At 42.4% G+C, this 144,179-nt stretch overlaps 1 protein-coding gene across 2 annotated transcripts; it reads left to right on the forward strand.

Moving 5' to 3' along the window:
* The first annotated feature begins 12,529 nt into the window (after positions 1-12,529).
* FAM124A (family with sequence similarity 124 member A) lies at positions 12,530-108,644 on the forward strand. Of its 2 annotated transcripts, none has more exons than XM_069758881.1 (4): positions 12,530-12,772; positions 36,540-36,571; positions 84,338-85,074; positions 106,170-108,644. In XM_069758881.1, the coding sequence occupies exons 1-4, from the start codon at positions 12,720-12,722 to the stop codon at positions 106,926-106,928; spliced, it is 1,581 nt and encodes a 526-aa protein (XP_069614982.1). In that variant the 5' UTR covers positions 12,530-12,719; the 3' UTR covers positions 106,929-108,644. The 2 variants fall into 2 exon arrangements, with proteins under 2 accessions (XP_069614982.1, XP_069614983.1); XM_069758882.1 differs by having other exon boundaries at positions 12,568-12,772; positions 106,173-108,644.
* The last annotated feature ends 35,535 nt before the right edge of the window (positions 108,645-144,179 follow it).

A 144,179-nucleotide genomic window follows, 5' to 3' on the forward strand; every position in this document is an offset into this window, starting at 1 on the left:
CAGTTGTCTCTTCAATACCATTAAAACATCATTTTCAAATATCAGCCAGTAGTGAAACAAGACCGTTGTCTGTGCACCATTATAAGTAATGGGTGCCAGGTGGTAGCAAAAAGAGGCAGGACACTTGGCGACATGTTTTCGCCCAGCCTTGTATGCAGCATTAGATCTCCTTTATTGTGGCTTTTAAAAATGTGCATTAAACAGATGCAATGTATGCCACCTTGCGGATAGTGGTATACTCAATTTTTTCTCAACACAGGGAGTCTCTTTCCCGATCAAATCATTCATCAATTGCGAAACTACCCACGTGGTGTACTGTATCTGTTGCAATATTTGCCGCTTGCAGTACATAGGGTACGCCACACGTAAACTCAAGAAGAGGATAGCCGAGCATAATGGCAACAATAATAGCAGAAATTCTAGCTACTCTGGAGCTGTGAAACATTTCACCATCATACACAAAGGTGACATTTCGAGCCTGTCTTTTTTTGGAATCGAAAAGGTCAATCGTTCCATTCGAGGAGGTAGCTGGCAAAAACAACTGACTTTAAGGAAAGCACAGTGGGTATTAACCCTGGACACACAACATCCTCATGGTATAAATTTCAGAAATGATTTATTTCTTATTAATCTTTTTCTTTTTTATGTGTGTCATGCTTTTTCTTGTGCAAACTGTTTTATATGTATGTTAATATTTTTTTATTTTTTAGATTGGTTATTTTTCCATCAATTCTGTCTAGAATATGCGTGATTACTACAATCGAGAATACATATTAACAACCGGTTTTTATAGCTTTATAGCGTTTTTTTCTCTTGTTATAATTATTTGCAACAATGAATAACTAAATTGGATCTAAGTTATACACATACTTTTCAAAATATTTTGATTTAATTGTGACTATCCATTTTTATTTTAGGCTTACATATTTTTGATTTGTTTCCATACAGGCATGCGAATTAAATTTGTTTTCGGCATTTCCTCAGCTTCCTCCCTTTTCAGACCTGCGTGGCAGTTTAACTGCTTTCTTTTTATTTGATTTCCTTGCACGCCGTCTTTTGACTGTTGAATTCCATGTGTTCATTCACTCTCGGGTTGTGACAGACGATCCTTTTTTCACAGAAGTATTGGTATTTAATTCAGGGGAGGACATATTATTGGTGCAACCTGTGCATCCATACAGGGGCCCAAGAGGTAAGGGGGCCAATTTATACCTCCAAATCAGGTGCATCTTGCATTTTTAGGAGCCCTATATCCTAGAAACAGAGAAATGATAAGATTACACTTCACCCAATTATGCCAAAACTTATCCATAGCTCTATTAAGTAACATGATATTATGTTTCAAAGAAATCCTAGGCTGGTGCTATCCTCAACTGCAGATATATAATAGCAGAACTAATCCTTATTAGATATCCCCTGTTCACAAAAAGAAGATCCGGCCATCAATAGACAGCATGTGTGCCCGTTAAATCTGGATTATCATTATTACCCTGGAAGATTAAATGAATCCCAAAGCCGACCTAGTTGTGTAAAGTGAGAGCCGATGAATCCTCCCTCGTGCGCCCCGACGCGCGTTTCGCCCTGAGCTTCTTGATGGGTGCAGTTTTTAGAATTATGTCACTTTTGTGTATTTTCTGTCATATTGACCGCCAAATTTCCAATTTTTACACAAATAAACACATAAAGAAGACATTTTACCACTATTATAAAGTACAAAATGTCACACAAAAAAAGACTCAAAATCAGTGGGATCCATTGAAGCGTTCCAGAGATATGACATCATAAAGTGGTGGTAACGAGCTGAGATCTCAATCAGTGCATGGCCCGCATCCTCCTTTGAATATGCGTTCCGCTCGAAACGTGTTGATATATGTCCTCTATTCAACCTACACTGCACATTCCTATCCCCCTTCTTTTCAACCATTTGATCATGTTCCTTCTATTTTAATGCTATTATTAAAAGTCATATTTTAATCCTATTATACAAGGCGGATGCTGGAAACCCCTTTTCTTTTTTTATTGTCTGTTGCCCAGCTGCCAGGCTGGAGTCCGTTCACCTCATATTGTGATGGTGTCTACATTCTCACACTTGGTGAGCTGAATAATCCTCTCCCTTATCCTTTTGTTCCTTTCACTTCCTGGCAATGACTGGCACTGGGCAAGTCTCCTCCTGGCAATGACTGGCACTGGGCAAGTCTCCTCCTGGCAATGACTGGCACATGGCACCTGCTGACTATGACTAGCACCAGTAACGACATTTCCAGGCAATGATTGGCAACAGTTAGGGCATCTTCTGGCAATGACTGGCACATAACACCTCCTGGCAATGACTGGCACTAGGTAAATCACCTCCTGGCATTGACTTATATAAAGAGGAGTACCGGCGCACAACCAATCTATAAATCACAATATGAGGGGTGCGGAGAAGTGGTAATGTAACATAACAACCAAAAGAAAAAAGCACCACTCTATATAGTGCCGCACACCACTCTTAGGTATATATATAAAAAAGGTAAACTTTATTGATGCAATGACGTTAAAAACACCTAAAACATCCCCACAAAAACCCAAAAGATCCCACCGAGTGTAATACTGGTCAGAACTTGCATAACAAAAACATATGAATACATGTATAATATATAAGAACAAAACATAATGCAAGAATCACATGTACATATGACCATATATATAGTCCCTATACGACTAAATTCTCACCCACGGGTAACAAAACACATAAGCAAATACCCGTCTTGTTATATGAAAAAGCTTGCTACAATAACCAATGCCTAGGGGTAAATAGGGTACCTGTATGCCAAAGAGGTGAAGGACGGCACAAGACGCTACACAGCCCCACCTCCTGGCACTTACTGGCACCAAGTAAGGCTCCTCCTGGCAATGACTGGCACCAGTTAGGGCACTTCATGGCAATCACTGGCACCAGGTAAGGCACCTCCTGGCAGTGAATGGCACCAGCTAGGGCACCTCCTGGCAATGACTGACACCAGGTAAGGCACTTCCTGGCAATGATTGGCACAGGTAAGGCTCCTCCTGGCAATGATTGGCACCAGGTAAGGCTCCTCCTGGCAATGATTGGCACCAGGTAAGGCTCCTCCTAGCAATGATTGGTACGAGGTGAGGCTCCTCCTGGCAATGATTGGCACCAGGTAAGGCTCCTCCTGGCAATGATTGGCACCAGGTAAGGCTCCTCCTAGCAATGATTGGCACCAGGTAAGGCTCCTCCTGGCAATGATTGGCACCAGGTAAGGCTCCTCCTGGCAATGATTGGCACAGGTAAGGCTCCTCCTGACAATGATTGGCACCAGGTAAGGCTCCTCCTGGCAATGATTGGCACCAGGTAAGGCTCCTCCTAGCAATGATTGGCACCAGGTAAGGCTCCTCCTGGCAATGATTGGCACCAGGTAAGGCTCCTCCTGGCAATGATTGGCACAGGTAAGGCTCCTCCTGGCAATGATTGGCACCAGGTAAGGCTCCTCCTGGCAATGATTGGCACCAGGTAAGGCTCCTCCTAGCAATGATTGGCATGTGGTAAGGCTCCTCCTGGCAATAACTGATATAGCCAACTAGCATGGTAACAATAATTATTTCAGAAGTCTGTACCACTAGTCAAAAAGGACCTAAAGACCTATCATCAAAATACATAATAGCAACATGGAAACAGATGATACACGGTCAGACAGAATATCATACAAAAGTATAAACTTTATTAATGTTTGTTTAAAACAAATGCATGGAAGGTGACACAGATAATGGCGCTACAGCGGAAAATGCTGCAAATATAACCAGGAGGCGCGTGCACAGGAATATCAGTCCACAAAAAATACCATAATCAGGTGCTCATGACATATAGGGGACATAATCCAGAAAAAAAATAAATAAAATGTATAAAGCAACTGAAAAAATAAACAAAACAAACTAAATATAGATATCTGTGGAATAATCCATTTGAAGTGGGAAACCAAACTGCTGGCAGTAGTCAGAAGAAATCACCAAAGACCTTGGTCATAAGAACACCAATAGATTAACAGTGTACTATGTAGAAATCCACATAAGGTCTACAATGTAAGAAATAAATGAACCGCCGCAGAATAGTACCCACCGCAAGAGGACTGAAGATCCTGGGAACGCGCCTCCGCCCCTCCTGGCAATGAATGACACCAGGTAAGGCTCCTCCTGGCAATGATTGGCATGAGGTAAGGCTCCTCCTGGCAATGATTGGCATGAGGTAAGGCTCCTCCTGGCAATGATTGGCATGAGGTAAGGCTCCTCCTGGCAATGAATGACACCAGGTAAGGCTCCTCCTGGCAATGATTGGCATGAGGTAAGGCTCCTCCTGGCAATGAATGACACCAGGTAAGGCTCCTCCTGGCAATGATTGGCATGAGGTAAGGCTCCTCCTGGCAATGATTGGCATGAGGTAAGGCTCTTCCTGGCAATGAATGACACCAGGTAAGGCTCCTCCTGGCAATGATTGGCATGAGGTAAGGCACTTCCTGACAATGAATGACGCCAGGTAAGGCTCCTCCTGGCAATGATTGGCATGCGGTAAGGCTCCTCATGGCAATGATTGGCATCAGGTAAGGCACTTCCTGACAATGAATGACGCCAGGTAAGGCTCCTCCTGGCAATGATTGGCACTAGGTAAGGCTCCTCCTGGCAATGATTGGCACCAGGTAAGGCTCCTCCTGGCAATGATTGGCATGAGGTAAGGCTCCTCCTGGCAATGATTGGTACGAGGTGAGGCTCCTCCTGGCAATAAATAACACCAGGTAAGGCTCCTCCTGGCAATGATTGGCACCAGGTAAGGCTCCTCCTGGCAATGATTGGCACCAGGTAAGGCTCCTTCTGGCAATGATTGGCACCAGTTAGCAAAGCACACTACCGTAAGCAGGGTAAAATAGAAAAGAGTACCTATATAAAAATTATATTAAAAAATTCTATTAAAAAAAAAATATATATATATATATATAATCAATATAAATATCCACCCTGAAAACACCCAGTATGCCAGAGGTGTAGTGAAACCACTACATTACTTATAAGAAATCATGCTCAACCCCATAGAATAAATCCCAAAGAGCAATCACCACAGAAAATGCCAGTATATAATATTTTATTCAACAATAATAGACCATACAAAAACACTTTTAGATAAAAATACAAAAAATATACAAAAAATATATATATATGTGTACTTAAAATACTGTTTAAAATATATTTGGATAGTTGAATGTATAATTATAGCTGATTATAGCAGTGCCTGTAGCTTTTGGATGACCCTATAATATAATTTTATGTGTCCATATATAAAAACTGAAAGTCCAATGTGACCAAATCAGCAGCGCTGATGAGGGATAAAAAAGAGGGGGAAAAGGGAAAAATTGTGTAGGAGTTATAAATTGTTATATAAATAGTGCATAGTAAAATCGTGCATAATTGTGAATAATATCGGACCAAAGTGTGGTAAAAAACAAACCAAGAGGACCAATAGGAGGACACTTACTTGTATAAATAATATATGACAGCAGGGACCAACCGTAGCATACCAGGGCACCCCGACGCGTGTTTCGGATGCGTGTTCCTTCGTCAGGGGGTGACAATTAGCTAAATTAAGGGCTTTATATAGTGTGAGACGCCAATGACTGCAGCCGCAATGTAAGCGGCGCATGCGCCGTCGGAGGACCCGGAAGTCAACGCCGGAGACGCCACGTGACCGGACGCACAGGATGAATCCTGGCGTTGCCAAGGCCACAATGACGCTCCCGACGCGATCCCCGGACCCCAGCCGCGCACGCGCACCACCGCGGCAGCACCATGGGCGTATGAAACAGGGAGAATGTGTAATGTGATTGGTGATTTCAAGGAGGTAGTAACGTCAGGAGGTCAGATCTGCTACATACCAGGGCTATACAAAGGAAGGGGGAACTGAGAGAATATATCTCCAACCGTACCTGAGACAAAAAATATAAATAACTAGTATATGCCGCAGCAAGTATACAAGGGGAAAATAGATCAAGCTAGATTATATGATATAAACCGGAGGGAGAGGAATTATAAATTAAATGTGGGTGGATACCGGCAGTGTCAGGGGACAGTATCAATGTGATATTAATATATGTGAGTGAGCAGAATATCATAATTTATAGTAAAGTACAGTTTTGAATATGAATGTCACAAATTATTTAAATTGTGGCAATATTTAGTCATAGTAAGGTGAAATAATACCATAATATCCAAATAAAAATACTAGGGGTTATACTAAACTATTTGGCACATATGTATATTTTTTATATATAGGGGGCACTAGAAGGAGAAAAGATCAATATATTACATGTTATTAAACAATAATAAGTGTAAAAAATGATGAAAAAAATGATGATGAAAAAAAAAAAATATATAGATCATTAATAAATAACCATTGCTTATTCTGTTTCACAGGGAAGAACATTTCAAACAGTCCGCTTTTGGTTATCTCCAAACACTAGTCCCGCAAGAATAGCAGTCGGCTCCCCAATCAAAAAAGTCCCTCCACAGTCAATCAGCAACTCCACCACGGACACCCCGGGATCGTCGAAGAGGGGGCAAAGCCATGTCCATCCATCCAATTCCGGGCATCCATGGGATGAGGCCACCGCAATCTACCTCAAGGTCATCAGATCACATCAATCAACGGTAAGTATCAGATATATAGAATAATAAGGTATACCTATAGTATACAAAAATTGTTAAAATTAGTATCAATTAACACAATACACACACAAATCTAAAAACCACTAAAAAATAAAATAATATAATAAAAGAATAAACATATATACATATACACATATACATACATATATATACACACACACATACATACATATATAGAGAACTCCGCTAAAAAAGATCAATTCCAAACAGACATAGATATTCATAAGAATGGGGTAAAACTTAGATTTTCATTTAACCCGTTAGGGGACACAGTGCCTAATAGCCAAATCCATTTGGTTTCAAGTTGTGATAGTGGTTTATTAATCTTACCACCCCTTTCATTGGTTACAATCCTATCAATCCCAAATACATGCAAAAGGGATGCATCACAATTATGGTACAATTTAAAATGTTTGGGTATTGTCTTTAATAAATTAACATCATCAATATCCTTGGCAGCTTGTATACCCAGGATGTGTTCACGGACACGAATTTTAAGCTGACGTGTCGTCATCCCAATATATACAAGGGAACAGGGGCATTGGGCAAAGTAGATCACCGCTTTCGTTGTACACGTTATAGATTGTTTAATTTGATACGTAACTGTACCTTTCGCATTCATAAATGTATTAGCCCTTTTAATATTCGGGCATGCTACACAATTACCGCACGGTCTACATCCTGTTGTTGGTTTGATTTTAGTCAGAAAGGAAACAGAGGGTTTTGGTTCTCCCACATAATGGCTTTTAACTAGGGTATCTCTCAAATTCCGTGATCTCCTAAATGTTATATGAGGCCGCTCACCAATGTATTGTGCTATTATTGGATCGCTTTGGAGAATAGGCCAAGATTTTGTAAGAAGTTGGCGCATCAATTCCGATTGGCCATGGAATTGGGTAATGTATCTGACTGGTTGAATAGATGGTTTTGATACAGTGGAATATAGGGTCTGGTGTCTATTAGTATATTTGGCTCTGTTAAACGCCTTTTTAATTGATCTATGGCTGTAACCTTGTTCAATAAATCTGGCTTTGAGGTCAGCAGCTTGCTTTATAAAATCCTCTTCGTTGGTACATATTCTTCTCAGACGTAGAAATTGTCCAGTCGGTATGGCTCTTATCATGGCATTCGGATGTGATGATGTAGCATGGAGGAACGAATTTACGGATGTAGGTTTTCGGTATAGATCAGTGATCAAGAAATTGTCCTCTCCACGTTTCACACATACATCCAGAAATTCAATATAGTTCGGGTCACACTTAAAAGTTAAATGTATGTTACTAGAATTCTGGTTAAGCTGACCCATAAAATCATCGAGCAACACTCTAGAACCCTGCCAAATAAAAAAGATGTCATCAATGAAGCGCACCCATAATGGGATGCGCTCCATTGATGCCATAAGGTCAGACCCAAGGAGGTCCCTCTCCCACAGCCCCAGGAAAAGGTTAGCATACGCCGGCGCAAAAGATGCACCCATTGCGGTGCCCTGGAGCTGCAGGTAGAAGGACCCCTTGAACATAAAAAAATTGTGAGACAATGAAAATTGAAGAAGTTCCAAAATAAAATTACTCATATCACTGGATATCATAGATGAATTTAAAAAATGCCGTGTAGCTCTTAAACCGTCACCATGACGGATATTTGTGTACAACGACTCCACATCACAAGACACAAGTAGTGTGTCATTGTCAATGTGAAGTCCATCAATTTTCTTTAGGAAATCGTTGGTGTCCTTCACAAACGAGGGCAATTCTTCAACCAGTGGTTTCAATTTGAAATCAATAAATTTGTTAATATTTTCCATGAAATTACCACATCCTGATATTATTGGTCTACCGGGCGGTGTGATATTGTTCTTATGTATTTTAGGTAATAAGTACAGTGTGGGGATAATTGGTTCAGTAACCTGTAAGGCTTATCTTCCTGTCCAACATTGGAGATATTTGTACAAACAGTAAGCAGGGAATTTGATAAAATTCCTTGTTACCCTAACACGGATAATCTCAGCCATGAGGAAAAACAGAGTTTGGCAAAATTAAAAACAATGAGTGATATTTTAATTAAACCCGCGGATAAGGGGGGGAGTATAGTAATCTGGCCTAAAATACTCTATGAGGCGGAAGCGTTTAAACAGTTGAAAGTCGAGGTATGTTATAAGAAACTCACATTTAATCCTCTTGAAAAATTTGGCAAAGAATTAATGGTGATTCTAAAGGAAGCCAATGGTAAGGGAATAATTACCAAGGAATTGTTTCTAGCCTTACAGGTTACTGAACCAATTATCCCCACACTGTACTTATTTGGGATTGATAGGATTGTAACCAATGAAAGGGGTGGTAAGATTAATAAACCACTATCACAACTTGAAACCAAATGGATTTGGCTATTAGGCACTGTGTCCCCTAACGGGTTAAATGAAAATCTAAGTTTTCTTATGAATATCTATGTCTGTTTGGAATTGATCTTTTTTAGCGGAGTTCTCTATATATGTATGTATGTGTGTGTGTATATATATGTATGTATATGTGTATATGTATATATGTTTATTCTTTTATTATATTATTTTATTTTTTAGTGGTTTTTAGATTTGTGTGTGTATTGTGTTAATTGATACTAATTTTAACAATTTTTGTATACTATAGGTATACCTTATTATTCTATATATCTGATACTTACCGTTGATTGATGTGATCTGATGACCTTGAGGTAGATTGCGGTGGCCTCATCCCATGGATGCCTGGAATTGGATGGATGGACATGGCTTTGCCCCCTCTTCGACGATCCCGGGGTGTCCGTGGTGGAGTTGCTGATTGACTGTGGAGGGACTTTTTTGATTGGGGAGCCGACTGCTATTCTTGCGGGACTAGTGTTTGGAGATAACCAAAAGCGGACTGTTTGAAATGTTCTTCCCTGTGAAACAGAATAAGCAATGGTTATTTATTAATGATCTATATATATATTTTTTTTTCATCATCATTTTTTTCATCATTTTTTACACTTATTATTGTTTAATAACATGTAATATATTGATCTTTTCTCCTTCTAGTGCCCCCTATATATAAAAAATATACATATGTGCCAAATAGTTTAGTATAACCCCTAGTATTTTTATTTGGATATTATGGTATTATTTCACCTTACTATGACTAAATATTGCCACAATTTAAATAATTTGTGACATTCATATTCAAAACTGTACTTTACTATAAGTTATGATATTCTGCTCACTCACATATATTAATATCACATTGATACTGTCCCCTGACACTGCCGGTATCTACCCACATTTAATTTATAATTCCTCTCCCTCCGGTTTATATCATATAATCTAGCTTGATCTATTTTCCCCTTGTATACTTGCTGCGGCATATACTAGTTATTTATATTTTTTGTCTCAGGTACGGTTGGAGATATATTCTCTCAGTTCCCCCTTCCTTTGTATAGCCCTGGTATGTAGCAGATCTGACCTCCTGACGATACTACCTCCTTGAAATCACCAATCACATTACACATTCTCCCTGTTTCATACGCCCATGGTGCTGCCGCGGTGGTGCGCGTGCGCGGCTGGGGTCCGGGGATCGCGTCGGGAGCGTCATTGTGGCCTTGGCAACGCCAGGATTCATCCTGTGCGTCCGGTCACGTGGCGTCTCCGGCGTTGACTTCCGGGTCCTCCGACGGCGCATGCGCCGCTTACATTGCGGCTGCAGTCATTGGCGTCTCACACTATATAAAGCCCTTAATTTAGCTAATTGTCACCCCCTGACGAAGGAACACGCATCCGAAACACGCGTCGGGGTGCCCTGGTATGCTACGGTTGGTCCCTGCTGTCATATATTATTTATACAAGTAAGTGTCCTCCTATTGGTCCTCTTGGTTTGTTTTTTACCACACTTTGGTCCGATATTATTCACAATTATGCACGATTTTACTATGCACTATTTATATAACAATTTATAACTCCTACACAATTTTTCCCTTTTCCCCCTCTTTTTTATCCCTCATCAGCGCTGCTGATTTGGTCACATTGGACTTTCAGTTTTTATATATGGACACATAAAATTATATTATAGGGTCATCCAAAAGCTACAGGCACTGCTATAATCAGCTATAATTATACATTCAACTATCCAAATATATTTTAAACAGTATTTTAAGTACACATATATATATATTTTTTGTATATTTTTTGTATTTTTATCTAAAAGTGTTTTTGTATGGTCTATTATTGTTGAATAAAATATTATATACTGGCATTTTCTGTGGTGATTGCTCTTTGGGATTTATTCTATGGGGTTGAGCATGATTTCTTATTAATGATTGGCACCAGGTAAGGCTCCTCCTGGCAATGATTGGCACCAGGTAAGGCTCCTTCTGGCAATGATTGGCACCAGGTAAGGCTCCTCCTGGCAATGATTGGCATGAGGTAAGGCTCCTCCTGGCAATGATTGGCATGAGGTAAGGCTCCTCCTGGCAATGAATGACACCAGGTAAGGCTCCTCCTGGCAATGATTGGCATGAGGTAAGGCTCCTCCTGGCAATGATTGGCACCAGGTAAGGCTCCACCTGACAATGATTGGTACGAGGTGAGGCTCCTCCTGGCAATGAATTACACCAGGTAAGGCTCCTCCTGGCAATGATTGGCACCAGGTAAGGCTCCTCCTGGCAATGATTGGCACCAGGTAAGGCTCCTCCTGGCAATGATTGGCACCAGGTAAGGCTCCTTCTGGCAATGATTGGCACCAGGTAAGGCTCCTCCTGGCAATGAATTACACCAGGTAAGGCTCCTCCTGGCAATGATTGGCACCAGGTAAGGCTCCTCCTGGCAATGATTGGCACCAGGTAAGGCTCCTTCTGGCAATGATTGGCACCAGGTAAGGCTCCTCCTGGCAATGATTGGCACCAGGTAAGGATCCTCCTGGCAATGAATGACACCAGGTAAGGCTCCTCCTGGCAAAGATTGGCATGATGTAAGGTTCCTCCTGGCAATGATTGACGCCAGGTAAGGCTCCTCCTGGCAATGATTGGCATGTGGTAAGGCTCCTCCTGGCAATAATTGGCATGAGGTAAGGCTCCTCCTGGCAATGATTGGCATGACGTAAGGCTCCTCCTGGCAATGATTGGCATGAGGTAAGGCTCCTCCTGGCAATGAATGACACCAGGTAAGGCTCCTCATGGCAATGATTGGCATCAAGTAAGGCACTTCCTGACAATGAATGACGCCAGGTAAGGCTCCTCCTGGCAATGATTGGCACCAGGTAAGGCTCCTCCTGGCAATGATTGGTACGAGGTGAGGCTCCTCCTGGCAATAAATGACACCAGGTAAGGCTCTTCCTGGCAATGATTGGCACCAGGTAAGGCTCCTCCTGGCAATGATTGGCACCAGGTAAGGCTCCTTCTGGCAATGATTGGCACCAGGTAAGGATCCTCCTGGCAATGAATGACACCAGGTAAGGCTCCTCCTGGCAAAGATTGCCATGACGTAAGGTTCCTCCTGGCAATGATTGGCACGCGGTAAGGCTCCTCCTGGCAATGATTGGCGCCAGGTAAGGACCTCCTGGCAATGACTGGCACCAGTTAGGGCACCTCCTGGCAATGACTGGCACTGGGCAATGAATGGCACAAGTTCAGTTATTCCTGCAGTGAGCCTGTGTCTGGTGTAGACCCACAAGTTTCCCACAAGTTTCTCACAGGTTCGCAAGGTCTCTTCATCACAAGCACCTCTGTGAGAGTAACGCCCCGAGAGCCCCCCTGGCTGGGTATATAGTGGTAGCTGCTGCTGATGACAGAGGATGGAGACAGGCGAGCTCATTCACTGGCCGATACAAAGGATGGGGGGAGGCGGGGCCGCGGGCTGCTAGGGGCGGCTGCATCCTGGAGAAGGAGAAGAAAGGAGAGAAGGTCGGAAGGCGGAGAGACCCGGGCAGGAGAGACTCCGGGGGCTCAGCCGGGGAGGTCTGGGGACTGGAGAGACACAGCAGCCGCACATCAGCCATGGCTCCCTGATCCCTGACATGGAGAAGACTGCAGAGGATGACTGCGAGGACTCGGGAGCAGAGACCGGCGGGTACGTGCTGTGGGACCCCCACATCTGTGCACTGTGGGGGCAGCAGAGCCCAGTGATGGGCAGGTGTCAGCTGTGACATACAGATGTGTGGGGACACCTGTATACTGCTATATGTAGTGTCCTATGTGTGTATATATATATATCTCCTGTGTGTATAGTGATGATTGGCACAAGAGTGGGCACATGGCGGGCACTGCACGCTGGTGACATGTAGGGCTCATTTATTATTGTCCCTTATTGCCCTTTTACTGGATTACGGATAACTTTAGGTAGGTGCACGTCTCTGTATCCACGGTCACAGACCGGAGGAGAGAACAAATGGGTCAGGTAGTGCAAGGTTTTCAAATTTGGGGAGCAGTCCTGCTGTCCCAGTAAGTCGGGGTGTGCCCTACTTTAACCGTATGTGTGTCATCAGGTTCAATTACAGCTGAATATTATTTCTTTATCATGCTTTGGTGATATAGCGCCATTAATTCCACAGCACTGTACAGATATCATCACTGTCCCCATTGGGGCTCACAATCTAGATTCCATAACATTATATCTTTGGAGTGTGGGAGGAAACCCACACAAACATGAGGAGAACATATTATCTCTTGCCAGATGTTGTCCTTGGTGGGATTTGAACCCAGGACCCCAGCGCTGACAAAGCATCAGTGCTAACCACTGAGCCACCATACAATGGCAGACCAAAGAATAATCAGATCCCTACTCCTTGATCAGTCGTGGTACAGACTGAAGGACCTTCCTGTCACGGGACTGGCAGCATAGACAGCTCAGCAGAGAATCAGGAGCCACAGTGAGTGTGTTGGGGGGACGGTGGGGGTGTTGGGGCATCATAACCTGGTGGACCTTCCCAGCAAACTCACCCCAAGGTCAGAAAAATTGCAAAAAATTATAGACAGCTACATTTCAGAGTCTAGGACCTTAGTTGTAAACCTTCCAAGTTTATTATAGCACATTTAGAAGACTGAACAAGTGTGACTTGTTTGGAAGTGTTGCCTGGAGAAAACCTCTGCCTTCTAAAACAATATGGCAGCTTGGCTCAAGTTTGCAAAGTTGCTTCTGAACAAGCTCCAAGACTTCTGGAATGTCTCTTGGACAGATGAGACCAAAGTGGAGATGTTTGGCTACTATGTCCTGCTCCTCTATGTTTGACATAACTTAAAGAAGTTGTTCACTACTTGGACAACTTCTTCTCATACCCCAGGCTTGGCCTCCCGTGTCGGCGCCGGTCCTGCAGTGTCAGCATTGTCTTTCCCAGGGATCCGGTGCTGGTGTCACACGTGATGCCAGCGCCCAATCAGCTGTAGCCCGGACTTCCTCTTAATGTTTGATTTTTCCACATGAGGGACAGTGACGTCAGCACTGATTGGGCAGTGGCGTCACGTGTCACTAAAGCACTGGAGCCCCAGGAGAGCCAGTGCCGACACCACGGGAATGTCTCCGGCACGGGAGGTGAGTATAGGCTTTATTATTTTATTGGGGCCAAACATTTTCATCAAGAAGGGGTTCTCCAAGTAGTGGTCAACCCCTCTTACAAAGCACAAACACCTCATACCAATTGTCAAGCTTGGTGGTAGAGGGGTGATGATTTCACCTTGTTCTGTAGCCACAGGAGTTGGGCACCTCAAATGTGAGACCATTTAAAGGGAATCTGTCACCCCAAAAATCGTGTATGAGTTAAGGCCACCGTTATTAGGGGCTTATCTACAGCATTCTGTAATGCTGTAGATAAGCCCCCGATGTAACCTGAAAGGTAAGAAAAACAGGTTAGATTATACTCACCCAGGGGCGGTCCCGGTGCAGTCCGGTCCGATAGGTGTCGCGGTCAGGTCCGGGGCCTCCCATCTTCTTACGATGACGTCCTCTTCTTGTCTTCCTGCTGTGGCTCTGGCGCAGGCGTACTTTGTCTGCCCTGTTGAGGGCAGAGCAAAGTACTGCAGTGCGCAGGCGCCAGGAAAGGTCAAAGAGGCAAAGTACGCTGCAGCAGGAAGACAAGAAGAGGACGTCATCGTAAGAAGATGGGAGGCGTCGGACCTGGACCGCGACGTCCATCGGACCCGAAGCGATACGGGACCGTCCCTGGGTGAGTATACTCTAACCTCTTTTTCTCATCTTCCAGGTTATATCGGGGGCTTATCTACAGCATTACAGAATGCTGTAGATAAGCCCCTGATGACGGTGGGCTTAGCTCATATACGATTTTTGGGGTGACAGAATGGGTTTAACCAAAATTGGGTCGTACAACAGGGCAATAATCACATCCACACCAGCAAATCTTCATCAGCATGGCTGAAACCGACAGAAGGTGTTGGAGTGATCCAGGACAAGTCCAGGCCTGAACTTAATTGACAAGCTGTAGACCGGTGTTTCCCAAACTCCAGTCCTCGCGACCCCCAACACCTCATGATTCCTGGGTTTCCTTAGTATTGCCCAGGGGATGGAATTATTACCAAAGCATCAGAAACTATCACAGGTTCTCTCACCTGTGCGATCCTAAGGAAAGCCTGAAAACATGAGGTGTTAGGTGGCCATGAGGACAGGGTATGGGAATCACTGCTGTGGAAGGACCTTACAGGGGTTGTCCGCTCCAAAACGCTCTGTGTGTCACTCTGTGTGACTGCAGACTTATGAATCCCCCCCAGTGCACTGTGCGCTGTGGGGATTCGCTGGTTTCAGACCCGGGACCGGAGGGTACGTGTGAATTGTATATCAGACATATGTTGGCCTCGCTTCCATACACTTTTAGTGAGCAAGGCCGTGCTCCGTCTAGTGACGCACCCCGTGCGTACAAGTGTATGGAGCGAGATCGCGCCCTCTGCCCGGGAGTATGTATAACTCATGAATACCCTCCGTTCCTGGGCCTGAGACGGGCGAATCCTCGCAGCTCATAGTGCGTGCTCTGGGGGAATTCATAAGTCTGCAGTCATACAGGGTGACTACAGACTTACCGATTTTGACTGGAAAACCCCTTTAAGAAATGTGTGGAAACGACTGAACTTAAACAATGCTGTAAAGAAGAGCGGGCCAAGAGGTCAGACGGAAAATGATTACGTCAAGTTAGTCGCTGCTAAAGATGTTTCTACAGACCATAGATTTATGGGGTGTACTTAATTTTTCTTTTGCTGCTTCTGCATGTTGACCTTGTTGGTAAATAAATAGTGACCCGCTGTCATTTATTACGTGCTGTTGTACATTTACCTAGATTGGAGACCTTCTAAGGTCCAGGTGGGTTTTTTTTTAAAGTTTTGATTCTTGAAAGCATAAACTTCAAATAGGGTGTACTTATTTTTCTCCTGCCTGTAGGTGATATATATCTCCATGTGGACGTTCTCTCTGAGATACAGTATTTATACTGCACAGTCCATGCCCGCTGTGCCAGCTGCTCGTATAATCTGTGATCTGCCGATCCGCTGACTTCTGCATTCGTTTCATTGCTGCTTATCTGCCACCGTTGAAGTCATTAATATTTGTGTCATCAGTCACGGCTGTGCATGCCCAGGGACGTGCAGCCCCCATGTGCCAGCAGTAAAGAATGTGGCACTGTATTCGCCTGTTTGTGGTGGCAGGATGGAGCCCCCCGTCCTGATCTCAGCCTCTGGGGTGGACGGTTGATCCTGCATTATTTATATTACAGCTCTCTTGTGTATGAGGAGTGATGCATTTTTCCGGATTAATACAAGTCAGCAATGTAAATCCCTCTCCACCTGTAGCAGGCAGCATCACTAGGGAACCACAGGGCATTACTGCCGCTCACTGGAGCCGATGCACTGAGCTCCATGCCTGACTGTCCCTGGTGGCTGTACGTGTAGTGAAGGGGTGACGTCTGCTGTTCAGTTTACTACATGTAACACTTTTGTGGGACTTTAGGAGCTTTGAGTGTTAATGCCTCTTCTTCTGCTCATCCTTGGGAATGCCAGACTGAAGAACTTCATTGATGATAACTAAAGGGGCTCATACATTTCACCCCCAAATTGTGTGTAACTGTGTTTTCTTATATAGCAAGTGATGTCATATGCTTCATTATTATGATTATGCTTTGCTTATATAGCTCTATCATATTCCACAGCACTTTACACACATTATCATCGCTGTCCCCATTGGGGCTCACAATCTAAATTTAATATTAATTTGTCTTCGGAGTGTGGGAGGAAATCAGAAAACCTGGAGGAAACCCACACAAACATGGCGAGAACATACAAACTCCTTGTAGATGTTGTCCTTGGTGGGATTTGAACCTACGACCCCATCGCAGTAGTGCTAACCACTGAGCCACCGTGCTTCATCTTGTGGTCTTTTATGCTATATTATTGCTTTGTTCATTTAGATCTATAGGGTCAATGTTAATCTTGTCACTTGCCATAAATATGGTTTTTTACCTGATGGAAATGCTGCTTTCCTCTTGAATCTGCCATTGTTTGTTTTTTGTTCCTGTACTTTTCCGCTCCTGAGCTACGACCCTATTTTCCCTATTCAGATTCAGAAGAGCATAAATACAAATTTATGCCATGCAAGAGGTCCTCTTTAAGGAAGCCTTTAAGGAGCTTAAAGGGAACCTGTCACCCCCCAAATCGAAGGTGTGCTAAGCCCTCCAGCATCAGGGGCTTATCTACAGCATTCTGTAATCGTAATGCTGTAGATTATACTCACCCAGGGGCGTTCCCGCTGTGGTCCGGTCCGATGGGCGTCGCGGTCCGGTCCAGCACCTCCCATCTTCATACAATGACGTCCTCTTCTTGTCTTCACACTGCTGCGGCTCCAGCGCAGACGTATTTTGTCTGACCTGTTGAGGGCAGAGCAAAGTACTGCAGTGCGCAGGTGCCAGGCCTCTCTGACCTTTCCCGGCGCCTGCGCACTGCAGTACTTTGCTCTGCCCTCAACAGGTCAGACAAAGTACGCCTGCGCCGGAGTGTGAAGACAAGAGGTGGACGTCATCGTAAGAAGATGGGAGGCCCCGGACCGGACCGCGACACCCATCGGACCGGACCTCACCGGGACCGCCCCTGGGTGAGTATAATCTAACCTCTTTTTCTCATCTTTCAGGATACATCGGGGGCTTATCTACAGCATTCTGTAATCGTAATGTTGTAGATTATACTCACCCAGGGGCGTTCCCGCTGCGGTCTGGTCCGATGGGTGTCGCGGTCCGGTCTGGGACCTCCCATCTTCTTACGATGACGTCCTCTTCTTGTCTTCACGCTGTGGCTCCGGCACAGGCGTACTTTGTCCTGTTGAGGGCAGAGCAAAGTACTCCAGTGCGCAGGTGCTGGGCCTCTCTGACCTTTCCCGGCACCTGCGCACTGCAGTACTTTGCTCTGCCCTCAACAGGGCATATAAAGTACGCCTGCGCCAGAGCATGAATACAAGAAGAGGACGTCATCGTAAGAAGATGGGAGGCCCGGACCGCGACACCCATCGGACCGGACCGCAGCGGGACCGCCCCTAGGTGAGTATAATCTAACCTCTTTTTCTCATCTTTCAGGATACATCGGGGGCTTATCTAGAGCGTTACAGAATGCTGTAGATAAGCCCCTGATGCTAGTGGGCTTAGCTCACCTTCGATTTTGGGGGTGACAGGTTCCCTTTAAATGGCAGGATTTTCTATAAATTGTCCAGCATCAAGGAATTTTTCTAAAATAATGTCTTTGCTTACCTGTTCCATACTTTTTCCACTCCAGCACCACCTCTCCAGTGATCCTCAATGGTCCCGCATCAATGACGTCACACCCATCTTTTACGTGTCAGCTATTGCCTCAGTGGTCACGTGTCATACATGGAAATGTTACTCAGGCCAGAACTTAAACTTGTTTTTCTGACCCTGAATTTAATTTCTAAAACCACTGACCAAGATGTCAGTAGATTGCAATACCCCCCAGTCAAATCCGGGCCATTAGACAACTTCTGATTCGCTGCATACAAACTGTATGTAGCCAATATTAATATTGAATATATATATAAAATGGAATAAGGAATTGTATATATTGAATACATATATATATATATGTGTATATATATATATATATATATATATATATATATACGGTATATATATATACCGTATATATATGTGTGTATTCAATATATACAATTCCTTATTCCATTTTTCCTCAAATATACACTATTTGATATAGGAGCTGGTTTGATTCTCTTGACCCTTTTGTTGCATGAAAGGTATTGTTCTGGGATTTTGGCCCCAAGGTCGAGAATGTTCCTATATATATACATAGTATATAGCGTATATAGGAACATTCCCAACCTTAGGGCCAAAATCCCAGAACAATACCTTTCATGCAACAAAAGGGTCAAGAGAATGAAACCAGCGCCTATATCAAATAGTGTATATTTGAGGAAAAATGGAATAAGGAGTTGTCAGTTATCGAACGCCTATGACGAGATTGCTCCAACACATACAAAATGATTCGAGAAGGCTGAGGTACTCGCTAATAAAATATTAGTAGCATTTTCCATGTTCTCTCAAAGTGATCAATTTCCATAGCACTGCTGAATATATTGGCGCTGTATAAGCAGGAAAAATAAATCATGACTATAGTATAAAGCACAGTTCCCTTGTCTCCCACCCCTATGGCTGATGTATCTGATGACAGCACTTTGGGCCTCTTCTATGCCACCTCTAGCTTGAAAACCAAGAAACATGGGTAACAAGGCTGACAATGACCTGAAACCTGAGTCCCCTTCAGTGTCATATTCTGGCATGACTTGGACCCAGTGTCAGACTTAGGTGCCAAGCCCCCCAGTAACCAACTTCAGGGCCCCACTTTTCAGCTTTATGCAAATGTGACATTATCCTCAATCACAAATTTATATAACCATGAACTGGGCAGATTGTTATATGAATAAGATGTCGCCTTTCTCTGTACATAGTGATTCATGCATATAGTGCCAAGTACTGATTATATAAGATGGTGGTGGCCCACCTGAGCATTCTCCTGCTCTCCTGTGGGCCAGTCCAAGCCTGCAAAGTTGGACGATACTTCTTTTGTCATCGAGGCTCCTAGATTATAACGTTTTGTATATTGTTCAAAACAAAGCGTTCTTATGAAACATTGAACATGTAACTTTTTGGTCATTATATACATTATTCTCGGATCATATGTTTGACTATGAGGGAACTGTAATAGCATTTACAGCCCACTTATCTAAGTCCCCTGAAACAGCCTTGTAAAGTGTGCCTACAGGGATGTCTGTGTAAGTGCTTGCATGGTGTTTTGTGTACAGCCTGGAGGTTGCAGGATTTTATGACTGCCCTGTGACATACATCACAGTTATCTAGCACAGAGACAGCGCCACAGCCTATAAATACTACTTAGCGGATTGTTTATTTATTGTACATAATGACTGGTAAGGGACCACAACGCACCCGTGATTGATAGCACCTCCTGCCAGCGTCCAATCACAGGCGACCATCAGACATAAAACACTCAGGGTACACAGGGAGGATAAACACTGGCGCATTCTTTTTCTATCCCACTGTTAATGAACTAGTCAGTAGGTATAGAGGGAAGCAGGACCACCCTGGCTGGTGATGACAATGTTTGGAGATTCCCATCAGGGGATCTGTAAGGAGTGATAATGTGTTATTCCTCAGGGCAGATGTTCTAGCACATGTCTGACAGTATCAGCCACAAGCAGTGAGCTCATGTTTCCACTCACAAAGTGATGAGGATAAAACGCCATATTCTGTTTTGTTTCCTAGTTGTACACCAATCAGCCATAACATAATATTGCGTAGGTTCCCCTCGTGCTCCGGTAAGTAGCTCTGACCCACTGAGGCACGGACGCCACAAATCAGCACATCCTTAAACGGAACCTGCCAGGTCGGATAACGCAGATAACCTACAGATATAAGGTAGCATCAGGAAGGTGTGCGGGCCGGCATTGCATCAGGAAGGTTTGTGGGCCGGCAGTCATCAGGAAGATGTGCGGGCCTGCAGTCATCAGGAAGATGTGCGGGCCGGCAGTCATCAGGAAGGTGTGCGGGCCGGCATTGCATCAGGAAGGTTTGTGAGCCGGCAGTCATCAGGAAGATGTGCGGGCCGGCAGTCATCAGGAAGGTGTGCGGGCCGACAGTGCATCAGGAAGGTGTGCGGGCCGACAGTGCATCAGGAAGGTGTGTGGGCCGGCAGTCAACAGGAAGGTGTGCGGGACGGCAGTGCATCAGGAAGGTGTGCGGGCCGGCAGTCATCAGGAAGGTGTGCGGGCCGGCAGTCATCAGGAAGGTGTGCGGGCTGGCAGCGCATCAGGAAGGCGTGCGGGCCGGCAGTGCATCAGGAAGGTGTGCAGGCCGGCAGTGCATCAGGAAGGTGTGCGGGCCATCAGTGCATCAGGAAGCTGTGCGGGCCGGCAGTCATCAGGAAGGTGTACGGGCCGGCAGTCATCAGGAAGGTGAGCAGGCTGGCAGTCATCAGGAAGGTGTGCGGGCCGGCAGTGCATCAGGAAGGTGTGCGGGTCGGCAGTCATCAGGAAGGCGTGCGGGCTGGCAGTCATCAGGAATGTGTGCGGGCCGGCAGTGCATCAAGAAGGTGTGCGGGGCGGCAGTCATCAGGAAGGTGTGCGGGCAGGCAGTCATCAGGAAGGTGTGCGGGCCAGCAGTGCATCAGGAACGTGAGCCGGCCGGCAGTCATCAGGAAGGTGTTCGGGCCGGCAGTGCATCAGGAAGGTGTGTGGGCCGTCAGTGCATCAGGAAGCTGTGCGGGCCGGCAGTCATCAGGAAGGTGTGCGGGCCAGCAGTGCATAAGGAACGTGTGCGGGCCGGCAGTCATCAGGAAGGTGTGCGGGCTGGCAGTCATCAGGAAGGTGTGCGGGCTGGCAGTCATCAGGAAGGTGTGTGGGCCGGCAGTGCATCAAGAAGGTGTGTGGGCCGGCAGTCATCAGGAAGGTGTGCGGGCCGGCAGTCATCAGTGCAGAGCCACCAGTCAGTGCCGGGGTGCGCTTATGGCCGCCCCTCACTGAGTGGTTACTGAAGCAGGCCTCGGTAACTGAAAGCCAGCTTCTCTCAGATGAAATAAAGTCCATTTTCTCCCGTGTACTGCGGCCAGGCACCTTCCTAACTCTAGTAGCCTACAGATTAATGCTATTTCTGCAGGTTACTAGCATTATCCCACCTGAGAGGTTCCCTTTAAACTATTGCGATGAGCGGCCTCATGGATCACACTTATTTTTACGGCACATCCCTAATCCCTACATTCTCAATATGATTGTGATTTGGAGAATTTGGAGAACATGCCAATACCTTAAAGGGGTTGTCCACTTCTAGGACAACCCCTTCTTGATTTAAATGTTTGGCCCCAATAAAATAAAAAAGCCTATACTTATCTCTTATGCCGGCGCTGTTCCAGCGGTGTTGGCAGTCGTGGTCCTGAGGCTTTCATGCGGTTATTATGACACATGACGCTGGCGCCCAATTAGCTCTGACATCACTGTCCCCGCCTTCGTACTGATTGAACATGAAGAGGAATCCTGGGCTGCATCTGTTCTCGGACTTCCTCTTCATGTTCAATTTGACAGAAACCCGGGACAGTGACGCCAGCACTGATTGGGCGCCAGGCTCATGTATCATACAATCACATGTTAGCCCCGGGATTGCGAGAGCCAACACTGCCGGAACGGCGCTGGCACGGGAGGTGAGTATAAGCGTTATTATTTTATCTGGGCCAAACATTTAGATCAAGAAGGGATTGTCCTAGTAGTAGACAACCCCATTAATCTCTGTTGCGCAAACTATTCCCTAACAATTTGTACTTAGTTTCTGACAATGATTGAGTAGCTAGTACATGTCACATTCATATAATTACCAGGATTACCAGCATAACATTGTCCAGAGCATCTGGCTTTACTTTTTCCCATCTTAGTACCATCTTCCATTGCATAATGGTTCTATTTGTTTTCCTGGTAAGTGACACTCACCCCTTGTCAACCACTCAATAAATGTATTTATTCAGACCTGACCACCTTCTTCCATTTCTCCATGATCATAGTAGGTGCATTTGGCGGTGGGCAGGGGTCAGCATGGATACTAACTTGTCTGTGGCTGCAGCCCCACGTACACTGGGTACGGAAAGTATTTATATCCCTTTAAATTTTTCACTGTGTTTCATTGCAGGCATTAGGTAAATTCAAAAAAGTTAATTTTTTCTCATTAATGTACACTCTGCACCCCATCTTGACTGAAAAAAATAGAAATTTAGTAATTTTTTCAAATTTATTAAAAAAAGAAAAACTGAAATATCACATGATCATAAGTATTCAGACCCTTTGCTCAGTATTGAATAGAAGCACCTTTTGAGCTAGTACAGCCATGAGTCTTCCTGGGAATGATGCAACAAGTTTTTCACACCTCGTATTGGGGATCCTCTACCATTCTTCCTTGCAGATCTTCTCCAGTTCCGTCAGGTTGGGATGGTGAACGTTAGTGGGCAGCCATTTTCAGGTCTCTCCAGAGATGCTCAATTGGGTTTAGGTCCAGGCTCTGGCTCGGCTAGTCAAGAATGGTCACAGATTTGTTCTGAAACCACTCCTTTGTTATTTTAGCTGTGTGCTTAGTGTCATTGTCTTGTTGGAAGGTGAACCTTCGGCCAAGTCTGCTACTGCATCTCTGGAGCTCAGCCACAGGGATCTTGGGGTTATTCTTTACCTCTCACCAAGGTTCTTCTCCCACGATTGCTCAGTTTGGCTGGACGGCCAGGTCTACGAAGACTTCTGGTGGTCCCAAATTTCTTCCATTTAAGGATTATGGAGGCCACGGTGCTCTTAGGAACCTTGCGTACTGCAGACATTTAGTTCTAGCCTTGGCCAGATCTGTGCCTTGCCACAATTCTGTCTCTGGGCTCCTTGGCCAGTTCCTTTGACCTCATGATTCTCATTTGGTCTGACATGCACTGTGAGCTGTGGGAGCTTATATAGGCAGGTGTGCGCCTTTCCAAATCAAGTCCTATCAGTTTAATTAAACACAGCTGGAATCAAATGAAGGAGTAGAACCATCTCAAGAAGGATCACAAGGAAATGGACATTATGTGACTGAAATATGAGTGTCTGAGCAAAGGGTCTGAATACTTATGACCATGTGATATTTTAGTTTTTCTTTTTTTATAAAACTAGATTGTGGCCCGATTCTAACGCATCGGGTATTCTAGAATATGCATGTCCCCGTAGTATATGGACAATGATGATTCCAGAATTTGCGGCAGACTGTGCCCGTCGCTGATTGGTCGAGGCAACCTTTATGACATCATCGTCGCCATGGCAACCATTATGACATCTACATCGATACTGTGCTCGTCGCTGAATCAGAAACGTGGGATTTCTACGTCCTTTATGACATCATCGTCGCTGTGCCCGTTGCTGATTGGTCGAGGCCTGGCGACCTCGACCAATCAGAGACGCGGGATGTCTACGTCCTTTATGACATCATCGTCGCTGTGCCCGTTGCTGATTGGTCGAGGCCTGGCGACCACGACCAATCAGAGAGCCGGGATTTCCAGGACAGACAGACAGACAGACAGAAAGACAGACAGACAGACGGAAAAACCCTTAGGCAATTATATATATAGATTTGCAAAAATGTCTACATTTTTGTTTTTTTTTCAGTCAAGATGAGGTGCAGAGTGTACATTAATGAGAAAAAAATGAACTTTTTTGAGTTTACCAAATGGCTGCAATTAAACAAACAATGAAAAATGTAAAGGGTCTGAATAATTTCCGTACCCACTGTATGTCAACTTGCAATATCAAATTTTCCGACACCTTTCTGTCATAGCCAGAAATAGGTTCTTTAGCCATTTGTCACTGGTTGTTCCTTGGACCACTGTTGGTAGATACTAACCTCTGCATGCTGAATACCCCCCCAATAGACCTGCCTGAAAGCTCGCTCACACTTGGATGAGTGCTATCTGTTATTTTATCAGATAACACATGGACCAATGTTATACTGTGGGGCAGCGCTGATCTGTGTTTTCTCTCATGCTGAATTGGCTTTAGAAAAAGTGCATGTGATAACGGGACCATGAGCACCCATACAAGTTTATGGGTGACTGTAAAACATCGGACTGCGCTCGGATGGAGAAGATTAAGTTCTCCGTCTTCTCCGTACCTATGATACAATTCTCTCATCCGAGTGTTACTGAGCAGAGCGTCATTACCATAATCGATCCAATTCTAATTTCCCACCTAATAGAAAAGAGAAGAATTAGCTGGGTAGAAAGACAAAATAAGCAATTGTACAGTAAGTGCACAGTGCAATAGGTTATGATGACTGCAGTATATCAAGAGGATAAAGGAGTGCTTCTGGAAAGTGAATTAATAAAATGCTAGCGACCTGCAGTCTCCACTCAGGGCATTCAGATTTGTACAGCTGCTATTGGGTGTATAAGTCCATAGATTGCAAGATTCATATGGTGGTCGCTGCAGGTAACCAAAGTTATTGGGTGTTCATGTGGAAATCAGAAAGCACACGGATCCAATGTTGGCCAATATGCTATTTTTTAGACGGACATTGAAAGAGGTGAGAATAGTTGTGGTCATATGAGGACCACTGAAACTGGCAAGTGGAGCTGAATCTGAACAGTGTGCATAAACCACTGTGCTTGCCAAAATTTTACTCAGGACTGGACAATCCCTTTAACTAAAAATGTTTGTTCTGACTTCTTCAAAAAGAGAGGTCTCTGCTATTTCTCTATGGCGAGGACAGTGTTTACATGCAGAGCGGAGAGGAAGCATCTCGGGGCGCTCCAGATGCCAGAGAATATACTGGGACTCGCAGGCCAGAGCAGCCAAATGACAACTATTCAAATACAGTCATATAGGTAATATCACCGATAGTCACAGTTCTGAAAACACAGTTATAAAGAATGTTTCATTTATAACTGAGCATGGATTATACTTGTAGAATATCACAAATCAATCCTGAGTCTTGTAGGAAGTAGGTATTTGTGTATTGGTTTCTGGTTATACACGTATGTTTCTGTACGTCCGATACTAGAGATCATGCATGAGCATACAATATCCATACATCCTGGCGAATAAAAATGTGTAATTAACAGAAACCGTTCCTCTCCACCATTGACATCAGTTCCAGAACACTTCAAGCTAAATTTTAAGCTATTTTCCAGTACAAACATGTTCCTTTATATCACAGTGTGGACCCTCGAAAAAGGAAGCGTCTTAATCATAGCTCATTTTAGAGAATAATTAGGTTATCTCTGATCGTGGTTAATAGGTGCTCAGAAGTAAGACATAGTCTTCAAATTGATAGCGAAAGCTTCGCCCAGATGATTGCAAATGAAGATAGTAGCTATATTAAATTGAACCGACTCAGGGGAATACAGAGTGAGCCAACATTTCAGTCAAATAGAGTTTTTATCAAGTTATATCTGTGCAGGAAGTGGTCTGTTGGTCCTGAGCAGTGCAGTTGTAGTCGCGACATGGCTCCTCGACATCTCTAGATCCTTACTGCTCAGGACCCTCCGACCAATTTCTGCCCAGATATATGGTACTTTGATAAAGTCCCTATTTGGTTAAAACGTTGGCTCAGTCTGTGTTCACATGAGTCGGTTCAATTTAATCATTGTAGATGGCAGCTACATGTTAGGACCAATATTGCAACCACAAGACACGGACACCCTACTGTTATTACACTGAACTGAATTTAAACTATATCACCATAGGATCCCATGATTATCTAAGTCCTGTTCTCTAGAAGCGCAGGGGATCTAGTTGTGAAGACTAGTGATGAGCGAGTATACTCGTTGCTAGGGTTTTCCCCGAGTATTTGTGACTGCTCCGAGATTTAGTTTTCCTTGCCGAAGCTGCATGTAGTCAGGCTGGCTAGCAGCTGTAAATCATGTAGCTGCGTCAACAAAAACTAAATCTCCGAGCAATGACAAATACCCGGAGACCACCCGACCAACGAGTATACTCGCTCATCACTAGTGAAGACCTTATTATGGATGCCTAGACAGTGTTCACATCTGTGTAGTAGCCTCTGGCATATCCAACAGAACATGATTGACTTAACTGAGGTCTACCAGGGCTCCCTCACATTTTCTGACATTTCAATCACAATACACAGGACTGTATGTCATAAACTGTCTCTTAGGTTCCTGTAAAATATATTCTCATTTATATCCACCACCCTTTCTCAGACAAAAATGGACCTAGTAGCTTGGCCCTGAGTGGAAATTTGGAGGCATTATTGAGATGGCACAAACATGCCTACTAGTCCAACTTTCATAAGGTTTCATATACGTGTTCCTTAAACAATAAGGCCCTGATTTGTCATGACTGGCTCTTTATGAATTTGGAGATAAAAGTACATTTCTACCATCATTTATGCCACTTTTATGGTGTAAATTATGATGACCTTGTTGGGTGTCCATGGACCTTCCGGCTAAGTTCCTTCGACTTTTCGAAAAGTTAAGGGGCTGGTAGCAAATAAAAGAAAAAAAAGTAGCAAAAGATTTGTACAGCTACTCCAGAATTTTGGCAAAAATTATTAATCGGCAGATTTCAGTAGGACTAAATCTGTCAGGCAGCTGAAATGTATATGAAGTTTTGATAAAGTTTAAATTCTTTTGTTTTCAAGATAACTTTTATCCCTGTCTACTAAAAACACGAGTGCTCAGCTGAGCTGAGAGTTCATGTGCATGGGGAAGGTTGGGAGCAATTGATCGAACGGACATTGATCCGACAGCTCTTTTGTGTAGCTGTAAGAGCTTTCCTTGACTTACGGATCCTGCGTCGGTAGCAAGTTTCCGTTATATGATTTGGCATTGTTTCTCACTGTAAGTTTTGTTGGAATCTCTTTTCTGTATACATGACATCAGAGCGGAAAAAGATGTATAATTTACTTCTTTAACTTTCTGATTTACACACTAATTGGATAACTAATTTCCCGATAACAATTTCCGAGGCTGCGTGCCGTGCACAATATTATTTCACTCCCGAGCGACTTTTCCAGCCAGCAGATGATTTTCCTTAATTTCATGTAGGGAAGATCTGCTCTTTGTTCTTAACGTTTGTTATTCTAAACCATCATTGAGCACTGACCTTCCAGCCATCTGGTGCTAATTAATGGAAAAGTGGACATGATGAACCCTAAATTGCAAGATGCGCTATGCCTTTATGGATGGACTGCGACATTTGGCTATTGCAATACATGAGAAATGTATCACCTTGCATAGGAGGTTACGTGTTTTCCCTCTAGTTTACACCAATATCTGATAGACATAAATTCAGCATTTTTATGAATTGTTCTTGGCACTTCATCTCTCGTGGCCAACCATTTTTAATCTAGCCATTATTTGGCCACAATGCCTCATTAAAATGTGAAAACCCTTAGTCCGCTTTCATTAGAAAATACTCACAAGCTGCCATATGTCTTCAGCTGGTGAAACCTGAAGGCAGATTACCGGACCAAAATAGTGTCCGAATAATGAGGGAATGCTCTAAGAAGAACAAATAAGCCAATTAGTTTCCATCTCTGGGCGCAGCGCATGAAGCTTCTAGGAAAACACATGGTAGATTTATTATCCACTAGTCGCTCAGAAATAGAGGGAGCGCTGCGTATTGTCTCAGACGTCAGGTTTTGTTTCTTCTCTTGTTTCGGACAGTAAACATATCATTTTTCTTGTATGTGTAGATTTTCGTTGCTTGACACTATGCAATGTATGAATCTAATAAACAATGGGCTATGTTGATATAAGATGTCATGGTGTAGCGGAGGCCACATCACTAATAAATCAGAAAACTAAGCGATATTTGGAGGGAAAAAAAAAACAACTGTGATATCCATTATGATGTAACGTGTCCGACATCACGTGATATTATGTCAGGTTACAAGGATGTGTATGTAGCAAGAAGAGAAGTATTAAAATGTAACTTTTCATGCATATTACGATAAAAACAAACCTTCAAGGCCTGTTAGGAGATTGGGAAGCTATTTAGGGTAGTGAATAATATTAGTGGCAGTCCTATACTTAGGTGCTGCCCTTGTAAGCAAATTTATATAGCGGCATTAATGGAGTTGTCCGGCCCTAGTGTACAAATCTGCAGTCACTCCATGTGATTGCAGACTTGTAAATCCTCACATTGCGCTTACTGCAATTGCGCTTAGTTACTGTGCTTACTGCACAGCGGGCGGTCATGTGATTTGCATTCTTCTGGCCCCATCCTACTAGACTTGCCTTGATCAAGGCTGTGCACATCTAGTTGGTATGTGACCGCATGTATAGAAATCGCATATTTGCCTTCCGCTACCGCTGTTGGCACCAGAGAATCCTTGCAGCACGCAGCACTAGCGATGTGAGGATTCACCAGTCTGCAGCCTTCTGGTTTCTGGACTGTAATGGCAATCACTTTAAAAAACACACATTTTTTATATGGAATGGTAAGTTCCTGCATAGTGAAAAATCCACTTCTGGTGCAAATTTCCAGCAAAACCTGTTGCATGTGAATTCTGCTGTGGATATGTCTCTGATTTCATGCTCTGGGTTACGTTTTTATTCTGACACGTCTGATTAGGGTTTGGACTGTAATGAGCTACAGATTTTAAGAGCAGAATCTGCACCTAAAATCTGCAACACATCAGCAATGTCCAACTGTGGCCAAATTATCCTTCTATATAGCTTGCCACTTATTAGCAAGTGTCCTATATATTATTGGTGCAGTGCTGTATTGGAAGCGTGATTGACGTGAAGCACCCTATGAGACCATCACAGTTTAACATCAAGGTTTCTTTAGCTTTAGTTCCATTTTTTTAGGACAACGAACAATATTTTTTGTTTTGCTTGTACTGTATAAAAGGATCGGTAACTACTGAAACGTGAAGTGCTACCGTAAAGGTAGCGGCTGCCATTGTTCTGAGAAATGCCGGCATTAGCACATGTTGTGCAATTCAACTAGAGATGACGTCTGCTCTGAAAGTCTCTTCATGCCAGCCATTGTCCATATTGTAAACCTAAAAGCGATGTGCCGACAGACATCTATTGAGAGTGAAGTACATTCTGCAGAGTTACATTCCACCCAAGTGAAGTACAGTCACCATAAGAAGTACAAAACCAGGATTACTGCTCTGCGGGTCTCGCCCTGAATATATTAAGGCTGACCAGTCCGGGACTCAAGAACAAAGCTGGATATTGTCTATGTAGAGCTGCTCTGTGTACAGAGATTTCTACGCCACCTTTTGTGACTGGCCATGTTGTATGGTTCTGAAAAGGGGTTAGTGATGATGACTTTTTGGGTGGTACGGTCATACAGCTCTACCACCTTACATTACTTAGTGATGGGTTTTATTCTTATTTTTACCGATGTCAAATGGCTTCTCGTAAAGCTCATTTATTATGGTTAAGCATGTAGATTAGCTGATAGATCCGTGGAGGATCGAGGTGGAGTTGAATTACCAGTTTCATGCGAATTCAAACATTTTGAGATTTGATTCATAAAAAAAAAATCCTGGCACCATTTCAAACAATGCGGAAGCATCAAGAAGTGGGCTAATGTCATTTGCATGGCCACACAAACCTCTTGATAATGCCCTGCAGCTATAACATTTTACATCATCATACCTAGTACAGTGGTGGTCAGTATCGGGGCCATCACAGATCAGCGTTCTCAGTGGAGCGCAGTTTGTATGGCAGAGTAATTTTCCATCTCCAGAGTCACTGAGTAAGACCTCGCTCTCACTGCTGTATACTGGTCGAGTGCTATGTGATGTTTTATCGGATAGCGCTCACCACAATGTTATAGAATGGGGCAGTGCAGATCAGCTATTATTATTCAGCATGTTAAAACAATCGCATCATGCTGCGATTGTCAGCAAGACTCGGCTCACTCGCACCCATATAAGTCTATAGGTATGTGTGAAACATCGGACTGCACTCGGATGTCAACCGACATGCTCCCACATCGGATGTCATTCGCTAGTGTGACTCCAGCCTAAGTCGGCAAGGTTATCATTCACAATCTCTCTCCTGTATAGTGTAAAGGTACCGTCACACTGAACAATATCGCTAGCGATCCGTGATGTTGCAGCGTCCTGGCTAGCGATATCGTTCAGTTTGACAGGCAGCAGCGATCAGGATCATGCTGAGCCATCGCTGGTTGGCGCAGAAAGTCCAGAACTTTATTTTGTCGCTGGACCTCCCGCAGACATCGCTGAATCGGCGTGTGTGTGACGCCGATTCAGCGATGTCTTCACTGGTAACCAGGGTAAACATCGGGTTACTGACGTCACCGCTGTGCTTTCCGGCCGGCGCTTAGTGCAGAGAAGCACAGCGCTGGAGAGGACAGACGCCGGAATGTAAGTATGTAGTGTTTTTTTTTTTTACATTTACGCTGGTAACCAGTAACCAAAACAAAATCCTCTAAACTGCATGCTCGCAAACGCCAGAAGCCTGACAAACAAGATGGAAGAACTAGAAGCAGAAATATCTACAGGTAACTTTGACATAGTGGGAATAACCGAGACATGGTTAGATGAAAGCTATGACTGGGCAGTTAACTTACAGGGTTACAGTCTGTTTAGAAAGGATCGTAAAAATCGGAGAGGAGGAGGGGTTTGTCTCTATGTAAAGTCTTGTCTAAAGTCCACTTTAAGGGAGGATATTAGCGAAGGGAATGAGGATGTCGAGTCCATATGGGTTGAAATTCATGGAGGGAAAAATGGTAACAAAATTCTCATTGGGGTCTGTTACAAACCCCCAAATATAACAGAAAGCATGGAAAGTCTACTTCTAAAGCAGATAGATGAAGCTGCAACCCATAATGAGGTCCTGGTTATGGGGGACTTTAACTACCCGGATATTAACTGGGAAACAGAAACCTGTGAAACCCATAAAGGCAACAGGTTTCTGCTAATAACCAAGAAAAATTATCTTTCACAATTGGTGCAGAATCCAACCAGAGGAGCAGCACTTTTAGACCTAATACTATCTAATAGACCTGACAGAATAACAAATCTGCAGGTGGTTGGGCATTTAGGAAATAGCGACCACAATATTGTGCAGTTTCACCTGTCTTTCACTAGGGGGACTTGTCAGGGAGTCACAAAAACATTGAACTTTAGGAAGGCAAAGTTTGAACAGCTTAGAGATGCCCTTAATCTGGTAGACTGGGACAATATCCTCAGAAATGAGAATACAGATAATAAATGGGAAATGTTTAAGAACATCCTAAATAGGCAGTGTAAGCGGTTTATACCTTGTGGGAATAAAAGGACTAGAAATAGGAAAAACCCAATGTGGCTAAACAAAGAAGTAAGACAGGCAATTAACAGTAAAAAGAAAGCATTTGCACTACTAAAGCAGGATGGCACCATTGAAGCTCTAAAAAACTATAGGGAGAAAAATACTTTATCTAAAAAACTAATTAAAGCTGCCAAAAAGGAAACAGAGAAGCACATTGCTAAGGAGAGTAAAACTAATCCCAAACTGTTCTTCAACTATATCAATAGTAAAAGAATAAAAACTGAAAATGTAGGCCCCTTAAAAAATAGTGAGGAAAGAATGGTTGTAGATGACGAGGAAAAAGCTAACATATTAAACACCTTCTTCTCCACGGTATTCACGGTGGAAAATGAAATGCTAGGTGAAATCCCAAGAAACAATGAAAACCCTATATTAAGGGTCACCAATCTAACCCAAGAAGAGGTGCGAAACCGGCTAAATAAGATTAAAATAGATAAATCTCCGGGTCCGGATGGCATACACCCACGAGTACTAAGAGAACTAAGTAATGTAATAGATAAACCATTATTTCTTATTTTTAGTGACTCTATAGCGACAGGGTCTGTTCCGCAGGACTGGCGCATAGCAAATGTGGTGCCAATATTCAAAAAGGGCTCTAAAAGTGAACCTGGAAATTATAGGCCAGTAAGTCTAACCTCTATTGTTGGTAAAATATTTGAAGGGTTTCTGAGGGATGTTATTCTGGATTATCTCAATGAGAATAACTGTTTAACTCCATATCAGCATGGGTTTATGAGAAATCGCTCCTGTCAAACCAATCTAATCAGTTTTTATGAAGAGGTAAGCTATAGACTGGACCACGGTGAGTCATTGGACGTGGTATATCTCGATTTTTCCAAAGCGTTTGATACCGTGCCGCACAAGAGGTTGGTACACAAAATGAGAATGCTTGGTCTGGGGGAAAATGTGTGTAAATGGGTTAGTAACTGGCTTAGTGATAGAAAGCAGAGGGTGGTTATAAATGGTATAGTCTCTAACTGGGTCGCTGTGACAAGTGGGGTACCGCAGGGGTCAGTATTGGGACCTGTTCTCTTCAACATATTCATTAATGATCTGGTAGAAGGTTTACACAGTAAAATATCGATATTTGCAGATGATACAAAACTATGTAAAGCAGTTAATACAAGAGAAGATAGTATTCTGCTACAGATGGATCTGGATAAGTTGGAAACTTGGGCTGAAAGGTGGCAGATGAGGTTTAACAATGATAAATGTAAGGTTATACACATGGGAAGAAGGAATCAATGTCACCATTACACACTGAATGGGAAACCACTGGGTAAATCTGACAGGGAGAAGGACTTGGGGATCCTAGTTAATGATAAACTTACCTGGAGCAGCCAGTGCCAGGCAGCAGCTGCCAAGGCAAACAGGATCATGGGGTGCATTAAAAGAGGTCTGGATACACATGATGAGAGCATTATACTGCCTCTGTACAAATCCCTAGTTAGACCGCACATGGAGTACTGTGTCCAGTTTTGGGCACCGGTGCTCAGGAAGGATATAATGGAACTAGAGAGAGTACAAAGGAGGGCAACAAAATTAATAAAGGGGATGGGAGAACTACAATACCCAGATAGATTAGCGAAATTAGGATTATTTAGTCTAGAAAAAAGACGACTGAGGGGCGATCTAATAACCATGTATAAGTATATAAGGGGACAATACAAATATCTCGCTGAGGATCTGTTTATACCAAGGAAGGTGACAGGCACAAGGGGGCATTCTTTGCGTCTGGAGGAGAGAAGGTTTTTCCACCAACATAGAAAAGGATTCTTTACTGTTAGGGCAGTGAGAATCTGGAATTGCTTGCCTGAGGAGGTGGTGATGGCGAACTCAGTCGAGGGGTTCAAGAGAGGCCTGGATGTCTTCCTGGAGCAGAACAATATTGTATCATACAATTATTAGGTTCTGTAGAAGGACGTAGATCTGGGTATTTATTATGATGGAATATAGGCTGAACTGGATGGACAAATGTCTTTTTTCGGCCTTACTAACTATGTTACTATGTTACTATGTTACCCTGGTTACCAGGGAACCGGCATCGTTGGTCGCTGGAGAGCTGTCTGTGTGACAGCTCTCCAGCGACCACACAGCGACGCTGCAGCAATCGGGATCGTTGTCTAGATCGCTGCAGCGTCGCTAAATGTGATGGTACCTTAAGCTCTTATGACCAGCTGGGTCCCCTCTCTCTTCTGTAGAGTAAAATGTAATCCCTCTCTCTTCAGTAAAGTGTAAGCTCTGATGGCCAGCAGGTTCTTCTCTCCCTGTCTTCTGTAGAGTAGAGTGTAAGCTCTTATGGTCAGCAGGTTCCTCTCCCTGTCTTCTGTAGAGTAGAGTGTAAGATCTTATGGTCAGCAGGTTCCTCTCCCTGTCTTCTGTAGAGTAGAGTGTAAGGTCTTATGGTCAGCAGGGTTCTCTCTGTCTTCTGTAGAGTAGAGTGTAAGATCTTATGGTCAGCGGGGTCCTCTCTCTCTGTCTTCTGTAGAGTAGAGTGTAAGATCTTATGGTCAGCGGGGTCCTCTCTCTCTGTCTTCTGTAGAGTAGAGTGTAAGCTGTTATGGTCAGCAGGGTCCTCGCTCTGTCTTCTGTAGAGTAGAGTGTAAGCTCTTATGGTCAGCAGGGTCCTCTCTCTGTCTTCTGTAGAGTAGAGTGTAAGCTCTTATGGTCAGCAGGGTCCTCTCTGTCTTCTGTAGAGTAGAGTGTAAGCTCTTATGGTTAGCAGGGTCCTCTCTCTGTCTTCTGTAGAGCAGAGTGTAGATCTTATGGTCAGCAGGGTCCTCTCTGTCTTCTGTAGAGTAGAGTGTAAGATCTTATGGTCAGCAGGGTCCTCTCTCTGTCTTCTGTAGAGTAGAGTGTAAGCTCTTATGGTTAGCAGGTTCTTCTCTCCCTGTCTTCTGTAGAGTAGAGTGTAAGCTCTTATGGTCAGCAGGGTCCTCTCTGTCTTCTGTAGAGTAGAGTGTAAGATCTTATGGTCAGCAGGTTCTTCTCTCCCTGTCTTCTGTAGAGTAGAGTGTAAGCTCTTATGGTCAGCAGGGTCCTCTCTGTCTTCTGTAGAGTAGAGTGTAAGCTCTTATGGTTAGCAGGGTCCTCTCTCTGTCTTCTGTAGAGCAGAGTGTAGATCTTATGGTCAGCAGGGTCCTCTCTGTCTTCTGTAGAGTAGAGTGTAAGATCTTATGGTCAGCAGGGTCCTCTCTGTCTTCTGTAGAGTAGAGTGTAAGATCTTATGGTCAGCAGGGTCCTCTCTCTGTCTTCTGTAGAGTAGAGTGTAAGCTCTTATGGTTAGCAGGTTCTTCTCTCCCTGTCTTCTGTAGAGTAGAGTGTAAGCTCTTATGGTCAGCAGGGTCCTCTCTGTCTTCTGTAGAGTAGAGTGTAAGATCTAATGGTCAGCAGGGTCCTCTCCCTGTCTTATGTAGAGTAGAGTGTAAGATCTTATGGTCAGCAGGGTCCTCTCTCTGTCTTCTGTAGAGTAGATTGTAAGCTCTTATGATCAGCAGGGTCCTCTCTCTGTCTTCTGTAGAGTAGAGTGTAAGATCTTATGGTCAGCAGGGTCCTCTCTGTCTTCTGTAGAGTAGAGTGTAAGATCTAATGGTCAGCAGGGTCCTCTCTCTGTCTTCTGTAGAGTAGAGTGTAAGCTCTTATAGTCAGCAGCGCCCTCTCTGTCTTCTGTAGAGTAGAGTGTAAGCTCTTATGATCAGCAGGGTCCTCTCTCTGTCTTCTGTAGAGTAGAGTGTAAGCTCTTATGATCAGCAGGGTCCTCTCTCTGTCTTCTGTAGAGTAGAGTGTAAGCTCTTATGGTCAGCAGGGTCCTCTCTCTCCTCTTCCCCACATGTTTTTTGCAAAAAATCACAAGCTTTCCAGTATTAAGATTCACACTAATGTATTTGCCACTAATCAAACTTTTGGGGGAAATTTGCTGGGTTCTCATGATCTGGAACAAGCAGCGCTTTGAACATAGCGCATATTCATTGGGTCCAAAGCGCTGCCGTCTATTGAACGCAGATAAATCCGCACAAAAATCAACGTATGCCATTGATGCTGCATCTGTGTCCTGTCTAGTTTTTACTCAATGGATGCTGGGAAAATCTTGGGAAACTTTATCATTTTCATACGAATTTAAAAATGGATGACACTCGGATGGAATGGACACAGAGCAGAGTCAGCACATTGATGAAAGTGGTCCTTTGTGAGCATACAAGGAAAAAATGATGTGTGAATACAGTGTAACTGTGCATGCCTGATAAAATCCCACTATCCTGTGTCTGTTCGACATGTAAATAGTGATCATTCTTGATATTCACTGAAGTCAGGGTTGGTAACTGGTACAATATTAGATGACAATACCCAGTGCATTCCCAGCTCCAGGTAAGATCCACAGACATACATATTGCACTTATACATGCCACATACAAGCACTGATGTATGACATCTCTCTCCACTAACATTATTTATGCATGAGCCCCGATGAGCCTGGAGTATTCTGACCATGTTCTGTCTTTACTTTGCAGGTCAGACTACAGCCGCATGTCCTCTACAAGTAGTAAGTATAATTCTACATTCTCCGTAATCTCCATCTATATAGTGGTTAGATGAAATAGACATAATTAACAAAATATTGTGAAATAGGGCTGGGAAACAATATGAATCATAGGACTTTTGGGGTTTTCTTATACAGTGAAGGAAATAAGGAAATAAGTATTTGATCCCTTGCTGATTTTGTAAGTTTGCCCACTGACAAGACATGAACAGTCTATAATTTTAAGGGTAGGTTCATTTTAACATTGAGAGATAGAATATAAAAAATAAAATCCAGAAAATCACATTCACTGGTCAACAGCATTTTTGGTGCCAAAGATATTTCATCGAATTTAGGGTAACTTTGGGGTGCTGATTCTGAATATGTCATCAGTTTTGCCAGATTGGCTCAAGTTTTTGAGATTTTTGGTATCTTATTTATAGCACTTGTTGGTAAATGCGACGCATCATCTCATTAATTTCTTTGGATTAGTACTTGAACTGAGCAGTTCTCAATATAGTTTTGTGTTAATTAGTGTTCTAAAAGTTTGTTCATAGCTTGATTTTTGCACTAACTTTATGTTGTTGTCTGTTTTCCAGTGAAAAGCATGAACTCATCAAGAAGAAGTTGTCTTAACGATCCAGACTCATTCTGTTACATTTGTGGTGAATACACACTGCCAAAACATAGAAGAAACATAACAGACTTCGTAAAAAAAGTGTATTTTGCCTATTTTGGGGTTATGCTTGGGGACCAAGACAAGTTTTGGGCACCACACATAGTGTGCAAAGCATGTATCGAATTATTACGAAAATGGAGCAAAGGACAAAGAAAAAGCTTCAAATTTGGTGTTCCAATGGTGTGGAGAGAGCAAAAAAATCATCATGATGACTGTTATTTCTGTGCAGTACAAGTGCAAGGATTCAATAAGCATAAGAAACGAAAATGGGAGTAACCTAACATGGAATCTGCAAGAAGGCCTGTCCCTCATTGTGAAGATGTGCCTGTACCTGTGGTTACCATGTTACCTGACCTTCCCCCACCTGATGATGATGAAGTGTGTATTGGCAGTGTGTATTCACCACAAATGTAACAGAATGAGTCTGGATCGTTAAGACAACTTCTTCTTGATGAGTTTATGCTTTTCACTGGAAAACAGACAACAACATAAAGTTAGTGCAAAAATCAAGCTATGAACAAACTTTTAGAACACTTATAAACACAAAACTATATTGAGAACTGCTCAGTTCAAGTACTAATCCAAAGAAATTAATGAGATGATGCGTCACATTTACCAACAAGTGCTATAAATAAGATACCAAAAATCTCAAAAACTTGAGCCAATCTGGCAAAACTGATAGCATATTCAGAATCAGCACCCCAAAAATACCCCAAATTCATTAAAATATTTTGGACACCAGAAAAAAAAAATTTTTTTGTTGACCTGTGTTATATAAATTTATTTGCACTTTGCAGTGAGAAATAAGTATTTGATCCCCTACCAACCATTAAGAGTTCCGGCTCCTACAGACCAGTTAGACGCTCCTAATCAACTCGTTACCGTCATTAAAGACAGCAGTCTGACATAGTCACCTTTATACAGTGCCTTGTGAAAGTATTTGGCCCCCTGGAACTTTTCACCCTTTTCCCACATATCATGCTTCAAACGTAAAGATACCAAATGAACATTTTTGGTGAAGAATCAACAAGTGGAACACAATTGTGAAGTTGATGAAATTTATTGCTTATTTTACATTTTTTTGGAAATTCAAAAACTGAAAAGTGGGGCGTGCAATATTATTCGGCCCCTTTACTTTCAGTGCAGCAAACTCACTCCAGAAGTTCATTGTGGATCTCTGAATGACCAATGTTGTCTTATATGCCTAATGATGATAAATATAGTCCACCTGTGTGTAATCGTCTCCGTATAAATGCACCTGCTCTATGATAGTCTCAGGGTTCTGTCTGAAGCACAGAGAGCATCATGAAGACCAAGGAACACAACAGGCAGGTCCGTGATACTGTTGTGGAGAAGTTTAAAGCTGAGTTTGGATACAAAATGATTTCCAAAACTTTAAACATCCCAAGGAGCACTGTGCAAGCGATCATGTTGAAGTTGAGCGAGTATCATACCACTGCAAATCTACCAAGACCCGGCCGTCCCTCTAAACCTTCATCTCAAACAAGGAGAAGACTGATCAGAGATGCAGCCAAGAGGCCCATGATCACACTGGATGAACTGCAGAGATCTACAGCTGAGGTGGGACAGTCTGTCCATAGGACAACAATCAGTCATACACTGAACAAATCTGGCCTTTATGGAAGAGTGGCAAGAAGAAAGCCATTTCTCAAAGCTATCCATAAAAGTGTTGTTTAAAGTTTGCAACAAGCCACCTGGGAGACACATCAAACATGTGGAAGGTGCTCTGGTCAGATGAAACCAAAATCAAACATTTTGGCAACAATGCCAAACGATATGTTTGGCGTAAAGGCAACACAACTCATCACCCTGAACACACCATCCCCACTGTCAAAAATGGTGGTGGCAGCATCGTGGTTTGGGCCTGCTTTTCTTCAGCAGGGACAGGGAAAATGGTGAAAATTTATGGGAAGATGGATGGAGCCATTCTTGAAGAAAACCTGTTGGAGTCTGCAAAAGACCTGAGACTGGGACGGAGATTTGTCTTCCAACAAGACAATGATCCCAAACATAAAGCAAAATCTGCAATGGAATGGTTCACAAATAAACGTATCCAGGTGTTAGAATGGCCAAGTCAAAGTCCAGACCTCAATCCAATTGAGAATCTGTGGAAAGAGCAGAAAACTGCTGTTCACAAACGATCTCCATCAAACATCTCTGTGCTCGAGCTGTTTGCCAAAGAAGAATGGGCAAGAATTTCAGTCTCTCAATGTACAAAACTGAAAGAGACAGCTGCAGACTTGCAGCTGTAATGGCAGCAAAAGGTGGCGCAACAAAGTATTAAGCTAAAGGGACTGAATAATATTGCACGCCCCACTTTTCAGTATTTGAATTTCCACAAAAAATTAAAATAACCGATACATTTCGTTCAACTTCACAATTGTGTTCCACTTGTTGTTGATTCTTCACCAAAAATATACATTTGGTATCTTTATGTTTGAAGCATGATATGTGGGAAAAGGTTGAAAAGTTCCAGGGGGCCAAATACTTTCGCAAGGCACTGTAAAAGACTCCTGTTCACAAACTCAATTAATCAGTCAGATTCTAACCTCTACAACATGGGCAAGACCAAAGAGCTTTATGAGGATGTCGGGGACAAGATCATAGACCTGCACAAAGCTGGAATGGGCTGCAAAACCATACGTAAGACGCTGGGTGAGAAGGAGACAACTGTTGGTGCAATAGTAAGAAAATGGAAGAAATACAAAATGACTGTCAATTGACATCGATCTGGGGCACCATGCAAAATCTCACCTCGTGGAGTATCCTTGATCGTGAGGAAGGTGAGAGATCAGCCTAAAACTACACGGGGGGAACTTGTTAATGATCTCAAGGCAGCTGGGACCACAGTCACCAAAAAAACATTGGTAACAAATGAACACATGGATGATTCTGTGAGTGATTGGGAAAAGGTGCTGTGGTCAGATGAGACAAAAATGGAGGTCTTTGGCGTTAACTCAACTTGCCGTGTTCGGAGGAAGAGAAATGCTGCCTATGACCCAAAGAACACCGTCCCCACTGTCAGGCATGGAGGTGGAAACATTTTGTTTCGAGGGTCTTTCTCTGCTAATGGCACAGGACTACTTCACCACATCAATGGGAGAATGGATGGAGCCATGTACCGTAAAATCCTGAGTGACAACCTCCTTCCATCCGCCAGGACATTAAAAATGAGTCGTGACTAGGTCTTCCAGCAAGACAATGACCCAAAACATACAGCCAAGGCCACAAAGGAGTGGCTCAAAAAGAAGCACATTAAGGTCACAGAGAGGCCTAGCCAGTCTCCAGACCTTAATCTATAGAAAGCTTATGGAGGGAGTTGAAGCTCCGAGTTGCCAAGCAACAGCCTCAAAATCTTAATGATTTAGAGATGATCTGTAAAGAGGAGTGGACCAAAATTCCTCCTGACATGTGCGCAAACCTCATCATCAACTACAAAAAACGTCTGACTGCTGGGCTTGTCAACAAGGGTTTTGCCACCAAGTATTAGGTCTTGTTTGCCAGAGGGATCAAATACTTACCGTATTTATCACTGCAAAATCCAAATAAATTTATATACAGTAATTTATACAATGTAATTTTCTGGATTTTATTTTTTATACTCTATCTCTCAATGTTAAAATTAACCTACCCTTAAAATGATAGACTATTCATGTCTTTGTCAGTAGTCAAACTTACAAAATCAGCAAGGGATCAAATACTTATTTCCCCCACTGTACATTGAATTCGGGCCACACAGATCTGCAATACATATATAAGCTCTTGATTGTGTGTGTACATCCACCTTCTGGAATAGTGGAAGGTCATATATGAGATTGGCCAATCTGTGTTTAAAGAAGCACTCCTCCTTCCATCCAAGTTTTTGTCTTCCTAATATACAGTATTGCAGTCATCACATTATATAGCACTGTGTACTTACAATAGCTCATTTTGGCTTTCTAACCAGCTAATTCTTCTCTTTACTATGTGCTGTGTAGAAGCAGGAAGTCTCTTGTCCCTGCATTTATAATTTCCTGACCCAGCTGTTCCCTCCTCCCCCTGACAGGGACTTTTGCAGTCACTCATGACTCATGCAGGGAAAATTGACCTCCTGTTTCTACATAGATCTAATGTAAAAGAGAAGAATTATCTGGGTTGAAAGGCAAAATGAGCAATTGTAGGTACACAGTGCTGTGTAATATGATGAGGGCAATATATTAAGAGGATACACATTTTAATGGGAGTGCTTCTTTATAGTCACAATATGGAGAACTGTAACCACACTCATAAAATTGCCCTTATTATTCGTGGTTGCATGTAGACTAGAGTATATCATGGACCTGCTGCTTAAAGATAATCCCGAAGTATCAGCTTAAAGAACGTCATGGGAAAGCTGATGGTTCCATGATGTTACACTGGAGATGATGCCTCATAATCCCTATTTTGTATAAGTAGTAAAGCATGTTGTGCTGTTTTCACTTAATAACTCCTAGTAACGTGTCTCTGTGTTAACCAAATTAATGATGGGGAAATCTACGTAATGGAACAAATTTAAATAAAATCCCATTAATTTTAGACTTTGCTTATTTTCTTCCTTTTTTTTGTAATGCATTGATTCATGGTCTTTTTTGCAGCAATATGTTACTGCTCCCTTTTATCTTACAATGGATTTTCCTTAAACGTTATTCTCTTTATTTGTATATCTTCTATATTTTTTATTGAAAAAAAGTAGAACCATCAGTTCATATTATACTAAATTTCACGATCCTGCCACTTACTGTGTCCTAGGGATCAGTATTGTGAGTGACAGCTCAGCTGTCCTATGGATAGCGGTGTCATAACAGGCTGTCAGTATTGTGAGTGACAGCTCAGCCGCCCTATGGATATCGGTGTCATGCAGGGCTGTCAGTATTGTGAGTGACGGCTCAGCCGCCCTATGGATAGCGGTGTCATGCCGGGCTGTAAGTATTGTGATAGCTCAGCCGCCATATGGATAGCGGTGTCGTGCCAGTCTGTCAGTATTGTGAGTGACAGCTCAGCTGCCCTATGGATAGCGGTGTCATAACAGGCTGTCAGTATTGTGAGTGACAGCTCAGCCGCCCTATGGATAGCGGTGTCATGCCAGGCTGTCAGTATTGTGAGTGACAGCTCAGCCGCCCTATGGATATCGGTGTCATGCAGGGCTGTCAGTATTGTGAGTGACGGCTCAGCCGCCCTATGGATACCGGTGTCGTGCCGGGCTGTCAGTATCGTGAGTGACAGCTCAGCCGCCCTATGGATACCGGAGTCGTGCCGGGTTGTCAGTATTGTGAGTGACAGCTCAGCCGCCCTATGGATAGCGGTGTCATGCAGGGCTGTCAGTATTGTGAGTGACGGCTCAGCCGCCCTATGGATACCGGTGTCGTGCCGGGCTGTCAGTATCGTGAGTGACAGCTCAGCCGCCCTATGGATACCGGAGTCGTGCCGGGTTGTCAGTATTGTGAGTGCCAGCTCAGCCGCCTTTTGTATAGCGGTGTCATGCTGGGCTGTCACTATTGTGAGTGACAGCTCAGTCGCCCTATGAATAGCAGTGTTGTGACGGGCTGTCAGTATTGTGAGTGACAGCTAAGCCACCTATGGATAGCGGTGTCATGCTGGGCTGTCAGTATTGTGAGTGATAGCTCAGCCGCCCTATGGATAGCGGTGTCATGCCGGGCTGTCAGTATTGTGAGTGACAGCTAAGCTACCCTATGAATAGCGGTGTCATGCTGGGCTGTCAGTATTGTGAGTGACAGCTCAGGCTCCCTATGAATAGCGGTGTCATGCCGGGCTGTCATTATTGTGAGTGACAGCTCAGCCGCCCTATGGATAGCGGTGTCATGCCGGGCTGTAAGTATTGTGATAGCTCAGCCGCCCTATGGATAGCGGTGTCGTGCCGGTCTGTCAGTATTGTGAGTGACAGCTCAGCCGCCCTATGGATAGCGGTGTCATAACAGGCTGTCAGTATTGTGAGTGACAGCTCAGCCGCCCTATGGATAGCGGTGTCATGCAGGGCTGTCAGTAGTGTGAGTGACAGCTCAGCCGCCCAATGGATAGCGGTGTTGTGCCTGGCGGTCAGTATTGTGAGTGACAGCTCAGCCGCCCTATGGATACCGGTGTCGGGTCGGGCTGTCAGTATTGTGAGTGACAGCTCAGCCGCCCTATGGATACCGGTGTCGTGTCGGGCTGTCAGTATTGTGAGTGACAGCTCAGGCGCCCTATGGATAACGGAGTCGTGATGGGCTGTCAGTATTGTGAGTGACAGCTCAGCCGCACTATGGATACCGGTGTCGTGCTGGGCTGTCAGTATTGTGAGTGACAGCTCAGCCGCCCTATGGATACCGGTGTCGTGACGGGCTGTCAGTATTGTGAGTGACAGCTCAGCCGCCCTATGGATACCGTGTTGTGCCGGGCTGTCAGTATTGTGAGTGACAGCTAAGCCACCCTATGGATACCGGTGTCGTGCCGGGCTGTCAGTATTGTGAGTGACAGCTCAGCCGCCCTATGGATACCGATGTCGTGCCGGGCTGTCAGTATTGTGAGTGACAGCTAAGCGACCCTATGGATACCGGTGTCGTGCCGGGCTGTCAATATTGTGAGTGACAGCTCAGCCGCCCTATAGTATGCAGGGAAGTGCTGGGCTTTCACTATGGCTATAGCATTGCCCACCATCTCAATCTGGTCGTCCTGCTGGGTTTCCTCCAGGTGTCACCCCTTCTGGGTGATTTCCTGGTTATTTAGCTGGCTGATGATTATTGGAACATTGCCAGTTGTAGCTTTGATCGGTGGTGTGTGCTTTGAGCTGTGGTCTGTGATTCTGATCTTCGTTGCCTGACCTCGGACTTTGCCTTTGACTATCTATTCATCTTATTCCTATGTCTCTGACATACTCTCCTGGCATTTGACCTCTGACTTCGTGACTTCATTGCCTTGTCCATGAGAAGTGCTGTTTACAAGCGTCACACTAAACATGCCAAACTGCCTTCTGCAGTGTATGGGCTCTCTAAATTGCTCCTGCCTTTTTAGTAAAATTAGAAGACCATCAGACAACCTCCAATGGGTATCATTGTGACCGTACCTGTGTGTTCCATTTAGCGTGTCAACATGAACATTTCCTCTCTGAAACCTGCTTATACAGGTAATATACAGATGATCAGGTTTTAATACATCAGATAGGAATTACATACATCAGTTAGGACTGCTCTATACGGGTATACCTTTACGTTTGGTGGAGCAGCTTAGTATACATTTTTTGCAAAAAAATGTATCAACTAAATACCCTGTTTTTTTCCATATTTTTACTAGCACTTGCTTATTACTGTGATTTTTTTTTTATAACAGAGTGTTTTTGGTGTTACTGTGCTCTTTTGTGTCTTCTGTGTGTATGAGCATATATTGCATGCCGTAAATGAAGCGCCCCTTAAAGCAATCTATTTGTAAAAGATCTTGTGCCTGAAATTTTTTTTTAAGTTAAGTTTCTGTAAGTATTGCTTTTTTTTTATCTCCAACATCCTTCACTGCTCCCGTTCTGACACTGACCTGGTCCCCCACAGTTATTACTTCCTGTCCACTTCTTGACACCCCAAAAAAATGTCAGTCAGCCCATCACTAACTTAAGTGGGTCCCGACTGTAGACAGTGATTGGCATTTCCTGTGTCTCCAGGAACCAGAAACGGTGAGAACCGGGAGCGACGAAGGTTTGGATGGTGGTTTTTGCTTCATCTAAGTATTTTTTAACTCATCCTGAGCCATAGGTAAACATTTTGACCTGCTGGACAACCTCTTTAAGCTTTGGCTTACAGTTCTTTGTTGTGCCTCAGCGAGATTATGATGGGAACACTACAGCGGCTAGAGGATTAATCCTGATAACCGTATTATGCAGTGGAATTATATTTTAGTAAATCAGGATTACGCTCTTGATTGGAATGCCGGCCACGGTAGTGGGGTATATAAAACTTGACTTCTACTAAAACAAGTTCTATGTCTATCCTAATCCGAATATTACTGGTGGTCTCTTGTAGGTCCATACTGGCTGTTCTTTACTAGGACTTATGCTTTCCATTGTGAGAGCTATGGAATGATATCAGGAGCTGGGTTCTGGTTAAAGTAGCAGAGGATATCCTTAATGATATATTGCACTACGGTTTATGCCTGGATTGACTTGAATAGCAGTAATGGGACATGATTCTTACCGGAGACGGCTTCATTCAGTGAGCGCCCTACTCTGCTGACAGCTACATTTCATACAGTAGGAATTATCTTGGTGTTTCCGGATTAAGTCGTTCACCAGGACATAATAACTGTGCAGTTTTTTCTACAAAAGCTTTGCTAGCATAAGACAAAAGAAGTTATATCCCTGTAAAGAATCTACGCTGGCGACAATGCAAACAGAACGCACACAGAATATCGAGTGACTAGAGGGCCATTACTACTGACACTGAGGACCATGAGATTCTGAGTGCAAGGCTGGAGTCACACAACGTATAAAAAATGGGTCTGTTTTACATGGACAAGAATCGCAGAAATGTTCCCTGAACAGTGATCCATATGTCATCTGTGTGCAGTGCGAGCAGTGCGAGCGTGCGATTTTCTCGCATATAAGCATCCTTGTGACATCCATATGGTGAGATTTTCTCGCCGGCTTGCAAAATGGACATATAATGGATCCATGGCTTCAAATATTTGTGAAAACATATATATACAGTACAGACCAAAAGTTTGGACACACCGTCTCATTTAAAGATTTTTCTGTACTTTCATGACTATAAAAATTGTACATTCACACTGAAGGCATCAAAACTATGAATTAACACACGTGGAATTATATACTTAACAAAAAGTGTGAAACAACTGAAATTATGTCTTATATTCTAGGTTCTTCAAAGTATCCACCTTTTGCTTTGATGACTGCTTTGCACACTCTTGGCATACTTATCATACTTCAAACATAAAGATGCAAGTTGTAAATTTTTGGAACACAATTGTGAAGTTGAACGAAATGTATTGCTTATTTAAAATTTTTGTGGAAATTCAAAAACTGAAAAGTTGGGCGTGCAATATTATTCGGCCCCTTTACTTTCAGTGCAGCAAACTCACTCCAGAAGTTCATTGTGGATCTCTGAATGATCCAATGTTGTCCTAAATGCCTAATGATGATAAACATAATACACCTGTGCGTAATCAAGTCTCCGTATAAATGCACCTGCTCTGTGATAGTCTCAGGAGTCTGCTTGAAACACAGAGAGCATCATAAAGATCAAGGAACACAACAGGCAGGTCCGTGATACTGTTGTGGAGAAGTTCCAAAACTTTAAGCATCCCAAGGAGCACTGTGCAAGCGATCATATTGAAATGGAAGGAGTATCATACCACTGTAAATCTACCAAGACCCGGCTGTCCCTCTAAACTTTCATCTCAAACAAGGAGAAGACTGATCAGAGATGCAGCCAAGAGGCCCATGATCACTCTGGATGAACTGCAGAGATCTACAGCTGAGGTGGGACAGTCTGTCCATAGGACAACAATCAGTCGTACATTGCACAAATCTGGCCTTTATGGAAGAGTGGCAACAAGAAAGCCATTTCTCAAAGATATCCATAAAAGTGTTGTTTAAAGTTTGCAATAAGCCACCTGGGAGACGCAACAAACATGTGGAAGAAGGGGCTCTGGTTAGATAAAACCAAAAAGATAAAACTTTTTGGCAACAATGCCAAATGATATGTTTGGTGTAAAGGCAACACAGCTCATCACCCTGAACACACCATCCCCACTGTCAAACATGGTGGTGGCAACATCATGGTTTGGGCCTTTTTTTCAGCAGGGACAGGGAAGACGGATAAAGTTGATGGAAAGATGGATGGAGCCAAATACAGGACCATTCTTGAAGAAAACCTGTTGGAGTCTGCAAAAGACCTGAGACTGGGACGGAGATTTGTCTTTCAACAAGACAATGATCCCAAACATAAAGCAAAATCTACAATGGAATTGATCACAAATAAACGTATCCAGGTGTTAGAATGGCCAAGTCAAAGTCCAGACCTCAATCCAAATGAGAATCTGTGGAAAGAGCTGAAAACTGCTGTTCACAAACGATCTCCATCAAACCTTACTGAGCTCGAGCTGTTTGCCAAGGAAGAATGGGCAAGAATTTCAGTCTCTCGAGGTACAAAAGTGATAGAGACATACCCCAAGTGACTTGCAGCTGTAATCGCAGCAAAAGGTGGCGCAACAAAGTATTAAGTTAAAGGGGCCGAATAATATTGCTCCCCCCACTTTTCAGTTTTTAAATTTCCACAAAAATTTAAAATAAGCAATAAATTTCTTTCAACTTCACAATTGTGTTCCACTTGTTGTTGATTCTTCTCCAAAAATTTACATTTGGAATCTTTATGTTTGAAGCAGGATATGTTGGGAAACGGTTGAAAAGTTCCAGGGAGCCGAATACTTTCGCAAGGCACTGTATATAATCTTTAATAATAATAATCTTTATTTTTATATAGCGCTAGCATATTCCGCAGCACTTTACAGGTTATCCCGTTGGGGCTCACAATCTAAATTCCCGATCAGTATGTCTTTGGAGTGTGGAAGGAAACCGAAGTACCCGGAGGAAACCCAGGGAAACACGGAGAGAGCATACAAACTCTTTGCAGATGTTGTTTTTGGTGGGGTTTGAACCCAGGACTAACCACTGCGCCACCTTGCAGCCCCAATAAATATATAAATAAATAAATAATAATGATGAATATAAATAAATAAATATATCAGTGAGACACATATATATACCTTTATATGTCATAGAGAGATAGCAGAATAGCCGATAATTCAATTGTCGGCATCTGTAAAATCATTACGTAGCCCGACAGGATATGAGACATGGTTTACATACAGTAAACCATTGCATATCTGTTAGTTTTTTATATGTCCCTCACTAATAATGTTAGTAGTGCGTCTGTGTAAAATTTTGGAGCTGTAGGTGTTAAATTAAAGAATTAAATCACGGAAAAAAATGGCATGGGCTCCTGTGCAATTTTCTCCGCCAGTGAGGGAAAGCCAGTGACTGATGGCAGATATTAATAGCTTAGAGAGGGACCGTGGTTATTGCCTCCCCCCCCCCCGGGCTAAAAACACCTGCCCCCAGCCACCCCAGAAAAGGCACATCTGTAAGATGCATCTATTCTGGCACTTAGCCACTCTCCTCCCACTCCCCTGTAGCGGTGGGATATGGGGTAATAAGGGGTTAATGTCACCTTTAATCCACTAGTATGAAAAGGTTACAAAAAATACACACATGCAGAATAAAGTCTTTTAATTAACCCCTTCATGACCTTGGGATTTTCCGTTTTTCCGTGTTCGTTTTTCACTCTCCTCCTTCCTAGAGCCATAACTTTTTTATTTTTCTGTCAATATGGCCATGTGAGGGCTTATTTTTTGCGAAACAAGTTGTACTTTTGAATGACATCATTGGTTTTTCGCATGTCGTGTGCTAGAAAACGGGAAACAAATTCCAAGGAAAAAAATTCCAAGCGCGGTGAAATTCCAAAAAATGTGCAATCCCACACTTGTTTTTTGTTTGGCTTTTTTGCTAGGTTCACTAAATGCTAAATCTGACCTTCCTTTATGATTCTCCAGGTCATTACGAGTTCATAGATACCTAACATGCCTAAGTTATTTTTTATCTAAGTGGTGAAAACAAAATTCCAAACTTTGCTAAAAAAAAAAAAAAAAAATTGTGTCATTTTCCGATACCTGTAGCGTCTCCACTTTTCATGATTTGGGGTTGGGTGATGGCTTATTTTTTGCGTGCCGAGCTGACGTTTTTAGTGATACCATTTTGGTGCAGATACGTTCTTTTGATCGCTCGTTATTGAATTTTAATGCAATATCGTGGCGACCCAAAAAACGTAATTCTGGCGTTTCAAATTTTTTTCTCGCTACGCCATTTAGCGATCAGGTTAATCCTTTTTTTATTGATAGATCGGGCGATTCTGAATGTGACGATACCAAATATGTGTAGGTTTGATTTTTTTTTATTGATTTATTTTGATTGGGGCGAAAGGGGGGTGATTTAAACTTTTTTTTAACTTTTGCCATGCTTCAATAGCCTCCATAGGAGGCTAGAAGCTGGCACAACTCGATCGCTTCTGCTACATAGCAGCGATCATCAGAAATGCAGGCTTGCTATGAGCGCCGACCACAGGGTGGCGCTCACAGCTAGCCGGGATCAGTAACCATAGAAGTCTCAAGGACCTCTATGGTTACCATTCTGATGCATCTCTGACCCCCAATCATGTGACGGGGGTTGGCGATGCGCTCATTTCCGGCTGTATGCGCCGGTTAAATACCGCTGTCAGCGTTTGACAGCGGCATTTAACTAGTTAATAGCGGCGGGTGAATCGCAATTTCACCTGCCGCTATTGCGGGCACATGTCAGCTGTTCAAAACAGCTGACATGTCCCGGCTTTGATGCGGGCTCACTGTCGAAGCCCTTCATCAAAGCGGGTATCTGACCTCGGACGTACTATCCCGTTCGAGGTCAGAAAGGGGTTAAATAATTAAACACACAGGTTTTCCATCTCTATTGGACTCTCAATCCAATCGAAGCCCTTGTTCTTCTGTAAAAAACAAAAAAGCAACAATATCACATACCTGTCCACCATACAGTCAAGTGCCACTCTGCAATCCATCTCAAGGGGTTAAATAGTTTACAACCGGGAGCAGTGCTAATGCTACTGCCCCGACTGTAAGCCACTGTGAAATGAATGAAAAGCTGCCTGTGCAGCCTCTTTTCCTGACCGGTAAACGTTTCGGTCTGAATATATGGCCCCATAAGATACTCCATACAGACATTTGCCCCATATAATGCTGCACAAACGTTATGGCCCCATAAGATACTCCATACAGCCGTTTGTCCCATATAATGCTGCACAAACGTTAATTATGGCCCCATAAGATACTCCATATAGATATTTGCCCCATATAGTGCTGCACAAACGTTATGGCCCCATAAGATGCTCTATACAGACACTTGCCCCATATAGTGCTGCACAAATATTGATTATGGCCCCATACAGACACTTGCCCCATATAGTGCTGCACAAACGTTATGGCCTATAAGATGCTCCATACAGACACTTGCCCCGTTTGCTGTTGCTGCAATAAAAAAAAAATCACATACTCACCTCTCCGTCGCTCTTTCAATATTCACCTGACTTCGTTCCGGCTCTGCTCCATCTTCAGAGTCTTCTGCACTGACGTTCAGGCAGAGGGCGCGCACTAACCACGTCACCGCGCCCTCTGACCTGAGTGTCACTGCAGAAGACGCTGAAGACGTAGCAGCGCCGGAACAAGGAGCAGGTGAATATCGCGCAGCGCTGCACTCCCCTCCCCGTTATACTCACCTGCTCCTGGCGCGGTGCAGTCCCTGCTTCTCCAGCGCCGCAGCTTCTTCCTGTACTGAGCGGTCACCGTTACCGCTCATTACAGTAATGAATATGCGGCTCCACCCCTATGGGAGGTGGAGCCGCATATTCATTACTGTAATGAGCGGTACCATGTGACCGCTCAGTACAGGAAGAAGCTGGGGCGCCAGGGACCAGCTGGGACCGCGCCAGGAGTAGGTGAGTATAATTATAGCCCCCGCTCCCCCTCCCCTGCCCGACCCCTGGGTATGACTCGAGTATAAGCTGAGAGGGGGACTTTCAGCTTATACTCGAGTATATACGGTACTTTACTTTTGGTCATATATTATAATAATTATAGGCTTTTCAATATAACACCATTTTTCCTGCCTGTCATTTTGATAGCAGAAAAAGTTTGCATGCTTGGTTCTTTTAAATGGATTCAGATGGATTTTTAAAGGGGTTGACTTTTTTCCTTAGGCATGTATCGTCTTCAAACAGTAATAAAGAACATGTCATTAGGGAAACAACCAATAACATGCTTTTTAGTCTTCTGACTACTGCAACCAATTACATGCTTCAGCGGTCTTGAGTCAACCGGAGTGTGCAGTCATTGCTTCGAAAGCCAGCGCAGACCATCGAAGTTGATTGTGCTGGACTGGTGATTATGCATACAATTATTAATTTGAAAAGATCAATCCTTATAAAAAATACATTTTTTTCAATGCCGGACAACTCCTTTAAAGTAAATGTGAACATAGCCTGAGAAAAATATGTGCATAAACACATGCCTTGTAGGAAAAATTAGCAAAGCAGTGTGTCTAAAAAGAAGCACACACCAACATATATCACGTTCAGATGGAAACCAAATTAGTAAAGATAAAAATTAAAAAATTATTTCATTTATCCAACTCCAATTAAAGCAAATTAATTTTCTACTGACATAGAAAAATTAAAAAACATCCTAACAGGAGGTATAAACTATGTGGTAAAGGCTATAATAAACCCTCAACATATATACAAAGAACACCACAACCAACCAGGGCAAATAAGATAAACTGGACGCACTGAAATCAAAGAATACTGCTAAATAAAAAGCCCTCCCCCCCCAAAAAAAATGAAAATAAAGGCTAATAAGTTATAAAGAATATTAAAGAACACAAAACAGTGATAGTTATAACATACCAACCCAAATGGGGTCCTCTGTACCCTTCAGCACCCTAATACAACACTGTTAAATATATAGTGTAATTGATTCCCCCTTTTTTTGCTTCCTTTAATTTTTGTTATACCTTATTAGGCTTTATTTTCATTTAGGGGGTCTTTTCTTTTACCATTTTTATTTGGTTTCAGTGAATCCAGTTCATTATTGGGTGTTTGTGGTGTTTTGTGTATATGTGTGGAGGGTTTATTAGAACCTCTTTATGCCCTATGTTGGTCGGATAGCCTTTTAAATGTTTGTGTTTTTGTCTGTGTGCCCATTTCATTTGTATTTATTGTAGTTGAATAAATAAACCTCTTTTTACATGGCTGACATGCAATGTTAATATATTTTGGTGTGCTCTGCTTTTTATGTATAAAAACTTAGCTACTTTTTCTTCCATGCTTCACCTTTATATGCTATTCATGGTCGTGCCATTTCTTGTTGGGCACATGCCGAGAATACCGTAAAGCTATAGTGACAGCTCGGTTTCCTCTTGAGATATGAGGACTTCCTGTTTTGGGTTCTTATGGAAGATTTCTCCACGAAAGAAAGGAAAGAGATCAGCAAAAAATATGTTTTCCTCTGGAATCGTGTTGCGGTGCATGTAATATATATAGAAAATAACTAATCATGGAGCAGATGACAGGTCTTAGCACAGGGGTTACATACTCTTGAACGCTACTAGCCTTGACGCTTAACGACCAAGTTACCATTATATGGAATATATTTCCACTGTGGCTGCACTGGACGCCTGCAGCGGAGAACTTTTTGCTGTCTTTGGTTAAGGTAGGAGTGAATTAAACCTTATAGCATGGAATGAACTCAGCTCTCAGTTATCACTTATGAATTTTATGAGTTTCTTGTTACACAATCCAAGGATATGACGTGACGTTTCGGTCATCTCATGTGACCTTCATCAAAAATGTTGCAGATGGCTTGGGGTCTTAATGCATGTTTGATGGCTGGTAAACCGCTATTTCGAGTATGGTGCTATTACATCTTAGCGGTATACCCGCCATTCCCAACATACCTCCAATCCATCTCCATAAGTTCATCTGTTGATGAAGGTCAATTGAGATGACCGAAACATCACATGTTATATCCTTGGCTTGTGAAACAATAAAGTCAATAAACTCACAAGTGAGTTATAAGCAGGGAGGAAATGGTTGAGGAAATAAGAGTGGCTGGGACCCTAGGAGTTATTGACCATGCTATCTTAGAATTATGGATAACTAGAGGAGGAAGACCTGTGAAGACTCAGACTTCAAGGTTAGATTTCAGAAAGGCAGATTTTAAGGGACTCAGAAAGAGAATCGGAGGGATCCAGTGGCTGGATATCCTTAAGGCCAAAATGTCCAGGAAGGACGAGAAATCTTGAAAAATTAGATTCTCAAAGCACAATTATTAACAATTCCAAAAAGAGGGAAGAATACAAAGCATTTAAGGAAACCAAGATGGATGAACACAGAATTTAAACACCGAGACGACAAAAGCAGTAAAAAGGATTTTGGGGATATGTCAAAAGAAAAATCAAAGATGCTATAGGATTTTTACAGGATGAAAATGATGAAATGGTAAGAAAGGATGTTGAGAAGGCCGAACTTTTAAATTCCTATTTTGCATCTGTTTTCTCTCAGAAAGGAAATGTAACATCAACTTATCTTCACTGTCCTATTAAAGGAATAGAAAAATCCAGGATATCTATAAACAGAAAGATAGTGAAGAAACACTTAGCTAACATAAATTAATTCAAGTCTCCAGGTCCTGATGAATTATACCCCAGAGTACTGAAGGAGATAGCAGAAGAAATTTTTGAACCACTCTCCATAATCTTTGAAAATTCTTGGAGAACAGAAGTCCCAGAAGATTGGAGAAGAGCAAATGTTGTTCCTATCTTCAAAAAGGGGAACAAGGTGGACCCAGGGAACTATAGGCCGGTGAGTCTGACTTCTATACCAAGAAAGATCTTTGAACAAATTATTAAACAACATTTATATAAGTACCTGGATAAGAATGAAGTGATTAACCAGAGTCAGCATGGGTTTGTAACTAATAAGTCATGTCAGACTAACTTAATTTCCTTCTATGACAGAATCACTGACTGAGTGGATCAGGGAAATGTTGTAGCTATAGTATATCTTGACTTTAGCAATGCATTTTTCAAAGTATCTCACACCATCTTTATTGAAAAAATGAAAAAAGTATGGAATGGACAAGGCAACTGTTAGGTGCATTCATAACTGGCTTAATGATCGGACCCAAAGAGTGGTCTTAAATGGCTGCACATCCAGTAGGAAGAAGGTCTCAAGTGAGGTACCACAGGGTTCTGTCCTGGACCCTGTATTGTTCAACATCTTTATCAGTGATTTAGATGAAGAAATTGAGGGTACACTGATTAAATTTGCTGACTACACAAAGCTAGGAGGGATAGCTAATATTAGAGAAGAGAGAGAGGAGTCAAAAGGATATATATAAACTGGAGCAGTGTGCAGCAACTAACAGAATGATTTTTAACGGAAAAATACAAAGTACTACATTTGGGCAATAAAAATGAAAAAAGCATATACAGAATGAGAGAAATAGGGCTAAGCAACAACACACGTGAAAAAGACTTGGGTATACTAATAGATCATAAACTGGACATGAGTTAACTGTGATGTAGCTGCAAAAAAGGCAAATGCAATTCTGGGATGTATTAACAGGAGCATACAGTCTAGATCATGTGAAGTCATTATTGCCCTCTACTCCTCTTTGGTGAGACCTCATCTGGAATACTGTGTCCAGTTTTGGGCACCACATTTTAAAAAAGACATCAACAAACTGGAGCAAGTTCAGAGAAGAGCGACTAGAAAGGTGACCGGTCTGCAAACCATGTACTATGAGGAACGGTTACAGGATTTGGGAATGTTTAGCTTGCAAAAAAAAAGACTGAGAGGAGACTTAATAGCTGTCTACAAACATCTCAAGGGTTGTCACATTCTAGAAGGATCATCTTTATTCTCATTTGCACAAGGAAAGACTAGAAGCAATAGGATGAAACTGAATGGGAGGAGACACAGATTAGATATTAGAAAAACTTTTTGACAGGGTGATCAAAGAGTGGAACAGGCTGCCACGAGAGGTGGTGAGTTATCCTTCCATGGAAGTCTTCAAACAGGGGCTGGACAGACATCTATCTGGGATGATTTAGTGAATTTTGCTTTGAGCAGGGGGTTGGACCAGATGACCCAGGAGGTCCCTTCCAACTTTACCATTCTATGATAACTTGTGTGATCAACTTATTCTGTTGTAGTAGATGGGAATGGGATCCTATTCAAGCACGAGAGCCTTCTTTTCAGAGTGCCTCGTTCTGTACTGTAGACGTAATAGTCAAATACACTAACTTATGGCAAAAGTGAATCACCATCAATAACATTAAGGCCCGTTCAGATGATGTGAAATTGGAACGCACTGAAACATCCTTATGGCACACTATGGGAATAAAGCCAAGTGGATTTTAGGACACAGTCTTGAAGTTTACATCCACAGCAGCCACTATAGGTCTTTGGGTGGCTTTTGATGATGCTGTTCTAATAGAAGGATTTATTGGTTCTGTTTATGGAAACTGCCTAGAAGGGAAGAATAATAGTCACATATTTTGGTCATTAACCCAATGATTTTAATGATCCAGCCTCTTCCGCTTCCTACGGTGCTATTAAAACTTCATTTGAAGTCACTGATCACATCACGATGTGTTGATGCACAATTACAGTGGGTACGGAAAGTATTCAGACCCCTTTACATTTGTCACTCTTTGTTTCATTGCAGCCATTTGGTAAATTCAAAAAAGTTCATTTTTTTTCTCATTAATGTACACTCTGCACCCCATCTTGACTGAAAAAAAACAGAAATGTAAAAATTTTTTAAAATGTATTAAAAAAGAAAAATTGAAATATCACATGGTCATAAGTATTCAGACCCTTTGCTCAGACATTCATATTTAAGTCACATGCAGTCCATTTGCTTGTGATCCTCCTTAGATGGTTCTACTCCTTCATTGGAGTCCAGCTGTGTTTAATTAAACTGATAGGGCTTGATTTGCAAAGGCACAAACCTGTCTATATAAGACCTCCCAGGTCACAGTGCATGTCAGACCAAATGAGAATCATGAGGTCAAAGGAACTGGCCAAAGAGCTCAGAGACAGAATTGTGGCAGGGCACAACAGAATTTCTGCAGTACTCAAGGTTCCTAAGAGCACAGTGGTCTCCATAATCCTTAAATAGAAGAGAATTGGGACCACCAGAAGTCTTCCTAGACCTGATCATCCAGCCAAACTGAGCAATCGTAAGAGAAGATCGTTGGTGAGAGAGGTATAGAAGAACCCCAAGATCACTGTGGCTGAGCTCCAGAGATGCAGTAGGGAGATGGGAGAAAGTTCTACAAAGTCAACTATCACTGCAGCCCTCCACCAGTCGGGCATTTATGGCAGAGTGGCCCAACGGAAGCCTCTCCTTAGTGCAAAACATATGAAAGCCCGCATAGAGTTTGCTGGAAAAAACACATGAAGCACTCCCAGACTATGAGAAATAAGTTTCTCTGGTCTGATGAGATGGAAATAGACATTTTTGGTGATAATTCTAAGCCGTATGTGTGGAGAAAATCAGGTACTGCTCATCACCTGCCAAATACAATCCCAGCAGTGAAACATGGTGGTGGCAGCATCATGCTATGGGGGTGTTTTTTAGCTGCAGGGACATCACGACTGGTTGCCATTGAAGGAAACATGAATGTGGCCAAGCATAGATATATCCTGGATGAAAACTTCTTCCAGAGTGCTCTGGACCTCAGACTTGGCCGAGGGTTCACCTTCCAACAAGACAATGACCCTAAGCACACAGCTAAAATAACAAAGGAGTGGCTTCTGAACAACTCTGACAATTCTTGACTGGCCCAACCAGAGACCTGACCTAAACCCAGTTAGGCATCTCTGGAGGGACCTGAAAATGGCTGTCCACCAAATTTCACCATCCAGCCTGATGGAACTGGAGAGGATCTGCAAGGAAGAATGGCAGAGGATCCCCAAATCCAGGTGTGAAAAACTTGTTGCATCAGTCCCAAGAAGGCTGTACTAGTTCAAAAGGTTCTTCTACTCAACACTGGGCAAAGGGTCTGAATACTTATGACCATGTGATATTTCAGTTTTTCTTTTTTTAATAAATTTGCTAAATTTTTTACATTTCTATTTTTTTTCAGTCAAGATGGGGTGCAGAGTACACATTAATGAGAAAAAAATGAATGGCTGCAATGAAACAAAGAATAATAAATTTAAAGGAGTCTGAATACTTTCAGGCCCCACTGTATGTGATGACAGCTCACAATGCTCACAAGTTTTTTGTGCAGTTCACTACTGTGGTTGTGCATATTTTCTGCATTATTGAGTCCACATTTACTGCACCAGATTTGTACCTGAAAGGTGCAGTGTCTACCCATCTGTATCAATATATAAACTCCACAATATTATTTATTTTTCTGCATGATTAAAGACGTTTTCTAAGAGCATAAACATTTTGGCTAGAGGTACATAATGTGATACCAAGAGATCCTATATCCACCCATTAATACCCCCGTGCCCCTGATCCATTACTCTGCTGCTTCCCGCCAATCTTAGGTTACATGGCTGCAGTGGAGATGTGCTGCATAAACATGTGACTGCTGCAGCCAATCGTTGCTGCAAGAAGTAAACGAAGACTGGTGGGAAGCAGGGATATAAAGTTCAGCTGCTGTTCTTTCATGTTGCCTGCCCATGGCCACATTTTAGATCTTAGAAAACCACTTTAACAATTGATCTCTTAGTTTGTTATCAGTTCGGACATTACTGTACGTCAGACAGGAGATCCATATCTTGTTCTTCTCTGCTTTGACAAGTGATATAGCGGATTGAGCACACCACAGCAGTACGCCATGGAGACAGCTGAGCCTGTGGGGCCATGTAGATGTGGATTTTAAATATTAAAAGGCCAAGTCGAGGACAAGCGTGTTCATGGAAATCATGGGGCCGCATAGCAAGAATCCGTATTAGACCCCCCCAAAAAAAGTAAAATATCTTGTGGAGCAGGCGGGTCAGGGTGCATAGGCATAGTCACAAAAGAGCATTTCTGCCACAGTCCCCAATCAATAGGTTGCCACTATAGTATGACACAGTGGCATGTAAACGTTTGGGCACCCCTGGTCAAAATTACTATTATTGTGACCAGTTATGTAAGTTAACCCCTTAGTGACAGAGCCAATTTGGTACTTAATGACCAGGCCAATTTTTGCAATTCTGACCACTGTCACTTTATGAGGTTATAACTCTGGAACGCTTCAACGGATCCCGCTGATTCTGAGATTGTTTTTTTCGTGACATATTGTACTTCATGTTAGTGGTAACATTTCTTCGATATTACTTGCGATTATTTATGAAAAAAACGGAAATATGGCGAAAATTTTTAAAATTTTGCAATTTTCAAACTTTGTATTTTTATGCCCTTAAATCAGAGAGATATGTCACGAAAAATAGTTAATAAATAACATTTCCCACATGTCTACTTTACATCAGCACAATTTTGGAAACAAAATTTTTTTTTGTTAGGGAGTTATAAGGGTTAAAAGTTGACCAGCAATTTCTCATTTTTACAACACCATTTTTTTTTAGGGACCACATCACATTTGAAGTCATTTTGAGGGGTCTATATGATAGAAAATAATGAAGTGTGACACCATTCTAAAAACTACACCCCTCAAGGTTCTCAAAACCACATTCAAGAAGTTTATTAACCCTTTACGTGCTTCACAGGAACTGAAACAATGTGGAAGGAAAAAATGAACATTTAACTTTTTTTTGCAAACATCTTAATTCAGAACCATTTTTTTTATTTTCACAAGTGTAAAAACAGAAATGTAACCATAAATTTTGTTATGCAATTTCTCCTGAATACGCCAATACCCCATATGTGGGGGTAAACCACTGTTAGGGTGCACCGCAGAACTTAGAAGTGAAGGAGCGCCGTTTGACTTTTTCAATGCAGAATTGGCTGGAATTGAGATCGGACGCCATGTCACGTTTAGAGAGCCCCTGATGTGCCTAAACAGTGGAAACTCCCCACAAGTGACACCATTTTGGAAACTAGACCCCTTAAGGAACTTATCTAGATGTGTGGTGAGCACTTTGAACCCCCAAGTGCTTCACAGAAGTTTATAACGTAGAGCCGTGAAAATAAAAAATCGCTTTTGTTTACACAAAAATGATCTTTTCGCCCACAAATTCTTATTTTCACAAGGGTAACAGGAGAAATTAGACCACAAAAGTTGTTGTGCGATTTCTCCTGAATACGTCGATACCCCATATGTGAGGGTAAACCACTGTTTGGGCGCACCGCAGAGCTTGGAAGTGAAGGAGCGCCGTTTTACTTTTTCAATGTTGAATTGGCTGGAATTGAGATTGGACACCATGTCGCGTTTGGAGAGCCCCTGATGTGCCTAAACAGTGGAAACCCCCCACAAGTGACCCCATTTTGGAAACTAGACCCCTTAAGGAACATATCTAGATGTGTGGTGAGCACTTTGAACCCCCATGTGCTTCACAGAAGTTTATAACGTAGAGCCGTGAAAAAAAAAATTGCATTTTTTCTACAAAAATGATCTTTTTGCCCACAAATTTTAATTTTCACAAGGGTAACAGGAGAAATTAGACCAAAAAAGTTGTTGTGCAATTTCTCCTGAGTACACTGATACCCAATATGTGGGGGTAAACAACTGTTAGGGCGCACCGCAGCGCTTGGAAGAGAAGGAGTGCCGTTTTACTTTTTCAATGTAGAATTGGCTGGAATTGAGATTGGACGCCATGTCGCGTTTGGAGAGCCCCTGATGTGCCTAAACAGTGGAAACCCCCCACAAGTGACACCATTTTGGAAACTAGACCCCTTAAGGAACTTATCTAGATGTGTGGCGAGCACTTTGAACCCCCATGTGCTTCACAGAAGTTTATAACGTAGAGCCGTGAAAAAAAAAATTGCATTTTTTCTACAAAAATGATCTTTTTGCCCACAAATTTTTATTTTCACAAGGGTAACAGGAGAAATTAGACCACTAAAGTTGCTGTGCAATTTCTCCTGAGTACGTCGATACCCAATATGTGGGGGTAAACCACTGTTTGGGCGCACCGCAGAGCTTGGAAGAGAAAGAGTGCCGTTTTACTTTTTCAATGTAGAATTGGCTGGAATTGAGATCGGACGCCATGTCGCGTTTGGAGAGCCCCTGATGTGCCTAAACAGTAGAAATCCCCCACAAGTGACCCCATTTTGGAAACTAGATCCCCCATGGAACTTATCTAGATGTGTGGTGAGAACCTTGAATGCCCAAGTGCTTCACAGAAGTTTATAATGCAGAGCCGTGAAAATAAAAAAATTTTTTTTTCCACAAAAAAGATTTTTTAGCGCCCAAGTTTTTATTTTCACAAGGGTAACAAGAGAAATTGGACCCCAAAAGTTGTTGTCCAATTTGTCCTGAGTATGCTGGTACCCCATATGTGGGGGTAAACCACTGTTTGGGCGCACGGCAGAGCTCGGAAGGAAGGAGCGCCGTTTTGGAATGCAGACTTTGATAGAATGGTCTGTGGGCATTATGTTGCGATTGCAGAGCCCCTGATGTACCTAAACTGTAGTAACCCCCCACAAGTGACCCCATTTTGGAAACTAGACCCCCCAAGGAACTTATCTAGATGTGTGGTGAGAACTTTGAATGCCCAAGTGCTTCACAGAAGTTTAGAATGCAGAATCGTGAAAATAAAAAATATTTTTTTTTTCCACAAAAAAGATATTGTAGCCCCCAAGTTTTTATTTTCACAAGGGTAACAGGAGAAATTGGACTGCAATAGTTGTTGTCCAATTTATCCCGAGTACGCTGATGCGCCATATGTGGGGGTAAACCACTGTTTGGGCGCACGGCAGAGCTCGGAAGGGAAGGAGCGCCTTTTTGGAATGCAGACTTTGATAGAATGGTCTGTGGGCATTATGTTGCGATTGCAGAGCCCCTGATGTACCTAAACTGTAGTAACCCCCCACAAGTGACCCCATTTTGGAAACTAGACCCCCCAAGGAACTTATCTAGATGTGTGGTGAGAACTTTGAATGCCCAAGTGCTTCACAGAAGTTTAGAATGCAGAGTCGTGAAAATAAAAAATGTTTTTTTTTTCACAAAAAAGATTTTGTAGCCCCCAAGTTTTTATTTTCACAAGGGTAACAAGAGAAATTGGACCCCAGAAGTTGTTGTCCAATTTATCCCGAGTACGCTGATGCCCCATATGTGGGGGTAACCCACTGTTTGGGCGCACGGCATTGCTCAGAAGGGAGGGAGCACCATTTGACTTTTTGAGCGCAAAATTGGCTGTCGTGTTTGGAGACCCCCTGATGTACCTAAACAGTGGAAACACCCCAATTCTAGCTCCAACCCTAACCCCAACACACCCCTAACCCTAATCCCAACCTGATCCATAATCCTAATCACTAACCCTAACCATAATCACAACCCTTACCCCAAAACAACCCTAATGTCAACCCTAACCATAACCCTAATCAAAACCCTAAATCCAACACACCCCTAATCCTAATCTCAACCCTAATCCCAAACCTAACCCTAATCCCAAGCGTAACCCTAATACCAACCCTAACCCTAATACCAACCCTAATCCAAACCCTAACCCTAATCCCAGCTCTAACCCTAACTTTAGCCCCAACCCTAGCCCTAACTTTAGCCCCAACCCTAACCCTAGCCCTAAGGCTACTTTCACACTTGCGTCGTTTGGCATTCCGTCGCAATCCGTCGTTTTGGACAAGAAACGGATCCTGCAAATGTGCCCGCAGGATGCGTTTTTTGCCCATAGACTTGTATTGCCGACGGATCGTGACGGATGGCCACACGTCGCGTCCGTCGTGCACTGGATCAGTTGTGTTTTGGCGGAGCGTCGGCACAAAAAAACATTCAATGAAACTTTTTTTGTACGTCGCATCCGCCATTTCTGACCGCGCATGCGTGGCCGTAACTCCACCCCCTCCTCCCCAGGACATAGATTGGGCAGCGGATGCGTTGAAAAACTACAGCTGCTGCCCACGTTGTGCACAATTTTCACAACGTGCGTCGGTATGTCGGGCCGACGCATTGCGACGGCCCCGTACCGACGTAAGTGTGAAAGAAGCCTAACCCTAAATTTAGCCCCAACCCTAACCCTAAATTTAGCCCCAACCCTAGCCCTAACCCTAGCCCTAACCCTAGCCCTACCCCTAACCCTACCCCTACCCCTAACCCTACCCCTAATCCTAACCCTAACCCTACCCCTAATCCTAACCCTACCCCTAACCCTAATTTTAGCCCCAACTGCTGTTCTCCTGCCGGCCGGCAGATGGAGACAGATGGCGGGCGCACTGGGCATGCGTCCGCCATGTTCTTCTGCCGGCGGCCAGGAGGAGCAGCAAGAGGATCCAGGGACCTAGGTGAGTATGCTAGGGTCCCCGAATCCCCCTATTTCTCTGTCCTCTGATGTGCGATCACATCAGAGGACAGAGAATTACACTTTACTTTTTTTTTTTTTTTGCGGTCGCCGGTAAACAGTTAATTACCGGCGATCGCAAAACAGGGGTCGGTAATACCAACCCCGATCATGCTCTTTGGGGTCTTGGCTACCCCCGGCAGCCGGGACCCCAAAGATTCTCCCGGTGCCGGCCGGCGGGCACACTGCGCATGCGCCCGCCATTTTGAAGATGGCGGCGCCCACCGGGAGACACGAGGAGCATCGGGGGAGCTAGGTGAGTATTGGGGGGCCACCTGGGACCCTTTTTCTCTGTCCTCCGATGTGCGATCACATCGGAGGACAGAGAAATTAAAAAGAGATCGCGTTTTTTTTTTTTTTTTTTTGCGATCGCCGGTAAACGGTTAATTACCGGCGATCGCAAATGCGGGGTGGGTTAAAAACCCCTCGAATCATGTTCTCTGGGGTCTCGGCTACCCTCGGCAGCCGAGACCCCGGAGAAAATCGGCCTCTGGGGGGCGCTATGGACTTTTTCCACAGCGCCGTTAATTAACGGCGCTGTGGTTTAAGTACCCTTAGCGGCCGCCGTTAAAAGGCGTATCGGCGGTCGCTAAGGGGTTAAAGATGAAGTGATCTCTAAAACGGCTAAAGTTAAAGATGACACATTTACTTTGTATTGTCATTTTTTACATTTTAATATTTACAAAAAAGAAAATGGGCCTATGCAAAAGATTGGGCACCTTTGGAGATTTGTGCACTCATTCGGGCCTTAATTAGCCTGTTAGGGTTATAGCTTGTTCACTATCGTCGTTAGGAAAGGCCAGGTGATGCATATTTCCCAGCTTCATCAGAAGAAAACCTCTCCTGCGTCCTCATCGTAAAATTCAGCATAAGGCTGCCGTCACACTATCAGTATTTGGTCAGTATTTTACATCAGTATTTGTAGCCAAAACCAGGAGTGGGTGATAAGTGCAGAAGTGGTGCATATGTTTATATTATACTTTTCCTCTATTTGTTCCACTCCTGGTTTTGGCTACAAATACTGATGTAAAATACTGACCAAATACTGCTAGTGTGACGGCAGCCTAAGAAGTATGCAAAAGAGCATTCTAAACAAGTCTGATGCATTTTGGAAACAAGTCCTGTGGACCGATGAGGTTACAAGAGAACTCTTTGGCCTCAATCAAAGGTATGTGTGGAGAAAAAGGGGCACAGGATTTCAGGAAAATAACATCTCGACAACCTTTAAGCATGGGAGTGGATCAATCATATTTTGGGGTTGTGTTGAAGCTAATGGCACTGGGAACATTTCATGGGTAGAGGGAACAGTGGATTCACTGAAATTTCAACCGATTCTTGATGCAAATATAACACCATCTGTAAAAGATCTGAAGTTGAAAAGAGGATGCTGTCTACAAATGGAGAATGATCCTAAACACACATCAAAATCCACAATAGACGATCTGAAAAGGTGCAAACTGAAGGTTTTACAATGGTCCTCACAGTCCCCTGATCTGAACATCATTGAAAATCTGTGACTAGACCTCAAAATAGCAGTGCATGCAAGACGACCCAGGAATCTCACAGAACTGGAAGAATGGATGAAAATCCCTCAAATAATTTTTAATATGTAAAAGACGGAAAAAAAATATTTTTTTTTCTGGCTTAAAATACAAATAAAATACAAAGGAAATGTGACATCTTTAACTTTAGGCCTTTTAGAGATCATTTCATCTTCAACTTGCTTAACAGTTCAAAATAATAGTCATTTTGACCAGGGGTGACCAAATTTTACATAACACTGTAGTACCTACAGCTTCCCACACAGTATCTTGCCCCCATAGATCCCTCTATAAGTAATGACTGACATAATAAAGACAAATATTACTGTCCCCTCACCCGCTCTCTTGGCATGCTACCCTGGTCTGTGCGTGGTGAGGCCCGGCAGAGCAGGCGCAATGTAGTGATATCACTGTTCATTGAAGATACTGTTGAAATCAAAATGCCCGGTAGAAGGTGGGTAGCGGCATAGCCGCCTCCTGTCTGCCAACATGGATGGTGCTCATGCTCAAGGGCATGCTTCCTGTGATTTTCCCACTATGGTCTAAGGTTTACACTTTTATGCAGCAGATATCTTGTAGTAATGTATGTGACTTTCCTATTTGTCTGAATTACGCTTGCAACAGTCCTGCAAACTTCTGCAACAAATGTGCTGTGTGTGAACGCACCCTGAGCATAAGTGATCGCACCGTGCCAGGTCACTTCAGGGGCCCCAACGAAGAACCGAATCTCTACTGCATCCAAAATGGCTGCGAGCCAAAGAAATACTCAGTGACCATTCAATTAGCTGTGCAAATAAAAGGAATGGCCGACCGTGGAAGGTCACACGTTACATTAAATGATCACATTGTGAAGTTGTGAACAGTAAATATATCTTCTCCCCGTCTGACACAATGGAAAAAGACAAGAGAGGGGACTGTTTCAGTCACTTTGAAAAGGCCTTTTAACAATGGCATGCTCTCTAAATGGGCACATTCCCTTTGCCAGCGGGCAGCATGGCATTAATCATGCACTTGTCTAATGCACTGCTGCACATCGCACAGATAAGACACCGTGTTCTGTGGCCTCAGGAAATTTGTCACTTTCCCACAGAGCTGGAAGACATCATGTTTTCCTTTTGCTCTGTCTTAATCATTTGTGTATTCTCACTCATAGGGGATCAGACAATTGCTCTCTTTCCATACTTCTTTATCATTACTTCTAAATCAACTCATTATTTTTAAAGGGAACCTGTCACCCCTCCCAGGCGTTTGTAACTAAAAGAGCCATCTTGTGCAGCACTAATGCTGCATTCTGACAAGGTGGCTCTTTTAGTTATGCTCCTTGCACACGCTGAAATAAACACTTATAAAATGTGCCCCCTCATACTGTGAAATCGCCAGGGAGGCGGGACTTTCCTTCCTAATCAGACGCAGCACAGCCGTCATTCATAACCCCTTGGCGCCGGGCGCCGCCTCCTCAGCGTTGTTTGAATCTGTTATGTTATCCCTTGGGCATGTGCAGTTAGCGCTGCCCGTCTTCTGACATCATTTGATGTCAGGCTGACTTTGCCTATGCGGCCGCGCTGCCTGAGATCCCGCCTCGCAGTGTCTTCTGATTTAGTTCCACTGCGGGGCTGGGATTCATGGGCATGCGCAGTGCATATCTTCACCTATCACTCATCTCCATCCACCTTCTTCAGACTGTGCGGCGTCAACTGATCCCTAATCGCATGCCACAGTTTACAATTTTATTCAATGGTGCACCATCTTGGGTGTCAAGTCCGAGCATTCCTACATGAACAGTTTCCTGGAAAGTGGAGTGGTCGTCATTGGGCCAGTTGAATGGTTACCAAGGTCCTCCCGATCTGACCTCCTTAGACTTTTATCTTTGGCGTCATCTGAAGGCAATTGTCTAGGCTGTGAAGATACAATATGTGCAGCATCTGAAACAACGGATACTGGAAGCCTGTGTTAGCATTTCTTCTGCGGTGTTGCTATCAGTGTGTCAAGAGTGGGAGAAGAGGGTTGCAATGACAATCCATCACAATGGGCAGCACTTTGAACACATTTTATAAGTGGTCATAAGCTTGTAAATAACTCAAGAAAGAATAAAGCTATGTTAAAACTAAGCACACCATTGTTTTTCTTGTGAAATTCTCAATAAGTTTGATGTCACATGACCATCTTCTCATTAAAAAAAAATAAAGTTGGATCCAAAATGCCCGACTTCAAAATGGCCACCATGATCACCACCCATCTTGAAAAGTTCCCCCTCCCATATACTAATGTGCCACAAACAGGAAGTTGATATCACCAACCATTCCCATTTTATTTAGGTGTATCCATATAAATGGCCCACCCTGTATAATTGTGACTGCACATACACAGTTGGTGTGTAATATATGAGCAAAATATTGGGATAGAATTTATTTCCCCTGAAACAAATTGTGATTTTTCAGTCCTTTATGCTGTTATACTAGTGTCCTATAGTCCTATAGACTTGTGTCCTGAGCACATTCACTAGGGGTCTAAACATACTGGGTACTGCGTCTTCTGTCCGTCTGCTACCTAGGGGCAACCCAGGGGAGCTTAGGGATGTACGATGCACGAGCAAGGGCACCATCTTGCGTTACCTTTCTAGGTCACCAACCTCCACAGGTAGGAAGGTATGGACTAGGTGTGGATATCGGGAAGACTACCCCTTCCAACAGCGGTAGCACCATAGGCTATATGGAATTTATGATCATTTGCATGTTCCGTATTATGTACTTATACTAGAGGCACCCATTTTTGCCCTTTATCACTTTGGATTAAAAATATTGAGATTTCTGTGAGTGTATCAGTTGGTGGGAATTATACCTGTGTGCGCCTAGGGCACACTAGTTTATGATAATATACAATATATTGCTGGTTTATGTGGTTTTTTTGTCTGTTTTGTTATGTGGCAGAATAAATATCTTGTTTTATAGGGCGTGTCGGCCTTTATCTGTCCTTCACTGTGGATTATTTAGGATAACTTAAGGACAGGCTACGTACTAGCGGGGGCATCATCTTGTGTATTTTTGAAGGGGCTTCCTTCTGCAGCTAGTAGGGTGCTCACTGAATATGGGGCTATAGCACCATGACACTCTCCTATGTGACATTGTTCCACCATAGATGCATTTAATTCACATTTTATTTCACAGGGGTCGTGATCCAATGTTTTAATACATACTGTACCTAATAAAGGGTATATTTTAACAAAGGGGTCCTTGTTGTAAGCTAGCATTAATACCCTGGAATTGACTGTCAAAGGCTACGTTCACACTAGCGTTATGCTGGTTTGCGTCGGGCGACGCAGCGGCGACGCATGCGTCATGCGCCCCTATATTTAACATGGACGCATGCGTTTTTGTTTGTTGCATTGTGCGACGCATGCGTCTTTTTTGCTGCAAGCGTCGGACCAAGAAAACGCAACAAGTTGCATTTTTCTTGCGTCCGATTTTCGGCAAAAACGACGCATGCGTCGCAAAACGCAGCGTTTTTGCGTGCGTTTTGGTGCGTTGCGTCGCCGACGCAGCGGCGCACAACGCTAATGTGAACGTAGCCTTATGTAAACCCCCCTCTCATGATTAAAATCCAAATGCTGAGGAATAAAGTTAATTTCCTCCCAGCAGCGGGGCTCAACGTTTGGGCATCGGGCAGGTTCAGAACTCTATTAACCTGCAGAATAACCCTATATAATAGCGTTTTTTTCACTTGAGTGGTTCCCTTTGATTTTAGTATTTTGCGTGGATGCTCAAACATCACAAGCTCCTGAGCGGCTGATGTAGGCGGTTCCTCGTGCACTTGGATGTAAACCATATGCTGACCCCCAGCGTTGTGCCTGCTCCTTGCACAACCTCCTAAGATGAACAGGTCTGCAGTGGGTTTCCACTAGCCTGGAGTTACAAACCCATCTTGAAGTTATTACGTTAGTAGGCGCAGTGTTTTCTCCCTTTTTCTTTTCAGACCATATCTTATGGTCTCACTCTATAAGGTTTCTACATTACAGTGGTAGCTCTGAGCTACTTTAATAAAGTAATGTAAGGGATCGATGTATTATGTTGAATTTTTGGTGTATTAATGGAACTCCCAACTAGAGTTGAGCGAATATGTTTGAGTTCGGCGGCCAAATCTGAATTTGCCATATTCGTGCCATATTGGTACCCTATTTGTGCCAAATGTATGTTTTATGACCAGTTACGAACATATTCGTTCATTTCTACTTCCATTGACTACAATGATGCTCGGCTGTGCTCTTTTGTTTTTTTCAATATTGTTTTTTCAATATTCAGCGTAGATCACAATTGGAACCAAATTTTGAAAAATTTGCTCAACTCTACTCCTGAAACTAGCCTAAAAATCATGGTTGGTCGGCGGTGGATGGGCTGTCAAGAATAGGCAAAATGTTTAGGGATAAACAATCTCAGCAACAAATATTTGTCCCGTGTGTAAAAGGAAGGTTAACAAGGATCGATCAGCATCTATATCATTGATCTTCCAGCGTTACGGACCGATATGGATTTTTATTTTTCACAGTACTGCAGTAGGTAGAGCAGCTCTTTGTGCTCTTTAGGGATAAAGAGAAAGTTTCAATCATAGTCAACCATGTTTGTAATATTGGAACTACCGTAGGTTTTTCGGTCACACTTTCATATATGTAATCACTGATTCTTCCATACGGTCCCACATGACCGTCCACATTTTCTGATAGAACTGTGGTTCTTTGTTGTTTTTTTTTCATTTATTTTTATTTTTTTTAAAAGGCAATTGGTAAAACAGCTCACCCAGAGTCAAATATCTACAATATCCATTGGACAAATATCTTGACACATGCTGGAATATTTCACATTATATTTTTAAAGTTTTGCAGGTGAAAAGCAAGTTCACATTTGCTCTTAATGAAAGCCAGAAGTGTATTCTTCTTCTCCTCTGTTTGCATCTGTGTCTATTGTAACAAAGCTCTCTGCCAAATAAACTGCTGGTCTGATGCATTTCTCATCGCTGTGGACCATCGTTACCAAATCCTATTTCAGTCTACATCATGCAAATCCTATTGAATCACTAAATCCTCCCCCAGTGTGCTGCTTGGCAGCTTTTGTGTGATATCCCGAATATAGCTGAGTTCTCGAGTTATAAAACAGATGTTTATAGTCTACACCATTCCTAGTCCAAACCTTAGAGTTACTTGTGGTCAGCACTCTAAGGGAACATTATTGAAAAGCCATTTAAAGGCTGAGACAACGGATGGATGTATCCTCAGGAAGTCGAGGGCGGCTTCATTCTTTGATGTTACAAGAAGCATTCCATCCATCTTTTTACCGGTTCCTATCACTGGCATTAATCAAAGAGACGGAAGCACTGTAAGTGTCTCTTGTCCTATACTTCATTTCTGACATCGGTGTTTGGGATACAGCGTGAATTTTTTGTGGGTAGTGAAAAATGTAAGACTTTAATTCTTTTTACTGTGACTATGCAGAAAGCCAAAAATGATCATTGTTGACAAGCTACAATTAAATACAAGCTAAGCAAAAAAAATCTCTGTATTGTATTTAATTACATGGATCTAATAAAAAAATCATTTCACAATGCATGGTCGCCCTTATGGTATTTGGCTCTTAAAAGGTTATTCTCATCTCAGCCTCTTAGGGATAAAGGAGCATTGACAATGATAGATTATAATGAAATACTAATACAAATGATAATAAATGGTCATGTGTCGTGGAAAGTCTTATTACCTATAAATCAGATACATGACCTGAAATTTACAAAGACCATATTAAGCCAAGTTTATTTAGTACAAAGTATTATAAAAATTTCAACGGGAATACTATTCCACAATTAAATATTAAAAATGTACAGACACATGATGAGAGTAGAAGTGAATATGATTGGTAAAGAAAACCCTATATCTTTCTATTACGCATATTCAACAAATCGCTATCTAATATATAATTTCCAACCGACTCTGTCACAGCTTCCGGCGATTGTGTCGCTATCCCACAATCCACCGCTGCCAGAAGCTGTGGCAAAAACGGCACAGCTATTCCGTCAGGAGATCAGCGGCGCTAGCCGCTGATCTCCCGACCGTAGCCGCGGCTCATCTTCCGCCGCAGGGGGGTCAGCGATGACACAGCCGGAGATGAGCTGCGCCAGACGCTCATCTTCCGGCTGCTCGCATTGGAACTATGCCGACTGCCATATTGCAACACTCAAGTTATGGGTATTCAGATATGGCGGCCGGGATTCATATCCCCCGCCAAGCGGCACCGCTCTTTGGTTGAGCGCCCCTGACCATAGCCAATGAGCGGTGCAGGATTCAAATCTCCTGCCCCGCTGGCTGAGCCAATGAGCGGACATTTTATTTCACAGGGGTTATTTCCAGCGATACAACGACGGAAGGTATCCTTCCGCACTGTATCCCTCCACCGCTGTGAGTATAGTTCATACTCTCACTTGCGGCACTGCTGGGTCGGAAAATTCCCACTCAGCATTGCCATAAAGTGAGAGACTGGACTCAGGTAACCTCTTCAGTAATGCACTGCAGGAGCCATTGTCTCCTGTCAGTTCATCACTGGGAGGCCCTATAGAGCGGTGACATCACCCGATGTCACTGTTTTATAGGGGGGATCATCGTGGGACATTAGTTATTAATTGGACTGCGGCGGACAGCGAGTATACAGTTGGTTTATTTTTTATTTTTTGTAGGCGATCGAGGGCGTTGCACGAATTAGGCGTTTTTGTAAGTATGGTGAAATTAAGAATATTAAAATACTTTATTCTGGCTGTGTCTTTTTTTTTAAACTTTTTCACTACTATAGGATTAGTAATGGATAGGTGTCTTATTGACGCCTCTCCATTACTAACCGGGCTTAATGTCACCTTACAATACAAAGGTGACATTAACCCCTTATTACCCCATATGCCACTGCTACAGGGCAGCGGGAAGAGAGGGGCTAAGTGCCAGAATTGGCTCATCTTAGAGATGTGCCATTTCTGGGGCGGCTGCAGGCTGGTATTTGTAGCTGGGGGGCAAATATCCATGGCCCCTCTCTAGCCTGTGAATATCAGCCCGCATCTGTCTGCGTAGCCTTTCTGGCTATAAATTATCATTTATTTTTGGGGTCCCCCTATTTTAATAGTAAAGGCTACGCAGACAGCTGTGGGCTGATATTCATAGCCTGGGAAGGAGCCATGGGTATTACCCCCTTCCCAGGCTAAAATATAAGGCCCCCAGCCGTCGCTTCCTCCCTCTGGTGCAGAAAATTGCACAGGAGTCCACGCCATTTTTTTCCCATTTGTTTTAAAATTACACATTGTTCATTAACCCCTTTCTGCCATATGACGTACTATCCCGTCTAGGTGGGCCCGTATGCCCACCGACGGGATAGTACGTCATACCCGATCGGCCGCGCTCACGGGGGGAGCGCGGCCGAGTGTCAGCTGCCTATCGCAGCTGACATCCGGCACTATGTGCCAGGAGCGGACACAGACTGCCCCCGGCACACCGCGATCAAACATGATCGCGGTGTGCCGGCGGTGCAGGGAAGCATCGTGCAGGGAGGGGGCTCCCTGCGGGCTTCCCTGAGACCCCCGCAGCAACGCGATGTGATTGCGTTGCTGCGAGGGTCTTCTACCTCCCTCCCTGCAGCAGGCCCGGATCCAATATGGCCGCGGCATCCGGGTCCTGCAGGGCGGGAGGTGGCTTACCAAGTGCCTGCTCATAGCAGGCGCTTGGTACGGCTGCAGTGCTCTGAGACAGATCGGTGATCTGACAGAGTGCTGTGCGAACTGTCAGATCACCGATCTGTGATGTCCCCCCCTGGGACAAAGTAAAAAAGTTAAAAAATTTTTTTCCAAATGTGTAAAAGAAAAAAAAAAAAAACCTAAATAATGAAAAAATATATATATATTATTCCCATAAATACATTTCTTATAAACAAACAATAAAAGTACACATATTTAGTATCGCCGCGTCCGTAACGACCCGACCTATAAAACTGGCCCACTAGTTAACCCCTTCAGTAAACACCGTAAGAAAAAAAAAACCGAGGCAAAAAAACAACGCTTTATTATCATACCGCCGAACCAAAAGTGGAATAACACGCGATCAAAAAGACAGATATAAATAACAATCGAACCGCTGAAAACGTCATCTTGTCCCGCAAAAAAACGAGCCGCCATACAGCATCATCAGCAAAAAAATAAAAAAGTTAGTCCTCAGAATAAAGCGATGCAAAACTAATTATTTTTTCTATAAAATAGTTTTTATCGTATAAAAGCGCCAAAACATAAAAAAATGATATAAATGAGGTATTGCTGTAATCGTACTGACCCGAAGAATAAAACTGCTTCATCAATTTTACCAAACGCGGAACGGTATAAACACCTCACCCAAAAGAAATTCATGAATAGCTGGTTTTTGGTCATTCTGCCTCACAAAAATCAGAATAAAAAGCGATCAAAAAATGTCACGTGCCTGAAAATGTTACCAATAAAAACGTAAACTCGTCCCGCAGAAAACAAGACCTCACATGACTCTGTGGACCAAAATATGGAAAAATTATAGCTCTCAAAATGTGGTAACGCAAAAAATATGTTTTGCAATAAAAAGCGTCTTTCAGTGTGTGACGGCTGCCAATCATAAAAATCCGCTAAAAAACCTGCTATAAAAGTAAATCAAACCCCCCTTCATCACCCCCTTAGTTAGGGAAAAATGTAAAAAATGTATTTATTTCCATTTTCCCATTAGGGCTAGGGTTAGGGTTAGGGCTAGGGTTAGGGCTAGGGTTAGGGCTACAGTTAGGGTTGGGGCTAAAGTTAGGGTTAGGGTTGGGGCTAAAGTTACGGTTAGGGTTTAGATTACATTTACGGCTGGGAATAGGGTTGGGATTAGGGTTGGGGGTATGTCAGGGTTAGAGGTGTGGTTAGGGTTACTGTTGGGATTAGGGTTAGGGGTGTGTTTGGATTAGGGTTTCAGTTATAATTGGGGGGTTTCCACTGTTTAGGCACATCAGGGGCTCTCCAAACGCGACATGGCGTCCGATCTCAATTCCAGCCAATTCTGCGTTGAAAAAGTAAAACAGTGCTCCTTCCCTTCTGAGCTCTCCCGTATGCCCAAACAGGGGTTTACCCCAACATATGGGGTATCAGCGTACTCAGGACAAATAGGACAACAACTTTTGGGGTCCAATTTCTCCTGTTACCCTTGGGAAAATACAAAACTGGGGGCTAAAAAATAATTTTTGTGGGAATTGTTTTTTTTTTATTTTCACGGCTCTGCGTTATAAACTGTAGTGAAACACTTGGGGGCTCAAAGTCTCACAACACATCTAGGTAAGTTCCTTGGGGGGTCCAGTTTCCAATATGGGGTCACTTGTCGGGGGTTTCTACTGTTTAGGTACATTAGGGGCTCTGCAAACGCAATGTGACGCCTGCAGACCATTCCATCTAAGTCTGCATTCCAAATGCGCTCCTTCCCTTCCGAGCCCTCCCATGCGCCCAAACGGTGGTTCCCCCCACATATGGAGTATCAGCGTACTCAGGACAAATTGGACAACAACTTTTGGGGTCGAATTTCTCCTGCTACCCTCGGGAAAATACAAAACTGGGGGCTAAAAAATAATTTTTGGGGGAAAGTTTTTTTTTTTATTTTCACGGCTCTGCGTTATAAACTGTAGTGAAACACTTGGGGGTTTGAAGCTCTCACAGCACATCTAGATGAGTTCCTTAGGGGGTCTACTTTCCAAAATGGTGTCACTTGTGGGGGGTTTCTACTGTTTAGGTACATTAGGGGCTCTGCAAACACAATGTGACACCTGCAGACCAATCCATCTAAGTCTGCATTCCAAATGGCGCTCCTTCCCTTCTGAGCCCTCCCATGCGCCCAAACGGTGGTTCCCCCCACATATGGGGTATCAGCGTACTCAGGACAAATTGGACAACAACTTTTGGGGTCGAATTTCTCCTGCTACCCTCGGGAAAATACAAAACTGGGGGCTAAAAAATAATTTTTGGGGGAAAGTTTTTTTTTTTATTTTCACGGCTCTGCGTTATAAACTGTAGTGAAACACTTGGGGGTTTGAAGCTCTCACAGCACATCTAGATGAGTTCCTTAGGGGGTCTACTTTCCAAAATGGTGTCACTTGTGGGGGGTTTCTACTGTTTAGGTACATTAGGGGCTCTGCAAACACAATGTGACACCTGCAGACCAATCCATCTAAGTCTGCATTCCAAATGGCGCTCCTTCCCTTCTGAGCCCTTCCATGCGTCCAAATGGTGGTTCCCCCCCACATATGGGGTATCAGTGCACTCAGGACAAATTGGACAACAACTTTTGGGGTCCAATTTCTCCTGTTACCCTCGGGAAAATACAAAACTGGGGGCTAAAAAATAATTTTTGTGGGAAAAAATTTTTGTTTTATTTTTACGGCTCTGCATTATAAACTTCTGTGAAGCCCTTGGTGGGTCAAAGCGCTCACCACACATCTAGATGAGTTCCTTAGGGGGTCTACTTCCAAAATGGTGTCACTTGTGGGGGGTTTCAATGTTTAGGCACATCAGTGGCTCTCCAAACGCAACATGGTGTCCCATCTCAATTCCTGTCAATTTTGCATTGAAAAGTCAAACGGCGCTCCTTCCCTTCCGAGCTCTCCCATGCGCCCAAACAGTGGTTTACACCCACATATGGGGTATCAGCGTACTCAGGACTAATTGTACAACAACTTTTGGGGTCCAATTTCTTCTCTTACCCTTGGGAAAATAAAAAATTGGGGGCGAAAAGATAATTTTTGTGAAAAAATATGATTTTTTATTTTTACGGTTCTGCATTATAAACTTCTGTAAAGCACTTGGTGGGTCAAAGTGCTCACCACACCTCTAGATAAGTTCCTTAGGGGGTCTACTTTCCAAAATGGTGTCACTTGTGAGAGGTTTCAATGTTTAGGAACATCAGGGGCTCTCCAAACGCAACATGGTGTCCCATCTCGATTCCTGTCAATTTTGCATTGAAAAGTCAAATAGCGCGCCTTCGCTTCCGAGCTCTGTCATGCGCCCAAACAGTGGTTTACCCCCACATATGGGGTATCGGTGTACTCAGGACAAATTGTACAACAACTTTTGGGGTCCATTTTCTCCTGTTACCCTTGGTAAAATAAAACAAATTGGAGCTGAAGTAAGTTTTTTGTGAAAAAAAAGTTAAATGTTCATTTTTATTTAAACATTCCAAAAATTCCTGTGAAGCACCAGAAGGGTTAATAAACTTCTTGAATATGGGTTTGAGCACCTTGAGGGGTGCAGTTTTTAGAATGGTGTCACACTTGGGTATTTTCTATCATATAGCCCCCTCAAAATGACTTCAAATGAGATGTGGTCCCTAAAAAAAAATGGTGTTGTAAAATTGAGAAATTGCTGGTCAACTTTTAACCCTTATAACTCCCTAACAAAAAAAAATGTTGGCTCCAAAATTGTGCTGATGTAAAGTAGACATGTGGGAAATGTTACTTATTAAGTATTGTGTGTGACATATCTCTGTGATTTAATTGCATAAAAATTCAAAGTTGGAAAATTATATTTTTGGCCAAATTTCCATTTTTTTCACAAATAAACGCAGGTAATATCAAAGAAATTTTACCACTTTCATGAAGTACAATATGTCACGAGAAAACATTGTCAGAATCACTGGGATCCGTTGAAGCGTTCCAGAGTTATAACCTCATAAAGGGACAGTGGTCAGAATTGTAAAAATTGGCCCGGTCATTAATGTGCAAACCACCCTTGGGGGTAAAGGGGTTAATAAACTATATATCTATGGATAGATGTAGATAGATACAGTATATGGATATTTAGACAGATATATGGATGGATAGATAGATATATCTATAGATATATGGATAGATGTAGATCGATATATGGATAGATATATCTATGTATCTATAGCTATATCTATCTACATCTATCCATATATGTATCCATATACCGTATCTATCTACATCTATCCATATATCTATCTGTATATCTATCTCATTCCTTCTATCTATTTATCTATCTAATTCCTTTTATCTATCTCATTCCTTCTATCTATCTATTAACTATTTATCTTATTTTCTTTCTATCTATCTATCTCATTCCTTCCATCTATAGATAGATAGAAGGAATGAGATAGATAGAAGGAATGAGATAGATAGATAGATAGATAGATAGAAGGAAGGAATGCGATAAATAGATATAAGGAATCCTGTGTCCTGTGTCTTTGTGTGTACCACATTGAGCATGGAGAAAAGAAAGAAGACCAAAGAACTGTCTGAGGATGTGAGAAACCAAATTGTGAGGAAGCATGAGCAATCTCAAGGCTACAGGTCCATCTCCAAAGACCTGAAAGTACCTGTGTCTACCGTGTGCAGTGTCATCAAGAAGTTTAAAGCCCATGGCACTGTGGCTAACCTCCCTAGATGTGGATGGAAAGGAAAAATTGAAAAGAGATTTCAACGCAAGATTGTGCGGATGTTGGATAAAGAACCTTGACTAACATCCAAACAAGTTCAAGCTGCCCTGCTGTCCGAGGGTACAACAGTGTCAACCCGTACTGTCCGTTGGCGTCTGAATGAAAAGGGACTGTATGTTAGTAGACCCAGGAAGACCCCACTTCTTACCCCGAGACATAATAAAGCCAAGCTGGAGTTTGCCAAAATTTACCTGAAAAAGCCTAAAACGTTTTGGAAGAATGTTCTCTGGTCAGATGAGACAAAAGTAGAGCTTTTGGGGCAAAGGCATTAACATAGAGTTTACAGGAGAAAAAAAAGAGGCATTCAAAGAAAAGAACACGGTCCCTACAGTCAAACATGGCGGAGGTTCCCTGATGTTTTGGGGTTGCTTTGCTGCCTCTGGCACTGGACTGCTTGACCGTGTGCATGGCTTATGAAGTCTGAAGACTACCAACAAATTTAGCAGCATAATGTAGGGCCCAGTGTGAGAAAGCTGGGTCTCCCTCAGAGGTCATGGGTCTTCCAGCAGGACAATGACCCAAAACACACTTCAAAAAAGCACTAGAAAATGGTTTGAGAGAAAGCACTGGAGACTTCTAAGGTGGCCAGCAATGAGTCCAGACCTGAATCCCATAGAACACCTGTGGAGAGATCTAAAAATGGCAGTTTGGAGAAGGCACCCTTCAAATATCAGGGACCTGGAGCAGTTTGCCAAAGAAGAATGGTCTAAAGTTCCAGCAGAGCATTGTAAGAAGCTCATTGATGGTTACCGGAAGCGGTTGGTCGCAGTTATTTTGGCTAAAGGTTGTGCAACCAAGTATTAGGCTGAGGGTGCCAATACTTTTGTCTGGACCATGGAGTTTTGTGTGAAATGATCAATGTTTTGCTTTTTGATTCATTCTCTTGTATTTTTTTCATTTAAGACAAATTAAATGAAGATAACAATACCAAAGAATTTGTGTTTGCAATCATTTTCAGGAAGAAACTGAGTATTATCTGACAGAATTGCAGGGGTGTCAATACTTTTGGCCATGACTGTATGTTGGAAAGCACAAATGGTGTGACACATGTCCCCTGCTCCTGTTAGCACCACTAAGGATACACAGATGTTCATTTCACCACACTCCCGATTTCTAGTAGTGTACATACATAGAAAAAATAAAAAAATATAAAAAAGTTATCACTAATTATAATTATCAGTGTCAGAAATACTGCAATATTGTCAATAGAAAATAGCGCAAATTTATCAATACAAGTCAATTCCCTAAATTAGCACTGTATAAGTGCCAAATTATCTATACAAGTCCCATTATATATTTTTCTCTTGTGTATCGCTTTTTGCACTGTCACCTATTCCTTTCATAGCCCAGTACATTATTTTGCAAAACACTTTACCTTCTTTTTTGTATACCTCAAATTACTCACCTGTCATTAGTTACTTCAGCACGGCACTTGCGTTCCACAGCTTTGCTTCCTTGCTCTTCAGGGTGAAGCACACTCCGAGATCATATCCTCAGTGGAGAAAGTACGTCATAAGGCACAACGCTTTAGCATGGAACTTGCGTTCCACTGTGGCTGTGGAGTCAGAGTCGGTGTCCATTTTGGTGTAGTCAGAGTCGTATAATATGGACGAACTCCACCATCTAAAATATAGAATACATTGGGTAGAGTAGTACAATGCAGGATGTGCTGTAAATGTTTTCATAAGAATTTGGGAAAGTTATGAAATGTCCGATAAGTGTCTGTTCTGTTCCTGATCTCGGCTGTTAGTGGAGATGAATCTGTGCTGCACTTTATGTACATTTTCAGTAGTGACCAGTGCTGTGAGGTCGGAGTCGTGGAGTCAGATAAATTGAGGAATCGGAGGTTTGGCTTACCGCCTCCATAGCCCTGCTGTCAAGGGTTTGCAACAGAGGGGCCAGAAGACCGCAGCGTCTGATTTCACGTACTCCTGCACTGATTAGAAGCATGTCTCCTTCATATTAAACGGTGCAGGTTTCTGTTAGCAGTGAAGGAGTTACAATGTTCAGCTTAGAGTCTCTGAAGCCTCCCTACTTGGATGATCTCAGCTGTGCAGTATTGGCCACTCCCCACTGTTATATATACTGCCTCTGGCAGTCTGGATTGAAGTGTTGTACTGCCTGGTGAGGGGTAAAAGTCTGTTGTTGGTAGAGGCATTAGGACTATTATTCAGTGACTGCTGCATGGACTTTTTGACTGTGTGAAAATCCTCTTCCTCGCCTATTTTGGTTTATATTCCTTTTCTCCCCGATGTTCCCCACTGTTGACTGTGAGTGCTTATTTGTATGATTGGTAATTTTCCTTTATCCCTGTTTGTCTTTCCTTATTAATCTGGTTTGTGTATATTCATACACTATTTCTCCCCACTTCCCTGGGTCGAGGAGGGGGTCAGGGCGTCTTCACCATCAGAAGTGTTTGGGTTCATGGTGTGAGGTCAGTACTTTACTATGATATGCATTGTGCTTCCATACATATGGATTAATACATATATTTGTACCACTTGGGGTTCTTCTTATTATATCCACAAATGAATGTTTTATATCCTTACCTTAGGGATACTTACCTTTTTAAGTATATTTTTTCTCTTGCTTCAATTTGTTTTTGTTTGTTTTTTGTTTGTTTTTTTTGGGGGGAGGGGGGTTGCACTTATATACTAAACTATATCCTTTAGGGAATTGACTGTTGTATTCATAAATGTGCACTTTTTTCATTGATAATATTGCAGTATTTCTCAAGTTGGTTATTATTATAGATAACTTTTTCATACTTTTGCATTTTTTTTCTATTTATGTACGCTATAGCGATTTGTTGTGTATATGTAATACAAAGATACAGGGTTTTCTTTACCAATCATTCATTTCTCCTCTCATCTTGTGTCTGCATGTTTTTAATATTTAATTGTGGAATAGCCTTCCCCTTTAAGTTTTTATAATATTTTGTACTCAATAAACTTGACTTAATATTGTCTTTGTAAATTATGGCTCCTGTATCTCATTGTTAGTTAATGATAGATTATCTTGAGTGTTCCTAGCAACATGCAATAGATGAGTCCCGTGCACCGCTGTGCGGTCCGTGCACACATGGTGCAATCTTCCATAACATGGTAGCAATACAGAGAACTCCAGGAGCCAGTGCACCAGACTTCCTCCTTTTGGTAACTAATAGTACAGAAAAATCACAACATTTTTGCCTCCTTTTAATTAGCGTCCTATGATTAACTCACTATAAATAGTACCTATCTATTCTGGTTGTCCATGCATATCTCTCTTTTTCTATGGCTTGATAAAGGCCCTGCACTTTGTGATTTTTCTGTACTATTAAAGTTACTAAAAGGAGGATGTCTGGGGCACTGGTTCCTGGATTTCGCTGTGTGCTCCTAGGAATGTTTGTTTCTTGATAACCCTGCGTGGACAGGCTACCAATCACCTAATGACTGACCAAAATTCTCATGCATTGGGTTAAATGATTTTTAAACAAGCTTAAAAATCCTTTCTCGATGGTATATCGTACTGTATAAACAGGGCTCGCACTGCTAATGGCAGGGTGCTGTCCCACCATCTTTATCAGGGATTAGACATATCACTAGGACATACTGTACATATGATGTTTTAATTGTATTATTGTGCTTGATAGAGTATTTGTTGACCTTTTTGTATGCTCCGGTACCTTTGACCAAGGTTTCAGACCTTAATTAGCCTATTAGGGCTATGGCTTGTTCACTATCATCGTTTGGAAAGGCCAGGTGATGCAAGTTTTCCAGCTTTATAAAAACGAAGCCTCTTTTAACCTTGTGCCAAAAAACAGCAGCCATGGGTTCTTCTAAGCAGCAGCCTAGCACTCTGAAAATTAAAATGGTGGAGGCCCACAAAGGAGGAGAAGGATATAAGAAGGTAGAAAAGCGTTTTAAAGTTGCCCTTTACTCAGTTTAAAATGTAATTAAGAAATGGCAGTTAACAGGAACAGTGGAGTGCAATATAGGGTCTGGAAGACCAAGCAACATTTCAGTGAGAGCTGCTTGTAGGATTACTAGAGAGGCGAATCAGAACCCCTGCTTGACTGCAAAAGACTTTCAGAAAGCTGTATCAGACTCTGGAGTTGTGGAGCATTGTTCTACTTTTCAGAGGCACCTGCACAAATATTGCCTTCATGAAAGAGTCATCAGAAGAAAACCTCTTGCGTCCTCACCATAGAATTCAATCTCAGAAGTCTCACAGAACTGAAAGAAATTTCCAAGGAAGAATTGATGAAAAGCCCTCAAGCAAGAATTGAAAGACTCTTGGCTGACTACAAGAAGCGTATACAAGCGGTGATAATTTCAAAAGGGTTTGCTACTAGGTACTAGCCAAGCAGGTTGCCCTAACCTTTGCATCTGCCCATTTTCCATTTTGTAACTTTTAAAATGTAAAAAAAGACAATGTATATATTTTTTGCCTACAATACATAGGAAATGCATCATCTTTAACTTTAGCTCTTTTTTACATCAACTTGCTTGTTCACAATAACAGTAATTGTGACCAGGGGTGTCCAGACTTTCACATGCCACTGTACATATTCTACCTCACCCTCATCCCTTCCTCCTCCCTTCCCAAGACATCTCATCATCATTGGTCAAGGTACTGTGAATAAACAACCTAAAAGTGTATCCACTACATCTTCCTTCCTGGATCATCTACGTGCAGCTGGTCAGGGATAGCGAGTAATGCTATCTTCCATTGCTTGTACAGAGATCCATACTCACATCCCTCAGACACATCTCAGCTACGTACATTGGTGGCAGAATAAGCAGTCTGCTCATAGAACTATCTACTACAGATTATTCAGTGTGCATCATTTAGCTTGGTTTTCTTGTTGACATAGGCTTTACCTGGCAGCTGATCAGTGAATATTTACCGATTGCCGGTCATGTAGTGGCATCGGTCGATCTGTGTAAGCGATCCCTAGCACAAGAATAATTCCGCCCAGGTGCCGACCACTTGAGTTGGAGATACTGAACCTGCTGAGAGTGTTTGAGATATATATATATATATATATATATATATATATATATATATATATATATATATGTATATACTATTACTGTATCCACTACAAAAATAAAATGGGAGTTATTGAATCACTTTTCAAATCTCCTAAAATGTAAGCAGATGAGCCCACCCTCTCGGCTGTTTCTGCAGCTCCACCACCAGGGTTTAAAGACTTACCAGAATTCCTGTCTCAGCCATGAAAGGTGGAGATGAGAATGTCACTTTAAAGTCACAATAAGCTGACATTTTAAGTCTTCTGCAGGTTATTTGCCAGCTTTGCTGTGCAGCCTTGGACAGAACCAAAGTTGGCACGTTATATAATGACAAATGATTGCTCTATTGTACTGCTGAATGCGCAGATAAGGCAGTACAACAACAATCAAAATTGAGCTATGGTTATTTTTCCATCTTCCATGTCTCTCCTTAGTCACAGGGGATGGAATTGTAATTCCTCACTTCCTAGAGACTGTAATAGTTTATGACATTTACTTCCCCTATTTTGCAGCTGCCATAAAGCACTCTCCCTACAGAACTGCCTATACAGATAATACAGGAAGGAATTATTTCTTAATTATAGCTGCTAACCACAAGAAATAGAATCACAAAATGAGAATATAACAATACCAGCTGCTTATCGTTCCATATTATACAAATCTTACTACAAAGACACTTGTCCATGGATCATTTTGTTCTAATTTCTATGGTCGATATTATGTGTTTGACCCTGTGGGACCTGATGAAGTGGTTGGTAATTATTGGGATCAGTTTATACAGGAGATATTAATAGCTTTAGGCAATCAACTAATGAAATAGAATCATCAGATAGATAGGGATGGCGTTCAGAGCATCTGAAACGCGTTGATAGTCTTATCTATGGACTAATGATGCCTGTGAAGATGTTTTCATCTTTTACCAATAAAGCTGAAGATTTTATACTGTTAATAAACAATGACACTGTTGAGCTGTATTTCTTCTAATACATATATACCCCATATCAGACAAGTTATAGTATATTTTCATTATAACATGTGATCTGAGATTAGGATCATAACTCAAATATATGATTGAATATTTGTGTTGTGGGAGATGATAATTTGTCAGTTCATCAGCATGAAATGCTAGGAAACGAGTGATAACAATCAGCAATTGGGAACTTTTAACAAGTATACAATACATTTTTCAACCAGGGTGTCAAAAATTAAATTACCGTAAATGATGATTGACCCGTCGAAACAGGCCAAGGAAACACCCAGTGTACAAACCAAACGTTCTATTGTTGGGTACAATGATTCTTAGTCCTCCAGCGCCTCGTCCTTGGTGAACTCGGGATCTGCTTCCACTAACATGATGGTCTGTGTGCACAGAATGATCTTATGAATGATCTTATTAGTGATCAGTCTGTCGGTAGGTTTAAACAGACCATAAGCTGACCGGCAATCGTCAGTCGTGTAGACAGAAAGTCTAAACCCAACTTTCTTGTAAAAGGATGGAAAGAAAATCTGAGAAACACTGGCTCTCCCATGGGTAGTACTGTATATAGCTATAGAGCAGTAGGTGTATATATTATGTGCTCACCTGGCGAGCTATGTAAGCACGTATGGCAATGTGCCGCTTACTCCTGCTCAGATGCCCACACTAGGCCATGAACAATAGCGGAAAATACAGGAACAAGAGGAGCAACACTGGCGCTGTCTGTGGTATAAAACGACTTTTATCACTAGTCACAGATAAAACCAGGATAAAAAATGGGGGTGGAACAAACAATAAAAAACATAGCTGAACTAAAGTCTTTTCGAGGGGTTAAATTCAGTTTTTAATATGTATGAGCCCCTTAAAGGGTAACTTAGTGCTGTGGATGAAGAAGTCAAGACAATGTGTTATGTGAACAGATTTGAAAGATTTCTCATTATCAATGAATTTGTCAAGATCCATTGTACATGACATGAATACCCCGACTCTGTGCCACGATCACATCTCTCCAAAAAAGCAGAGAAGTCACTTAATTGCAGGTGGGAAAATAAAATCTAAGAGGATCTTCTGCGATTTGCTGAAGTGTACAGTGCTCTACTTAACAAGCTGATTAGCCAAGCCGCGTCTTTCTCTTGGCACAAGCTTCAGCTTTTCTACATCTCAACAAAAGCAGATTTTCTCTGCTGTCTGTGTAACTCTAGCTCCTAATGATGGCTTTGTACAGTTCTCCGGTGGTCTTCTGAAGCTATTTGTTTTACAATTTTAGCCCGATGACACCATCAGATGTTCCCCCTGAATACTAATGCCGGTGACAGATCTGACAAAGCTCCCGGTTCTATCCCTGTTCTGACTTTTAATTAGTTCATCACTGATCACAGAAAGAGACAAGTGAGTGGGATGATGGAATGAGAATACCTTGTCTCCAAAAACAGAGCGTTATCTTGAGACACCTCAATCTTCTGAGGACACCAGACAGAGCTGATATTTCTACAACTACCGTAATTAAAGATTTTAATAGATGTGTTTGGCAAGATTGGAATAGGTGTTGAGGGTATATTGTATAGTTGTATTCCGGGACAGAGCTGGATGTTCTTCTCATCAAGGACAAAAATTCAGTTTGATGCCAGAAAGTAATTTATACAGATGACTATAAGCTGTTGTTTGCATGGATTTATGGTTCAGTGACCCATTTGTCAGTCTGTCTGATACCTCAACTGGCTTGGGGGGCATGATCTTCCTCACCATACAAAGTGAGTCTCCTGCTAATTTTGGAACACTGTCCTACTACTACTTGTTAGATTCAGCATTTTTCTAAATAGCTATAAAGTTTTTTTAAAGTGTGTTTGGCATGAAACAGATCATATAATATATATTATACTTCTTTCTCACTAGGTGAGCTCTCCGTAGATGATGTCCAAGACCCATTCCTTGTCAGTATCCATATCATTGCAGACCCTGGGGAATCCAGATGTCTTCAAGGAGCTATTGACAAAATCCTAGCATGGATCCATCCTGACCTGCAGTTGTTCCGTGTCTCGGAAAGAAGGACTTCCAAGAAAAAGAAGCTGAAGCAAACCTTTACCTCTCAACCTGCTCTTGCAATCATTTTGTTTCTGCAAGAAGAATATGGAGAAGATCAGATCTTACATGTTCATGAATGCTTCCAAAAACCTCCTTGGCAATTCTATCACACAGAGCGTGTACATGGCAAATTTCTCCCTTATATGCCATGTAATCAAGACTTTTTCACCTTGGCAAATGGAACTCCTCTATGGGCCATCAGACAGGTGCATTATGGGAAGGAAATTATCCGCTTTACTATATATTGCAGTTATGAAAACTTTTTGGATATGATGAAAATGTATGAACTCGTGCTGAAAAAATCTGTGTGGAAGAAAAAAGCTGATTTTTGTGTGTTTCCAATTTACTCCAATATGGACATAGACATAGAATTTTCTTTAAAGAGGCTTCTCAAGGGTCAAACACCTGTGCCCCTGGATTCATCTTTATTAGAGTTCAGAGTGAAAGACTTTGGACAACTAGTTCCTCTCTTGCCCAAACAATGCAGCCCCATCAGTGAAGGCAGATGGCAGACGCAAGATCATGATGGCAATAAAATACTGTTACAGGTTAGTATTGGATCATTTCACATAGTTCTGGCTTGGAATTTGGTGTCATCCATAATAATCAGTTTGGGATTTACACCTATATAAGATTTAAGATGGCCATACACATTAGATAGAAGTTGGTTAATGGTTGAACAGCTGTTAAAGGATCATTCAGCCCACAAAGGTATATGCCTTTTATTCGAAAATTGCATGTCACAATTGTTCAACTTAGCTACGCAATAATATTTTTTGGCCATTCTGCGCACTTTTTTGTAAGTGAAGTGCATAGAAACCTGTAATAGTTTAAATCATGAGGACAATCCTATATGACATCGGCTGTATACCATCCATAAAAATATTCCCAGCGTACAACCGTTCAGTAACAGGAATGCAAATCTGACTGGCTACACTACAAACATTCCCAATATAGCTGCAGGTCATATGAATCAGTTGGCATCATCAATGTTGGCCAACATTTACCGAAAGTGTCTGTCGAAATTGTATATGGTTCTTACAATCAGATCTAATCCATCTAAACGTTGGACTGAATTAAACTTTCACTACGGCTGGTTTCACACATCCAACATTCACGGTGTGAATACAGACTGTGCCCAAACCAGTAGCAGGTCTCTTGGTCTGAACTCAACAGTCTCATAGCCACACATGTTACTGCTGACTACGGATCAGGAGATGCTACCGACCCAGACATACGGTAGATATCCACACTCACTTTGACCATGAATGCCGGACATGTGAAACCAGACTAATTCTAATCGCGTACATGCACTACCAAATTATAATCTGTGCAGCAGGGTATATTGTAGACATATTTTGCTCATGGCCACTCTATAAAATATGATAAACCCCTTACCCACCTGTTGAATATATTATATGGAAAATAATTTATCCATTGAATATTTTTTATGAGGCCTGGTATAAAAATTATCCTCTAAGCACCACAAGTCATATCCTGTGAGTGAGTATTGTGAGGGCTGATAGACTGCTGAAGAATATAGCCATCCAAATCTAAACAAGGGTGTGGATGGAGGTTTTGTAGAAATGCCTGCAGTGACATATAAGATCATATGTGAATGCAATGACATTTGTTGACATAAGAGATCTGACATGAGGAACAATGGAAAATTTATCCAAAAACAGACATTGTCCTTGGATTTCTTCTGTGATCTCCTCACTGATAGTTATCCCTACCTCCTGGTGCCTGCTTCCTTTTAATATCCTTTCCCCACTCACAGAATCTTTCCCCGCACTTGATGGCCGAGCCATCAAGTGCATCTAACAGCCGCGGGTGGATCTCTGATCCACCCGCTGCTGGTAACCAGGTAAATGCCTCTGTTAATCACTGACAGCGGCATTAAACAGGAAGCGCGTCATTGATCCTGCCCATCAGCGCCCGTCACATGATTGTGGGGCACCGATGGGTTGTTATGACAGTCGGAGGTCTGCTGAAGACCCCCGTGCCTGTCATCATGATCCTTCTGAGAACGCTGGCCCATGGCTGGCGATCATAGGACATTGTGATTTTTGCTATACAGAGTACAGGCGATCAGACGATCATAGCTTCAAGTCTCCTAAGGGAACTGTTAAATAAAGTAAAAAAAAAAGTTTTAAAAAATATTTTAAAAATAAAAAGTTCAAATCAACCCCCTTTGTCTTAATTAAAAATAAAATAATAATAAAAAATACACATATTTCTGCTTTCAGAAATGTCAGATCTATCTAAATATAAAATAAATTAATCTTTATCGCTAAACGGCGTAATGAGAAAAAAAATCAAAACGCTAGAATTGTTTTTTTATTATCTATGTTTTTTATTGCAACATTGCAATAAAATATGATAAAAACATCATACGTACCCCCAAAATGGTTTCAATAAAAGCTACATCTCAGGGCACAATAAATAAGCCCTCAAACAGCCCTGATCCCAAAAAATGAGAACGTTACGGTTCTCGAAAAATGGCGACAAAACCCAAAACACCTCTTTGACAAATTTCTGATTTTTTTTTTCACCACTTAAATAAAAAAAAAAAACTATACATGTTTGGTATTTGTGTGCTCGTACTGACTTGGGTAATTACCTGCCAGGTTAGTTTTACCATATATTGAACATGGTAAATTTTTAAAAAACACATTGTGGACTCGCACTTTTTTTTTTTTTGCTATTTCACCACAGTTTTTTTTTCACGTTTTCCAGCACACTATGTGGCAGAATGAATGGTGTCATACAAAAGTACAACTTGTCCCGCAAAAAAACAAGCCTTCATACGGCTCTATGACTGGAAAAATAAAAAAGTTATGGCTCTCGGAAGAAGGGAAGAAAAAATAGAAAATCACCCAGGTTGAAGAGTTGAAATCAAATTTGTGTGTTAAATGTATTCTTAATATTTTTTTTATACCATTTCATACGATGGTTTATTAAACAACAAGATTAGTAATCTTGCAATTTTCACACTGACCCACAGCGACATTTTTAAACTCATATGTCATGTCCTTTCAGAAACAGTTTTCAGCAGGCTCCTTATCATCGCAGAAAGAATTACAAAGATTGGTAACACCTCTATTCACAGCAGATAGCACAGGACCCACCACTGTTCACAACAGATAACATCATGGCTGACCCTGCTCCCCATCTATTTAGAACTACCTCTGCACTCGCTCATTCGATGCTTATAGGGTCGGGGGTCTACAGGATAACTATAGGGTCCGGGCCTATTCATTGGTGCTAATGTACTGTATACTGTATGTGGACTAATAGAAAAAAAGAAAAACCATTGTACACATGTATTTTCAGGGAAGGCAGGTATAAACTAGGGAGTCCAGGTACAGTAATGGTATAAGTGCAGAAATATTCCTACTATTTCCCTATAAATCCCTAGATGAAAACCCTGACTGTCCGCAGAGGTTGGCAGCCTCAAAATTGTTGTCTAACCCCATAATTCCAGAGGTACCTCTGCAGTCATGCAGGGTTTCTACCTAGACATTTATAGGGGCAGTGTAGGAATATCTCTGCACTTATACCCCCACAGTACTTAGGGTACCGTCACACTATACGATTTACCTACGATCACGACCAGCGATATGACCTGGCCGTGATCGTAGGTAAATCGTAGTGTGGTCGCTGGGGAGCTGTCACACAGACCGCTCTCCAGCGACCAAGATGCCGAGGTCCCTGGGTAACCAGGGTAAACATCGGGTAACTAAGCGCAGGGCCGCGCTTAGTTACCCGATGTTTACCCTGGTTACAAGCGTTATACTAAAAAAAAAAAAAACAGCACATACTTACATTCTGGTGTCCGTCAGGTCCCTTGCAGTCTCTGCTTCCCGCACTCAGTGACTGCCGGCCGTAAAGTGAAAGTGAAAGCACAGCCGCTGTGCTCTGCTTTCACTTTACGGCCGGCAGTCACAGTGCTGGAAGCAGACTGTAAGGGACCTGACGGGCACCAGAATGTAAGTATGTGCTGTTTGTTTTTTTTTAGTTTAACGCTTGTAACCAGGGTAAACATCGGGTAACTAAGCGCGGCCCTGCGCTTAGTTACCCGATGTTTACCCTGGTTACAAGCGAACGCATCGCTGGATCGCATCGCTAGATCGCTAGATCGGTGTCACACACACCGATCTAGCGATGACAGCGGGAGATCCAGCGATGAAAGAAAGTTCTAAACGATCTGCTACGACGTACGATTCTCAGCAGGATCCCTGATCGCTGCTGCGTGTCAGACACAGCGATATCGTAACGATATCGCTGGAACGTCACGAATCGTACCGTCGTAGCGATCGAAATGTTATAGTGTGACGGTACCCTTACACTCACCTGTGTATCAATGGTTCTTGTTTGTAGTTAAGTAAACTGTTTTTTAATCTAAAAAATAATAATGTAAATGTGGATTTCCTGAAATAAGAGCAAGTTAGAGTCTAAACATGCCCCAGTGACCAGTGTCAAAATTACAAGATTTTTCATTTTCCTCTCAAACGAAACATCACAAGAAGCAAATTTAGAAAACACATATAGAAAATAGCAGAATAGGGAGAATTGTAGAAAATGTAATAATATAGCTAATTACAAGAGTGCCTAGGGCATAACGATAGGTATTTATAAGGGCTTCATAGGTATCGGACCACCCCTTTTACATGTCTATCTATCCTGTGATTTTCATACTTCCATGACTTTACTTACTTGAACATTCATTGTTGAGGAGTACAGGTCCTTCTCAAAAAATTAGCATATAGTGTTAAATTTCATTATTTACCATAATGTAATGATTACAATTAAACTTTCATATATTATAGATTCATTATCCACCAACTGAAATTTGTCAGGTCTTTTATTGTTTTAATACTGATGATTTTGGCATACAACTCCTGATAACCCAAAAAACCTGTCTCAATAAATTAGCATATTTCACCCATCCAATCAAATAAAAGTGTTTTTTAATAACAAACAAAAAAACCAACAAATAATAATGTTCAGTTATGCACTCAATACTTGGTCGGGAATCCTTTGGCAGAAATGACTGCTTCAATGCGGCGTGGCATGGAGGCAATCAGCCTGTGACACTGCTGAGATGTTATGGAGGCCCAGGATGCTTCAATAGCGGCCTTAAGCTCATCCAGAGTGTTGGGTCTTGCGTCTCTCAACTTTCTCTTCACAATATCCCACAGATTCTCTATGGGGTTCAGGTCAGGAGAGTTGGCAGGCCAATTGAGCACAGTAATACCATGGTCAGTAAACCATTTACCAGTGGTTTTGGCACTGTGAGCAGGTGCCAGGTCGTGCTGAAAAATGAAATCTTCATCTCCATAAAGCATTTCAGCCGATGGAAGCATGAAGTGCTCCAAAATCTCCTGATAGCTAGCTGCATTGACCCTGCCCTTGATGAAACACAGTGGACCAACACCAGCAGCTGACATGGCACCCCACACCATCACAGACTGTGGGTACTTGACACTGGACTTCAGGCATTTTGGCATTTCCTTCTCCCCAGTCTTCCTCCAGACTCTGGCACCTTGATTTCCGAATGACATGCAAAATTTGCTTTCATCAGAAAAAAGTACTTGGGACCACTTAGCAACAGTCCAGTGCTGCTTCTCTGTAGCTCAAAAGTGGCTTTACCTGGGGAATGCGGCACCTGTAGCCCATTTCCTGCACACGCCTGTGCATGGTGGCTCTGGATGTTTCCACACCAGACTCAGTCCACTGCTTCCTCAGGTTCCCCAAGGTCTGGAATCGGTCCTTCTCCACAATCTTCCTCAGGGTCCGGTCTCCTCTTCTCGTTGTACAGCGTTTTCTGCCACATTGTTTCCTTCCAACAGACTTACCATTGAGGTGCCTTGATACAGCACTCTGGGAACAGCCTATTTGTTGAGAAATTTCTTTCTGGGTCTTACCCTCTTGCTTGAGGGTGTCAATGATGGCCTTCTTGACATCTGTCAGGTCGCTAGTCTTACCCATGATGGGGGTTTTGAGTAATGAACCAGGCAGGGAGTTTATAAAAGCCTCAGGTATCTTTTGCATGTGTTTAGAGTTAATTAGTTGATTCAGAAGATTAGGGTAATAGGTCGTTTAGAGAAGCTTTTCTTGATATGCTAATTTATTGAGACAGGTTTTTTGGGTTATCAGGAGTTGTATGCCAAAATCATCAGTATTAAAACAATAAAAGACCTGACAAATTTCAGTTGGTGGATAATGAATCTATAATATATGAAAGTTTAATTGTAATCATTACATTATGGTAAATAATTTAACACTATATGCTAATTTTTTGAGAAGGACCAGTATATGCAACATGTGAAATAAGTATTGAACACATCACCAATTTTCTAAGTAAATATATTTCTAAAGGTGCTATGTATATGAAATTCTTACCAGATGTTCTGGGACAGCTCATAAAGTCCCATGGTTTCCATTACCACCTACACGTTTATTACATTCAGATCTACCACTCTGGCGTCCAGAATCTCAGAGTGTCTATCATCCATATCCTCTTACTTTCTAAGACTCAATGTGGACAACACTGAACTCACCATCTTTCCTCCATTTCACCTAACACCCCCACCCGATCTATCTATTACGCTTTCCGCAGTTCCGGAAATCCTCTGCCTCAAACTTACCCTCAACTCTGCCCTGTCTTTCAAACAGCACTTCCAGCTCTTGCCACCTCCAACTCAAAAATATTTCCAGAATTTGTTCTTTTCTCAATCCTGAATAGACATCATCTTCTTCCGCCTCAACTACTGCAATATCCTCCTTTGTGGCCTCCCTGCTAACACCCTTGCACTTCTCCAGTTCATCATTAACTCGCTGCCTGACTAATCAACCTCATTACTCCTCTGCTTCTCCCCTCTACAAATCTCTTCATTGGCTCCCAATTCTCCATGAATCCAGTTGAAACTATTAACGCTGATCTACAAAGCCGTCCATAATATTTCTCTGCCGTATATTTGCAAACTAATCTCCTAATATCTTCCAACATGCAACCTCTGGTCCTCTTATGACCTCCTTCTGTCCTTCACACTCATATGTTCCTCACCCAGTCGCCTCCTAGACGTCTCCCGAGTGTCCCCATCCTCTGTAATTCTGTGCCTCAACACATCCGATTACCTGACACACTTGGAACATTCAGACTTGAAAACCCATCTCTTCAAGAAAGCTAACAGATGCAATGATCCCGCTGTCACCTCACCACCATCGGTGCTGCGACAACCCCCTACCTTACTGTCTCCATTCCAATTATCCTGTAGACTTAAGGTACCTTCACACATAACGATATTGTTAACGATATCGTTGCTTTTTGTGACGTAGCAACGATATCGTTAATGAAATCGTTATGTGTGACAGCGACCAACGATCAGGCCCCTGCTGGGAGATCGTTGGTCGCTGAATAAAGTCCAGAATTTTATTTCGTCGCTGGACTCCTGCTGACATCGCTGGATCGGCGTGTGTGACACCGATCCAGCGATGTCTTCACTGGTAACCAGGGTAAACATCGGGTAACTAAGCGCAGGGCCGCGCTTAGTAACCCGATGTTTACCCTGGTTACCATCCTAAAAGTAAAAAAAAAAAAACACTACATACTTACCTACCGCTGTCTGTCCCCGGCGCTGTGCTCTGCACTCCTCCTGTACTGGCTGGGAGCGTCGGTCAGCCGGAAAGCAGAGCGGTGACGTCACCGCTCTGCTTTCCGGCCGCTGTGCTTACAGACAGTACAGGAGGAGAGCAGAGCACAGCGCTGGAGGACAGACAGCGGTAGGTAAGTATGTAGTGTTTGTTTTTTTTTACTTTTAGGATGGTAACCAGGGTAAACATCGGGTTACTAAGCGCGGCCCTGCGCTTAGTTACCCGATGTTTACCCTGGTTACCGGCATCGTTGGTCGCTGGAGAGCTGTCTGTGTGACAGCTCTCCAGCGACCAAACAGCGACGCTGCAGCGATCCGGATCGTTGTCGGTATCACTGCAGCGTCGCTTAATGTGAAGGGGCCTTTATAAGCCCTGCAGGGTCCTCTCCTTTCTGTACCAGTCTGTCATTAGTTGGTTGACCATGTTTTATATTTGTATCTTAGATGTAACCCCTTCTCAAGTACAGCACCACGGAATCAATGGTGCTCTAAAAATAAATAATAATATTGTCAGTAACAGCCCATCTAATCCTCACAGGCAGAGAAATCAAACCATAGATGTCCATAAAGTTATGTGTAATAATGAGAAATGACACAGGGAAAAAGTATTGAACACATGAAGAAAGAGAGGTACAAAAAACCATGTAAAGTCATGGCACCTGCTGAAACCCATCAGTAATTAGAAAGCAATCCTACCACTTGGTGAAAAATAATATCCGATGGTTCAACCGATGGCCTATGAAAAATGTATCTCATTAGCAAGGTGCCACACAAGAAACATCTCATGATGGGTAAAACCAGTGTTCTGTCTCAAGACCTTTGCAACCTTATTGTTGCAAAACATAGTAATGGCATTGGTTACAGAATAATTTCTAAACTACTGAAGGTTCCAGTTGGAGACATAAGAAAATAATTTCAATATAAACCAGCCACGGCCAGGTGTTCCCCGCAAGATTTCAAATGGAGTGAAAATAATTATCAGAAAAGTTGTCCAAGAGCAAAGGACCACCTGTGGAAGCTACAGAAACACCTGGAATCAGCAGGTACAATTGTTTCAAAGAAAACTAAGTAATTCACTCAACCTCCATGACCTGTATGCACCCTCACCAAGCATGACTTTGTTGCTGAACAAAAAAGCATGTTCAAGTACATTAAACGTTTTCTCTTCTCAACAACATTTAGACAAGCCTGTCAAATACTGGGAAAATATAGTCTGGTCAGATGACACAAAAATTTAACTCTTTGGATGCCATAATACACTTCATGTTTGAAGGCCAAAAGGAACTGCATGTCACGCCAAAAACACTATACCAAAGGTGAAGTTTGGAGATGATGTGGGGCTGTTTTTCAGCATCTGGGCACTAGCCAACTTCAAATAGTTGAAAGAAGGAAGAACAGACAAATATACTGAGACATTCTTGATAAAAATCTGCCATCTACCAGGATGATGGAGATGAAACAAGAGTGGACATTTCAGCAAGGCAATGATCCCAAACACACAGCCAAGGAAACTCTCAATTGATTTCAGAGAAAGATAATAAATCTGCTACAATGGCCGAGCCATCACCTGACCTGAATCCAATGGAAAATTTATGAGAGGAACTAAAGCTCCGAGGTCATAGAAGGAGCCCACTGGACCTTCAGGCTATGAAGAGTGTTTGTGTGGAAGAACGGGCCAAAATCACACCTGAGCAATGCATGCGACTAGTTTCCCTATTTAGAAGGCGTTTGACGCTGTCATCACCAACAAGGGCTTTTGTGCTAAGTATTAAATACATTTCTGAAAGCGTGATCAATGCTTTTTTCCTGCGTAATTTCTCATTATTACACATAACTGAAGTTATGGACATGTATGATTTTATTTCTTTGCCTGTGTGGATTGTATGGGTTGTTACCAACATCTAGTGAGAATTTCATGTCCATGGCATCTTTAGAAATATATTTACTTGGAAAACTGGTGACGTGTTCAATACTTATGTGACTTAATTCCCAGTGATGGGATAGTACATCCAGCGCGATCAGCTGCGCTCACGGGGGGAGCGCGGCCGGGTGTCAGCTGACTATCGCAGCTGACATCCGGCACTATGTGCCAGGAGCGGTCACGGACCGCCCCTGGCACATTAACCCCCGGTACACTGCGATCAAACATGATTGCAGTGTTCCGGCGGTATAGGGAAGCATCACGCAGGGAGGGGGCTCCCCTGAGACCCTCGGAGCAACGCGATGTGATCGCGTTGCTCTGAGGGTCTCTTACCTCCTCCTCCCTGTAGGCCCGGATCCAAAATGGTCACGGGACTGCATCCGGTGTTATGATCTGGTGGTTTAGGAACAACATGAGACAAGCTCTGAAGGAGGTGGTATCTGTACTGACCGCAGACCCTGAACCTAGCAGCGCAACTAGAAATAGCCGTGGGGGGTACCTGACGCTCCCTAGACCCCTCGGCACAGCCTAAGATCTAACTTCCCCTAAAGATGGAACCAGGAAACCTATCTTGCCTCAGAGAAAATCCCCAAAGGAAAGATAGCCCCCCACAAATATTGACGGTGAGAGGAGGGGACAATAACATACGCAGAGATGAAATCAGATTTTAGCATAGGAGGCCAGTCTAGCTTGATAGATAGGACAGGAAAGGATACTGTGCGGTCAGTATAAAAACTACAAAACAATCCACGCAGAGTTTACAAAATCTCCATACCTGACTAAAGGTGTGGAGGGTAAATCTGCTTCCCAGAGCTTCCAGCTAACAGAAAAAATCCATAATGACAAGCTGGACAAAAATAGAATGCACAGAACAATAAGTCCACAACATGTGGACTGAAATGAGCAAAGCCAGAACTTATCTTTGCAGAACTGGTCAGGAAACCAGGAGAATCCAAGCAGAGATGTGAATCCAGCCAGAGAACATTGACAAGTGGCATAGGCAGAAGACTAGACCCAGGTTAAATAGCAGAGCCAGGAGAGACGATTAGTGAAAGCAGCTGCTAAAGCTAAACCCAAGGAGCGGCAGTTCCACTCAAAACCACCAGAGGGAGCCCAAGGGCAGAATTCACAAAAGTGCCATTTACAACCACCAGAGGGATCCCAAGAACGGAATTCACAACAGTACCCCCCCCCTTGAGGAGGGGTCACCGAACCCTCACCAGAGCCCCCAGGCCGATCAGGACGAGCCAAGTGAAAAGCACGAACCAAATCGGTAGCATGGACATCGGAGGCAACAACCCAAGAATTATCCTCCTGGCCATAACCCTTCCACTTGACAAGATACTGGAGCCTCCGCCTCGAAAAACGAGAATCCAAAATCTTCTCAACCTCATATTCCAACTCTCCCTCAACCAACACCGGGGCAGGAGGGTCAACCGAGGGAACAACGGGCACCACATATCTCCGCAACAAAGATCTATGGAAAACATTATGAATGGCAAAAGAGGCTGGAAGAGCCAAACGAAAAGAGACCGGATTAATAATTTCAGAAATTTTATAAGGACCAATAAACCGAGGCTTAAACTTAGGAGAAGAAACCTTCATAGGAACATGACGAGAAGACAACCAAACCAAATCCCCCACACGAAGCCGGCGACCAACACGCCGACGGCGGTTAGCAAAACGTTGAGCCCTTTCCTGAGACAACGTCAAATTGTCCACCACATGAGTCCAAATCTGCTGCAGCCTGTCCCCCACAGAATCAACACCAGGACAATCAGAAGGCTTAACCTGCCCAGAAGAAAAACGAGGATGAAAACCAAAATTACAAAAGAAAGGTGAAACCAAAGTAGCCGAACTAGCCCGATTATTAAGAGCAAACTCGGCCAACGGCAAGAAAGACACCCAATCATCCTGATCAGCAGTCACAAAGCATCTCAAATAGGTCTCCAAGGTCTGATTAGTTCACTCAGTTTGGCCATTAGTCTGAGGATGAAACGCCGAAGAAAAAGACAAATCAATGCCCATCCTAGCACAAAAGGCCCGCCAAAATCTAGAGACAAACTGAGAACCTCTGTCAGACACAATATTCTCCGGAATGCCATGCAAACGAACCACATGCTGAAAAAACAATGGAACCAGATCTGAGGAGGAAGGCAACTTAGGCAAAGGTACCAAATGGACCATTTTAGAGAACCGGTCACAAACAACCCAGATAACAGACATCTTCTGGGAAACAGGAAGATCCGAAATAAAATCCATGGAAATATGCGTCCAGGGCCTCTCAGGGACCGGCAAAGGCAAAAGCAACCCACTAGCGCGGGAACAGCAAGGCTTGGCCCGGGCGCAAGTCCCACAGGACTGCACAAAAGCACGCACATCGCGAGACAAGGAAGGCCACCAAAAGGACCTAGCAACCAAATCTCTGGTACCAAAAATCCCAGGATGACCAGCCAACACTGAACAATGAACCTCAGAAATTACCTTACTTGTCCATCTATCAGGAACAAACAGCTTCCCCACAGGACATCGGTCAGGCCTATCAGCCTGAAATTCCTGAAGCACCCGGCGCAAATCAGGGGAGATAGCAGAAAGAATCACCCCCTCCTTAAGAATGCCAACTGGCTCAAGGACTCCAGGAGAATCAGGCGAAAAACTCCTAGAGAGGGCATCAGCCTTAACATTCTTAGATCCCGGAAGATACGAGACCACAAAATCAAAACGGGAGAAAAACAGGGACCATCGAGCCTGTCTAGGATTCAGCCGCTTGGCTGACTCGAGGTAAATCAGATTCTTATGATCGGTCAGGACCACAACACGGTGTTTAGCTCCCTCAAGCCAATGTCGCCACTCCTCAAATGCCCACTTCATAGCCAACAACTCCCGATTGCCGACATCATAATTGCGTTCCGCAGGCGAAAACTTTCTGGAAAAAAAAGCACACGGTTTCATCAAAGAACCATCAGACTCCCTCTGAGACAAGACGGCCCCTGCCCCAATCTCAGAAGCGTCGACCTCAACCTGAAAAGGAAGAGAAACATCCGGTTGACGCAACACAGGGGCAGAAGTAAATCGGCGTTTAAGCTCTTGAAAGGCCTCAACAGCCTCAGAGGACCAATCCGTCACATCAGCGCCCTTCTTCGTCAAATCAGTAAGGGGCTTAACCACACTGGAAAAGTTGTCAATGAAACGGCGATAGAAATTAGCAAAGCCCAAAAATTTTTGAAGACCCTTCACAGATGTGGGTTGGATCCAGTCATGAATAGCTTGGACCTTAACAGGATCCATTTCTATAGACGAGGGAGAAAAAACAAAACCCAAAAAAGAGACCTTCTGAACTCCGAATAGGCACTTAGACCCCTTCACAAATAAAGCATTATCACGAAGGATCTGGAACACCATCCTGACCTGCTTCACATGAGACTCCCAATCATTGGAAAAAATCAAAATATCATCCAAATATACGACCATGAATTTATCAAGATAATTGCGGAAAATATCATGCATGAAAGACTGGAACACAGATGGAGCATTAGAGAGCTCAAATGGCATCACAAGGTATTCAAAATGGCCTTCGGGCGTATTAAATGCAGTTTTCCATTCGTCACCCTGTTTAATACGAACAAGATTATATGCCCCTCGGAGGTCAATCTTAGTAAACCAACTAGCCTCCTTAATCTGAGCAAACAAATCAGTAAGCAAAGGCAAGGGGTATTGGAATTTGACCGTGATCTTATTAAGACGATAATCAATACAGGGTCTCAAGGAGCCATCCTTCTTAGCAACAAAAAAGAAACCCGCTCCCAATGGTGACGAAGAGGGCCGAATATGCCCTTTCTCCAAAGATTCCTTAACATAGCTCCGCATGGCGGCACGCTCTGGCACAGACAGATTGAAAAGTCGGCCCTTAGGGAACTTACAACCAGGAATCAAGTTAATAGCACAATCACAGTCCCTATGTGGAGTAAGGGAACTGGACTTGGGCTCATCAAATACATCCTGGAAATCCGACAAAAACTCAGGGACCTCAGAAGAGGGGGAAGAGGAAATTGACATCAAAGGAACGTCACTATGTACCCCTTGACAACCCCAACTAGTCACAGACATAGTTTTCCAATCCAGCACCGGATTATGTTCCTGTAACCATGGAAATCCCAGCACAACAACATCATGCAGGTTATGCAACACCAGAAAACGGCAATCTTCCTGATGTGCAGGAGCCATGTACATAGTCATCTGTGTCCAGTACTGAGGTTTATCCTTAGCCAAGGGTGTAGCATCAATGCCCCTCAAAGGAATAGGGCTCTGCAAAGGCTGCAAGGAAAAACCACAGCGCCTGGCGAATTCTAAGTCCATTAAGTTCAGGGCAGCGCCTGAATCCACAAATGCCATGACAGAAAAGGACGACAATGAGCAAATCAGGGTCACAGATAAGAGAAATTTAGGCTTTATCGTACTAATGGTAACAGACCTAGCGACTCTCTTAGTACGCTTAGGGCAATCAGAGATAACATGAGCAGAATCACCACAGTAAAAACACAGCCTATTCTGACGTCTGAATTCCTGCCGTTCTATTCTAGTCAAAATCCTATCACATTGCATAGCTTCAGGACTATGCTCAGAGGATACTGCCATATGGTGCACAGCTTTGCGCTCGCGCAGACGCCGATCAATCTGAATGGCTAGAGACATAGATTCGTTCAAACCGGCAGGCGTAGGAAAGCCCACCATAACATCTTTAAGGGTTTCAGAAAGACCTTTTCTGAAAATAGCAGCCAGAGCCTCTTCATTCCATCTAGTGAGCACAGACCATTTTCTAAATTTCTGGCAGTATAACTCTGCTGCTTCCTGACCTAGGACTCTAAAAGTGAACCTGGAAATGGGCTCTAAAAGTGAACCTGGAAATTATAGGCCAGTAAGTCTAACCTCTATTGTTGGTAAAATATTTGAAGGGTTTCTGAGGGATGTTATTCTGGATTATCTCAATGAGAATAACTGTTTAACTCCATATCAGCATGGGTTTATGAGAAATCGCTCCTGTCAAACCAATCTAATCAGTTTTTATGAAGAGGTAAGCTATAGGCTGGACCACAGTGAGTCATTGGACGTGGTATATCTCGATTTTTCCAAAGCGTTTGATACCGTGCCGCACAAGAGGTTGGTACACAAAATGAGAATGCTTGGTCTGGGGGAAAATGTGTGTAAATGGGTTAGTAACTGGCTTAGTGATAGAAAGCAGAGGGTGGTTATAAATGGTATAGTCTCTAACTGGGTCGCTGTGACCAGTGGGGTACCGCAGGGGTCAGTATTGGGACCTGTTCTCTTCAACATATTCATTAATGATCTGGTAGAAGGTTTACACAGTAAAATATCGATATTTAAAGATGATACAAAACTATGTAAAGCAGTTAATACAAGAGAAGATAGTATTCTGCTACAGATGGATCTGGATAAGTTGGAAACTTGGGCTGAAAGGTGGCAGATGAGGTTTAACAATGATAAATGTAAGGTTATACACATGGGAAGAAGGAATCAATATCACCATTACACACTGAATGGGAAACCACTGGGTAAATCTGACAGGGAGAAGGACTTGGGGATCCTAGTTAATGATAAACTTACCTGGAGCAGCCAGTGCCAGGCAGCAGCTGCCAAGGCAAACAGGATCATGGGGTGCATTAAAAGAGGTCTGGATACACATGATGAGAGCATTATACTGCCTCTGTACAAATCCCTAGTTAGACCGCACATGGAGTACTGTGTCCAGTTTTGGGCACCGGTGCTCAGGAAGGATATAATGGAACTAGAGAGAGTACAAAGGAGGGCAACAAAATTAATAAAAGGGATGGGAGAACTACAATACCCAGATAGATTAGCGAAATTAGGATTATTTAGTCTAGAAAAAATACGACTGAGGGGCGATCTAATAACCATGTATAAGTATATCAGGGGACAATACAAATATCTCGCTGAGGATCTGTTTATACCAAGGAAGGTGACGGGCACAAGGGGGCATTCTTTGCGTCTGGAGGAGAGAAGGTTTTTTCACCAACATAGAAAAGGATTCTTTACTGTTAGGGCAGTGAGAATCTGGAATTGCTTGCCTGAGGAGGTGGTGATGGCGAACTCAGTCGAGGGGTTCAAGAGAGGCCTGGATGTCTTCCTGGAGCAGAACAATATTGTATCATACAATTGTTAGGTTCTGTAGAAGGACGTAGATCTGGGGATTTATTATGATGGAATATAGGCTGAACTGGATGGACAAATATCTTTTTTCGGCCTTACTAACTATGTTACTATGTTACTATGTATGACCTTGACACAGGGCCAACAGTGTTTTCTCATTATGCTCTACAGAGTTAGGTTCGTCATACAATAATCCGAGTGCTTGAAAAAATGCGTCTACATTCAATAATGCCGGATTCCCTGTTTCAAGAGAAAAAGCCCAGTCTTGCGGATCACCACGCAGCAAGGATATGATGATTTTCACCTGCTGAATGGGATCACCTGAAGAACGGGGTTTCAAAGCAAAAAACAATTTGCAGTTATTTTTAAAGTTCAAAAACTTGGATCTGTCCCCAAAGAACAAATCCGGAGTAGGAATTCTGGGCTCTAAAGCCGGAGTCTGGACAACATAGTCCTGGATACTCTGTACTCTTGCAGCCAGTTGATCCACACGAGAAAACAAACCCTGAACATCCATGCCAGAGCATATATCCTGCACCACCCAGATATCAAGAGGAAAAAAGAGGCAAACCAGAGCACAGAAAAAAAAATGGTTCAGAACTTTCTTTTCCTTCTTTTGAGATGCATTTAATTCATTTTTGGCCACTTGTACTGTTATGATCTGGTGGTTTAGGAACAACATGAGACAAGCTCTGAAGGAGGTGGTATCTGTACTGACCGCAGACCCTGAACCTAGCAGCGCAACTAGAAATAGCCGTGGGGGGTACCTGACGCTCCCTAGACCCCTCAGCACAGCCTAAGATCTAACTTCCCCTAAAGATGGAAACAGGAAACCTATCTTGCCTCAGAGAAAATCCCCAAAGGAAAGATAGCCCCCCACAAATATTGACGGTGAGAGGAGGGGAAAATAACATACACAGAGATTAAATCAGATTTTAGCATAGGAGGCCAGTCTAGCTTGATAGATAGGACAGGAAAGGATACTGTGCGGTCAGTATAAAAACTACAAAACAATCCACGCAGAGTTTACAAAATCTCCATACCTGACTAAAGGTGTGGAGGGTAAATCTGCTTCCCAGAGCTTCCAGCTAACAGAAAAAATCCATAATGACAAGCTGGACAAAAATAGAATGCACAGAACAATAAGTCCACAACATGTAGACTGAAATGAGCAAAGCCAGAACTTATCTTTGCAGAACTGGTCAGGAAACCAGGAGAATCCAAGCAGAGATGTGAATCCAGCCAGAGAACATTGACAAGTGGCATAGGCAGAAGACTAGAGCCAGGTTAAATAGCAGAGCCAGGAGAGACGATTAGTGAAAGCAGCTGCTAAAGCTAAACCCAAGGAGCGGCAGTTCCACTCAAAACCACCAGAGGGAGCCCAAGGGCAGAATTCACAAAAGTGCCATTTACAACCACCGGAGGGAGCCCAAGAACGGAATTCACAACAATCCGGGTCCTGCAGGGAGGTGGTTTCACAGCGCCTGCTCAGAGCAGTCGCCGGGAAGCCTCCCTGCTGTGCCTGTGTGATCGCTGATCTGACACAGTGCACAGCAAAGTGTCAGATCAGCGATCTTACACTATAACATGATGCCCCCCTGGGGCAATATTATAGTGTTAAAAAAAAATTTTTTAAATTCCTAAAAAAAAAACAAATTGTTCCCATAAATACATTTCTTTATCTAAATAAAAAAAACAAAACAAAAGTACACATATTTAGTATCACCGCGTCTGTAACGACCCCACCTATAAAACTGTCCCACTAGTTAACCCCTTCAGTGAACACCGTAAAAAAATGAGGCAAAAAACAAGACTTTATTATCATACCGCCGAACAAAAAGTGGAATAACATGCGATCAAAAAGACTGATATAAATAACCATGGTACCGCTGAAAATGTCATCTTGTCCCGCAAAAAACGAGCCGCTATACAGCATCATCAGCGAAAAAATAAAAAAGTTATAGTCCTCAGAATAAAGCAATGCAAAAATAATAATTTTTTCTATAAAATAGTTTTTATCGTATAAAAGCGCCAAAACATAAAAAAAAATATAAGTGAGGTATCGCTGTAATCGTACTGACCCGAAGAATAAAACTGCTTTATCCACTTTACCAAACGCAAAACGGTTTAAACGCCCCTGCCCCCCCCCCCCCCCCCAAAAAAAAAGAAATTCATGAATAGCTGGTTTTTGGTCATTCTGCCCCACAAAAATTGGAATAAAAAGCGATCAAAAAATGTCACGTGCCCGAAAATGTTACCAATAAAAACGTCAAAAAACAATGACTCTGGACCAAAATATGAAGAAATTATGGCTCTCAAAATGTGCTAACGCAAAAAATATTTTTTGCAATAAAAAGCGTCTTTCAGTGTGTGACGGCTGCCAATCATAAAAGTCCGTTAGAAAACCCAATATAAAAGTAAATCAAACCCCCCTTCATCACCCCCTTAGTTAGGGAAAAATAAAAAATGTATTTATTTCCATTTTCCCATCAGGGTTAGGGTTGGGGCTAGGGTTAGGGTTGAGGCTAGGTTTAGGGCTACAGTTAGGGTTGGGGCTAAAGTTACGGTTAGGGATTGGATTACATTTACGGTTGAGAATAGGGTTGGGATTAGGGTTAGGGGTGTGTATGGGTTAGAGGCGTGGTTAGGGTTACCGTAGGGTTAGGGGTGTGTTTAGATAATCTAGATTATCTTATTTAGACATCTAGATAAGTTCCTTGGGGGGTCTAGTTTCCAATATTGGGTCACTTGTGGGGGGTTTCTACTGTTTAGGTACATATGGGGCTCTGCAAATGCAACGTGACGCCTGCAGTCCATTCCATCTAAGTCTGCATTCCAAATGGCGCTCCTTCCCTTCCGAGCTCTCCCATGCGCCCAAACGGTGGTTCCCCCCCACATATGGGGTATCAGCATACTGAGGACAAATTGGACAACAACTTTTGAGGTCCAATTTCTTCTCTTACCCTTGGGAAAATAAAAAATTGGGGGCGAAAAATCTTTTTTGTGAAAAAATATTTTTTATTTTTACGGCTCTGCATTATAAACTTCTGTGAAGCACTTGGTGGGTCAAAGTGCTCACCACACATCTAGATAAGTTCCTTAGGGGGTCTACTTTCCAAAATGGTGTCACTTGTGGGGGGTTTCAATGTTTAGGCACATCAGGGGCTCTCCAAATGCAACATGACGTCTCATCTCAATTCCTCTCAGTTTTGCATTGAAAAGTCAAATGGCGCTCCTTCCCTTCCGAGCTCTGCCATGTGCCCAAACAGTGGTTTACCCCTACATATGGGGTATCAGCGTACTCAGGAGAAATTGGACAACAACTTTTGGGGTCCATTTTCTCCTGTTACCCTTGGTAAAATAAAACAAATTGGAGCTGAAGTAATTTTTTTGTGAAAAAAAGTTAAATGTTCATTTTTATTTAAACATTCCAAAAAATTCCTGTGAAACACCTGAAGGGTTAATAAACTTCTTGAATGTGGTTTTGAGCACCTTGAGGGGTGCAGTTTTTAGAATGGTGTCACACTTGGGTATTTTCTATCATATAGACCCCTCAAAATGACTTCAAATGAGACGTGGTCCCTAAAAAAAAATGGTGTTGTAAAAATGAGAAATTGCTGGTCAACTTTTAACCCTTATAACTCCCTAACAAAAAAAAATGTTGGTTCCAAAATTGTGCTGATGTAAAGTAGACATGTGGGAAATGTTACTTATTAAGTATTTTGTGTGACATATCTCTGTGATTTAATTGCATAAAAATTCAAAGTTGGAAAATTGCGAAATTTTGAAAATTTTCACCAAATTTCCATTTTTTTCACAAATAAACGCAGGTAATATCATAGAAATTTTACCACTATATACTTCATACAATATGTCACGAGAAAACAATTTCGGAATCACCGGGATCCGTTAAAGCATTCCATAACCTCGTAAAGGGACAGTGGTCAGAATTGTAAAAATTGGCCCGGTCATTAACGTGCAAACCACCCTTGGGGGTAAAGGGGTTAAGAACTGCATCAAAACGTCAACTCTTCTAGGTACACTTACACAAAATTTTTAAAGTATGAGTTACAAAACTTTGAAAAGAGAGAACCTGATATGCCAGCACAGCATCTGATCACACAGAAAACTGATTTATTAATTTATTCGATTAGCTTAAAGCATCTTTGCTCATATGGATGCAACTACACACAGATGTCTGTTAATATAGTGACTTAAAAATACATAAGAGAGGGGCAAGTAATGTAGAAAGATAGCTAGATAATAAATAGATAGATAGATATATAGATAGATAGATAGATAGATAGATAGATAGATAGATAATAGATAGATAGATAGATAATGATAATAGACAGATAATATAGATCATGGGCAGCACGGTGGCGCAGTGGTTAGCACAGCAGCCTTGCAGCGCTGGAGTCCTGGGTTCAAGCCCCACTAAGGCCAACAACTGCAAAGAGTTTGTATGTTCTCCCCAGGTTTCCTCCAGGTTCTCCGGTTTCCTCCCACATTCCAAAGACATACTGATAGGGAATAGAGATTGTGAGCCCCAATGGGGACAGCGATGATAATGTGTGCAACCTGTAAAGCGCTGCGGAATAAGTTAGCGCTATATAAAAATAAAGATTATTATTATTATATATAGATTATAGATAGATGGGTGGTAGATAGATAATAGACAGATATGTAGATAGATATTTATATAATAAATAAATAGATAATAGACAGATATGTAGATAGATAAATGATAGACAGATATATAGTTAATATATAGATGATAGACAGATATATATAGAGTAGATAGATGGATAATAAATAAAAGATAGATAGATAATAATAGACAGATATATAGACATATAATAAATAAATGATAGATAGATAGATGATAGATTGCAGCTACTGCATCTGTAGTACTCTCTGATTTTGATGCACTGCACCATCTGCTGGAAAATTTCTGCTATGACCCTAAAAATCATTGTAAAAACATTTACTAAAAAAGCACATTTATGCCTGGATAAATTAAATATAAAAAATATATATTCCCTAAAATTCTTTGTAATGAGTTACCCAAAATTCCCAGGATCCAAGGGGTAACGTTTCTCCATGCAGAGACTGACATGTCGAGTATGACATTCCAAGGTGAGGAGACTTTTAAGCTTTGCAGTTCTTCTCCGCCAAATATGCAAATTGTCTCTTCAGATAGCGTTTTAGTCCTCTTCCTCTCTGAAGAGACAATTTCCAGAAATCCCAGACACACCTTTTGTTGTGTACAATTTTTGATGCAGTTATGATTTTAGTTTCAGTCTGTAAAACTATTTTCTGTTTTTGCCGATATTAAATCCCGAATGATGTGCAAAATTGTAATGTATGAGCTCGGCAAAATCCATGAGTTGCATAAAAATGAATGGCTACTTAAGGAGTTGTCAACCACCTTTATTAAAAACAAACATATTTAGAAAAATGGCATTGAGAATTTAAGGAGATTTTGAAAGACTTTTATATTGATGGCTCATACTTAATATAATTCCTATCACCCCCAATAATCAGCTGATTGAAGGGGCCGCGGAGCGTCAGGAAGCGCTGCATCCACTGCACATTGTTAACCAGACACAGCTCCATGCAGCCTCTAGTGGCAGCACCGTGGTACTGCAGCTCTCCGTTAGAGAAGGAATATAGACCATGGTGTGTGGACTTCTGAATTAGCACAGTTATATTGTGAGCCCTGCTGGGTGCAGGGATTGTTATAATCTGTGTGCAAGGTTCTGCAATATCAGTGGTACATACTAGTTATTATCTTGTTAGTTAAATCTGATGACTAGTGGACATATCTGAGCATTTCTAAATAAGAAAATGACTAAAAATTGTTGTTTTCTTGCAGCAGGTTCATCGCTTGACCAGAAAGTCAATCTGGAAACATCAACGGTATTTATCCAGAAAATCCTCCGGGGCGACGCCATTTATAAGCAGGATTCCTCACGCTCATAAAAATAAATATGACCAAACCCCGACGCACCCAAACAGTATTAAAGCTCCAGGGCTTCGAACGTCTGATCAAAATGTCCCTAAGACTCCTGTGGATGTTGACCCAAGTTCTAAGAGCATCGCGCAGTGGTTTCAGAGAAGCAAGTCCTTGGTATCTCTGCCAACACTGAACTCTTTCCCATCATGCGAGTCTTTCCCGTTCAGTGAGCCACCTGTTTTTTTTGAGCATGACCCTCACTCATCTGTATGTCGGAGCAGCCCCAGGATCAACATTGATGAACTAGAGGGGGCACAGGAGACCGACGTGGACACGGGCATGAAGCTTTCCTGCTCAGACCTGTCCGTTGTGTCGGCCTATTCCCCCCTAGATGGACTCTCTAGTAACTTGGAAGCTTCCCTACCTTCACCAGGAGACTCCAACCATGAGAAACCGTCTTCAAGGAACAAGCTCCGTGAGCTTTCATATGAGTCATTCAACTCAGTGTCTGAAAGATCTTCCTGTTCTTTGGCTTCCTCAGTGTTCCCCAACGTCTCGGGTTGCAATTCCATGACAGAATCCCAGAGAGACATGGAAAGCCAGTACCAGAATAACATGGAGGTCACCAAACCTCCAGTGGAGGCCCAGACCTTCGAAGAGGAAGAATTCTATATCTAATATTTGGCGGGATCCCCCTTTGGCCTATGTGGATCTTTCTAATAACACGCCACATTATGGGATGAGACTAGTGATGGGCGAGTGGGCTCGGTACTCCAGTTTCTCCGAGCATGCTCGGGGGGTCTCAGAGTATTTTGGGCGTGCTCGGAAATTTAGTTTGTGTCGCCACAGCTGCATGATTTGCTGCTGCTAGACAACCTGCACACATGCAGGGATTGCCTGTTTGTTAGGGAACCCCCACATGTATTCAGCCTGTCTAGCAACTGCAAATCATGCAGCTGAGGCGGCACAAACTAAATCTCACACCAAAATACTCAGAGACCACCTGAGCATGCTCGGAGAAACTCGAGTATACTCACTCATCACTAGCTGAGACCATTACTTTGGAAGTCTTGGCTTTATTCCTTGTGTGTTTATAGTAAAAAAGAGACATTTATATTTAGTAGTTTAATTGGGATTGTTCGCTCTTATCTGTTAGAAGGATCCATTAACAATATGCAGATCATAAAGTGGGACCCCCAACAATCACCAGTGATCTGGAGCAGTGAGTGTTTAGTTTCCCTGCAGCGCCACCACAGGCGAAATTAAGGATTACACATTGCTCGTTGAAATCAATGGGTTGTCTATGTAAAGCAGAAGAGGACAGACAGGACTCCAAAGCTCCCCACTAAGGACAAAAGATGAGGATTGTGGATCCTCCGTCATTATTAAAGGGGTTGTACGCTACTTGGAGAGCCCATTCTTAAATACTATATTCCTCAGTGTGAAATGTAACATTCATATAGCGCACTGGAGCCATTCCTGCGATGTTGGCATGGGGTCTCCCAGGACATTATTATGCCACGTGAGCGCTGCAGCCAATCAGTGGCCACTAATGTTCTGCTGCACTCACTTCCTGCAGAATGCTGATTGGCAGCAGCGCTCACGTAGCATAATAGTGTCACCTGAGCCTCGCTGACATTGCTGGATTGCCTTCGGTGGGGGAGGTGAGTATCTTTTATGTTAAATTTACACCGGACAATATAGTATTTAAATAGGGGTTGTTCTAGTAGTGGACAACCCCTTTAAGAAGTTTCTAATAGGATATATGATAATGGGTTTTCTAAAATGGGCAACAAATGGGTGAACTATTCTATTAGGGAGTTGCTTAGCCGAAGTGGTTTCCTAATATTTCAGTATGTGATTATTGGATTTGCCACCTACCGTGTATTTTTGTTTGTGACCCCATAAAAAACATTCAGGGCTGCTTGTAAATTTCAGATGATTTCTTCTTTCATTGAGGACCATTGACACTTGGCAGACGATAGATGTCTGGCCGTATTCTGAATTTATAAGCTTTCGAAACCTGATAAGTTTTATTCGCTCTGCATTGTTATTATTGGGTCAACCCTGCAAATAATTGAGTGTTTTCTAACACAATAACCAGATATTTTGGAGCTTGAGTCTGTGATGATATACTATATTTTATAGATTTTTTTTTTGTGAAAAATATAAATGACATTTTTAAAGAACAATATTTTTATGATGTGACATTTGCTCAAAAATGTAATTATTCTCATGATTTTTTTTCACAGAGCTGCTAAGAGCACAGAGAACAACGGACATTTTGTGCCTTATTGTGTTCTCATAACTGTACAGATTAACTAAAATGGAGATAAACGAATAACCTGTGTCCCGACTGATCTCACAATAAATATTTGGGCATTTTTTCCTCAATTCTGCGTCTGGTTTACGTCATTAATATGTATTTCTGGTTTTATGCACATTACACAGAAGCCAGCCATCTGATTGTATGTATGTATGCATTATCAATATGATGGGGGGGGTACCGCTTTCCAGTCTAGCAGATTATGTATTGGAGGGTCTGCAGTAATGCTCCCATCAGGTGCATTGGATGCTGCTGGAACACAAAGAATTGGTATTAAATACAAACATTTGATAAAATTCCACCACTTCATGTTACATTATTCAATCATGGTAAAAACCACTTATACCTACAGTCATATCCAAAAGTTTTGGCAGCCTTGAAATTGTTCCAGAACATGAAGTATTTCTCCCAGAAAATAAACTGAGAAAAATGCAAACTAAAATCCGAAAATAAGCCAGAAAAAAATTGTTTGCACCCTCAACACATTGACCGCTTGCGTCAAAACGAGCTAGGCAGCCTTGCTAAACTTGTTTCACATTAATGAGATGCTAAGGGAAAGTCCCTAAGACGCTAATATTGTTCATATAATACCATATACCGTAATTTTGATTCATTGAGGTACGTATATATCAGTAGGCAGCGCTGAAAAAATAAACTCAACTATTGATATATAAGTGGGCAGCGGCCAATGTGTTAATATTTGGTTGCACATCCTTTGGAATAAAAAACTGCAATCAATCGCTTCCTATAATTATGAACCAGCTTCTTACACCTCTTAACTGGAATTTTGGACCACTCTTCTTTTGCAAACTGCTCCAGGTCTCTCACATTTGAAGAGTGCCTTCTCCCAACAGACATAAAAAGCTAGACTTTGCCAAAATGTATGTATGTGAGTGAGTAAGCCGCAATCTTACTCGTAAAGCGACTTGTGGACAAATGAGACCTAGATAGAGCTTTTTGGTAAAGCACATCGTTCACAATTTACTGAAAATTGAATGACACCTACAAAGAAAAGAACACAGTACTTATAGTCAAATATGGTGGAGGTTCAAAGATGTTTTGGGGATGTTTTGCTGCTTCTGGCACTGGGTGCCTTGACTCTGTACAAGGCATTATGAAATCTGAAGATTACCAAAGGATTTTGGGTCGCAATGTAGTGCCCAGTGTCAGAAAACTGGATTTGCATCCAAGGTCTTCCACCAGAACAATGACCCCAGATATACTTCAAGAAGCACCCAGAAATGGATGGAAACGTTGATAGCCATTTCTGAACTCTCCAGCATAAGTAGTGGAAACGTGTAATTGCAATAATTTTCTGGGAAAAATAATTCATTTTTTGGAACAATTTCAAGGGTATCAACACTTTCAGCCATGACTATATAATGCGTGGATTGCCTTAAAAAAATTCTGTGATGGCAGCTAAAAAAGAGTAATAAAGGGCATCTATTACCTTCTCTATTATATATGTAGGGGAATCTGTAGGTAATCATGTGTGACTGCCTTACTGAAGCAGCAGCTACAGGGAGGAAATGAACTTACCGTATATCTTCACTGCAGTCGCTCGCTTCCAGTCACTGGGACAGTGCAGGGAGTGATTGCAGTCTTTGCACACTACACATTGATTGACATCCTGCTTTGCAGTGTATGTGTGCAGCTGTATGTGTGCAGAGTGCTGGGGAGTGATCACAGCATGCTCACAGTGTAGTTATTTTTGATTAACAGCCCCCTGCACCACCCTTACGAGTGGAAATGAGCAGCTGCAGGGAAAATAAAACTTAATTTTCTCCCTGTAGTCGCAGTAAGGCAGCCAGACATGATTAACTACAAATTACCGTTATATCTGCAGGTAAGTAGTATTTCTGAAGGTAACAGGTTCCGTTAAATTCTCTTTAGCTTCTGTCTCCAGTAAGGCAGCCAGATATGATTTCTGCAGGTAGTAAGTAGCTTTTGTGGAGGTGACAGCAGGTTCCCTCTAATATAAAGATACCAATGTGCTCTTTCATTGATGAGCCCCCTGATCACTATAGGGAAGAACACATGGAGGATACTGTGCCACTGAACATAGTGGGGATGTGCTACAAACTGATTGGTAGAGATCCCAAAACATATCCTTATACCGTTTCCTGGTTTAGAGCAATTTTCTAATTGCAAAGCTTCTAGTGCTGGTTACCAATGGATCATGCCTTGATATTTCTCTGCCAAATTTGGACATAATCTGCCAGAAAAAAATGCATGAAAGCTGTTATTGACCTCTCTAGGACTCCTAGTACTTCCAGAATGGAGTCATAGTTCAACTGTGTGTATGACAGCTGCTTAGCAAAAGAAGTACCGTATTTTTCAGACTATAAGACACACTGTTTCATTGGAGGAAAATGGAGGGTGCGTCTTATAGCCTAGATGTACCTGCTGTGGATGTGGAGGTGGGAGATTGGCGGACGAGTGGGTGACAGGTGGCAGGAGCCAGCTGCTGCGGCTAATCCCTTTGCCCGCTGCTAAAGATAAATAAGTATTCACTGCTCCCCACGCCCATAGTCCCACCTTCTCTATGCACTGAAGCCGGCGCTGAAAAGTGGAAGGGACTATGGTCGTGTGGAGCAGTGAATATTCACCATCTTTAATAGCGGGCACAGTAACCGCAGCAGCCAGCTTCCGGCAGCTGCTGGGTGATCACATGTGCCCACTACTAAAGATAATGAATATTCACTGCTCTCCACTTTCACAGACATGGAGAGCAGTGAATATTCATTCTCTTTAGTAGCGGGCACACGTGATCACCCGGCAGCTGCAGGAGACAACCGCTGTGACTAACAGTGTGCCTGCTATTAAAGATAGTGACTATTCACTGCTCCACACGCCCATAGTGCCTTTGTGGACCTCGCTTTATTTACTAGGGCACTGTCTCGCTGGAACAGAAAAGGTCTCTACCAAACTGTTCCCACAAATTTGGAGGCAAAGAATTGTCCAAAATGTCTTGGAATGCTGAAGCCTTTTGCTCATTGGAAGGAAGGCCGAGATGTGAGAAAGATCCCATAGCGTCATTCCTACTCCACCAAACTTTACAGCTGGCAAGTAACGTTCTCCTGGTAGTCACCAGACCTTGATTCATCCATCAGACGGCCAGATACAGAAGCGAGATTCATCTCTTCCCAGAACATAATGTTCTATCTAAAGGTGTGATAAATTTCTCAAACACTGTGCGACACTTTGATAAATTTGTAGCAAATAACAGCCACAAGCAAAACTGACATTTCCTGACAATTCCCGTCATGATGAATTCCCCTTTATTGACCTTCTCTAATCTCACTTGTGCTTAGATGTGATAGCTGGAACTGCACTCAGAATCCTGCTAATTGCTTGATTACGTTGTTCACATTTATGTATCTGACCATTGAGTTTTCTACTGACCCAATGATAATGCTGCATATAAAGAATGTAAATGATCAGTTTGCACCACTCTTCGATCAATGTGTAACTGCTCTGCTGACATACATGCATTCATTCCAAAAATACCTGGTTTTGTCCACTGGGGGCGCTGCAGACGAGCCTATGGAGCATTCAGGTTTCTAAGGCCCAGTGGTAATAATTACACTTCCTCGGATTGACGCTGTCATGTCATATTCTCTTTCACATTAATGCTCGGTGCTTGGGATGAGGGACTGCATAATTCACTTTCTCTAGCAACCCACTAAATCACAGAGAAGTAGTGAAGTAGGAAAGTGTGCGGTCTCTTCATTATTAGCAGCATCAATACATTGCAGCACACAAATGGCGTACACAATGCTCCTATATGTTTCACAGAGCAACAATCGTTACTGACAACATAAACTGATTTAAAAGTCATTACTCAGTACTACTGGTGTGCGACATTATAACAGTGAGCTGCATCCGAGAACAGTCTCATTATCATGTCATTGTGCGGCTTTATTATGGAGGCTATTGCATGCAGAGCCGGCTTCCTCTTTACCCTCCATTCATAATAACAAAGTATTTGTGACCTAAAGGGAAGCTGACAACTCCCCCAGGACCTTCAAACCAACCCATGTCTTTATTCAACCATTAAAGGGATTCTGTCACCAGGTTTTTCTATTTAATCAGAGGTAGGGTCTGAGACACTGATTTCAGCAATGTGTCACTGATTAGGCTTCTGTATCAATACAATGAGTGTTTTATCAGCAGTAGATTATCACTGCCAAACCAGCTGCCTCCTGGTTCAACTCCACCCCCAGCACTGATTATCAGCTCATTGTCAATATACAATGTAAAAAGAAAGCTGTGGTTTTCTGTGCTCTGCTACATCCAAAAACTCTTATTATACAATAACTGCTGCACCCAGTAAACCAGGGCTGGGGAACCTCACGCTCGTCGGCTGTTTACGGCACATGATGACCTTTTCTCCGGCCCCGAGGTAGATTCTCAGGGTCATTAGTGCATTCTGACAGGTACCTTCCCTTTAATTTATTCTTGCTTTGACACACACTCAAGCAGCATTCACTGCTGAAGGCCTGTCCCACACGTCCAGATAATGCCGGTACCGGAAAAATCGGTACCGGAGTTATCCGTGTCCGTGAGCTCACGTAGGCCATCCGTGTGGCACACGTGTGCCGACTGGGTACCACACGGAGTGTGCAGGAGACAGCGCTAGAGATAAGCGCTGTCCCCTGCATCTGGTGCTGAAGCCGCCATTCATATCTTCTCTCCAGCAGCGTTCGCTAGCGAGAAGATATGAAAAATCCCTTTTTTTTTTTTCGTGTTTAAAATAAAGATCCCTGTCCCCACCCCCTGTGGGTGGGAGGGGGGTGGGGACAGGGATCTTTATTTTAAACACGAAAAAAAAAAAAAAAAAAGGATTTTTCATATCTTCTCGCCAGCGAAAGGTGCTGGAGAGAAGATATGAATGGCGGCTTCAGCACCACGTGGGGGGGACAGCGCTTACTGTAGCGCTGTCTCCTGCACGGCACACGGACTGCACACGGACATGGGTCCATGTAATCCGTCGCTCCCACGAACACTGACATGTCTCCGTGTTTTGCACATGGACACGCGGTCCGTGAAAACACGCTGACATTTGCAGAGACACATTGATTTTAATGTGTCTACGTGAGTCAGTGTCTCCGGTACGTGAGGAAGCTGTCACCTCACGTACTGGAGCCACTGACGTGTGAAACCGGCCGAATGCTGTGAAAATGAAAGATTACGTCCGTACACTAGCCAGTGCCAGTGTCTAGATGTGCTCTGTGGACAGAATTAGTGCAACTGTCCCACAAAAGAAAACAGCAGTTTCCAGCCTTTCCTGTGATGATTATACCGCAGCCCCAACGTCTCCTGTGGTGTCAATACTGCAACCCCAGCTTCTACTGTGATGTCTATACCGCAGCCCCACGTCTCCTCCCCTGATATCTATACCGTAACCACAAAGTCTCCTGTGGTGTCAATACCACAACACCAGCTTCTTCTGTGATATCTATACCGCAACCCCACCATCTCTTCCCCTGATATCTATACCGCAACCCCAACGTCTCCTGTGGTGTCAATACCGCAGCCCCACCGTCTCCTCCCTTGATTTCTATACCGCAACCCCAACGTCTGCTGTGGTGTCAATACCGCAACCCCAGCTTCTCCTCCTGTGATCTCTATACCGCAATCCTACAATCTCCTCCCCTGATATCTATACCGCAACCCCAACGTCTCCTGTGGTGTCAATACCGCAACCCCACCGTCTCCTCCCTTGATTTCTATACCGCAACCCCAACGTCTGCTGTGGTGTCAATACCGCAACCCCAGCTTCTCCTGTGATATCTATACCGCAACCCCAACGTCTCCTCCCCTGATATCTATACCGCAACTCCAACGTCTCCTGTGGTGTCAATACCGCAACCCCACCGTCTCCTCCCCTGATATCTATACCGCAACTCCAACGTCTCCTGTGGTGTCAATATCGCAACCTCAGCTTCTTCTCCTGTGATATCTATACCGCAACCCTACAATCTACCTCCCCTGATATCTATACCGCAACCTCTCCTGTGATGTCTATAACGCAGCCCAACCGTCTCCTCTTCTGATATCTATACGGCAGCCTCATCTCATGTCTCCTGTGATGTTTATCTCACAGAACCTCATCACACGTAAACACAAAATGCAGTTTTTAAATGAAGGTCTTTATTATGAAGGAAAAAAGAAATCCAAACCTACAGGGTCTTATTTGAAAAAGTGATTTCCCCCTAAACCTAATAACTGGTTGGGCCACCCTTAGCAGCAACAACTGCAATCAAGAATTTGCGATAACTGGCAGTGTTTTACTATGCGCTGGAGGAATTTTGGCCCACTCATATGTGCAGAAGTGTTGTAATGCAGCCACATTGGACGGTTTCCAAGCATGAACCACCTTTTTAGGCCAGAGTCACACTACCGTATAATACGAATGAGTGCTATGCTATAAAAAAAATTGCATAGCACTCGGACCAGTATTAACCCCTTTCTGACCTCGGACGGGATAGTACGTCCGAGGTCAGAAGCCCCTTTTGATGCGGGCTCCGGCGGTGAGCCCGCATCAAAGCCGGGACATGTCAGCTGTTTTGAACAGCTGACATGTGCCCGTAATAGGCGCGGGCAGAATCGCGATCTGCCCGCGCCTATTAACTAGTTAAATTGCGCTGTCAAACGCAGACAGCGGCATTTAACTACCGCATTTGGCCGGGCGGCCGGAAATGACATCATCGCGACCCCCGTCACATGATCGGAGGTCGGCGATGCTTCAGAATGGTAACCATTGAGGTCCTTGAGAATGCAATAACGGGCGATCAAAAAAACGTAACTGCACCAAAATGGTATCATTAAAAATGTCATCTCGGCATGCAAAAAATAAGCCCTCAACCGACCCCAGATCATGAAAAATGGAGACGCTACGAGTATCGGAAAATAGCGCAATTTTTTTTTTTTTTATTAGTAAAGTTTGGAATTTTTTTTCACCACTTAGATAAAAAATAACCTAGTCATTTTAGGTGTCTATGAACTCGTACGGACCTGGAGAATCATAATGTCAGGTCAGTTTTAGCATTTAGTGAACTTATCAAAAAAGCCAAACAAAAAACAAGTGTGGGATTGCACTTTTTTTAGAATTTCACCGCACTTGGAATTTTTTTCCCGTTTTCTAGTACACGACATGCTAAAACCAATGACATCGTTCAAAACTACAACTCGGCCCGCAAAAAATAAGCCCTCAAATGGCCAAATTGACAGAAAAATAAAAAAGTTATGGCTCTGGGAAGGAGGGGAGTGAAAAACGAACACGAAAAATCGCAAGGTCATGAAGGGGTTAATCTATGGGGAAACTCAGATCACCGTTTTTTCTCTCATGCACGTTCAGCATGCCAATGCAAGTCTATGGGTGCGAGAAAAAAAGTCCTCACAACTGCTGTTCTCGTTCGTTCGTTCTTTCTAATTCTCTCTCGCTTGTTCCAGATGTTACTAGTTTCTCGTCCCCCAGGTATGTTATGGCTAGGACGCACCCGTATGACGGGAAGGCTCGGAGCTCTTCCGGGACCCTAGAGACACCCCTCTCCATGCATTGCCCCCTATGTCTCCGTAGGAAATTTAAGGTAGACAGCCAACCTATAATTAACTGTCCTGCGGAGTTCGAAGTAAGGCCTAGAGTCAGTTACTCCCGCGGTGTTCCGGCCACCGGCTACGCGCCTCAGTAGAATGTTGCCTCGGTCTCACGGCACGACTCCTACTGGTTCTCCTTTGTGATTGATCTCGTTTCTCACTGTTCCACAATATCCTTCCCTTCGTGTCTCTCTCTTAGGATAACGCCGCGGGGTGTGCAGGCGCGGTTCCGTTACATTCTGCTCTGTTCGCTAGGCACCTGCCACGTTCTCACGCCTGACAGGGACCTCCCTGTGTCTTCTCCCTGCAACACCCCCTGCCACGGGATGTTGCCTGAATCCAACCCAGTCAGCTTCTGACTAACTTCCTATCCAACCCCAGTGTGAGGAGTGGCCCAATAAATAAAGCCTTTTTCTCCCCCTAGTGGAGTGTGAAGTGTAATGTGTGCTGGTGATACCTGGTCAGTAGAATTCCTTCAGTGCCATCAGACGTACCATCACTCCCCTTAGTGGCAGCGTGTCATACTGCAACGACCAGATCTCTGGGGCGCTGCACTATACGCATGTCATACAGATACTTAGATATGAGGAAATCGCAGTCTCCCTTTGCAAACGGATTACATACGGATCACCATACGGAGAACATTTGTGCGATTCTCGACAGACAAAATTGGACCGATTTATTTTTTATACGTTGTGTCGACTCCGGCCTTAACGTGATGCCACAGCATCTCAATCAGAATAAGGTCAGGCCTTTGACTAGGCCACTCTTAATTTTGTTTGCTTTTTTAAGTGTCTTAATTTTGTTTGTTTTTTAAGCTATTCAGAGGTGTACTTGCTGGTGTGTTTTGGATCATTGTCCTGCTGCATAACCCATGTGCGCTTTAGTTTGAGGTCACGAACAGATGGCACGGACATTCTCCTTCAAGATCTTTTGGTAGACAGTACAATTCATAGTTCCATTTAACACAGCAAGTCTTCCAGTTCCTGAAGCAGGAAAACAGCCCCAGACCATCACACTACTACCACTACCATATATACTGTTGGTATGATGTTCCTTTTCTGAAATGCTTCCAAAATGTTCAACTTTTGTTTTGTTAGTCCACAGAGTATTCTAAGAAAAGTCTTGGGGGATCATCAAGATGTTTTCTGGTAAAACTGAGAAGAGCCTTTATGTTCTCATTGCTCAGCAATGGTTTTCTTCCTAAAACTCTGCCATGCAAGCCATTTTGCCCAGTCTCTTTCTTATGGTGGAGTCATTAACACTGACCTTAACTGAGACAAATTGTTGTGGAATCTGTGGTAGAGCAGCTCACTCGGTTGGACACAGAGGTATGACTGGAACACTGTCTCTTTAAGAACGGGCTTGGTTTATTGTAGACTGCATAAACCAAGCTTGAAAAAGTAAGTATGGCCCTCTGGGCAAAACAGCAAAGTCCTTTTCCTAGCGGGGGTCAGCCTGCTCACAGGTAGCAATGTCCATGGTTCAGGTTTAGCACACACCTTCCTGGAGTGCTCTCTCTCAAGACACACACTGAACACTGAAAGCTTTGGCAGTCTGCCATTTAAGCCCAGACCATGTGACTCGTCCATCATGTGATTGATCATGTCACTCCGCCTAATACTTACCTCTCCGTCCGGCGTGCTCCTGACGCTGCTCCTCACTCTCCTCCATCCGGGTACACTGGCGCTCTTCGCTTCAGGGGTCCGCGCATGCGCAGATGCGCTCCTTTCATGGCTGGGGCTTCTGGGAGTTTGTGACCCGGTAGGCTCCGCCCCAATATGGCAGCGCCCGTCGAGTACTTCTTCCCTGCGTCTACATTGGTAAGACGCCTTAGTATCTATTCATAGCCATAATCCTCTAAGGGGTACACCACGCAGAGGATAAGAAGTGAAATGAACAATGGGTAAAGTTAAAATAACTGTTTATTAATACATGTTAAAAAGGCAAGGGGGAAGGGGGAGGGGAAGTGGACCAAAAAATTATAAAAAAGACACAAAATGGGACTTCCAAGTGGTAAAGGGAGAGAGAGGCCAGCAAAGATGGATCTATTTATAGCATGATATATGAGCCGCATGAACAAATGCCCCCTCCAACACAAAAGATATATATCAGAGGTCTATACAGCACGAGTGTGGCTACCAGAGTCTAGCTTAATAGACCTTCCACATAAAGCAGGCATACACTACCACCTAAATATATTACCACAATAATAGCACATGTGACAAAAAACGCAGGCCAGAGATAAAGTAACTGTGAGGGATATTTCAAAGTACTAAAACCGCAGAGGCTGAATAGTAAACAGCTACTCCTAGGGCTAATGAGAAAAAATCCCTATGTAGTGACTGAATAAATGGCTAAGAAGATGGCGTAGGTAAGGTGGATTATTTACCTGTACGATGTAGTGAAGGAGATGAAGACAAGTGCCGGGGGGTCAGGCAGGCATACAAAGGTGTGTAGCTGAGGGTGGCCGCGCTCTCCCGACGCCCGACGAGCGCCGTTTCGCAAGGATGCTTCTTCCGGGGGCTATGTATACTTGTTGAAGTGACTTATGAGCCACTACTTATCAGGACTATGGTAATGTATGCCTTAGTATCTATTGTTGTCGCTGGCTTCTTGCTGCCGCCTCTTTAGGTTCTTCTGGCTCCCTGTCTCAGCTTCCTTCGCTGTGAACCTGCCTTGTACCTTTCTTATTGTCTTTGCCGTTCTTTTCAGCTCCGCGCTCCATGCCATTCCTGCCAGCCTTGTGTCACTGATGTTCCAGCCTGCCCTGTGTCACTGCCATTCCGGTTAGTCCTGTGTTCTCTGCCGTTCCTGCCTGCTCCGTGTTCCCTGCCGTTCCTGCCAGCCCTGTGTCACTGCCGTTCCAGCCTGCCCTGTGCCCCTGCCATTCCGGTTAGCCCTGTGTTCTCTTCTGTTCCTGCCTGCTCCGTGTTCACTGCCAATCCTGCCTGCCCTGTCTCACTTTCATTCCGGTCAGACCTGTGTTCTCTACCATTCCTGCATGCCTTTTGTCACTTGCCGTTCCTGCCAGCCCTGTGTCTCAGTCATTCCGGTCAGCACTGTGTCTCTGCCGTTCCTATCTGCCCTGTGTCTCTGACACCCCAGTGGTCCTGTCTTTTCCTCTTATCTCCTTTGGTCTAGCCCTTAGTCACCCCTTTGGCTCCAGCAGTTGCGGTTTCATCCTCCTTGGGCCTGTTCCAAGCACTCCCTGTACAGGGGGTGGCTCCATCTGGTCCGCTCGTCTTCGGAGGCTCTGAAGCCACGACCCAGAGGGTCCACTTCTTGGATTCTCTCCTCCGAATCCTGATAGATCACATGATCTTGACATCACACAGCTCCTGTCAGGACATTGCAGGTTGAGATACGTGTACATTCTCCCTCCCGCTCTATGAATATCCACTAAAACCAGCCCATAATAAAACTTCCAGTAAACCGTCCCAACACGTAGTGTGCTGGAGGAAACTATTCTGGTTTTACATCACTGACGCCATCATGCGCAGTGTCACGTATCTCCCCTCCATCACTTCAGTGACTGTGTCACAGGTCTTTTGTTACCTCTTGGATGAGTCGTCGCTGCACTCTTGGGGTTGGCCAGCCACTCTTGGGAAGGTTCACAGCTGTTCCATGTTTTCGCTATTTGTGGATAATGGCTTTCACTGTGGTTCGCTAAAGTTCCAAAGCTTTAGAAATGGCTTTATAACCTTTTCCAGACTGATAGATCTCAATTACTTTGTTCTGGAATTTCTGTGGATCGCAGCATGATGTCTAGCTTTTGAGGAACTGTTGGTCTACTTCACTTTATCAGGTAGGTCCTATTTAAGTGATGTCTTGAATGAGAACAGGTGTGGCAGTATTCAGGCCTGGGTGTGGCTAGGGAATTTTAACTCAGCTTCCTAAAATAGTGATAAACCACAGTTAATTTATGTTTTAAGGGGGTAAATCACTTTTTCACACAGGACCCTGTAGGTTTATTTTACCCTTAATAATGACCTTCATTTAAAAACAGCCTTGTCTGTTTACCTATGTTGTCTTACTCTAATATTTAAATTTATTTGGTGATCTGAAACATTTAAGTGTGACAAACATGCAAAAGAATAGGAAGTCAGTAAGGGGCCAAACTCTTTTTCACACAACTGTACATACTGCAGCCCCATGTCTCCTATGATGTACATACTCCAGCTCCAGCATCTCCTGTAATGTACATGCCCCAGCTCTGGTGGTCTTCTGTGATCTATATACAAAAGGCTCAGTGTCTCCTATGTGATATATACAGCTTTCTCTTATTGTCTCCTATGTGATGTGTATACAACAGTCTCGATGTCTCCTAAGTGATGTATACAGCTCTCTCTTGGTATCTCTTATGTGGTGTGTACGTGACACTCTCTGTGTCAATGTTATGTATACTGGTGATCTTCCATTGCTTGAGATCTATAAATGTAATCTGAGCAATTATGAATTTCCCTCTGTGAGAAGACCTGCAGTGTAATATACACCTGTGTACGGTACAACTTACTGCTATGATCAATTCTTTACAAAATTTATCATCACAAAGATTTGCTTGCTCTCCAGACTGATGCAAATTTGGAAAAGCAGTTGCAAACAGCAACATCATAAATCCCTCCTAACATCACAGCCTCACCAAAGAGAGTCGTGGAGTCAGAGTAATTGAGGAATCGGAGGTTTGGCTTACCGACTCCACAGCCCTGCTGTCACGGGTTTTCAACAGATGGGCCAGAAGACCGCAGCGTCTGATTTCACATACTCCTGCACTGATTAGAAGCATGTCTCCTTCATATTAAATGGTCCAGGTTTCTGTTAGCAGTGCAGGCGTTAAAATGTTCAGCTTAGAGTCTCTGAAGCCTCCCTCCTTGGTGAGGAAATATTCAGAAAATTTCCCATGCTACAGTCCAAATTAGTTTATGCCACCAGGGGGCGCAGCTTCTATGACAGCACCGCTAGTCACCGAAGCTCCGCTTCATGCATTCCATTCATTCCCCAGTCTTTTACAGCCAGGAGCGGTGGCATTAGCAGGCTCCTGGTTGTAACTGTATTTAACCCCTTCAGATGGATTTACATCGTGGGACATGACTGTACGGTGGACGGGTATGGGATATTGTTGCTTTTTTATTTTGGAATTTTTTGCAGGAGAACAAGGGTCTCCAGTTGGATTGAGCATACAGTAAAGATAATAAAACCTGTGTCTTTCTTTCATTAAAATACTTTATTCTTAATGTGTGTGTGTTCTTTTTTAACCCTTTCAGACTAGTGACTTAATAATGGATAGTTTTATTGACACCTCTCCACTATTAACCAAGCTTAATGTCACCTTACAATAGCAAGGTGACATTAACCCATTATTACCCCATATCCCACCGCTACATGGAAATGGGAAGACAGAGGCTAAATGCCAGAATAGGCGCATCTTACAGATGTACCTTTTCTGGGGTGGCTGGGGGCAGATGTTTTTAGCTGGGGGGGGCCAATAACCATGGTCCCTCTCTAGGCTATTAATATCTGCCCTCAGTCGCTGGCTTTCCCAGTCTGGCAAAAAAATTGTGCGGGAGCTCACGCCAGTTTTTTCCGTGATTTAACCCTTTATTTTAACAACTAGAGCTCCCAAATTTTGCACACACACACACTACTAACATTATTAGTGAGGGATATGTAAAAATATAAGGGGTATAAAATGGTTTAAGGTATGTAAACCATGTCTCATATCTTGTCGGGTTTGGTAAGGAGATAGCAAAATATATATATATATATATATATATATACTAGATGGTGGCCCAATTCTAACGCATCGGGTATTCTAGAATATGCATGTCCACGTAGTATATTGCACAGCCCACGTAGTATATTGCCCAGCGACGCAGTATATTGCCCAGTCACGTAGTATATTGCCCAGCCATGTAGTATATTGCCCAGCCACGTAGTATATTGCCCAGCCACCTAGTATATTGCCCAGCCATGTAGTATATTGCCCAGTTACGTAGTATATTGCCCAGTCACGTAGTATATTGCGCAGCCACGTAGTATATGGCCCAGTTACATAGTATATTGCATAGTGACGTAGTATATTGCACAGCCACGTAGTATATTGCCCAGTTACGTAGTATATTGCCTAGTGACATAGTATATTGCGCAGCCACGTAGTATATTGCCCAGTGACGTAGTATATTGCCCAGTGACGTAGTAAACAGCACAGAGCCACGTAGTATATTGCACAACGACGTAGTATACAGCACAGAGCCACGTAGTATATTGGCCAGTCACGTAGTATATTGCCTAGTGAGGTAGTATATTGCCCAGTGACGTAGTATACAGCACAGAGCCACGTAGTGTATTGCCCAGTCACGTAGTATATTGCCCAGCCAGGTTTGTCGCAGGTTAAAAAATAAAAAATAAACATATACTCACCTTTCTGAGGGCCCCTTGTAGTCCACAGCAGCTTCCGGTCCCAGGGCTGGTATGAGCACAGGACCTGTGATGACGTCACAGTCACATGACTGTGACGTCATGGCAGGTCCTTCTCGCGCAGGCGCGCAGGGCCTTGATGACGTCGCGGTCACATGACCGTGCATCATGGCAGGTCCTTCTCTCATACCATCTTTGCCACCGGAACCTGCAACGGAAGATGGCGGCCGGCACGAGCGACTACGGAGGGTGAGTATAGCAGGTTCTTTTTTTTAAATTATTTTTAACATTACATTTTTTACTATTGATGCCGCATAGGCAGCGTCAATAGTAAAAAGTTGGGGACACACAGGGTTAATTGTAGCAATATGTTATATGTTCATGTGGCCTCTAGGGGTCTCACTACTTTTATGTGTGTTCTATATTCTTTGTTTGGAACTTGTTGGATGTTGTTGCACTCAGAATTCATGTAATGGAGGTTGAGACTTGATGTGAATAAAGAGCCTGGAGATACTCACAGAGTGTGATTTATGACAGGATTCATCAAACAGAACATGGTGGCAGCCGGGCACAGAACCTGCAAATTCTTAGAGCTTATATGAGGCTGGAACTGCACAGATCACTGCAACTGTAAGTACAGATTCCCTGACAGTACAGAAAAAATGGAGACTGGTCTGAAGCCCCCTCAGAGACTGGATGTCACTTCATGTAATCTGTCCCAGACTTGGAGACATTGGAAGGAAGAGTTTACACTGTATGTGGATCTGACTGTGGGCCCCACTGATGACAAACGGAAAGTAAAGCTGTTTTATTACCTAATTGGGGAAAATGGCAGAGAATTAGCCCACACCTTGCTCCCAGACACAGACAACCTCCTCCTAGCAGACATTGTGCAGGCATTTGATAAACACTGTGACCCAAAGAAGAATGAGACAATGGAAAGATATACGTTTTTCACAAGACATCAGGAGGATGGTGAAAATGTGGATAGATATCTGACAGAGCTGAGGAGACTTGCAGAAGGGACGGACTAAACTGCATATTGGGATGATGGGATGATGGGCTGCAATACTAGACTCCACCACTAGATGGCAGCACATTTTACAAATGCAGCCCAGGAAATGACTTCTTGTAATATAGCAAGAAGGGAATATGGGTATAATTATTGTTCTGTATGGGGATTATGGGTGAAATATCACAAATACACATGCTCAGGAACATACTTCATCTACTTCTAATAGGAATATGGGTATATCTATTGTTCTGTATGGGGACTATGGGTGAAATATCACAAATACACATGCTCAGGAACATACTTCATCTACTTCTAATAGGAATATGGGTATAATTATTGTTCTGTATGGGGATTATGGGTGAAATATCACAAATACACATGCCCAGGAACATACTTCATCTACTTCTAATAGGAATATGGGTATATCTATTGTTCTGTATGGGGATTATGGGTGAAATATCACAAATACACATGCCCAGGAACATACTTCATCTACTTCTGATAGGAATATGGGTATATCTATTGTTCTGTATGGGGACTATGGGTGAAATATCACAAATACACATGCCCAGGAACATACTTCATCTACTTCTGATAGGAATATGGGTATATCTATTGATCTGTATGGGGATTATAGGTAAAATATCACAAATACACATGCCCAGGAACATACTTCATCTACTTCTGATAGGAATATGGGTATATCTATTGTTCTGTATGGGGATTATAGGTGATATATCATGAATACACATGCCCAGGAACATACTTCATCTACTTCTGATAGGAATATGGGTATAACTATTGTTCTGTATGGGGATTATGGGTGAAATATCACAAATACACATGCTCAGGAACATACTTCATCTACTTCTGATAGGAATATGAGTATAATTATTGTTCTGTATGGGGATTATGGGTGAAATATCACAAATACACATGCCCAGGAACATACTTCATCTACTTCTAATAGGAATATGGGTATATCTATTGTTCTGTATGGGGACTATGGGTGAAATATCACAAATACACATGCCCAGGAACATACTTCATCTACTTCTGATAGGAATATGGGTATATCTATTGTTCTGTATGGGGACTATGGGTGAAATATCACAAATACACATGCCCAGGAACATACTTCATCTACTTCTGATAGGAATATGGGTATATCTATTGATCTGTATGGGGATTATAGGTAAAATATCACAAATACACATGCCCAGGAACATACTTCATCTACTTCTAATAGGAATATGGGTATATCTATTGTTCTGTATGGGGACTATGGGTGAAATATCACAAATACACATGCCCAGGAACATACTTCATCTACTTCTGATAGGAATATGGGTATATCTATTGTTCTGTATGGGGACTATGGGTGAAATATCACAAATACACATGCCCAGGAACATACTTCATCTACTTCTGATAGGAATATGGGTATATCTATTGATCTGTATGGGGATTATAGGTAAAATATCACAAATACACATGCCCAGGAACATACTTCATCTACTTCTAATAGGAATATGGGTATATCTATTGTTCTGTATGGGGACTATGGGTGAAATATCACAAATACACATGCCCAGGAACATACTTCATCTACTTCTGATAGGAATATGGGTATATCTATTGATCTGTATGGGGATTATAGGTAAAATATCACAAATACACATGCCCAGGAACATACTTCATCTACTTCTAATAGGAATATGGGTATATCTATTGTTCTGTATGGGGACTATGGGTGAAATATCACAAATACACATGCCCAGGAACATACTTCATCTACTTCTGATAGGAATATGGGTATATCTATTGTTCTGTATGGGGACTATGGGTGAAATATCACAAATACACATGCCCAGGAACATACTTCATCTACTTCTGATAGGAATATGAGTATAATTATTGTTCTGTATGGGGATTATGGGTGAAATATCACAAATACACATGCTCAGGAACATACTTCATCTACTTCTAATAGGAATATGGGTATATCTATTGTTCTGTATGGGGACTATGGGTGAAATATCACAAATACACATGCCCAGGAACATACTTCATCTACTTCTGATAGGAATATGGGTATATCTATTGTTCTGTATGGGGACTATGGGTGAAATATCACAAATACACATGTCCAGGAACATACTTCATCTACTTCTGATAGGAATATGGGTATATCTATTGTTCTGTATGGGGATTATAGGTAAAGTATCACAAATACACATGCCCAGGAACATACTTCATCTACTTCTAATAGGAATATGGGTATATCTATTGTTCTGTATGGGGACTATGGGTGAAATATCACAAATACACATGCCCAGGAACATACTTCATCTACTTCTGATAGGAATATGGGTATATCTATTGATCTGTATGGGGATTATAGGTAAAATATCACAAATACACATGCCCAGGAACATACTTCATCTACTTCTAATAGGAATATGGGTATATCTATTGTTCTGTATGGGGACTATGGGTGAAATATCACAAATACACATGCCCAGGAACATACTTCATCTACTTCTGATAGGAATATGGGTATATCTATTGTTCTGTATGGGGACTATGGGTGAAATATCACAAATACACATGCCCAGGAACATACTTCATCTACTTCTGATAGGAATATGAGTATAATTATTGTTCTGTATGGGGATTATGGGTGAAATATCACAAATACACATGCCCAGGAACATATTTTATCATTATTTTAAGAACATATATATTTATCCCAAATAGTCATGCCCAGTACCACATTTGATGAATTTCCCATAATAATATGAATAGAATTATTCACCTCCATGGTAATTCAATGTGAAATATTATATTTACAGAGGCTAAATAATTTTGCAGCTTTGTTTGAAAAAATATCTTTAAAAACTTGTGGGCACCTAAGCTCCATAATAAATGAATACCTATATGTACATTTATATTACAGCGTCAAATAGGCTAAGTAATTTCCTTTTACAGCTTGGTAATTCTGCATTCAATAGCGCTGCAATAAGTCAGTATAGGCTGTTTATTGTCTCTATATGACGGCTTTTCATTAATATAGCGATAACAGTTTAAACTATTAATTTGAAAATATCTGCATTGATTTCCTGGACATATGCAGTGTTTATACGCTCAAAGATGCTGAAACAGGCCTGGAAAGACGGGTTTAACAAAGTTTTTGCTTTTTTTTTTTTTTTCTTCAAGATTGTGAAAACTGTCTGAAGCATTGACTTGAAAATAGCTTTTGTGACTTTATTGATATATTTTGTGGTTGGACGTCAAGGTTGCTGAAATAAGCAAATAAAGGCTGATTTAAGAGAGTTTTAACTGCTTATCTTCAGTACTGAAAAAAAGGCTTAAAGCTGACCTGTCATCACATTCAATGCCACCAAGCCGCAGCTATGGTGGCATAGCTGACAGGTCCAGCAGTGTGGACAGCCCTCTATCCGCCTCCCTGGTGCCTCCGCACTAACATATTACACTTTATTCCTCTCGACGGGCACCACTGGAAGCATGAAGTGTCTGTATCGGTCCGATGGAGTGTGAACAAATCTGCGCTATCTACAATGCACTGCGTCATCAGTTGCTGTGCAGGAATTTTTTTACTGCCCAGCGACTGATGACGCGGCACAGCGCAGGGCTCAAGCACTGATTGGTTCACACTCCAAAACACCAACAGGACCACTTCTTGATTCCCGTTACGCGCGCCAAGGGGGCAATAAAGTTTAGTATTTCAATGAGGAGGCACCCAGGGAGGTGGACAAAGGTCTCTCCACACAGCTGGACCTGTCAACTATGCCACCATAGCTGCGGCTTGGTGGCATTGAATGTGATGACAGGTCCTCTTTAAAGCGTCGAGTTGAAAATAGCCTGTGTTTTCTTTGTGAAATTTAATACTTAGCTGCTCAATCGTGCATGGCGTGTGCTGTCAACCAACAAACACCTTACCCCACTAATTTCACATAAAATGTAATGTGATATGATCATCAGATGTGGATGATTATATTATTGATTATTATCAATATTCATTTATATGGGGATTATGATTTGGATAACATGGCTACAAATCCCAACTCCCATATTTATCCTTTACCTGATAAAAATATCCAGTAGAGTCTCTTTTATCCAAGCTAAACAGGAGCAGAGGGTGCTTGGATTTGTGAAAAACTGGGATAACTCAAACAACTGAATAAAATGCCCCCCTTTGTATCCTGCTGTCCCGCTTTGGGTCTTCCTGTCCCTCTGGTATCCTTCTGTCCCTCTGAGTATCCTCCTTTTGTGTCATCCTACCTCTCTTTTATGTTCTACTGTCCGCTTTTGTCCGCTTTTGTCCATTTTTTGTGTCTAAAAGGGGAGCCCTGGGCAGCCGCCTGGATGCTTGGATAAAGCAGTAAATTGGCTGGCAAAGTGCTGTACAGTCATGGCCAAAAGTATTGAGAATGAGACAAATAGTAATTTTTCCAAAGTTTACTGCTTCATTTTTGTAATGGCAATTTGCATATGCTCCTGAATGTCAAAGACTGATCAGCTTAACAGCAATTACTGTACTTGCAAAGTCAATATTTGCCCAGAAAATGAACTTTAACCCCCAAAACACATTTCAACATCATTGCAGTCCTGCCTTAAAAGGAGCAGCTAACATTGTTTTAGTGCTTGATCCATTAACACAGGTGTGGGTGTTGATGAGGACAGGGCTGGCGATCAATCAGTCAAGTAAGAATGACATCACTGGACACTTTAAAAGGAGGCTGGTGCTTGGTATCATTGTTTCTCTTCAGTTAACCATGGTTATCTCTAAAGAAACACGTGCAGCCATCATTGCACTGCACAAAAATGGCCTAACAGGGAAGAGTATTGCAGCTACAAAGATTGCACCTCAGTCAACAATCTATCGCCTCATCAAGAACTTCAAGGAGAGAGCTTCCATTGTTGTCAAAAAGGCTCCAGGGCGCCCAAGAAAGACCAGCAAGCGCCAGGACCGTATCTTAAAACTGTTTCAGCTGCGGGATCGGACTACCAGCAGTGCCGAGCTTGCTCAGGAATGGCAGCAGGCTGGTGTGAGCGCTTCTGCACGCACTGTGAGACTGCGGAGACTCTTTGAGCAAGGCCTGGTTTCAAGGAGGGCAGCAAATAAGCCACTTCTCTCCAGAAAAAACATCAGGGACCGACTGATATTCTGCAAAAGGTTCAGGGAGTGGACTGCTGAGGACTGGGGCAAAGTCATTTTCTCTGATGAATCCCCTTTTCGATTGTTTGGGACATCTGGAAAACAGCTTATTCGGAGAAGAAGAGGTGAGCGATACCACCAGTCTTGTCTCATGCCAACTGTAAAGCATCCTGAAACCATTCATGTGTGGGGTTGCTTCTCAGGCAAGGGAATCGGCCTAAACACACAGCCATGAATAAAGAATGGTACCAGAATGTCCTCCAAGAGCAACTTCTCCCAACCGTCCAAGAGCAGTTTGGCGCAGAACAATGCCTTTTCCAGCATGATGGAGCACCTTGCCATAAAGCAAAGGTGATAACTAAATGGCTCATGGAACAAAACAGAGATTTTGGGTCCATGGCCTGGAAACTCCCCAGATCTTAATCCCATTGAGAACTTGTGGTCAATCATCAAGAGACGGGTGGACAAACAATAACCAACAAATTCTGGCAAAATGCAAGCACTGATTATGCAAGAATGGACTGCTATCAGTCAGGATTTGGTCCAGAAGTTGATTGAGAGCATGCCAGGGAGAATTGCAGAGGTCTTGAAGAAGAAGGGTCAACACTGCAAATATTGACTTGCTGCATTAACTCATTCTAACTGTCAATATAACCTATTGGTACTAATAATATGATTGCAATTATATTTCTGTATGTGATATAAACATCAGACAAACACTAATAAAAACCAGAGGGCAGCAGATCATGTGAAAATATAATTTTGGTGTCATTCTCAAAACTTTTGGCCACGACTGTATACGTTACCCTCATCTTTTTCCCACAGCCACACACACAAAAAAAAAAAAACAATATGAACAATATGAAGGTTTCCATTCCCATTCAAGTGAACCTGGATGGAAAACAGGCACATAAGATTCAATAATGCCTTGCCTACTGACGAAGAAGCAATACTGAGTCCTATATCAGACATGTGAACGTAAGCAGCATCATTTATTGTTCCATGAAAGCTATTTTGTTGGATTTGTTATGATGGCCTTCGTATTAACCTAGAGACCAGTATACACTAAAATACATGTTCCATTTCCAAATATTTTTGTTAAGATAAAACCTATTATTTTATTAAAAGTTATTTAAAAAAAATTCTATATATCTCCATTAAAAGTTATTGATGTCAACAAACCTAAGTAACCAATAAAATCCTGCAAAAGATCCAACATCCTATAAAGAACAATGTATTGAGAATAATATAGGTATATAAGCAAGAAGTATGGTGCAAGACTGCTCATCTCTATGACATGGCCGGCCTAATAAGGAGGTGGGAACACTGGGTCAAAGACCTATGATGCCAGGGCTCACATCTCCCAGGGGTGGGAGAAGTCAATGGACATGTAATCCTGTCAGATGCAAATAGGTTACAGGATCTGTATATCCATAGCATTCTGACCACAACCCCATATAGAATAATAAATATACCCATATTCTTACCGGAAGTTAATGAAATGTTTCATCATATTTTACCAATAATCAACATATAAAACAATAATTGTACACATACGTGTTCTTACCAGGAATTGATTGAATATGACACTGGGCATGTGTATTCATGATATATCACCTATAATCCCCATACAGAACAATAATTATACCCATATTCCTAGCAGAAGTAGATGAAGTATGTTCCTGGGCATGTGTATTTGTGATATTTCACCCATAATCCCCATACAGAACAATAGATATACCCATATTCCTATCAGAAGTAGATGAAGTATGTTCCTGGGCATGTGTATTTGTGATATTTCACCCATAATCCCCATACAGATCAATAGATATACCCATATTCCTATCAGAAGTAGATGAAGTATGTTCCTGAGCATGTGTATTTGTGATATTTCACCCATAATCCCCATACAGAACAATAATTATACCCATATTCCTATCAGAAGTAGATGAAATATGTTCCTGGGCATGTGTATTTGTGATATTTCACCCATAATCACCATACAGAACAATAATTATACTCATATTCCTATCAGAAGTAGATGAAGTATGTTCCTGGGCATGTGTATTTGTGATATTTCACCCATAATCCCCATACAGAACAATAGTTATACCCATATTCCTATCAGAAGTAGATGAAATATGTTCCTGAGCATGTGTATTTGTGATATTTCACCCATAATCCCCATACAGAACAATAATTATACCCATATTCCTATCAGAAGTAGATGAAGTATGTTCCTGGGCATGTGTATTTGTGATATTTCACCCATAATCCCCATACAGATCAATAGATATACCCATATTCCTATTAGAAGTAGATGAAGTATGTACCTGGGCATGTGTATTTGTGATATTTCACCCATAATCCCCATACAGATCAATAGATATACCCATATTCCCATCAGAAGTAGATGAAGTATGTTCCTGAGCATGTGTATTTGTGATATTTCACCCATAATCCCCATACAGATCAATAGATATACCCATATTCCTATCAGAAGTAGATGAAATATGTTCCTGAGCATGTGTATTTGTGATATTTCACCCATAATCCCCATACAGAACAATAGATATACCCATATTCCTATCAGAAGTAGATGAAATATGTTCCTGAGCATGTGTATTTGTGATATTTCACCCATAATCCCCATATAGAACAATAATTATATCCATATTCCTATCAGAAGTAGATGAAGTATGTTCCTGAGCATGTGTATTTGTGATATTTCACCCATAATCCCCATACAGAACAATAGATAAACCCATATTCCTATGAGAAGTAGATGAAATATGTTCCTGGGCATGTGTATTTATGATATTTCACCCATAATCCCCATACAGATCAATAGATATACCCATATTCCTATCAGAAGTAGATGAAGTATGTTCCTGGGCATGTGTATTTATGATATTTCACCCATAATCCCCATACAGATCAATAGATATACCCATATTCCTATCAGAAGTAGATGAAGTATGTTCCTGGGCATGTGTATTTGTGATATTTCACCCATAATCCCCATACAGAACAATAGATATACCCATATTCCTATGAGAAGTAGATGAAATATGTTCCTGGGCATGTGTATTTATGATATTTCACCCATAATCCCCATACAGATCAATAGATATACCCATATTCCTATCAGAAGTAGATGAAGTATGTTCCTGGGCATGTGTATTTGTGATATTTCACCCATAATCCCCATACAGATCAATAGATATACCCATATTCCTATCAGAAGTAGATGAAATATGTTCCTGGGCATGTGTATTTGTGATATTTCACCCATAATCCCCATACAGAACAATAGATATACCCATATTCCTATGAGAAGTAGATGAAATATGTTCCTGGGCATGTGTATTTATGATATTTCACCCATAATCCCCATACAGATCAATAGATATACCCATATTCCTATCAGAAGTAGATGAAGTATGTTCCTGGGCATGTGTATTTGTGATATTTCACCCATAATCCCCATACAGATCAATAGATATACCCATATTCCTATCAGAAGTAGATGAAATATGTTCCTGAGCATGTGTATTTGTGATATTTCACCCATAATCCCCATACAGAACAATAGTTATACTCATATTCCTATCAGAAGTAGATGAAATATATTCCTGGGCATGTGTATTTGTGATATTTCACCCATAATCCCCATACAGAACAATAGATATACCCATATTCCTATCAGAAGTAGATGAAATATGTTCCTGAGCATGTGTATTTGTGATATTTCACCCATAATCCCCATACAGAACAATAGTTATACTCATATTCCTATCAGAAGTAGATGAAATATGTTCCTGAGCATGTGTATTTGTGATATTTCACCCATAATCCCCATACAGATCAATAGATATACCCATATTCCTATCAGAAGTAGATGAAGTATGTTCCTGGGCATGTGTATTTGTGATATTTCACCCATAATCCCCATACAGAACAATAGATATACCCATATTCCTATCAGAAGTAGATGAAGTATGTTCCTGAGCATGTGTATTTGTGATATTTCACCCATAATCCCCATACAGAACAATAGTTATACTCATATTCCTATCAGAAGTAGATGAAATATGTTTCTGAGCATGTGTATTTGTGATATTTCACCCATAATCCCCATACAGATCAATAGATATACCCATATTCCTATCAGAAGTAGATGAAGTATGTTCCTGAGCATGTGTATTTGTGATATTTCACCCATAATCCCCATACAGAACAATAGATATACCCATATTCCTATCAGAAGTAGATGAAATATGTTCCTGGGCATGTGTATTTGTGATATTTCACCCATAATCCCCATACAGATCAATAGATATACCCATATTCCTATCAAAAGTAGATGAAGTATGTTCCTGGGCATGTGTATTTGTGATATTTCACCCATAATCCCCATACAGAACAATAATTATACCCATATTCCTATCAGAAGTAGATGAAATATGTTCCTGGGCATGTGTATTTGTGATATTTCACCCATAATCCCCATACAGATCAATAGATATACTCATATTCCTATCAGAAGTAGATGAAATATGTTCCTGGGCATGTGTATTTGTGATATTTCACCCATAATCCCCATACAGAACAATAATTATACCCATATTCCTATCAGAAGTAGATGAAATATGTTCCTGGGCATGTGTATTTGTGATATTTCACCCATAATCCCCATACAGAACAATAATTATACCCATATTCCTATCAAAAGTAGATGAAATATGTTCCTGGGCATGTGTATTTGTGATATTTCACCCATAATCCCCATACAGAACAATAATTATACCCATATTCCTATCAGAAGTAGATGAAGTATGTTCCTGGGCATGTGTATTTGTGATATTTCACCCATAATCCCCATACAGAACAATAATTATACCCATATTCCTATGATATGTTGATGAGATATATCACCAGGCGTGTGTAACCCGATATTCTACACATAATCCCATATACGGTAGTTACAATCTTTTTTCCCTGGTTCTATTATTAAACTTTAAGCCCTGTGGATGTTCTGATTCATTTAAGTATTTCCATTGAATTCCCTTCTTGCTATATTACAAGAAGTCATTTCCTGGGCTGCATTTGTAAAATGTGCTGCCATCTAGTGGTGGAGTCTAGTATTGCAGCCCATCATCCCATCATCCCATAATCCCAATATGCAGTTTAGTCCGTCCCCTTGCAGAAACATGTGGCTTTGGAGAGATCAGGGACAGTCTATTCAAGGACAGAATGGTGTGTGGCATAAAGGACAGTCATCTCAAAGAAAGATTACTGAGAGAGGAAGGCATGACTTTAGAGAAATGTATGCAAATCTGCAGGGCTGCTGAGCTCACAAAGCACAGCCTGAAGATGATGGCAGGCACCAGTGAGAATGATGATGACAAGGTACATGCAGTATCTATGAAAGGAAAGACAGGACCAGACTACCCTATAAACACTGTCCACTGCAAGTATTGTGGGAAAAGACATGAGAGAGACAAATCCAAGTGTCCAGCATATGGGGAAACCTGCAGGTCATGTGGCAAGAAGAATCATTCCTCTGCTGTCTGCAGGCAAGGAAGCGGCAAACAGTACAGACAGCTCCACACTGTGACACCAGACACTGACAGTGCAGAGGACATTACATGGCTACAAATGCAGTCTACAACAGAGAAAGTCAATGTAGTCGGGCAGTCAGTAGTGAAGGATGCCAAGCAGCTTTATGCAACATTCTTGTTGGATGAGAAGCCCATTAGATTTCAGCTGGATTGTGGAGCAAGCTGCAATGTAATTTCATTTGATCTGCTAAACAAACAGGTTTCTATTGAGCCAACTGACAAGGTACTGGTGATGTACAACAAAAGTGTTCTGAAACCAATGGGGACATGTAAGCTAAAAATACGAAACCCATGTAACAGAAAGAGTTATAGAGTTGAATTTACCGTGTTACGGGGTGGTAACCATGTACCATTACTGGGAGTAAAAGCAGTTCAGGCAATGGACTTAATAAAAGTACAGTCTCAGAACATTATGTCTGTTGAAGTTGCCCAGGATATACAAAATCCAAAACTAAATGCAGAGCACAACTTGGACATGCAGAAAATTAAAGCAGAGTATGCTGATGTATTTGAAGGTGATGGATGCTTTGAAGGTAAATATAGGCTAGAAATTGACAACACAGTGCAGCCCACCAGATTACCTACAAGAAGAGTGCCTGTAGCTTTAATGCAACCGCTGAAAGTAGAACTGCAGGCTCTACAGAGAAGAGGCATGATAGCACCAGTCCATAAGAGCACAGATTGGATCAGCAGTTTGGTCATAGTGCAGAAACCATCGGGCAAGTTAAGAATATGTATTGATCCTAAGCCACTCAACAAGGCGCTGAAACAAAATCATTACCCAATGCCAACATTAGATGATGTTCTACCAGATTTATCAAAGGCTAAAATATTTTCTGTATGTGATGTAAAAAATGGATTCTGGCATGTGGCCCTGACTGAAGATTCAAGTTTATTGACAACATTTTCTTCACCATTTGGACGCTTTAAATGGCTGAAAATGCCCATGGGACTAAAACCTGCTCCAGAGATATTCCAGCAGAAATTGATGCAGGCTTTGGAAGGACTTACTGGAGTGAAGACAATAGCGGATGATATCCTAGTAGTGGGAGAAGGTGAAAATATGGAATCTGCAATCAAGGATCACGATCAGAAGATGATACAATTTTTGGACAGATGCAGAGAAAAAAACATAAAGCTGAATTTGGACAAATTCAAATTGAAAATGACAGAAGTGGCCTATATTGGTCATCGACTGACTTCAACTAGGGTCAAAGTGGATCCTGAAAAGGTGAGAGCAATACAAGATTTGCCTACCCCTACTGATGTTTCTGGAGTACAACGATTTTTGGGACTGGTGAATTATCTCTCAAAATTTTGCAGACATCTGTCAGACATGTGTGAGCCACTGAGACAGCTAACCCACAAAGATGTGCGCTGGGAATGGACAGAAAGTCAGGAGACTGCTTTCCGAGCAGTAAAAAATGCCATTGCAGATACAGCAACCCTAAAGTATTTCGATCCAGATCGACAACTGGTGGTACAATGTGATGCTTCGGAAAAAGGCCTTGGAGCCACATTAATGCAGAACAAACAGCCAATTACATTTGCAAGCAGAGCCCTTACAACAACAGAGCAGGGATATGCGCAGATTGAGAAGGAACTACTGGCTGTGGTATTTGGGATGGAGAAGTTTCACCAGTACACCTATGGTTGACGGGTAACAGTGCAGTCGGATCACAAACCATTGGAGAGCATTACAAAGAAACCATTACTAAATGCCCCAAAGAGACTACAGCGCATGCTGTTGCGACTTCAGAAATATGATGTTGACATCGGGTACTGTCCAGGAAGAGACTTACTGATTGCAGATACGCTAAGCAGAGCTTACCTTCCTATCACAAATGATGAGGAGGAAGACATTGAAACCATCAATATGTGTAACTACCTTGCAGTGTCAAAAGAAAAGGTCAAGCAAATCCAGACTTTTACAGGGAAGGATAAAAGTCTCCATAGTTTAAAGACTGTCATCTTGCAGGGCTGGCCAAAATACAAGCAGCATGCTCCGAGGGAAGTCTCACCATTCTTCCACATAAGAGATGAATTGTCAGTGCAGCAAGGAATCATCTTTAAAGGAGACAGGGCTGTTATACCTGAAGTTCTCAGAAGAGGCATATTGAAGACATTGCACTCTTCTCACTTAGGCATGGAAGGATGCCTACGTCGTGCACGAGAATCAGTTTATTGGCCAGGAATGAATGACCACATAAAAAATTACATAGCACAATGTGAAATATGTGCATCCTGCAATGATAAGCAACCAAAGGAGACATTGCAACCTCATGAAATTCCACATAGGCCTTGGTCAAAAATAGGAACAGACTTGTTCACATGGAATGACAAAGAATACCTGATTACAGTGGACTATTTCTCTAACTTCTGGGAGGTTGATTTGGTGCAGGACACAAGGGCGAGAACAGTGATTAAAAAACTCAAGGCCCATTTTGCCAGGTATGTCATTCCAGATATCGTTTTCTCTGACAATGCGGCACAGTTTACGTCGGAAGAATTCAAAACTTTCAGTAAGAAATGGGAATTTGAACACCAGACGTCTTCTCCAAGATATCCTCAGAGTAATAGGAAAGCAGAGTCAGCAGTAAAAACGGCCAAAAGACTCATGCAGAAAGCAAACCAGGCGGGTGCTGATGTATATCTGTCTATACTGGATCATAGAAACACACCCACCCAAGGCCTAGACAGCAGTCCGGCACAGAGGCTCATGAGTAGGCGTACAAAGACACTAGTACCAACTGCGTGTCATCTGTTAGAGCCAAAGCTGCTGGGAAACATCGAAGCTAAATTACAGAAGAGTCAAGCTAGGCAAGCTTTCTATTACAATAAATCTGCAAAGGATCTGCCTGAGCTCCAGAGAAATGACAACATTTGGCTGCAGCCAAGCACCACATTTGACAAACACTGGCAAAAGGCATAGGTTGTCCAGAAACTGGGACCTCGGTCTTACGAAATTCTAACAGACGACGGAAGAAGACTAAGGAGGAATCGAAGATATTTGAGGAAAACGCAAGAAAGAGATGATTCATGGCCTTTTGAACAGTATCCAGACACCCAAGACAACGAGGCAGCAAGTACAAGTCAGGCACCAACAGTGACAGCTGACCATCAGGGTGAGGACTCTGGCCAGAGACAGACAATATCAGAAGAACTACCAGATGTAGAAAGTGACACATCTTATATTACCAGAGCTGGCAGAATTAGCAAAAAGCCGGCGCACCTCAAAGATTATATCTAACTGGACGTACTAGGTTAATTTCTAACTTTGTCATAGTATACATTAGTTTAGTATCTTTTATTGTTCCTCTAGTTAAAAGAGAAAGGATGTAGCAATATGTTATATGTTCATGTGGCCTCTAGGGGTCTCACTACTTTTATGTGTGTTCTATATTCTTTGTTTGGAACTTGTTGGATGTTGTTGCACTCGGAATTCATGTAATGGAGGTTGAGACTTGATGTGAATAAAGAGCCTGGAGATACAGAGTGTGATTTATGACAGGATTCATCAAACAGAACAGTTAATAGCGGCGGTAACGGAGTGCGTTACCCGCAGCATAACGCGGTCCGTTACCGCCGGCATTAACCCTGTGTGAGCGGTGACCGGAGAGGAGTATGCGGGCGACAGGCACTGACTGCGGGGAGTAAGGAGCGGCCATTTTCTTCCGGACTGTGCCCGTCGCTGATTGGTCGCGGCAGCCATGACAGGCAGCTGGCGAGACCAATCAGCGAATGAATAACCGTGACAGACAGACAGAAGGATAGACGGAAGTGACCCTTAGACAATTATATAGTAGATATATACATATACAGTACAGACCAAAAGTTTGGACACACCTTCTCATTTAAAGATTTTTCTGTATTTTCATGACTATGAAAATCGTACATTCACACTGAAGGCATCAAAACTATAAATTAACACATGTGGAATTATATACTTAACAAAAAATTGTGACACAACTGAAATTATGTCTTATATTCTAGGTTCTTCAAAGTAGCCACCTTTTGCTTTGATGACTGCTTTGCACACTCTTGGCATTCTACGCATTTTTGGACAAAAAAATCGCATCCTCACATTGGATACGGATCACTGTTCAGGAACTTTTCTGAGTATCTCGGCAGTAAAAACCGGACTGTATTTTTATACATTATGTCTGACCCCGGCCTTAAAAAAAATGCACATATTTGGTATCACTGCGTTCATAAAAGTCAGATCTATCAAACCATAAAGTAAATTAATCCGATCCGTAAACAGTTTAATGAGAAAAAAAATATCAAAACACCAGAATTTATTTTTGGGGGGCTGCTGCAACATTTAAATAAATTGCAATCAAAGGAAATCAAAAGATTGTATCGGCCCCAAAATGGTATCAGTAAAAACATCAGCGCATTATGCAAAAAATAGGCCCTAACACAGTCTCATATCCCGAAAAATGAAAACATTACGGGTCTTGGAAAATGGCGACAAAAGCAAACATTTTTTTTTATTTTTTTTTTACAAATTTCAGAATTTTTTTTCATCTCTAAAATAAACAAAAGCTATGAATGTTAGGTATCTTGCATACTCCTACTGACCTGGGGAATCATATTATCAGGTCAGTTTTACCATATAGTGAACATGTTAAAAAAAAAAATCAAAATACAATTGTGGAATTGCATTTTTTTTTTTTAAATTTCAACTCATTTTTTTCTAATTTTCCTGTACACTATATGGTAGAAAGAATCATTCAAAAGTACCACTCGTCCAGCAAAAAATAAGCCCTCATCTGGGTATGTGGACAGAAAATTAAAAAAAAAGCTATTGGAAGAAGGGGAAGAAAAATCAAATATGAAAAAATGAAAATCGCCTGGGGGTAAAGGGGTTAAAATCATTGTAATAGCCTTATAATAGCAGTACCAGAGCTCCCTGCAGGCTTCATTCTTCAGATGTTCATGATGCGTTTAACAAAGTAAAAGAATAATCAGATCTATATAATGTGATTAGGGTCAGCGACATCTGAATGAGATCCTAGGGGTTGTTCACATGCTGCATTTTTGCTGCACATTTTTCAAGGGTAAAAACTGTTGCCGTTCACAGTACCAGCAAAGTGAATGAGACTTCTGAAATCTCCTGCACGAAGCTGATTTTTTTCCTTGCAGGTTTTAACCTTCAGATATTATTATTTTTTTTAATCTGCAGCAGGTCAATTCTTTCAGAATTTTTGCAGCATTTTTTTCACCCATTAAAATAAATGGGGAAAAAACGCAAGTAAAAATCCATAAAAAATTGTAAAAAAATGCACCAAATACTCATCGTAGGAACTTAGCCTTATGGTAGCAACGTGCTACAGATCATTGATCTGCATCCTATGACCTTCCAGATGCAACAGCGGAACTCAGAATACGCTGACAGTCTGTACGTTCTAAGAAATAGTACTCAGTGGGTGCAGAGCAATAGCGCCATCTAGCCTTAGTACAATAGTAGGCAGTTAGCATATGTCGTTTTGTCCCTGTGATGTCCGCTCTCATCATTTTGCTAAGTTGCGGTAATAATTTTTATGGTTTTGTTATAACAGATACATTAAAGACCATTTGTCCAACCTTTACCACATGACTCAGGGTATTTTGGCAAAAATTCTGATATGGCAATATTTGTTAGGGAATCTGTTAGCAGATGTTTGTTATGCTATCTGAGAGCAGCATGACAAAGTGGCAGAGACCCTGATCTCAGGGATGTGTCACTTACTAGGATGTGTTGATGTTTCAATGCAATCAGTGTTTTATCAGCAGGAGATTATCACTACAGAACTAAGTATTATATGCGTCCTAGTCAACTTTTTCATTGTGTGTAATTATGCTGCAAAAATGTTTCCTTCCCCTGATTTAAAGAGTTTGATTTTTTTTCCACAAATCGATATTACGCTTGAATAAACATTGTCATTTATCTTATTAGAGAAATCAGCTTATTTTGGTTTCAAAATTCTCAATTCACAGGTGGAGCATTGTGGCTTTAAGTCTCCTCATCTTGGCATGCTGAGCATGTCAATCTCCGCAAGGAGAAATGATACTTCTTGGATATCAATTCACAGGTAAAACCTGTTTTCCGTGAACACAGATTTTCCCATTACTGAGATAGGAGATGACAATTGGTGCTTATAAAGTTCTATGCAAACTATAACTGTCATTTCAGGAGAGCTTGCAGCAGAATGTCTGTGTCTGACTTTAGCTCTCCCGCTCCATAGATTTTTAGACGAACCCCCTATCATCTGCTGTCTCAGCAATGTGGAAATTTGCCTTCACTGAATACACATTTTACAGATTTTACCTATGAATTGAGAACGAATGATCAATCCAGGAGGAGAAAGATGCAGAATGCTCGAATAAGATAGAACAAAATATGGACAATTGATTAATGAAATAAAAATGAATCTGAAGCTTGCTCTTTAAAATATATTTGATCTGTAGAAGGAACCGTCCTTTGACTTGTGATTTCTGATGTTACCACTATTATCGGTATAGGTAATGCTCCTGGTGGTGTTGGGTCACTGTAGTTTCCAGAGACATAGATAAATCCTAAAATGGTGCTTTTTATCTTTGGCTGATGACCAAGCCCAGATTGTCAGGAGTAACAAACGGCAGAGTGATTTACGGATCCCCTGCCATTGATTGAGGTACCTGGTGAATTAGTTAACACGGCTGTCAGGCTCATTAGTGTCTTAAATCATATGAACATGTGCCGAGCAGTTTATCACAAAGGGCAAAATGATCACAGATTTGGTAAGAAACAGTTTGGAAAATCACTTATATACTGGCATATATACACAGTAATCTTTAGAAAGGTTGGATGGAAGGACAGAAAAAATGTCAGTAGAATGGGGAAGCACCAGAGAAGACTTGGGAGGAGATCACAGAGGAGCAGTCAGTGGCAGGGCGGTGCTGGGTTCAGGGTGGTAGGACCATGTCGGTCTGGATGGGGCTTTGCACTTTTGTAGGTTCTTGAATTGGATTGTGTGACGGGCAGTGAGTGGACAGATGGGCTGCCATTACAGAAGCAGGAGAAGAAGTGCATGAGCCCTGAGAATTTGAAATACGTTTGCAAGGTGTCAAGCTGGCCAAAGACCCGAGATATTTATCCGCAGACCATTGGCGTATTCATCTACATTTGGTGAAATTTGATGTCTGTAATGGTCAAAAACATTAAAGGGATATCCGGGACTTTAAAAAAAACAAATGTGCATGGGCGTACCCACCGAGGGGCGGGGGGACAGCTGCCCTCCCCCCTTCCTAAAAGCAGGGGCGTTCTAACATTTTACAACCTGAACGACCATGGCTTGCCCCCCCTACTTTTGATCCTGGGTATGCCCATGCAAATGTGGCTAAGTACTAACAGGTAGATAGTTGCTACTTACCTGCTTGTTGTGCCCGATTCAGTTCTCCGCCTGCAGAGAGCGGTCACAGATGTCCGCTGATGTCACGTCATCATAGCAGCAGTTTCTCTTCCTGTTGACAAGGCGGGTCTACTGGTGTCATGCTGATTGACAGCCGGATTCTGCTGCCTAATTGGGGGAAGCCAGCTGTCAATCAGCATGACGCCAATAGACCCCCCTGTCAACAGGAAGAGAAATCGCTGCTCTGTTGACAGGGAGCAGCTGAGTCTCCGGCAGGAGCAGTCAATGACCAGCGCCGGATACAACAGACAGGAATTTGCTTCTGTTAGCAACTACATGCCTTTTAGTGCTTAGGCATTTTTTTTTTTTTTTAAGTCCCAGATACCTCCTTTATGGAGGCAATTAATTAGTGGCTTATTACACCAAAAACCTGACATAAACACATTAATAAGTCACAATATTTTTGCGCAACTCAGCAGTTGCGCAAAAATATTGCTTCTTTTGGTGTCTTCACGTCAATCCTGGGTGTCTATGCCGATATGGATATGATATGAGCTGACATGGGCAAGATGAGGCATGGTGACGTCCATTAAGATATGACACGCCAGTCTTGATGAATCGGGGCTTACAGTGGCATGTAAAAGTTTGGACACCCCTGGTCAAAATGACTGTTATTGTGAACATTTAAGCAAGTTGAAGATGATATTATCTCTAAAAGGGCTAAAGTTAAACATGACACATTTCCTTTGTATTTTAGACCCCCCCAAAAAAATATATATTTTTTTTATATTCTCATTTTTTACATTCTAAAATGTACAAAATGGATAATTAGCCAATGCAAATGTTTGGGTACCCTGCATGTTTAGTACCTAGTAGCATGTTTGAGTGGATTTTTATCCACTCTTCCTGGGAAAATTCTTCCAGTTCTGTGAGATTCCTTGGTCATCTTGCATACACTGCTGTTTTGAGGGCTAGCCACAGATTTTCACTGATGTTCAGATCATGGGACTGTGAGGGTCATTGTAAAACCTTCAGTTTGTGCCTTTTCAGGTAGTCTAATGTGGATTTTGATGTGTCTTTAGGATCATTCCTTGCACTTTTTCTCCACACATACCTTTGATCATTGTGGCCAAAGAGTTCTATTGTAACCTCATAGGTCCATATGACTTGTTTCCAAAATGCATCAGGCTTGTTTAGAAGCTCTTTTGCATACTTCTGACTCTGAATGTTATGGTGAGGATGCAGGAGAGGTTTTCTTCTGATGACCTTTCCCTGAAGGCCATATTTTTTCATATGTCTTTACAGTTGAACAATATACCACTACTCCACTGTCTACTAAATCTTTCTGAAGGTCTATTGCAGTCGAGCAGGGGTTCTGATTTGTCTCTCTAGTAATCCTACAAGCTGCTCTCACTGAAAATTTACTTGGTCTTCCAGATCTTATCTTCACCTCTACTATTCCTGTTAACTGCTATTTCTTAAAGGGAACCTATCACCCCCAAAATTGTGCGTTAGGTAAGCCCACCGGCATCAGGGGCTTATCTACAGCATTCTGGAATGCTGTAAATAAGCCCCCGATGTATCCTAAAAGATGAGAAAAAGACGTTAGATTATACTCACCCAGGGGCGTTCCCGCTGTTGGTCCGGCACCTCCCATCTTCATCAGATGACGTCCTCTTCTGGTCTTCACGCTGCAGCTCCAGCGCAGGCGTACTTTTTCTGCCCTGTTGAGGGCAAAGCAAAGTACTGATGAAGATGGGAGGCGCCGGACCCGGACCAACAGCGAGAACGCCCCTGGGTGAGTATAATCTAACGTCTTTTTCTCATCTTTTAGGATACATTGGGGGCTTATCTGCAGCATTACAGAATGCTGTAGATAAGCCCATGATGATGGTGAGCTTACCTCACCCACGATTTTGGGCGTGACAGGTTCCCTTTAATTACATTTCGAACTGAAGAAAGGGCAACTTGAAAATGCATTGCTATCTTGTTATAGCCTTCTACTGCTTTCTGGGCCTCCACCATTTTCATTGTCAGAATGCTAGGCAGCTGCGTAGAAGAATCCATGGCTGCAGTTTTCTAGCACAAGGTTAGAGGAGGCTGGATTTTTAAAAAGCTGGGAAGTTAGCATCACTTGGCCTTTCCTAACGATGATAGCGAACAAGCCATAACCATAACGGGCAAATTAAGGTCTGAGCACACAAATCTCCAAGAGTACCCGAACTTGTGCATCCTCCCATTTTCCTTTTGGTAACTTTTAAAATGTAAAAAATGACTATATATATATTTTAAATTTATAATTTTGACCAGAGGTTTCCAAACTTTTACATGCCACTATTTGTTATTAGCTTATACTTTTTGTGCTGACACCCCATAAGTTTGTCAGA

Source organism: Ranitomeya imitator, chromosome 3 (genome assembly GCF_032444005.1).
Source record: "Ranitomeya imitator isolate aRanImi1 chromosome 3, aRanImi1.pri, whole genome shotgun sequence".
NCBI lineage: Eukaryota > Metazoa > Chordata > Amphibia > Anura > Dendrobatidae > Ranitomeya > Ranitomeya imitator.

Bases quoted from the DNA above. Each gene is read 5' to 3' on its own strand.
- FAM124A (XM_069758881.1), top strand. From the start codon at position 12,720: ATGGAGAAGACTGCAGAGGATGACTGCGAGGACTCGGGAGCAGAGACC. The intron at 12,773-36,539 runs GTACGTGCTGTG...TTTACTTTGCAG, and splicing joins TCGGGAGCAGAGACCGGCGG to GTCAGACTACAGCCGCATGT. The intron at 85,075-106,169 runs GTTAGTATTGGA...GTTTTCTTGCAG, and splicing joins GCAATAAAATACTGTTACAG to CAGGTTCATCGCTTGACCAG.